At 45.9% G+C, this 115,413-nt stretch overlaps 3 protein-coding genes across 13 annotated transcripts; 1 reads left to right on the top strand and 2 right to left on the bottom strand.

Annotated features, from left to right (window-relative positions):
- Positions 1-13,554: 13,554 nt before the first annotated feature.
- Ncr3lg1 (natural killer cell cytotoxicity receptor 3 ligand 1) lies at positions 13,555-23,344 on the top strand. The gene is made up of 5 exons (XM_090348947.1): positions 13,555-13,836; positions 16,882-17,226; positions 20,318-20,644; positions 21,729-21,795; positions 23,050-23,344. Exons 1-5 carry the CDS (start codon positions 13,758-13,760, stop codon positions 23,060-23,062), a joined length of 831 nt encoding a protein of 276 aa, XP_090205073.1. The 5' UTR covers positions 13,555-13,757; the 3' UTR covers positions 23,063-23,344.
- Positions 23,345-29,075: 5,731 nt separating this feature from the next.
- On the bottom strand, positions 29,076-32,278 carry Kcnj11 (potassium inwardly rectifying channel subfamily J member 11). Its single transcript, XM_090348058.1, has one exon. It carries the CDS (start codon positions 31,861-31,863, stop codon positions 30,691-30,693), a length of 1,173 nt encoding a protein of 390 aa, XP_090204184.1. The 5' UTR covers positions 31,864-32,278; the 3' UTR covers positions 29,076-30,690.
- Positions 32,279-37,135: 4,857 nt separating this feature from the next.
- On the bottom strand, positions 37,136-106,020 carry Abcc8 (ATP binding cassette subfamily C member 8). 11 transcript variants are annotated; one of them, XM_090348046.1, is made up of 39 exons: positions 105,817-106,020; positions 103,698-103,839; positions 99,226-99,347; positions 94,854-95,020; positions 93,393-93,635; positions 92,382-92,570; positions 84,871-85,035; positions 81,403-81,558; positions 78,697-78,831; positions 78,255-78,417; positions 72,141-72,181; positions 70,922-71,067; positions 68,652-68,757; positions 68,394-68,510; positions 67,986-68,061; positions 66,833-66,938; positions 58,719-58,754; positions 57,258-57,296; positions 56,515-56,613; positions 55,506-55,590; positions 54,606-54,686; positions 52,813-52,950; positions 51,333-51,458; positions 50,550-50,667; positions 50,100-50,341; positions 49,835-49,998; positions 48,763-48,832; positions 47,925-48,082; positions 45,241-45,333; positions 42,241-42,343; positions 41,632-41,745; positions 41,179-41,299; positions 40,919-41,049; positions 39,969-40,047; positions 39,675-39,783; positions 39,222-39,325; positions 38,325-38,458; positions 37,818-37,880; positions 37,136-37,371 (listed from the first exon to the last, which is right to left on the bottom strand). In XM_090348046.1, exons 1-39 carry the CDS (start codon positions 105,962-105,964, stop codon positions 37,216-37,218), a joined length of 4,785 nt encoding a protein of 1,594 aa, XP_090204172.1. In that variant the 5' UTR covers positions 105,965-106,020; the 3' UTR covers positions 37,136-37,215. The 11 variants fall into 11 exon arrangements, with proteins under 11 accessions (XP_090204172.1, XP_090204177.1, XP_090204178.1 ...); XM_090348051.1 differs by having other exon boundaries at positions 37,136-37,353; XM_090348052.1 differs by having other exon boundaries at positions 50,550-50,649.
- Between the last annotated feature and the right edge of the window lie 9,393 nt (positions 106,021-115,413).

Here is a 115,413-nt window from a genome sequence, read left to right as displayed (position 1 = left end):
TGTAAAGATAGATACTCTTTTATGGGTACTTATCATCTTTTTCAGTATTTCTCTGTCTTTGATATTAGCAGTTAGTGTCCCCCAGTGTTTCCTAGTAACTTCTGCCCATTTTTAGCAACCTTAACCTGTAGAAATTCCTTAACTGAACAGCCTTCATTATTCAGACTATTTTTACTCATATTTTCACTGTGTGCGTTGTCATGTAAGATTAGGTTCCACTACATGTCACAGAAAAACCAAAGATTACAGTGGTCTCAACTAAATAGGAAGTTCCCCTCTTCTAGGAAAGAAGACCAGAGTAGGTCAAGAATGTCATCCAGTAGTGTCCAGCCTTGCTGCTGGAGGCAGGGAAAGGGCAAAAAGGAAAGGATTTGCCTAGTTGAATCACTCTTTTCAAGTTAATTTTCCAGAAATGGCATCACATTGATTTAAATTTCTTTGGCCAGATCTGAGTCTTATGGCCAACAATTAGCTTCAGGGGAACTAAGAATTCACCAGAGAAATAATGCCAGTGGATCCAACATAAAGTTACAAATTCCAAAGTATTGCTTTCCAAAAATAGCTTCTCTGTTACATTCTATGACAATATTTTTTGGTTTGCTCATCATCACAGAACTCCTGATTCACCTTTTTAAGAGGAATTCCCTTATACAATATCCTCAGGGTCCCTAGGCCTTGTCCTCTAGGAGTTTTTATTACCCATGAATTTTCAGGGTCATATTGAATAGACATTGTAAACAATATTCTCCTTAGGAGTTTACTTCCTATTATTATAGATTGTCTTAGCTAACAGCTACAAAGTGTTGCATGCTAGATTCAGGTTGTTACTGTTTAGGATTACTTTTGGCAGGAGAGAGCAAAGCAGTTCCTAAAATCTTACTAAGTTTCTGAATTTAAAAACTTCTTCAATCATTTTCACGTGTAATCTCAGTTGGAAGTGTAATCACAGTTGGAAACTTGTTTTTTTTGTTTTTGTTTTTTTTTTGCCAGTCCTGGGCTTAAGCTCAGGCCCTGAGTGCTGTCCTTGGGTTTTTTCTCAAGGCTAGAGTCTCTACCACGAGAGCTACTGTACCACTTCTGGCTTTTTCTATGTATGTGGTACCTAGGAATCGAACCTGGGTCTTTGTGTATGCTAGGCAAGCACTCTACCACTAGGCCAACCTCCTGGCCCTGGAGATGTTTTTAATATAGTTTTTTAAAGAATTTATTAACATGGATTTTTACATCATATTTCAAATGTCATGTTTAACAAACAAGTATTCAAGAATGGAATCTCTGTATACAAACATTGGCACTTAGATTTTAGAACATAATTAAAATTAAGCTGAGGGTTTGTATGTCATAGGTTCATAAAGACATCTTTTAAAGTCAGAACTTCATCTTTTACTTGCTGGTGTCTTTGTTTTCTTTATTCCCTTGGGTCTTACCCACTGGAGAGCCTTTTAGATTGTAAGCTTTGATAGGACAGAAGTGGTCTCAGCCTGACCTTTTGCCTTATTATGGTTCCTATTAGCAGAGAATTATTTAAACCAGTGTTCTTGAAAATCAAGCAGCTTCCTCGGTTGAGGAAAAGCCTTTACTTAGAGCCATTACTTAAAGTGGTTTTTGTTTGGAGTACATTTAGTTCTTCAGGACTTCAGGGGCTTTCTCAATGGCTACTGTAGACAGACACTAGTTCCCACATAGCACAGTTGTGTTCTTTTGTAGCTCTGCAGATTTGTTAACGTCAGTATGAGCCCTGTTTACTTTGTATGACTCATTGTACGAGGCAAGGAACAGGAAGCATAGGCTAGCAATGTGTTCTGCTGCCATTTTTTCTGATATTCATTCAGTTGGTTAGAAACATCAAAGCCCTCTCTCTTCACTAAGCCACCCCCTCATCATTTTTCTTTTTCTGGTGCTGAGATTTGAACCCCAGAGTTTCTCACCTGCTAAGCATGTAGTCTACTACTGAATGGCATTCCCAACATCCTTACTTTTTGCTATCAAATTCTGTGTAGGTCATATATTCTTGACTGGAGGTAGAGGGATCTTCTGTCTTTTTAAACAGAAAAATAAAGAATATAGACAGCTCAAAGAATTTTTGCTACATTTTTTTTTGCCTGTCCTGGGGCTTGAACTCGGGGCTTAGACACTGTCCTTGAGATTTCTCAAGGCTAGCACTCTACCACCTAAGACACAGCACCACTTCCAGATTTTTGTGTGTGTATGTGGCACTGAGGAATCGAACCCAGTATTTCATGCATGCCAGGCAAGCACTCTACCAGTAGGCCACACTCTAGGCTGTAGATTTTGGTTTTAGAGTTCTTCTGAAGAACTCCTTTACAAGAATAGGCTATTAGAAGAACTGGGTTTTTTTTTTGTTGTTGTTGTTCGTTGTTTGTTTTTGTTTTTTTGATTTTGCACCTATCAACAGTGAAGCTGCTGGCTGGATAAGAAATTGCCAGCTCCAGAAATACACCACTTCTGCTGTACTCTGACAGCAAAAATGGACACCTCATTTTTCCGCCTGCCTCCCTTCTAACTCTGGTGAGCAAAAGTCTCAGGTGAGCAAAACTGATTGTTTGGACCCCATCACCTTGGAACTCCAGCTGTGTGAGGAGGGATCACAGTATCAACAGGAATGCATGTTAAAAGATTTAGAACCAAGCAGTCTACCCATTATAATTTTACATTGTTTGAATGGTTTCACTTAGCGTTACTAAGTCTTTTTCATGGTTCACATCTGTAACCCTAGCTACTCAAGGCTGAAACCTAAGGATTGCAGTTCAAGGACAATCTGGGCAGGAAAGTCTTTGAGACTCTTATATCCAAATGCTGGCAAGAGGTCAAAGTAGAGATGTAGCACAAGTAGTAGTGTACTGTTGAGAAAAGCCAAATAAGAGTACAAGACCTTGAGTTCAAGCCCTACTTCCTGCACAAAAGAAGTAGTTGCTGTTTTGAGAGTGCTGTGATTTTCTTTTTGGTGTCAGTCCTGGGGCTATGAACTCAAGGCCGGGTACTGTCTCTGAGCTTTTGTGCTCAAGTTTAGCATTCTGCCACTTGAGCCACACCTCCACTTCTGGCTTTTTGGTGGTAATTGGAGATATGAGTCTCATGGACTTTCCTGCTTGAGCTAGCTTTGAACCTTGATCCTTAGATCTCAGCCTCCTGAGTAGCTAGCATTACAGGCATGGACCACCACTGCTCTGTGAGAAAGGTGATTTTTTTTTTTACCAGTCCCGGGACTTGAACTCAAGGCCTGGACACTGTCCTTTGACACTTTTTGCTCAAGGCTACTGTGCTGCCACTTGAGCCACAGTGCCACTTCCAGTTTTTTCTGAGTATGTGGTACTGAAGAATTGAATCCAGGGCTTTGTGAGTTCTAGGTGAGCATTCTACCACTAGGTTATGCTCCTGGCCCAATAAAAGTGATTTTTTAAAAAAAATTTATTATTTTTATTGATAGTGGAAGTCCTTTGGCTGTATCCTGGTGTGGGGGGGGCAGGGGATAAAGATGATTTTTCCTTTTTCCTTTTTTTTTTTTTTTTTGCCAGTCCTGGGCTTGAGCTCAGGGCCTGAGCACTGTCCTTGGCCTTTCTCATGGCTAATGCTCTACCACTTGAGCCTCAGCATCACTTCTGGCTTTTTTCTATGTATGTGGTACCAAGGAATCGAACCTGGGTCTTCGTGCATGCTAGGCGAGCACTCCAACACTAGGCCAAACTCCTGGCCATGATTTTTTTTTTTTTAAGACAGATTAGCTAATAAAAGGGTGAGGAAGAAAGATCCTTAGGGTGAGATTTTGAGCAGCCTAATGCAGGTTATGGCTTAAATTTTAATCTTTGTTTTATAGCTTCCCCAAGCAATCAAGAAGAAACTCACCAACACCCAGTGTTAAATGATGAGCTCCATCATGTTTATTGAAGATTTTTAGTTTCTGAAGAAGCTAATAGAGAAGGCCTCCTTCGTCCTCAACTGAATTTTTTTCCAACTCATCCTTTCTTGTTGCAATTGCAGACTTGGGTATATTTAAGTAAAATGCAAAGTTTGCTATCTTTGTAGGTGGTATTATAAGAAAGACAGCACAACTATCTGTTTTGAAGGTGTGATGTTTGAGGGAAGCTATATCTTCCCTTTGCTTTGTATTAGAACAAAATATCACCAGCAGGATTCAAATCATTCCTACCCTACTTTTAATCTTGTTTCCCAAATGAGTAGTTACCTATGAATCCAAAACCGTGTATTGGGAAATCTAAAAACTGAGCCAAAACAAGCAGCAGCTGCAAATCTAAGAACCTCAGACAGTACTGCAAACTTTGGTCCTAGAATTTTCACCACTGTTTATGAAGGCAACAAAATAAAACCAATGACACTTTAGTTTTTATTTTTTTGTCAGTCATGGGACTTGAACTCTGGGCCTAGGTGTTGTCCCTGAGCTCTTCAGCTCAAGGCTACCACCCTACCCCTTAAGCCACAGTGCCACTTCTGGTTTTCTGATAATTAATTGAAGATAAGAGTCTTGCAGACTTTTTAGTGCCTGGGCTGGCTTTAAAACATGATCCTCAGATCTCAGCCTCCTGAGTAGCTAGGATTATAGGTGTGAGCCACCATACCTGGCTCCAGTGACACTTTTGATTTTAGGAATTTATGGAGTTTTTCAAATATTACCTATTGCATTATGTTGATACAAACAACTACATTTGTTGTTGACAGATGATTACAATTTTTCATTGCAGGTTTTTCGTTTTGTTTTGTTTTGTTTTACCAGTCCTAGGCTTGGGCTCAGGGCCTGAACACTGTCCTTGGGTTTTCTCAAGGCTAGAGCCACAGCACCACTTCTGGCCTTTTTCTATGTATGTGATACTGAGGAATCAGACCCACGTCTTCGTGCATGCTAAGCAAGCACTCTACCACTAGGCCAAACTCCCAGCCTTCATTGCAGTTTTGAATATATATTTGATTGCTATCAGTCATATGTTTGTTGTATGGTAATTCTATCATGAGATACAAAGAAGCTAGATTTTGAAAGGTTGAACTGAGAGTCTTTATTAGAAAGCCAGTAACTACTAGAAGATACATGTTCTCCCGCTACTTGCAGCTTTGAATACACTTAATACTGTTAGGAAATTGAGCCATGAGGAGAGTAAAGAAAGAACAGAAAAACAATCTCAACAAACCAGATCAACTCTAATGGAGAGTTGAAGAAGGATACCTTGGTGACCTGAGGAGAGTCAGGAGATACGAGGCACAGTCAGGAGATATGGCTGAGGTGGTCAGGACCTAAAGTAAGGTCATGATCAAGGGGAAGGGTCACAGGGAGCTTGAGAGTTCAAAGAGTTGAGCTCATGGTACAGATCTGGCTGGCTCAGTAACCTGCCCTGACCTCTAGGAATTCAGGGGTACCCTATCAACTAAGGGTTATGATTTTTCTTCTAGGAGTTTTTGGAAAGTCATTCATCCACCACGATGCCAAGATAGTGCCAGTTGGACCCAGCATCCATATTTCATGTTGATAATAATGAATGCCAGTCTAACAGCTGGTATGGTAGTCAGTCTTGGACTATGGATTTTCTTCACCCATCCCACCTCTCTTTCTTAGTTGCCATCAAAACTCTGCATGCCTTTGGAACCAAGTTGTATTTAGCTTATACTCTAATACAAGCAGTAGTTTTGATTTTTCTGATTCTTAGTATAATTTCAGAATTATAATTGCTCTGATTTGAAAATGAGAGAGGAAAGATTCTGTCTAGTCTTTCTGATTGTCTCCTGTGGGTCATTGGTTATTAGCATGTCTTTTCTATTTTAGTTTATTTTGAATGTTCAGGTGCAGCGAGTAACATCAGAGTATAGGTGATTAAATTACATCTCTGTCCTTACTTTAGATTCTCAGTGAGTGAGATTTGAAAAACATATGTAGTCCCAGGCATGCTGTGTTTGTTTTATACCATGTTTGTTCTTTCTACTTTGTGGTCCACTCTGACTCTTACAGTGATTTAGGTTTACTTTACTTTTAACTCCCTCTGAATTTGCTATTTCTACTTTCTAAATACTTCATTATTTAAGTGATGGTAGTTAATTTCTCTTTTGTAAAATCATATATGTACTATGTCCTTTAATATTTTTGATAATATTGTTGTTAAGCGCAGCCATTAAAACATCTAACATCTTGCATATGATTTCTTCTTGTTTTATAGCATTGAGCAATTGTCTTAGAGTTTGTCTTAATTATTTTCTCTAAGTCTCAGTTCTAGTCCAGAGATTAGAACTCAGGATTACAATAGCAAACAAATATTATTTTGCACAGATAGACTAGCACATGAACTCAATAAACTAGGGTTAGAAAAGAAAAGAAGGAACAGTATATTGTTTCTTTATTACTTTTTTCCTAGATCATATGAGTTTTAATTTGGTTCTCTCCTGTGTATGTACTCTCCCTTTCCTACTATGCTATTAACTTTTCCGTTATTACATTGCCAATGTTACTTCTCAGTCATTGGAGAATATAGCACCATTTTCGGTCTTAAAGCTTAATATCCTGGGGCTGGATGTTTGGCCTAGAGGTAAGAGTGCTTGCCTAGTATGCACGAAGATCCAGGTTCGATTCCTCGGTACCACATACATAGAAAAAAAAAGCTGGAAGTAGTACTGAGGCTCAAGTGGTAGAGCTCTAGCCTTGAGAAAGTCTAAGGATAGTGCTCAGGCCCTGAGCTCAAGCCCAGGACTGGCAAAAAAAAAAAAAAAAAAAAAAAAAAAAAAAAAAAGCTTAGTATCCACAACCTTATGGGATTTATCAGGTGGTTCAAATAAATCCTTATCTTTCCTCATAACTCTAAGAAAGGTCTGCCGTATTGCCAATTAAGATGACTTTATTAAAAGTTATTTGTTGGGAACTAATGACTTATACCTATAATCTTAGCTACTCAGGAGGCTAAATATTGTGGTTCAAACTAATCTGGACAGGAAAGTCTATGAGCTTCTTACTTCCAATTAGCCACCAAATATCTGGGAATGGAGTTGTGCCTCAGGTGATAGAGTTCACCTTAAGCACAATAAATCAGGGACCTAGGCCCTTAATTCAAGCCACAGCACCAGCGCACTAAACAAAACAAAACAATATAGGGTTATTTTCTCAAAGATTTATGTAAAGATAAACAGGCTAAATATGTTATCCTGAAGACAGTTTGAAGCTATTTATTACAGATAGTAACGATTTTGTTTTTATCCTTCTATGATGGCTCTGGTGAGTTCAGCCTATGCCTGCCTCTCCATCCAGTTCAGGACTTAAGAGTGGAAGAATACTGGAGACTCAAGGTGGAAGAACGAGTTCTTTTCCTGAAATTACTTGTCCAGGATTTATTAGCACACATGAAATTGTAAGCCCCTGCCACTCTGTGTAGTCAAAGGTGTGTACTGATTTATATAGTTCCTGACTAAAGGCCATATTTTTAGATAGAATATATGTGTTTATGTGAAAGCTGGTACCTAAATTAGATCTGGATATAAGACTATTCCATATATTCTGAACTAATAGAATTATCTTCCTGATTTAAAACATTTTTACTGTTATTATCTTTTATTTTAATGAAGGAAACTAGTGCTATCTATCCATAATTTATACTATTGATTATGTTTCAAGAACCAGTTTGTGATTTAACATATTCTGCTTTAAAGTTGAGATTTAAAAGGCCGTTTTTTTATGAGTATTAATTTTGGGACAATTTTGGAAAATTGTTCAATTTAAATGTTGAATTAAAAAATATAACTTTTTTGTAAAACACATGGCTGAAAATGTTTTGTTTATTTGAATTCTAGGAAAAGAAATCTACAATCATTGAGATTATACTTACTTCTTCTTGGCTTAGATCTTGAATTATTTTTAAAATTCCAGCTAGACAATTGGATTTTAATGTAATATGGAACCAGAAAAACAGAAACTTTAATGTAAAGTGTGTGTGTGTGTGTGTGTGTGTGTGTGTGTGTGTGTGTGTGTGTGTGTCTGTTGTCTGTGTGTGTCTGTGTGTTGGTTCTGGGGATTAAATTAAGGGTCTGGGCACTGTCCCTGACCCAGACAGAGGTTTTGTGCTCAAGGGTAGCTCTCTACTCTTTGAAGCACAGCTATACTTCTAGATATTTTGATGCTTCACTGGTGATGAGTTTTGGGGACTTTCTTTGCCTGTCTGGCTTTGAACCATGATCCTCAGATCTAAGCCTCCTGAGTAGCTAGGGTTACAGGCATGAGTCACTGGTGTGCAGCTTTAATATAATTAACAAAAGAATTCATTGTATGAATATGTTTCAGAAATTCTAATCCTCATTTGTATAAATTATTTTTGAACTGCATTAAAGTCAGATAATAACTTATTCTAATTTTCTGAGTAAAGAGACAGATTTGACAATTCTGAAAGATGCAGTTTACAAAGTGCTAACGTTATAGTCTAGTTTTAGTTATTTTATGTATATATTGTAATATAATGTTACAGTCGTAGGGCCTTACAGATCATTGACCAGTCCTGAAAGAGCTACGGCAATAATAGCTGAGCACTCACCACTGATTATACCTGGGGACACAATTAGTTACACCTCATAACCAATTGCTTTTGTCCAATAAAACCAATGCTCCTAAAATATAAAGGAAGTAAGAGGAAATAAATGAAAAGGAAATTTAAAAAGAAGGGAAAGGAGGGGAGAAGGAAAGGGAAAAGGGAAGGAAAGTGGAAGGGAGAGGAAAAGAGAAAGGAGAAAAGAATGAAAGGAAAGGGGAGGAGCAGGGAGATGAGATAAGAGGAGGGGAAAGGAGAAGAAAAGGGAAAGGAGAATGGAAAGGAAGTTTGGAAATTGCTGCAAAGACACATGGAAATGCACTTTTTCAACATTAGAGAATCCACACTGAGGAAGACTGGGTAGAAACCTGATCAATGTTAGGAAGGTTCTATAGGCATAGTCACTTGAGGATTTATAGCTACACATACACACACCGGTGTTTGTGTAACATACAGGAAACATGTCCAATTAGAGAACCATTTAATAAGAAGATACACTGGTGGAAGCCATGATGATGGAACAATGGGAGCTACTGAACTGGTTGGGAGGATTATGGCTCTGTCATTCTTACTTTTTTTTCTCCCTGTTGTTAAAAAAATGTCCAGCAGTTCTGATTGTGATTTTTAAAATTTGTTTATTTTAAATAATACCAGATTGTTGGGTTTTGCATAAACAAAAACTGTCTCTGTATTTCTCTTGACAGAACTTTGTATAAAAATTTAAACCTCCTTTTCAAATAAAATTTGTAAATAAAAAAAATAATACCAGATTTAGGAAAAAAAATAGTGCAAAGGACTTGCATATGTCACACACTAGCTCTCCCAAATATTGGCATCTTACTGTGTTATCTGAGGTAAACTTTTTTGTGTGTATGTATGTCAGTCATGGGACTTGAACTCTGGGCCTGGGTGTTGTCCCTGAGCTTAAGGTTACTGTCCTACCCCTTGATCCACAGCACCACTTCCCTAAGGTAAGCTTTTTAGATCAGAAAATTAACAGTTATGCAAGTCTGTGAATTATTCTGCAAGTTTTGCCAATTAACCTGTTACTTTTTCTGGACTAAAGTCAACTCTGAGATCAAACTTTCACACTTAATTGTGTAAGTTTTTGTCTGAAAACAAATCATATGTTTCTAGGGAAACAAAGTAATTTTTAAATGAATTTTAGTATCTCCTGCACAGTCATGGGAGAAAAAGTCACTTCTCAACTTGCCCAAAGCTTGGAAAAATGACAACAGAAATTTGATTTGCCTCTAGGGCAATTACAGTCCTTTGTGGTATATACCCTGCCCTTTGGGGATTGCCTGTCTTCATCACCGCCAGGAAGTAAAATGACTGTCTACCATGAAATAAGCTACCAATTCCCCTTCCCCAGTTTTGAAGGTCTAGGATGAAAACTATGGTCAGCTTTCCATGGCTAGGAAATGCAGTGTCTATGTAGTAACTTCTCATTTTGAGGCTCCTACTTAAGCCACATGGTTAATCACGAAATGGAATTGCCTTTTGTTTTGTTTTTCAAATCAGAAGTAATGCATTGTTTTTGCCAGTCCTGAGGCTTGAACTCAGGGCCTGAGCACCATCCTTGGTTGGGCTTTCTCAAAACTAGTGCTTTTCTGCTTGAGCCTCAGTGCCACTTCCAGCCTTTTCTGTTTATATGGTACAGAGGAATCGAACTCAGAGCTTCGTGCATGCTAGGCAAGTACTCTATCATTAGACTATGCTCCCAGCCCCAGAAATAATACATTTTTAATTTCAATATTTTAAAATACAGAATTTGGAAAGAATACCACATATGACTTTAAAACAAGTCAATTGTCTTCTGCTATAATAATCAATGTAAAACAGACTCCTTAAAAAAGACTTACAAGAAAAAAAAAGGAAAAAAAGGTGTGTGGGGGGAACAAGCCAGGTATGGTGGCTCAAACCTGTAATCTTGACTAACTTGGAGGATCAGAGTTCAAGGCCAACAGAGGCAAAAACAAAAATGGCAACAACTCCCACACCCTCCAAAAAAACCACAAGACCTCATCTCAACCAATAAAAATCAGGGCACGGTGACTGGCACCGGTCATGGCGGTGAGAAGGACGCATCCAGAGGAGGATCACAGTCAAACCAGCCAGGTCTAAACACAAAGCTCGGTTGGAAAAATGTGTAAAAAGCAAGCAAGCAAGCAAAAAAAAAAAGTTAGGGTGTGTGGCCTATGTGTTAGAGCACCCAGGTAGCAAGTGCAAAGCCCTGAGTTTCAAACCCTACTGCCACACACACACACACACACACACACACACACACACACACGACAAATTCAAATTAAAACAAATATCATATACTTTCCCTTTCTGCAGGGAAAAGATGGGAAATACTGCTGTAAATCAAAACAAACGCTTCTGCACTCCCCTCTCCAGCCATACCTTCCCACTGTCACACAGTTTGTTTCTGTATTCCTAGACACATATGTACATGCACATTGCCCTCCTACACACACACAGATAAGACATTGTTCTATAGTGCCTTAGATTTGGTTTGTTTTGCAATTCTGAGATCTAACCTCAGGACTTTGTGTTTGCTAGGCAAGTTCTTCCTTTTTTTTTTTTGCCAGTCCTGGGCTTGAGCTCAGGGCGTGAGCACTGTCCTTGGACTTTCTCAAGACTAGAGCTCTACCACTTGAGCCTCAACACCACTTCTGGCTTTTTTCTGTGTATGTGGTACCGAGGAATTGAACCTGGGTCTTTGTGCATGCTAGACAAGCACTCTACCACTAGGCCAAACTCCCGGCCCCATCTTTTTTTTTTTTTAAGATATAAATCACTTTGTGTTTTGATCTTCAGTGGACTTTTTTTATTAAAGAATTTATTGACATTGATTTTTACATCGTATTTCAAATGACATGTTTAACAAACAAGTGTTCAAGAAGGGAATCTATGTATAATTACACTGGCACTTAGTTTTTAGAACATAATCAAAATTAGGCTAAGGGTTTGTATATCATAGATACATATTAATTTATGAAATAAAACATGTCTATAGAGACATAGGTTTTTATGTCCATATAGTTATGTTTATATTTCCAATACCATGTCCATAGCATTGGGTATGCAAATGTTGAGTCCTTGCTCTTATACTGTTTGTATCTAATAGCCACATATTAAGGATACCATGTGCCTTTTGTTCCTCTGGTCTTGACTTGTCTCACTCGACATGATTCGTTCTAGATTCATCCACTTTCCTGCAAATGCCATTATTTTATCTTATCTGTTGGCTATGTAGAATTCCATTGTATGTATGTATGTATGTATAAATATATATATATATATATCACATTTTCTGTATCCATTCATCTGTAGTAGGGCATCTGGATTGTTTCGTTTGCCTGGCTATTGTGAATAGTGCAGAGATGAACATAGCTGAGCAGGTGTCCTTATCATATCTTGGATTATGATGTTCAGGATAGATGCCCAGGAGTGTTATGGAGGGATCGTAGGGAAGGTCAATTTTCAGTTCTTTATGAAGCCTCCACACTGCTTTCCAGAGTGACTGAACTAGTCTACATTCCCACCAGCAGTGTAGTAGGGTTCCTTTTTCTCCACATCCCCGCCAGCAACTGTCATTGTCTGAGTTCAAAATCTTGGCCATTCTTGTTGGGGTAAGGTGATATCTTAGGGTTGTTGGTAAGATACACTGTTATTACTGGTGGTCTCCTGCACGTCTTGCCAGTGTGCAAGGGTCAGATCTAAACAAGTAGAGGTGCTGCCTCTCATGTTAAAAGAATAAAATAGGAAGACTGGTAAACTAAAAACAGACAACAGATAACAAGCAACAAATTTAAAAAGACAACAGAAAGTTCCCGGGACCAAACAGCACTCCCTCACTCTCACTCAGGAGCTGCTCAAACACCAAACCAAACTGACACTTCTTCGGTGCCCCCAAAAGGCTTAGGGTCCAGAAGACCCCTGCCCAAAATGGGGATCGGGACATCTCCTGTTCCCTCCAGGCTCACTGTCCGGACACGTCTGCCCCAGTGACAGCCTGCCAAATACAAATGCAACCAATCGACTGCTACAAAATCAAAGTAAAAGGATAATGACATGGACGAAAAGCAGACAAGTGAGCGCTCTCACTGGTCAGGAGGCAATAAACATTTCAGGCTCCAGAGAGTCCTGCGTAGGGTTCCTGGGGGATCCCGGACATGCCCTATGTTGGGTGACAAATGTTGTGCCCTGAGGAAAGGTCCCCAAAGAAGACCACCAAGATCGAGGTGTCCGAAATGCAATCAGCAAAGTTTATTGTGGGTTACAAGCCAGAACTCTGTCTGCATGCCCTCGTAGCAGCGAGGCTGGGAGGAGTTATTGATCAGGGTTTACAGTCCTTTTAAAGGCAAAACCCACAGATTTACACTCATCCGGTGGTCGAGTGAGATAAGGTGGGGATTAGGGAGCTTCCTAGGCTGGTGGAAACTGACCGGAAGTTCTCACACCTGTTGGGTCCCATTCAACTGTCAGAGAGTAGTTTTATGGCTTGGGAAACAAATGCTATATGTGCGATCAAATTTTGACACAAAATAGGCTAGTTCCTGGAGCTTATGGACACACCAGCATGAACAATGGCTGACTAGGCTTCAGAAGCTCCTTTCAGATACGGTGGCTTATTAATTGTTCTTTCCGGTTTGTGCAGCCTCTGGGTCTTTGGAGACTTTTTGAATTGGAGTTTCTATTCTGCTTACTGAAGGGGAATAATTTTGGGTCTGGGGGTAGTTACTTTTCATCTCTACAGTGGTACTGAGGAATCCACCCCGGGTCTTGGTCAAGCTAGGCAAGCACTTCCCTGCTAGACCAAACTCCCCACCCTTAAAACAGCAAAGCTTTATTTATTAGTATTTTATTTAGGCACGTAACTTCACCGAGGCAACGGCAATGTTCTCATTCAGAGGCACACAACCGTCCTGGGCTATTGGAGGAGGAGCTCTGACTCCCGCAGCACGCCCACCTCCTAACCACACCCTGCTTTCCTGCAATTGGGCACGAGTTGTCAGCTGAATATCACACCTGGGAGCTACTGGTTCCTTAGGGGAGGACAGCGAAGAGGGATTCCTCCTTCTGGCTTCTTCAGGCTCCATAAATCCGAATGAACCATAAAGGAATACTTCCTCCTTGAGCAGATTATTGTCAGACTACGTTCTCCGGTCGATGCAGTGTCTCCTAAGAAACTTTTAGGGTGTGGTGGCTGAGCGGCTGTATGCAATGGCCCTGCAGTGCAGCTGGAGTGTCCTAAGGATAGGTGGGCTGTGCCTGGTTCTGTGGTACTCACTGGTCTCCACAGGTAAGAAGGGAAGGGATGGGAATGGGGTTGGAGGTGGGGTGGAGGTTAAGAGGGGGGCGCCGATTGTGCCTCAGGCAGTCTCTGCTCTCCTGGATTTCTGCCAACACTTGTGGCTTTTTTTTGTACGGAGATTGTTGTCAGCTTTGAGGATGGAGAAGGTCCTGCTGATTTTTGCTTTGTGAAATCGTTTGGTGCCTAATAGGATAGACAGGTATGCTTCTCGTGGGCTGCCCAGATAATTGTGTATGGTCCATCATGATGTTAAAAAAAAAAATCCAAGTGGTCAGGCTCTGGTGACTCACACCTCTACTCAGGCGGCCGAGATCTAAAGAGTGAAGATCAAAGCATGCTTACCTCCATTAAGTACCAGAAAACTGGAAGTGGAGCTGTAGCTCCAAGTGGAGGAGAACTAGCCTTGAACAAAAGGAGCTCAGGACCAGGCCCTGAGTTCAAGCCCTATGACAGATATTTCCCCCTTCCTCCCCCCCAAAAATCCAAGTGGCCATGGTCAGAAAAATGTTTCTCCATCTCTGCTGGCAGTTGAGACAGAAAAGGAAAATAAAAGACATTATGAATGGGCTGTGTTGGAAACATACACTCCTGTATCTTGTCATGAATTTATTGACTAAAGTTAACTTTAGTTTATGAACTAAAGCAATTTTGTTGGTGATGATTCAGGAAGTTGTTGGCAACACAGGTACTTTTATCTTAATTACTAACATGAACTCTCAAATCATACATTACACTGTACACAATTACGTGAGAGCTACTAAGGAAGGATTAAAGAGGGTGGGTTTTGAGGGCTGTCCTGTAGGCACAGGAAGAGAGCTGTTAGAGTTGAAAGAAAATGATCTATAGAGGAAAGAGTAAGCAGTTTTAGGATAGTCACAGGAAGTTGTTCATTCATTGATGGGTAGGGAGGATGGAGAAAGAGAGCTAGAGAAGGGAGTCAGTCTGATTAAAGTAAAATTCATACATGCATACATGAAATAGCATGGTATAACCACTTTGAGCAATTAGTATGCACTTAAAACAACGAATAAGAGACTTGTGTTTACCTCACCAAGAAATCACATTAAAAAAATAAAAACAGGTAGTGGTGGCTTACACCTGTAATTTTAGCTACTAAGCAAGCTGAGATTTGAGGTTTCCAGTTCAAAGCCAGTCTGGGCAGACAAGTCTATAGGATTCTTAGCTATAATTTCTCTGGCACAAAGCCAAAAGTGGAAGTGTGGCTTCAGTGGTAGAGTGCCAACCATGTGTGAAAAAGCCAAGTAAGAATATGAGGGTCTTTGTTTAAGTCCTAGTGCTGGCACAAGCACACACACACACACACACACACACACACACACACACACACACACACTGGTTTCTCACAAAGATAAAATGACAGTTCTCAAATAATTCACATTATTAAGTGTCCAGGACTCTGAAACCTATTAAATATTGTCAAAAGAAATCTAAGAAGATTTAATAGTTGAATGGAAGAATATCCTGTCTGTCTTTGGTCAGGCTGCCACAGCAAATACCAAAAATAGATGGCTTAGACAGAAATTTATTCCTCATAGTTTAGAGGTTGGGAAGTCTAAGATGAAGGTGCTATTTGATTGTTTCTGATAAAGACCTCATTTCTGGATTGCAGAAGAATGGCTTTTGCTATGTCTTCATATGGCAGAAATCCTGTCCAGAAGGCTTCATCCTTATGAATTAATCACTCCTCCCCTCAGAGTTTCTACATAAAAATAACAGCGTGTGTGTGTGTGTGTGTGTGTGTGTGTGTGTGTGTGTGTGTGTGTGTGTCCTGGGCCTCAAACTTAGGACCTGAGCACTGTCCCTGAGCTTTTGTGCTCAAGGCTAGCACTTTGCTGCTTGAGCCACAGCTCCATTTCTGGTGTTTTTGATGCTTAACTGGAAATAAGCATCTCAAGGACTCTACTGCCTGAACGACTGGCTTTAGATTATAGCCAGGAGCCAAGGATGGCCAGCTCCACAGGGCATCTTAAAAATATGGCAAGGTGCCATTGGTTCACAACTGTAATCCTTGCTGGTCAGGAGGCTGAGATCTGAAAGTTGAGATTCAAAGCCATCCCACACGGGAAAGTCCAGTTAACCACCAAAAAGCTAGAAATGGAGCTGTGGCTCAAGTGGCTGAGCATTAGCCTTCAGCAGCAAAGCTCAAGAACAGCATCCATGTTCTGAATTCAAGCCCCCAGGACAGGCACACACACAGAAAACAACAACAACAACAAAACAAAACCAAACTTGTCATACATGGGTTGAAAACATCATTTGAAAGATATTACCTAAACTGATCTTAAGATTTGGTGCAATTCCTATCAGCACCACAGCTGACCTCTTTGTTGAAATCCCTAAGTTGGTTCTAAAGTGTACATGGAGGGCCGGGAGTTTAGCCTAGTGGTAGAGTGCTTGCCTAGCATGCATGAAGACCCAGGTTCAATTCCTCGGTACCACATACATAGAAAAAAGCCAGAAGTGATGGTATGGCTCAAGTGGTAGTGTTCTAGCCTTGAGAAAACCCAAGGACAGTGCCAAAGAACTGAGCCCAAGGCCAGGACTGGCAAAAAAAAAAAAAAAGTGTACATGGAACTACATGGTCCCTGTAGCAGCCAAAACCATCTTGAATAAGAAGAAAACAGAGCTTATGTGGGTTAATAAGAAGCCTCTGGGGTCAGGAGCATAGCTTAGTGGTAGAGTGCTTGCCTCGCATGCACGTAGTCCTGGGTTCAGTTCCTCAGTTCCACCACATACACAGAAAAAGCCAGATGTGGTGCTGTGGCTCAAGTGGCAGAACACTAGCCTTGCCCAAAAGTGTCCAAGGACAGTGCCTAAGCCCTGAGTTCAAGCCCCAGGACAGGAAAAAGAAGAAGGAAGAGGAGGAGGAGGAGGAGGAGGAGGAGGAGGAGGAGGAGGAGGAGAAGCAGCCTCTGTGCTAAGCCCTCCTCTGCCTACCTAAGAAATATTTATTACTTGACAGTGTTTTGAGAGAACCAAGGGTCTCACAACGGATTTCTGTTATTACCACAGGTCTGGAAGTAGAAATGGCAGAAAAGATACAGATAGTATCCCTGAATGAGAATATCATCATATCCTGCAAAATCTCTGGTTCTCCATACCTGGACATCGCAATTATGGGTGTCATGTGGTTTTGGAAGAATCAGATGTCTGAACAAGAGAGCAAGGTGTTCGAGTTTTATGGAGATCATCAAGCATCATTCAGACCTGGAGCCATGGTGTCTCCAAGAAGGCTGGTGAAGGGTGATGCCTCACTACAACTGTCTGAAGTTCAGTTGAGGGATGCAGGAGAATACCGATGTGTAGTGACAGTCACCCCTCACAAGGCAGAAGGCAGGATCTTGGTAAAAGTTGTGGGTAGGTACCTGAGGGCAATGCCCTGTAGTTCCCATGGTGCTGGAGTTCTACATGGAGCTGCAGTTGGGCCAAGTACAGCACAGAGTTTAGGGTATAAGTCTAGGAATCAGACAGATGTGGGTTTTTACCAACAGTTGGATAATCTCGAGCAGTTTTCAATAACTGAACTTCAGTCCCCTTTTCATTTAGCAAAAGAAATAAATACCTAAAAGGAAAGTGTCTATGAAAAATATGGATCAAAAGCTTAGCATTGTGCTCTCTCTGTTCATTGCAGGTGTTCAGGAAATAGTAATCATAGGGGTAAATAACTGTCCCATTGTGTGGACACTGTCTTCAATGAAGAAGCAAAAACAACAAAAAAAGTAGCTAGGATCTAGTTTCACAGATCAGAATTCTCTTCAGCTTTGGTATTTGCACACTTTGGTATTTGGGCCAACTGTTTAGTATCTTTGGTTCTTTTCCCAGGATGGAAATGTCTCTCAAAAGTGCCTCTTCTGGGGCTGGGAGTTTGGCCTAGTGGTAAGAGTGCTTGCCTAGCATGCACGAAGACCAGGGTTCGATTCCTCAGCACTCCACATACATAGAAAAAGCCAGAAGTGGTGCTGTGGCTCAAGTGGTAGAGTGCTAGCCTTGAGAAAGCCCAAGGACAACGCTCAAGCCACAGGACTGGCAAAACAAACAAACAAAAAAAACCAAGTACCTTTTCTATGGTAGTAGGTTGTCAGGGTAGGCGCATAACAGCTCTCAAATACGTTTTGGGGGGAAACAGGTCTCACTATATAGTTCAGGTTGACCTCAAACTCATGGTCCTCCTGACTTAGCTTCCTGAGTGTTGGAATTATAGGTAGGCCCAACATATCCCACTCTCTTTTATTGATTTCTTCTTTGTTCTGTTATAAAGAAGGGATATAGTTGGTGAATATAGTATTTTCCAGGGATGCCATAACAAGATACTGCTAACTGATTGGCTAAATAATGTCTTGGGGCTGGAAGTGTGGCCTAGTGATAAAGTGTTTGCCTAGCATGTATGAAGACCTGGGTTCAATTCCTCGGTACACAGACACAGAAAAAGCCAGAAGTGGTGCTGCAGCTCAAGTGGTAGAGCTTTAGGCTTGAGAAATGCCCAAGGACGTGCTCAGGTCCTGAGTCCAAGTCCCAAGACTGGTAAAAAAAAAATAATAAAATAATATGTCTTTTTTCTGACAAGCTTGAGGACCAAGCTTGAGAGCCAATGTGTCAGCAGTGTGTCTTCTGAAGCTTCTAATGCTCTCTGTCCTACTTCCTTTATTTTTATAAGCACACTAATTATAATATATTAGGGTCCATCCTGATAGCCTCATTTTAACTTAAATCATTTCTTTTCATTTTATTTTTATTTTTGTCAGATATTTTATTTATTTTTAATTGTACTTAATTGCCAGGGTAACATATAGAGGGTTTGCAGTTATATTTGTCAGATAGTGGATACATTACTTTGTCAACATTGATACCCCTTCTCATGTTTTTCTCCCTCTTTCCCTGCCCCTACCACCTCCCAATCATCCTTTTCACTAATCAGTTTTTTAAAGACCCTATTTCCAAATAAGCTCATCTTGAGAGATATTAGGAACTTAGGGAGGGGACATAGGAGGAATTCTAAGTGGATGCAGTTCAGCCTATAAATCCATAAATATAAAACACTGAATGTAGGCTACGCGTGGTGGTTCATGCCTGTAATCCTAGCTGCTCAGGAGGCTGAGATCTGAGGATCTCATTCAAAGCCAGCAGGGGCACTAAAGAACGTTGTGACTCTCATCTCCAATTAATCACTAAAAAAAAATGGGAAATGGGACTGTGGCTCCAGGGTAGGGTGGTAGCCCCATGACCGAAAAACAAAACAAAACTTTGAATGTTTCATTCATGTTAATTTTGGCAGTGCAGAGGGTTAATTAGAGCTCATTTATTCTGCAATTGACAGAAAGTCTGAAATTACAATGAGTTAACAAATTAATAGACTTTTGACATAATGCAGAAACTCTCTCTCTCTTCTCTCTCTCTCTCTCTCTCTCTCTCTCTCTCTCTCTCTCTCTCTCTCACACACACACACACACACACACACACACACACATTTTTGTTCTGGGATCCCACCTGGAATACCACTTTACTTTTTTTCCAGTCCTGGGGCTTGAACACAGGGCCTGGGCACTGTCCTGAGCTTTCTCAAGGCTAGTGCTCTACCACTTGAGCCACAGCACCACTTTTGACTTCTGAGGAATTAAATCCAGGGCTTCATGCATGCTAGGCAGGTACTGTACCACTAGGCCACTAGGCCACACTCCTAGTCCCTCCTCCCTAAGTCACAGCCCCACTTCCCATTTTCTAGTGATTAATTGGAGATAAGAATCTCACTGTCTTTAGTGCCTGGGCTGGTTTTGAACTGTGATCCTCAGATCTCAGCCTCCTGAGTATCTAGGATTATAGGCGTGAGCCACCACACCCGGCACTATCACAATTTTTAATTTAAGAATACTTCCTTGGAGTTGCTGTTTCCACTTTTGAGTATATTCAGAACGACTAGACCCTATGTTTACATGGATCTACCCACCTGCAGTACATGTTGGTGATGTACCTTTGATTGAAATGTGTCATATTTGGTTAAAAATGCTTGGAATTAGTAGTCTCAACCATAGCCATATCCCAGGGCAGAATCTGTGTTTAACACAGAATAACTTAAGAAACTTCCTGCGTAAAGCTTAAGAAAATTATTGTGAAAGTGAGGTGACATGATGACAGTGGCACTAACATGCTCAGGCTAGTTAGCCTAATGGAACCCGATTCAGGCATCCGGCTGGTAATGAGCTAGTCCCTGCCAGCCCTCAAGGAGTTCCCACACTGGTCTGAAACTGATGGGTCTCTAACCTGATGTTGGGCATGGGCTCAGTATTATCTATGTCTCAGTAGACATCTTTTGAAAAAGTGGATATTTGATGTTTTCAGTCTTGCTTGGCCATAATAGAAGTAACACAGAGAGGTACAGGTATTGTAGTAAGGTTGAGGGAGGAAAAGGGGAGTTGGTCTGGATCCTAATCATGCCCCTTCTCTTCCACGACAGCTCTCCCAAACAGCATATTATTTGTAGAGCAACATACAGTGAAAAAGAATGAAGAAAAATATCTTGTATGTAAGGTAAATGGGTTCTACCCCTCAAACATTAATATCATATGGAAGCAAAGGATCCCAAGGGTTCCCCAGTTTCAAGAGGTCACTAAGGACATCACCAGGAGTCCCCTTCTCAAGAATGAAGATGGTACATATAACATTACCAGCAGCTTGAAAATAAAGTCCTCTGAGGAAGAGCCTGAGTCTGTCTACCAGTGTGTGATATGGCACCTATCCTTGCACAGCCCCCAGAAGTACAGCATCACACTAAATGGGACAGGTAAGTGTCTTCTTGCACATTTCCTCCATGTTTCACCTTTGGGATACATAACTTACAACTTTGGTTCCTAGGAAGTCTGGGGTCTTTGCTAGGGGCTGATGTGGGCGGGGGGGGGGGGAACAACAGAAAATATGACCTGGAAGAAACAAGTTGAGTTCTGACTCAGTTCATTCCCCAGAGTCTGAAGCCTAGGCTTGGGCAGTGTCAAGGCTGGTCCTGCTGGTACATGCCCTGTAACTACAATGGATCCTTATGAAGACACCATGCACTGTAGAATCCCTCTTAGAGGTGGGGTGCTGTTTGTTGAGTTCATATCTTGGTCACACCTCTAGCCTTTGGTGGGAATGATCTAGGTGATCAAATGCATCTTGTTGAGCTGAGAGGAATCAGGAAGGTAGGAGCCCTGAGGGATATTGTCTGGATGTGCCAATATATCCATGCATGCTCTTAAGGGGGAAAAGGAATGGTTGTTGGAAGTAATGGTTGAGAGGATTATGTACAGATAAAGTATGTAGGTGTGACAGTATGAGGAGCATGAAATTGAAATTTGTTTTAGTTATTCAGTGTGAGGTATTTGAGTGGCATGGTATAAACAATAGAAGATGTAATCTTGATGCATGTGATATATGTCTGTTGTATGTGGTATTTAATATTGGATAGTCATTTTAATTTAATATCGTAATCTTCTCCTTTAATGGTAAGAAAACTTGGCAGAGTTCTATTGAGTAAACAAGCAAGCAGACAAACAGATGACAAGCAAGCAAATAGACAAGGTTTTTGGATGCTCAAAGGGAGAGACCTCTTTGTTTTGAGATAAGTTTTTGCCATATAGCCCTGCCTGGCCTGGAATTCATGATTTTTCTGCCTCTACCTCCTGGGAGTTCAGATGTATGTCATCACATCTGGCCTTGCACTGTATTTGTAACATGTGATAAGCACTCTGATATGTGATATGATACTCTGATATGTGCAATAGGAATGGCAATGCAGAGACATGTGGCAGGGGCATATGGCACAAACTAGCATTTGTGTGGGTTCTTCAGCCCTTGCTGATTTTCTCTTAATATTCTTCTATTCTCTCCAGAATCTGTGGAACCAAACCCCTGGTACTACTTGTTGATTTTTCTCCTTATTGGCTGTAGTTGGGAAAGGTAAGGAACTCTGAAACAAGGCAAGAATTCATGATTGTAGTCAACAAATGGTGTGAGAAAGCTCTGAGACAGGTGTTAGGAAGTTAGTGTGGTGTGTGGTTTTAATCTATCTGATGTTATATTGGGGAAGAACGTCTTCGTTTGATTGCCATGTGACTCTGGGAAATGTGTTGTAAATCTCCCTCTGTCTGTCCACATGATACAAAAGTCACTGAACTGAGTCTGTCTTTATTAGAACAGGCAGGTGCTTTGCACTATGTGTGGGCTATATTACCATCCTCATAGATTAAAAAACAACAGGGCAGGGAGTTTGGCCTAGTGGTAGAGTGTTTGCCTAGCATGCACAAAGACCCGGTACCACATACTTAGAAAAAAAGCTAAAAGCGGTGCTGAGGCTCAAGTGGTAGAGTTCTAGCCTTGAGAAAAATCCAAAGACAGTCCTCAGGCCCTGAGCTTAAGCCCAGGACTGGACCCCTCCAAAAAAAGGTGAAAAAAGGCGGAGAGAGCGTGGAGTTCTTTTCTCAAATTGCTATATTTATTTATTTATTTATTTATTATTTTGCTGGTCCTTGGGCTTGAAATTGGCCTAGGCACTATCCAAACTTTTGTGGGTAAGACTACTATTGCTCTACCATTTGAGCCATGGTCCCACTTCCAGTTTTTTGTGGTCCACTGGAGATTAGAGTCTCACAGACTTTTCTGCCAAGGCTGACTTTGAACCATAATTCTCAGATCTCAGCTTTCTGAGTAAGTAGGATTATAAGTGTGAGCCACTGGCTCATACCACAATAGGATACTTTATTATCCATCTGTACTTGAGAAAATTCTTATTTTGACCAAAATTCTTAATTCTCACTAGATGTTACTAAATTAAATCTTCAACTGTGACCTAAGAGTAAATATAACAACAGTGCAAGCTTTAGAGGCCCAGAAAACCACTGTAAGTATGTTGGGGGCTAGAGGCTCAACTCAGCAGTAGAACTGCATGCCTGGTAAATGTGTATGTCAAAATGGTTCTAGATAATAAAATTGCCCTCAATTATTTATGGACCTTAAATGTGTGCACGACCTATTACTTTTCATTGTGAAGTAGAAGTAGAATAATAAATAGAATATATCAGCCGGCTTATATATGAGACTTATTCTTCTGGTGTAAACTGATATAGAAAACCTGATATAAAGTTGTATTCAAATATTTCTTGTGACTTATGATTGCTATCACATTTACTGCCTTTCTCTGCCTTTGATGCGCAGGATGCTGTGGTGACAGATGTCTGGTAAAATTTACAAGGAGCCAAGTTTGAAAAACTAAAGTCCTTTTCAACAAAGAAGACACAAAAATAGGAGTTTAACCCAAATCTTGCTCAAGTTCTTGCCATGTGCTGGTACAGCACACTGTAGAAGTTAAGTATGCATTGCTGAAACAAAAAAGAGGAGGAGGAGGAGCAGGAGAGGAAGAAGAAGAAGAAGAAGAAGAAGAAGAAGAAGAAGAAGAAGAAGAAGAAGAAGAAGAAGAAGAAGAAGAAGAAGAAAAAGAAGAAGAAGAAGAAGAGGAAGAAGAGGAGGAAGAGGAGGAGGAGGAGGAGGAGGAGGGGAGGAGGAGGAGGAGGAGGAGGAGGAGGAGGAGGAGGAGGGGAGGAGGAGGAGGAGGAGGAAGGAAGGAAGAAAGGAAGGAAAAAGGAGAAAGAGGGAGAGAGAAAAAAGAAAGGAAGAAAAGAAAGAAAGGAAGGAAGGAAGAAAAAAAGAAGGAGAAAGGAAGAAAGGGGAAGAAAAGGAGCTAAAGCCTTTATGATGAGCCTGGATCCAGTGGTCATTCTTACTGAAACTTCAATGTACTGTTTTAGGTTTGTCACATAGCAAAACTGACACAGCTTCTTGGGAAGCTCAACTTTGACCAAGAGGACTGTGGTAGGCATGGGGGTGTGCTGCTACAGCTTTCTGTGAACACTGCAGTTAGCTGACATGGTCCCCCACACCTTAACCCAATCATTTCCCAAGTATTTGAGCAAATCTCTGCTTTCCCTTCTCAGGTCCAGCCGATGACAGAGCACAGAAGGACTTACATGGAATTAGGAGGCTCTTTCTACTCAACCCTTCTAATTTCCTCCTGCTTCTGTCTTCACAGTGAGCCTGCCTTGAAATTTGAAGGATTTCCCCTCTTACTGAATCTCACCTTTATATTGTACTGGAATTACCTCAAAAAAGTACTGTAGAAATATAAACATAACTACACAGACATAAAAACCTATGACTCTATAGACATGTTTTATTTATTAAATTAATATGTATCTATGATATACAAACCCTTAGCCTCATTTTGATTATGTTCTAAAAACTAAGTGCCAGTGATTGTATATAGAGATTCCCTTCTTGAACACTTGTTTGTTAAATATGTCATTTGACATATGTAAAAATAAAAAATTCTTTAATTAAAAAAAAGTACTGTCTTTTTTTTGGTGGGTCTTGGGGCTTGAACTTGGCCTCGGTGTGGTTCCTGAGCTCTTCAGCTCAAGGCTACCACCCTACCTCTGGGCCTGGGCGTTGTCCCTGAGCTCTTTGGCTCAAGGGTTGGGAGCCCAAGCTCCACTTTATGTTTTCTAGAAGTTAATTGGAGATAAGAGTCTCAGGTCCTTTTGTTCCCGGGGCTGGCTTTGAATCTTGATCCTTGGATCTCAGCCTCCTGAGTAGCTAGGATTACGTGTGTGAGCCACTGCGCCTGGCTGTACTTTTATTTGTTGGTATGTATTTAATATATAATAGGTTTCACTGCGATATGTCCATATGTCATTATAATGTGCTTTGATCATACTACATCCCTCTGCTACTCTTTGCTCCTCTTCACCTCTCTTTTGCTCTCTCTCTCTCTCTCTCTCTCTCTCTCTCTCTCTCTCTCTCTCTCTCTCTGTGTGTGTGTGTGTGTGTGTGTGTGTGTGTGTGTTGAATCCTAGGGTTTGAACTCAAGATCTGGGTTCTGTCCAATGTGTGATCCTCAGATCTCAGCCTCCTTGGTAGCTAGGATTACAGGCATGAGCTACTGGTGCCTTGTTTTTAATGTAATTTTAATGAGTTTAATGACTGCTTTCCTACATGAATATATCTTTAAGTGTTGCCCCTGTATTTTCCTTTAGTAGTTCCATTCAGCTCTTCCAAACATTTTGGATTGATTTTTGTACAAAGTAACTATCTTCCACTTCAGACTCCCATCTGAAAGCTGCTTCCAAGAAGCCCCAAAGTGAAGCAAGAAAGACTAATTATATAGAAGAGTGGTAGGAGGGACATGGTGCATTCATGAGGCATTTATGGCTTTTTCAAGATGGACAGTGGTAGTTCTTGCATAGAGACACAATAGAAACTACACAGTCTTTTACAGAATGACTTCTTAAGGACTAAAACAACCTGCTTAAGAGCACACTGTTTAAGCTGCCTTCCTTGGGGCAGATAAACTTCCAAGGATACAGTAGCAGGAACCGAACTAAAGGGAATCAACATATCCAGCAGATTGTACTACACTTTCTCCTCTCTGGGTTACTTTACCCGTCTCCAATAATACCATTATGAAAAACAAACAAACAATCAAGCTGAAATGAATCAAATGAAGTTAAAAACTACCTAAAGTCTGGTTTGCTTCAGCCGGGGTGTTGATGGAGGAATCTGGAACATGTTTGTGTTGCAAAAAAAAAAAGGAGGGGGTGGGAATTGATTCATGACAGGTAGATTATGGGACTATATCAAAGGACTAACTTGAGCCTAGGAGCTGAAGAAAACTGCTAGGTGGTTCTGGTCCTGCTCTATATCTGAACCCTGTTGCTCTTCCCCAGTGGAGAGTCTACACTGATGTGGCACTTTGTAGTTCATGCTTTACTTAGTGACATTAAGGTGGAGGAAAAGGCAGGGAGGAGTTCACACCCTGGGATCTCGATTGTCCGGTCTAGCTAGTCCCCCTTAACATTACTCCAGAGCTGGCATGCCCAGAATAGAACTAGAATGGGTGGAATTGATTGCAATAGAAACTATATATGGAAAAGGAATTCAATGACTCAGACAAGTGAACCTGGTAGAGTCTGTGGAACAAAGCCCACTTTCCGTTTTGACACCTAGTTGCACTGTTGTTTCTTTCCCCAGCCCCTTATCAAACTAGACTAGATCTGTAGCTCTTCAGATCTGACCCAGTCAGGGGACAATAGAACCCCAAAGTCATCTACATAATAGAAGGTATCTGATACCTGGGCCTGGAAAACCTGAGTGGTGGCTTGTCACTGCAGTGACAGCAACTCCTAGGAATGTTCTGCCCAGGTAAATATGTTAGAGAAAGCTGAGGTGAAGGGAAGAGCTAGAAGGATGCCATCTGTGAGGACAGAGTGGATCTATAGAAATCAGATGAGTTATCTCCAGCAGGATGGTCACAGTAGGTGTGTGGTGAGATCTGCTGAAGACATCAAATCCACAGATGGCAGGCCTGGATGAATTTCCAGTGTGGCCAGTGGGCTGGTTTTTCCAAACTAGCAAATAGTTCCAGAACAGAAGAGAGTAGGCTGGCTTCTTTAATATATGGAACTCAGGACTGGCCTAGGATGTGGCCCACCACTGATGTGAGTTGGCTGTGAGTGGCAGGTGTGCTCTTGTCAGGCTGCATTGTCAGCTGGGGGCAAAGCAGCCTGGAAGGCAGAGACTCTAGTCTTCCTACAAAGAGAGGATAGAAGCTGGGCGCAGTGGCTCACACCTGTAATCCTAGCTACTCAGGAGGCTGAGATCTGAGGATCAAGGTTCAATGCCAGTCCGGGCACAGAAGGACCTGAGACTCATCTTCAATTAACCTCTAGAAAAATGGGAAGTGGGGCTTGGCTCAAGGGTAGGGTGGTAGCCTTGAGCTGAAGAGCTCAGGAACAGACCAGGCTGAGTTCACACCCCATGACACACACACACACACACACACACACACACACACACACACACACGGGAGTGGATGGATGGTTCTCCATGCACATGGGTCAGAGAAAGTGTCAACGAGCTCCTTCTGATAGCATGGGTGATCTGGAATTAATCCAGGCTGTCAGTTAACACAGCTGAGCCTGCTGTCAGTTTTGAATATGGAATGTCAAGAAAGGTTTTGGCTTTCCATTCCTTTTCTGTTCTTTTCTTTTTGGCATGGGGCTTGAACTGTCCCTGAGTTTTTGGTGCTCAAGGCTAGCACTCTACCACTTTTGAGTCACAGCCCCACTTCTGGTGTTCTGATGATTAATTGGAGAGCGGAGGCTTTCCTGCTTGGGATGGCTTTGAACTGTGATATTCAGATCTTAGCCTCCTGATTACAGGTATAAGTCATTGGTGCCTGGCCATGGTTTTCTTCCATCCTTCCTTCCTTCCTCTTTCTTTCTTTCTTTCTTTCTTTCTTTCTTTCTTTCTTTCTTTCTTTCTTTCTTTCTTTCTTTCTTTCTTTTTCTTTCTTTCATGGGGCTTGAACTCTGTGCCCGGATGTTGTCCCTAAGCAATTCAGCTCAAGGCTACTGCCCTACCCTTGAGCCACAGCTCTACTTCCCATTTTTCTAGTGGTTAATTGGAGATAAGAGTCTCATTCTTTGGTGCCCTGGCTGGCTTTGAACTGTGATCCTCAGATCTTAGTCTCCTGAGTAGTTAGGATTCCAGGAGCGAGACACCGAGCTCAGCTTGGTTTTGTGTTTTCTTGAGTCACACTTTCCCTCTTGAGCTGAGAGGGTATAGGCTACTCTTAATGCTTTCAGTTTCCCCATGCCTCTACCCCAGTGTGGGATATACTCTTAAGAGTATTTCCATCCAGCAGCCCATTTCTGGGATAATGTACATCATCTCTGTGGCCAGCAGGTGGCAGTAAGTCCTAAGTTCTCCTGGCTTCAGGCTCTGACCAGTCACTTAAGGAGGTGCAGGAAGGTTATTACGGAAGGAGGCCAAGGATTTGCCAACCAGGAGCTTATTATTAGTGAGATGTTGGCTTTTCCCTTAGGTTTTAGAAACAGCACAGCTGACAGTCAGAGTTCAGGGCGCAAAGGGACTACCCCCCCCCCCCAAATCACAGGCGGACCCTGAATAGCTTTTTTTTTTTTTTTTTTAAACAATTCTCCCTTTAAACCAGAAGTAGTACAGCTGTGCAAGGAAGATGTGGGGAGAGGTCAGCTTAGCTTTCAGACCAGCAGCACCAACTTACTCCCTTGAGCATGTCTCTGGGTCTGCCTGAGACAGAACCTTACTGTTCAAACCAAAGTCCTATCTACAGGCCTCACTGCAGCAGTAGGTATGGCTTATAGTTCTGTATACAATCCATCCATCCATCCATCCATCCATCCACCCACCCATCCATTCACTATCATATATGCAATTCTTATTCATTCACTAAGTACCTACTCAGTGCAGGCACAGCATAGAGCTGAGTCAGACACAGTTCTGGACCTGAAAGAGCCATGGGGTTGGGTATACAGATGAATAAGCACAGAAAAAGGAGAATGGCCTTAGTACAGAGGAGAGAAGGCTTCAAGGAGTACCACTGGTCTGGGTAATAGATTTCAACACAGATGAGGCCCAGTCTGACAGGCAAAGGGAGTTACATAAGCAAAGGCTACTAAGAGAATAGTCAATGTTACGTGAAATGATGAGTTAGGGAAGCAGACTGAAGCAAGTGAGAGAGTGCATAGAATTCTGCCAAGATAGCTGGAAAGGCAGTCAAGACCCCAAAATGACTGGCTAAGAAGTCACACATGTGTAGCCAGATATGGTGGCTCAAGCCTCTAATCCTAGCTATTCAGGAGGCTGAGATCTGAAATCACAGTTCAAAGTCAGCCCTCGTACTAAAGTCCATGAGATTCTTATGTCCAATTAACCACTAGAAAAGAGGAAGTGGCACTGTGGCTTCAGGGGTAGGGCACTAGCCTTCAGCTGAAGAGCTCAAGAGACAGCGCCCAGGCCCAGACCAGAGTTCAAGCCCCAGGACCCACGACCCGTCCCCCACCAAAGTCCAGCATAGACCCTGAAGGTGATGGGAGAACTATGAAGGTATTTGGCATGGGAGGGAATGATTGGTACACTTAGGTAGCTACATGGTAGGTTGGATTGCATGGGGGGAGGTAGAGACAAGGCAAAGAGACTACTTAGTAAGCACGGCATCAGTCTCTGTAGTCCTTGACTGAGCTGGGAAGAGCACCATATAGAAATTAACACCAGACAAAGAAATGCATCACTCAGAGTACGTGTAAAAGCACTTTCTCTCTTAATGTTTCCTTGCCTTTTCTCACCACATAGCTATTCAGCAGCAATCACAACAGTTAACATTTATTGAGCACTTATTATAGACCAGGCACTCAGCATTTTACATGTGCTTTTATCTGTTCCCACAACAATTCTATGAGGTAGGGACAATTAGCATAGATGAGGGAACTGACACACAGAGGTTAGATTACTTGAGCTCAGTCATATAGCTGAAGTCAGCATTTGAACCCGAGGCAGCTGGCTGAAGAGCCCCCCCCCCCCTTAATGTCTGATGTCCCTGTCCCTGTCCCTGGGTACCTCAGCCTCCCAGCAGATCCCTGGGAGAAAAGCAGGGTCCAGGGCTCTAAAGCATGGTAAAAATCCAAAGGTTGAGATGACCAGGCAGGCTGGAAGTGTGGAGTCTCCTGGATAGAGGGGGAAAATGCTCCCTGAGCTAGAGGAAGACAATCAAGTTCCAGGTCCCTTTCCTGGCCTTTTTGCTGGGGCATGGTACTTTCTGCATGTGGGATGGCAGTTGCCAACCCAGCCCTCCCATTCCATCAGCACACTTGCTACTTCCCCAACAAGAACAGCCCAGATTTCAGGTCCTGGAGGGGAGGCTTTATTGACAATGGGAAGCAGAATTCTGGGCAAGGACATAAATACAATATTGCTCTGGAAGTCCAAAACCCAGGGTTTCTTCACTTCAGGGACATCCCTCAATCCTACCACCCTGAACTTTCCAATACCTTTTCCAACAGCCCAAAGATACCCCACCTCTACCCACATCACTCTCTGGACACTGAGTAGCAGCTACTGGGGGGAGCCTGGGGCGGACTTTGACGTGAGGCCTATTGTATATGGCCGCACAAGACCATTCTCAGTCTCTCTGTTGGTTATACCACTTTGTCCAGTGCATCCCCGCCTCCCAGGATGGAGACAGTGTAGGAAGGAGCAGTTGCCCTGGCCTGGGCACCCCTTCTGCAGAAGGTTGGTGGTGGCAGTGAAGGGCTGAGGCCCTGGTCTGTCTTCTAGTCCCTAGACCTGAGCAGGGACAACAAAGCCTCCACATGGCCCTGCTTGCTTCCTACTCCTCTGTGGACAGAACCTGTGCTGTGGCAGGAGCTCTGCTAACCTGCCCTGTCCCTCCACACCTGCAGTGCTACAGTAGCTGGAAGGTGCTCTCTCCCACCCTGCTCGTCCTGGCTGGCCAGGCTCACCCCTCTCAGCCCATCACTACTTCATTCTTGGAATCACAGAAACGGGCTAGCCCACTAAACCTAGGTATTTTTCTTCCCAGCCACCCACTTACTTGCAGCAGGCTGGCCATGGAGGTGAGGACAGGTGTGGGGAGTTGGCTACAGGGCCCGGCACCTCCTACGGGCCTCCTCAGCCTTGGGCAGGGAGAGAGGAGTAAGCTAGTCCCGAGCTGGGACTGGGAGGAGCAGGGACAAAAATAACCCAGTGCAGGCTGCTGAGGCCAGAAATAGGGTAGTGACAAGTGCCTTGTCACACCCTGGGCACGCAGCAGCGGTAGAGGCTGCCTTGAGGAGGATCCAACATCACGGCAGGCCTTGACGCGGCCGAGGGACCCATTATGGGCTCTACATACCATAACACAACTGCTTCTGCGCACACCACCGTGTGTGTGCTGGGCCCGGGGGGAGGCCCACGACTCGTGTCTCAGCATAGGGAATCTGGAGAGATGCTAAACTTGGGCTTGGTCTTGGCCACAGCCACGCTGCGCTTGCGCAGGGGTCCGCGGGTGGAGGCGAGAGTCAGGGCATCCAGCAGGCTGCGGTCTTCGTCCAGCTGGCGGGCCGTACAGAGAGGCGTGGGCACTTTGACAGTGTTGCCAAACTTGGAGTAGTCCACGGAATAGCGGCCGTCCTCCTCGGCCACGATGGGGACAAAGCGCTGACCCCACAGGATCTCATCGGCCAAGTAGGAGGTGCGGGCCTGGGTGGTGATGCCTGTGGTTTCCACCACGCCTTCCAGGATGACAATGATCTCCAGGTCCTGGTGGTGGTGCAGGTCACTGGGTGCCAGGTCGTAGAGCGGGCTGTTGGCGTCGATGACGTGGTAGATGATGAGCGGGGCCACCAGGAAGATGCTGTTGCCACCCACGCCGTTCTCCATGGGAATGTCCACCTGGTGAAGGGGCACCACCTCGCCCTCGGGGCTCGTGGTCTTGCGGACCACCTGCATGTGGATGGTGGCACTGATGATCATGCTCTTCCGGAGGTCGCCCACCCGCAGCATGAAGCACAGGCGGCCGTGGCGCAGCGTGATCACCGCGTGCTTGCTGAAGATGAGGGTCTCGGCGCGGCGGTGCGCCTGCGCCGTCTTCATGAAGATGCAGCCCAGCATGATGGCGTTCACCATGAGCCCGACGATGTTCTGCACGATGAGGATCAGGATGGCCACCGGGCACTCCTCCGTCACCATGCGTCCACCGAAACCAATGGTCACCTGGACCTCGATGGAGAAGAGGAACGCCGAGGAGAAGGAGTGGATGCTGGTGACGCACGGCGCCGCGGCGCCTTCGCCGGGGGCCAGGTCACCGTGGGCGAAGGCGATGAGCCACCAGACCATGGCGAACAGGAGCCAGCTGCACAGGAAGGACATGGTGAAGATGAGCAGCGTGTGCGGCCACTTGAGGTCCACCAGCGTGGTGAACACGTCCTGCAGGAAGCGGCCCTGCTCCCGGATATTCTTGTGGGCCACGTTGCAGTTGCCTTTCTTGGACACGAAGCGGGCCCTCCGCTCCCGGGCCCGATACCTGGGCTCCGCGGGGTCCTCCGCCAGTCTGGTCAGCACATACTCCTCGGGGATGATGCCCTTGCGGGACAGCATGGCTCCGGTGACCCCAGGGAGGGGCTTCCCCCATGTGGCGGGGCGCGCTGCCCTGGCCTGGCTTCGCGCGGCGCTCTGGGGGCCTCACCCTCCGCCCCCCACCAGCCCCGCGGGACCGGCTCACTCGGCAGCCACTGTACCCCTGGCTCCTGCTCCACTCTGCCCCAACCTCACACCTCAACCCACCTGCCCATGGCCTCGCGAGCCCCCTGCTGTCCACCCGGCCCTGGGTCCCCGCCAAGCTATCCTCCACCGGCTCAGCCTGTCTTCCCAATCCACTCAGAACTTAACACCTCCGGATCTCGCCAACTACCCGGACCTCACACAGCCCCCGCGCTCCGCCCGCCTCGCCCACCGGGGGCCCCATCCCCGCGGAGCTCGGCGACCCGGTCACGCCCGGCCTCGGCTCCGGTGTGCCGGCCCCTCCCCTCCCCACCTCTCTCCCCCAGCGCCCCGGCCACTGCCCGGAGCCTCCTCCTCCAGCTCTCGTCCTCTCGGTCTCCTTGGGATCCCGCGTCCTCCAGAGTCACCACCCCCCCAGCCCGCTCCACTCCGCACCCCCTCGCCCCCCGCCGACCTGCCCCAGCTCGCCCCAGTCGTGCTCCCCGGCTGCCCCGCCGCACGCCCGCCGGCGCCGCGGCCCCCGCCCGCCGCTCGCCTCCGCCCCGCCCGCTGCTCGTCAACGCCGCCGCCGCCGCCGCACCTGCTCCTGCTCCTCAAACCGCAGCCGCCGCCAGCCCGCCCCGCCCGCCGCCCCGGCGCTCGCCGCCAGCTGATTTCTCCGTCCGTCTGTCGTCGGTCGGTCGGTCGGTCCGCAGTTACCGACCGGTGCAAGGTGGGGGCCGGAGGCACGGGTGGGGGAGGCGCCCGAGGAGCGGAGCGGGGACCCCGCGCCGCCAGGGGGAGCCCGACCTGCTCCGGAGAGGACAGGGGGCGGGTCCGGGCGCAAGCCCCGCCCCCGCCCTGCTCTACCCCCCCACCCCCTCCCACCCACCCCTACCTACTCCCCCCTCCTCCCGCACTCCCCTCCCTGCGCTCCCCCTCCCGCTCTCGCCCTTCCGGATTTCCCCGCCTCCCCTCCCGCTCTCCCCCTCCCCGCCCTCCCTCCTTCCCTCCCCCCCAACTCGCCCGGCTCACCCCCCCTCCCTTGTCCCCGCCTCCGCCTCCAGACCCGGTTCCTACTACTCCTACCTTGAAACGAGGGAGTCGTGACCTTTCTGCTGTTCTGGGACCGGAGTCACCCACGTCCTGGCGGCTCCCGTCCTCACTTTCCCTCTCCGCGGCCGGGTCACAACTGCCTCCACTGCAGCCCTGGGTTCCCAGGCGAAGGAGACACGGTGGCATCAACCCCGGGGCTGGGGGAGCTTAGGGGACCCCGGGACTTCTCAACTGGCAGCATCGGCTCCTTGGGGAACACTAAGCTTTGCTTAGTCTTAGATCCTTTGAGAATTTCCTGGAAGCACCCAATCTCTCCTTGTTTCACACACACCACACACACACACACACACACACCACCACCACCACCACCACTTTGGGAAAACTCAAATAGTGCAATTCCTTAGAAAGGCAAAAATCAAAGTTCAGCAAAAAAAAAAAAAAAAAGAAAGAAAGAAAACAAGCACAAGGAAGGAAGCAGGTACTGGAAAGGGGTGAGGTGGCCTGAAGGGAAAAGGGTAGAGGAATGAAGAGAAGTGGGGGAGAATGTGGTCAAGAATTCAATGCATGTCTTACAAAAGTAAGAAGTGTGAGGGAAGAGGTACCTAGGGGAGAGTTGGGTGAGAATATTGAAAGTGGTGACACTTGAACCAGATGTAAGACGTTTATGAGTACATGAACTGCCTTGTTAAATGGCAAGAAAGAGGGAAGCCCTAGGTTACCATAGTGACACGCAGTAAACAAAGGCAAAAGGGTACACACACACACACACACGCACAAAACCTTGGTAGGAGTGAGTTAAGAGATAAACCCCAGCCCCCTCCCCCATTTTAAAGGTTTGAGCTCCTGACACTTCTCACAGTAGCCTGTGAGTGAGAACTTTGATACTGAGATTTCCTCTTTCCTATACCCACTTGTATCCCCAGTGAACCCAGCCACAAGGCCATCATCTTTGGCTGTGTTTATTGAGAGAGGTGTAGTACCTAAGGCAGAAGAGGGAAACATGTTGAGTGAAGTAGGAGGATCAAGAAAAGACACGTGAGAAATCTCTGAAGCAACTGGACGTTTTTAGCCATTACAAAAGATTTGCCAGGTGGGTTTGGTGGTTCACACACTCAGGAGGCATGAGAATGAAAAGTTCAAAGCCAGCTTAGGGAGAGTTATAAAGATCTCAGGCCAACCACTGTGGCTCATGCCAGTGATTCTAGCTACTCTCCTATGAGACTGAGATCTGAGGATTATGGCTCAAAGCCAATCGGGGGCAGGAAAACCAGTATGATTCATATCTCTAATTAACCGCCAGAACACTGATATGGTACTGATAAGTGGTGCTGTGGCTCAAAGTGGTAGAGCTCTAGCCTTGAGCAAAAAAGCTAAGGGACAGCACACAGGCCCAGATCAAACCCCCATTCCTCCAGTAATCCGCCCCCCCCCCCAGCTCCCTCTTACACACACACACACACACACACACACACACACACACACAACCTCCTATCTCAGAAACAAAACATTGAACAAAAGGTTTGAGGCATGACTGGTCTAGTAATTCTGCCTGGCCCAAATGGTAGAACTAGGACAGTGAATGAAAAAGAAGCAGATGCAAGAAGCAGTTCTACCAACAGTCAGCAGCGATGGCCCATCTAGGGAGAATCCAAGTCAAAGCAGATAAACCACCAAGGTATAATGGAGGGGTTTGGGTGAGGATGACCTTGGACATTTTCACAATGTCATGACCCTGCCACTTCGTTTGTTCACCTGGGATGGGTAGTCTTGAGGACGGTGGACTCTTCTCGCCTCTCCTGGGCTCCTCTAGAAGCCCACTTTGGAGGAAGCTGTTGAATACTAAAGGCATCTCAGAGCTGGGAAGGCCAAGCTCTGCTCCCTGACATGGCCCTGGAGCCCAGCTAGTCCCTGCCCCATTTCGACAGGACTCTCAGTCTCCTATCCAAAGGGTTCAATGTCTTCTTCTGCTCTCTCTCTCACAGTGATTAATACTCACCTCCCCCAAACACTGTCAGGTTTCTTTGTCTGAAAACCCTTTTCCATTTCCTTTTTCCTATAAGCCTGTTTCATACTCTTTGTCCTGACAATTCTCTGAGCTGATGTTCTTCCTGCCTCTCCAGTCACCAACACTCCAAACTCCCTTCCTCCATCATAACTTAGTTTCTGTTGTCCACCCCTTGACCTTCTCTCTCACCCTCTGCCAATCTGATTCCTACCCACCCGCATCTGGCTCAAATCTTGCCTTTCCCAGCCTGCCAGACCTTACAGAGCTCTGCCTTCCTGGGCTCCTCTGCTCACAGCACTTCCAGACCAGCCTGTGCCAGGCCCCCTCCAGACAGGCAGGTTTTCCTTGTATTGTGCAGCTTTGACTCTCAATCTCAAGGGAGATGCAGCCTTAAGACATAAAATGATAGGTAAATAAGCACGTGCCATTTCATGGTTGAAGGCTGGTTTGCACTCTCATCTCCTGACACAGATAAGAGTTAGGACAAGCTGTTGCATTGGTCCCTTGGGGTTCAGACCTCCGAATCTCCCAGCCACCAATTTGGTTGACTTGTAGTACAGAGTCTACAAGGACTAGCCTCCTCTAACTTCTGAATGCCCTGCTCAGGGAAAAGAGAGATGAGAATGGGGGGTCCAGTTCTGGCCAGTCAGTGTGTTCTAGACCCTCTGATTAGTGAGTAGGGAATGTGATCAATCTGGGTCTGAGATTTGCTCCATTATTATTATTAATAATATTATTGCCAGTTCTGGGGTTTGAACTCAGGGCACTGTTCTTGGGCTTTCTCAAGTTTAGCGCTCTACCACTTGAGCCACAGTGCCACTTCTAGCTTTTTCTGCGTATGTGGTACTGAGGAATTGAACCCAGGGCTTCGTGCATGCTAAGCAAGCACCCTACCACTAGGCCATACTCGCGGCCCCAGAGATTTTTGATGGAACTATTGGGAGACATCTCTTTTTCCTCTTGGTGGTCCTGAAGTAGGATATAAGTTGGAGCCGTTAGTGGCCATCTGCCATCAGGGAAGGGGGAGGAAAATGGAATTAAGAAAAGAAGACCTATCCCTAGTGTCTCCTATGCTTAAGACCTCCTGGTCTCCTAGGTCACATACCATCGTAAGTTTAAACATAATAAGTTTAAGTTTTTGTTTAAGCCACTTTGATTTAGGTTCCTGTCATTTGCAATGGAATTAGTGCTGGTGCAGAGTACTAAGCTCCATAATTTTAGTTCAAGAATAACAGTGAGCAAGGGAAGGGGTGACACTGCCCCAAAAGAAATATACACATTACTTGACTTATATAACTGTAACTCCTCTATATATCACCTTTATAATAACAATAAAATTAAAAAAAATAAAAATGAAAAGTAAGTGAATCAAACTGGATAGGGATCTATTACTCTATCTGATGGGGTCATTACAGAAATGCTATCACCCTGGTGGTGGCTTGAACTGTTTTCCTCCAAGTTCACAGGTTGAAGTCCCAGTTCTCAGTGTAATTGGGAAGGTAGGAAGACTTAATGAAGTAGGAGGGGGTGGAACCTTAAATCAGTATGATGGTGTCTTTAGAAGGAGAGTCAGGGATAAGAGGAAGAGGAGAGATGAAGGGATGGAGGGATAGACAGATACTGAAAGACCAGGGAAAAGGCCACATGAGGACACAGAGAGATGGCTAGAAGCCATGGAAAAAAGTCTCTGGAGATACCAAAGCTGCCAACACCTGTGAGAAATAAATTTCTATTGTTAAAGTCCCCCAGCCTGTGGTATTTTGTTGTGGAAGCCCAAAGAGATCAACACAACCTCACTACACAAATCAAGAACAAGCTTTTGTCCATGCTCATACAGTGCCTTCAGGGCTGCCAAATGTCAGAGCCAGCCTGGCTCCCTGCACCCACGGTGCACGGAAGGCCTTCTCTGCTACAGCCATGGTCTCTGATAGGAAATAATCAGGGGTTGGAGGCATGGGTTAGTTGGTAGAGTACTAGCCTTTGAGCAAAGTGTCTGGTACTGAGTTTGAGTCCAATTTAACAACAACAACAACAACAAAGAAAGATAGAAAGAAAGAGAGAAAGAAAGAAAGAAAGAAAAAAAGGAAAGGAAATAATCAATCTCTTTATTTACAAGTGATTTACAGTTAGAAACCACAGGCCAGGATGGGGGCAGGGTGAGGGTGGGATGGCATGTGTGCTCCTTCGGGTCACTTGTCTGCACGGACAAAGGAGGCGAAGATGCTGTCCTTCTGGCTGAGCAGCTTCTCTGGCTTGTCAAACTCCAGAATGGCACCACGCTTCAGGACCATCACCAGGTCTGCACTCAGGATGGTGTGTACTCGATGCTGCTCAGGCAGGAGGGGCTGGTCAGGGGCAGGGGTGAGGGTAGAGGTAGCGAAGGGGCAGGGTAGCTGCTAAGAACTCCCTCTTACAGCTTGGAGGAAGAGGCCCCATGTCCCATTGCTATGGTAGGGAGGGACAGTGACCCAGGTCCTTATCATTAATACAACTCTTCTCCCTCCAGCTCTGCCCTCAGCTCCAGGCTTCCAGACTCTAAGACCTCCCCCACCCTTCCTGTGGAGAGGTAGCCCAGCCTAGCTCCTGGGGGTCTTGGGAGAGGGGTGGACCTTGGAACCTGGAGAAAGAGAGGGGAGATCTGAGGAAAGAAGAGATGCCAATCCTTCCCACTCCCTAAATCCTGCCCTGGCTCCCTGGCAGCACTCTGGCCCTGAACTGTTGTTCCAGGATCCTTTCTTGATTCAGCCCAGAGGCTGCACACGCCTTCTCACCCCACTGATGGGCTGCTTACCGCGATGGTGACCACAGTGCGGTCTGCGAAGGCTGTCATCACCACCTTCTGAAGAATGTTTTCCTGTCAGGTGGAGGCAGCAACTATTGGCTCACCTGCTCACCTGGAGTCCCATTTCACCCCAATTCTAGCTCCATGTTCTCTATCTGGCCCAAGTCCTGTGGGATTGACCATGTATACTCAGTGCTTAGTGGCTCAGTCTCAACCTGCTGGGAGCTTAGCTTTGTGTGTACATGTGAGATGGGAGTTTGTGCTATGGGTGCTGGTGTGAACTCTCTCTCTCTCTGTCTTTCTCTCTGTCTTTCTCTCTGTGTCTCTGTCTCTGTCTCTGTCTCTCTCTCTCTCTCTGATGGAATCAGGGTCCCTACAGCCTGTGCTACTGTGTCACATATAATGTAACATAAAGAGCAACCTGAACCTGAGGACTACTTGGTGTCATTTGATCCTTAACATCTCACTGAGACTCTTTCCATAGCCTACTCCCCCACAGCTATGCCCAGAACCAACCGTAGCCATGTCAATGGAAGCTGTAGCCTCATCCATGATAAAGATGCTAGTCTTCCTCACAAAGGCCCGAGCCAGGCAGAACAGCTGTCGCTGACCTTGGCTGAAATTCTCCCCACCTTCTGTGATGATGGCATCTGAAAGCATCCGAGAGGGGGAGGAAGGCAGTGCATGTGGAACTGTGAGGGAAGCAGATAAAAGGCTGGGGGGTGGGGTGGGAGGGCTCTATGAGGAACTGTGTGGACATGGTTGAGTGTGTGTCAGTGAGTACCTGACCTAACATGGATGCCACCTGCAGAGACTGAAGGGAGAATGCTGCCTTCCCCCCCCCCCCCATGCCCTGGTGGTGTGTGCTGAAGTGGTGCTGGGATGTCTTAGGAAGGGCAAGAGTGTCTGCAGTGGGAGCCATGATGTGCATGTGAGGTGATCCACTGAAGGCAAAGCTTAGTCAGCCCCCTGCTCTTGGAGCTGCTGCACACACACACCAGGACTGTGCTGAGGCCTGGAAGGGAAAAGTCTTCCCAGCAGGACCCAACCAGTGTCCTGTGTCTATGATTTTCTACTGTGTTCTCTCCTCCACCAGGGCAGAACCAGCTCAGCAAGCAGATGCGGCAAAGCAGGCCTAAAGACACCACCTGTGGTTGCGGAGACTTGCAATCTCCATCTCTCAATGGTAGTTGTTGTCTTCCCCTCCCTTGTGCCTCCCTCCATGTCTTGCAGGAGGAGCCAGACCCTGAATTGACCAGTTATATAATTGGTGACCTCTCTGTATGTTGAAAGGTAGACCTAAGTGAATCCAGAGGTCTAGCTGACCAAGCTCTAAAGCTGGGCTCACTAAAGCCTGGGTGTAAAGCCTCCCTCCCTCACCATCCAGGGCCTGTCAGTGCCAGTAATGGTTACCTAGGCCTCCTGGCAGTGCCTTTACCACGGGCTTCAGCTGGGCAATCTCCAGGGCCTCCCACAGTGTGCTGTCTGAGCATTTCTTCTCTGGGTCCAGGTTAAATCTGGAAAGAGACACGGAAAGCCCACAGGGAGAGGAGTTCAGTCCTGCTGCTGGCTGTCTCCATGGCCTCTCAGAGGGTGAGGGTGGTGAAGGGGCTGTGGGTAAGACCTGAGTGGCTTGGGGGGGGGATCTGGGGAGCACCAAGGTCAAGGCAGTGGTGGAAGGTAGTATTCAAGAGCTGGCAAGAGGGGCTCACCAGTGCCTGCCTGGGCTGAAGGGGAAGAAGGAAGAGGGCTGAAAGTGTTGTTCCTGTTTCTCTAGGTCACCTACCCCATTTCTTTGAGCTATGAATCCAGGGGAGCTGAGGCAACTCAGAGATGGGGTGGGGATGAAGAGCAGGTGGGACTTACCTGATGGTGCCACTGAAGAGGACGGGGTCCTGCAGGATGATGGAGAGACGCGAGCGCAGGGTGTGAAGAGGAAGTTTGGCAATGTCAATGCCATCAATGATGATGCGGCCTGTGTGGAGGTGAGGTCACCGGTGGAGCACTACCAGGGGCGAGGGCAGTGCTGGGAATGGGTTCAGCCTGGGACACAGGTCCCCATGAGGATGCCGATGAAGGAAGTGGCTGCTGGGTCTTATGTGGTATCTGGCCAGAAACCAGGATGGAGGTCCCATCTAGCAGGCACATCCACTGGCTTACCTTCAAACATGTCCACCATGCGGAAGAAGGCGAGTGAGAAGGAGGACTTCCCACTGCCTGTACGACCACAGATCCCAATCTGGAAAAGAGAGAAGTAGCTGCATGGCTGAGGCTCTGGGAGCTGCTGAGAGTGGCCTCGAGTGTTGGACTTGGGGGTGTGCTTGGGTGTGGGAGGTCACAGCATTGCCTTTTGTCTTGGTCTTCTGACTAGTTAGCCTCTTTTCAGCCAGGCTGGGTAACAGGCTTGGGCTTGCTGGCTCACACAGGGACCTGGGAACAAGTGCAGGGTGCAGATGTCCTCTTGTCTGGGCCTTACTCTGAGTCTGCCTGGTGTGCAACTGCGATTGCATGGGTGTAGTAAGAGAACACAGATTTGATGTGCAGGAATATCTCTGCATGTGCCCCACCTTAAACTTGGGCCATCTCCAACCAACACATTGCTACTTGGCTCTTGGATCCCTGTAGAAATTATAACAAGAAAACACTACAGGGATCGAGATAGTGACACAGAAGGGACAGGTGAAGCAAGGACAGATGGAAAGAGACTGAGGCAGTGCTCTCTCAAGGTAAGAGAATATGAGCTAGACAATAAGAGAGCTAAAAAGATGGATAGAGGGGACAGTATGAGAGAGAGGGGCCAGTAAGGAGGAACACGGGAAGAACTGAGCCAGAAGTTTAGTAGGGGCTCCTTCCCTGAGGTCAAGAGCAGCCTCCCTCTCTATCCTAGGCCCCTGCTCTGAAGCTCAGATGAACATGTCCCTGACAAAGCCCAAGTCAGGGCCTGAGAACAGCAAGAGGAGAAGACGAAGGGGAGAAGGAATCTTGTCAGAGTAACAGGCTCAGAGCCCAGAATCTGGGGGTGTGAGGAGGTGAGAGACCTAGAGGGGAGCTGGAGGTCCACAAGGCGACTGGGCCGTCCCACTGCTTGGCCCCTGGGCTCCCTGACTGACCTTCTGTCCTGGGGAGATCAGGGCATTGACATGCTTCAGCACAGGCTTCAGCGAGCTGTCGTAGCGCACGCTCAGGTTCTGGATCTGGATCTTCCCCTGGTCTGGCCAGTTCTTGGGGATCAGTGATGGTGCTGGGGGTCAGGTTGGGGGTCAGCCACTGGGCATGGGCCACAGCTACTATCTGGAGTGCCACCACCCGCGGTCTCTCACCGTTCCTTCTGGCCTTTCCCACCCTCAGACCCTTTCCCAGGAGTTCTCACCCAGCAGCCCCTCATAGCTTTCTGCCTCTGTTTTCAGGAGCCCATGGATACGCTTCACAGCCCCTAGCTGGATCTCCATGTCTGCCAGGTTTCTTACCATCCAGTTGAGGTAGTTGGAGACCTGTGTGGAGCAAACCAGTCACAGGCACTCAGGGTTCACTTAGTTTTGCCCTGGGTCAACAAGGTAGCTTTCTAGTAAGCTGAGGGCCAGGAGCCCTTAGATGTTCGTTGCTGTCCACCTGTTCAGAGTGACCTCCCTGGAGGCACGATAAGGGTCACAGTGACTGTGGCTCCTTATTCATTACCTGTCCAGGGTCTGGGCCCTGCCAGTCTTTCTGCCCACATGGGAAGGCCTAGGGAGGGACTGTCCCATGTCTCACTCAGTTGTGGAAAGGCCCTGGGATCCTGAGAGCAGATGTCTGACCTTATCCCACCTTGGCCCCTCCTACTCACCATCAGAGCGTACGTGAGGCCCAGGCCCACCAGGCCAGCAGAGAGTTCCTTGTGCAGGGAGTTGGAGATGGAGGTGGCAGCTGCGATGAGCACCACACATGCACCAATGTATTCCTGTGGAGGGAAAGCAGCGGGCCCTGGGCCTTGGCACTGAAGCCACAGTAGCCCCATCTCTCCTCACTCCCTGGGCAGAGAGCAGCTCAGCCAGCCCCACTTAAAGCCAGTATTCACACATCAGACACACACGAAGCCTGTGAAAACGGGTGCACAGGAGCTGGCATGTGCCCCAAGTTTCTACTCCCCACTGTCTGAGCAGGGGTGCCTTACTGAGGTGCCTGACAAGCACATACATATGTGTGTCAAGTGGCCTGCTCTACACACACACACACACACACACACACACACACACACACATATACATTCTATGCACCTGCACAGTTATGAAAACTAGTCTTGTTCCTGGTATACCCCTTAGACACAAAAGCCCCCAGGCAGAGATGATGTCATGGCTGGAGAGCAGGAAGGATCACGATCTGCTGCCCCATCTTCTCTTCCCACCCCTAGCCCACATTTGCCCTAGCTTAGGCTCCACGCTCTTATAACACTTGCCATGCGGACTTCTAGCCACCTATTGGCAGCAGTAAGGAAGAGGGAGGCGATGTTGTTGGAGTCTGTGTATTCAAGAAGCTTTTGCTGGAACCGGGCTTCATACCTGGAGAGAGAAGAGGCTCTGAGGCAATGATGTTGAACTATATAGCTCCTGGGACTGCCCCTCCCTACAGGACAGTTTAATAATTCTCCATGTGCCATACCTACTGGAATGCCTGCCCAGCTCCTTTCTACTTATTCTAACCCGCCAAGTCCTACTTCATTCATACTCTTTTTTTTTTTTTTCACTCCAACACCTTTTCCTCTTGTCAGGTCTTCCCTATGGTACAGGGCATCACTATTTGCCTAGTTTCTCAGGCCAGAAACTGAGGACTCAGATTCAATCACAAGCCATCTTATATCTATCTCCCAAACCATCCTTGCCTCTGTCTACATTGCTCCTACTTCTTGCCCGCATGCCACTCTCTCCTAAGCTGTCAGCAGCATCCTTTTAAACCATAAACTGTCCCCACTGAGAATAGCAATGGCCTCCCATTGCTTTTAAGGTAAAGAACTACCTCCTTACCCCGGGCCTGTGTGAGCCAGCTCTTGCCGATCTCCTATCTGCCATAAACCGCTCATTATGCCATAGCCACTCGGGGCCTTTTCAAATGCTAGTATGACAATACTAAGCTTTTCTCCACCCTGAGGCCTTTGCTCATGTTCGGCCCAATGTCCAGAATACCTACTCCATTGCAGTTTAAAAGTTATCAACTTTCAGGCCTTACGTTAACTACTATCTCCTTTGAGAGACTTTTACTGGCCTTTTCTTTTCCCAAAGCACCCGTCTCCTCATCTCTGCAGCCAATTAGCTGCATAGAATGTGATCTACTTGTACATTCACTTCTCCTGGTGTTTCTGATTCATCTGATTCACCAGACTGTGCCCATCATCTCATCAAGCCCAGAGCTAGAACACTAGAAACTTTTGCAAGCAAAAACAGACAAAAACCAAACAAAATATACAAACAACAATGACAAAAACCCAACAATGCTTCTTATAAAAGTCTAGAAGGGCAAGCTGGGTTCCCAGCCCTGCATCAACTCTGGGTGGCCTCTGATTGGTTACCAACCTCTCTGGTTCTCAATCCTGCATCTGTAGAACATGGCTTCTCATACCTATGTGATGAGGCTGCTTGTTGATTGAAAGCAATCATGCACACAGACTACTTAGCACTTGGCACTCTGGAAGTGTGCAATCAATATACACTAGTTAGCCACAGGGTAGGCTATTGGGCTACAGCCAACAAGTTAGACAGAGGGGTGATTCAAAGGTCTTCCATTCACTTAGAAATCATTCACTGTGTCAGTGCAGGGTGCGGGAGACCTGGGCAGCAGCCCCTCTGGCTGACCACAGGCTTGGCCTGAGCCCAGCCTTGATCTGAGGCTGGTAACAGGGTGATGAAATCTGTTCCCAAGAAGTCTAGCCCACTTTAGAAAAGTCATACTCTCTTTGCCCCAGGCCCACCCCAAGACCTCTGGACACCAATTGTAAAGCAGAGGCTAGGCCAACCAGTATGGAAAGACCTTGAAGTGGTAGCCCCTGATGAAATTCAGGATTGAGGAGAAAGGGTGGCTAGAAACCATGTGCCAGACTCCAAGGCCTCCTTGTAGAAGAAGCACAGGCCTGTAAGGGGCAGGGAATGTTCAGTCTGTGAAACTGCTAGTGGATCCCTCAGCTCAGCTATAGCATTATGCCAGGGGCCTGGGCACTTTTCTGAGGCTGACCCTAGACTTCTGGACACAGGGCTCTATGTCACATGGTTATTGTCACACCCTGTGCAGCTGTGCCATTCTAAAAATAACTTACGATCAGTATGTAAGTAAGGTTTAGAGACTAGAGTCCAACATTCTGGGTCAGAGGTCTCTGTCCTGGCTGGAAGGAGGAGAGATACCCAGCAGACACTTCTGGAGACTTGGCTGAGAGCGGCAACACTGTCTTCCACTCCTGCTGCAGCCTCAGACACTCCTACCCAGCCCAACACCACCAGGGTATCCAGAGGGTGGCAGGGCACTGGAAATTTTCCAATAGTTCCTCCAGCCTGATGAACTCTCCCCCTTTCTTGGAGTCCTGTGACCTGTCTACTGTGAGGTCTTTCATGGCTAGCTCTGTCTTCTATGTGTTTACAGTTCATCTAGCAAAGTCTAGCTGTCACATGGATTTGTTCTGGGCTGTAAATCGAGTCTGTAACGACCTCCTGGGCAGTGGCTCATCTGATTCATTCCTTTAGTGCCTGGTATGGAGCTCAGTATATGTGGTAGATGTTTGTTGGCTGTACCAGGACGTCAAGTCTGTTCTTCAGTTTCCTTATCTGTGCCATGGGATTGTGCAGTGTATGATGAATGGGAGTAGCATTTGACACAGTGTTCGGGAAGAGGAGAGTCTCAACTCTAGAGGCCCCAAGGCTAGTCCTGGAGAACCAAAGGCCTTTCTAGTGCTAACACACACACACAGACTCTGCTCTGTTTGTTTGCTTTCTTTTTCTTTCCTTCCTTCCTTCTTTTCTTCCTTCTTTCCTTCCTTCCTTTTTCCTTTCCTTCCCCCTTTCCCCCTCTCTCTTTCCTCTCTCTGTCTCTGTCTCTCTGTCTCTTTGCCAATCATGGGGCTTGAACTAAGGGCCTAGGCACTGTCCTAAAACACTTTTTGCTCAAGGCTAGTGCACTCTGCCACTTGAGCCATAACACCACTTCTGGCTTTTTTTGAGTATGTAATACCAAGGAATTGAACCCATGCTAGGCAAGCACTCTACCACTAGGCCACATACCCTATTCCCTTATTTATTTTTATTTTTTGTTTTTTTGTGCTCTTGGCTCACAAAGGCCTTGGGCTTGTCACCAGGAAGGTCCTAGGAAAGGGGACTTCCTAAAAAGGGTGCTTTGAAGTGAATCTCATGACCTGTGACCCTACCCTTCTCCCCACTCTATTCTTATCTTGGGGGAGGGGAGGATCTGGGGTTCCTACCTGAAGGCCCGGATGGTGGTGAGGCCTTCGACCGTTTCAGCAAAGTGGGAGAGCAGTGGGAGCTGGGTGGTGTCATCTAGCTGCTGCAGGTCCCTGTGCCCAAGAGCAGAACAGAATGATGAGGATGGGTCAGGGTGCAGCTGGGTATGCATCCCAGCTCCACCTAGCAGATTCACCTCTCCAGGTCTCAGGTTCTCACCTGCAGAGTGGGAGCACAAGAGGACCTTTGCATCAGGCTGAGTACTGAATGTAAACTGCCTTCGTTGGATCACATTTGGGTCTGTGCGCCTACTGTATAGCCTGGCACTAAGAAAAGGTAAGGCAGAGAGTGCTGGCTCCACCTTCCAGGTGGACAGTTGAGACAGCTTGCCAAAGGAATGGAAAGGCCAATTCTAATCTCTTCTTTCCCAAGAACCATGATAGACTTTGCATTTGTCTAGACTCTAAAGACTTATAGGGGAAGGAGTGGTCAGAGTTTTCCATGGCAACAGGACATCCTTCTTTCCCTACAGCTATACCTTGACTACACATCGGTGTGTGGCAGGCTAATCTTCCCAGGCACATCATCTCCAGAGCCAGAGGGGGAACTAGAGGAACTGGGAGAACATTTCCTCTGGCAAAAGAAATGAACTTTGTAGAACAGCCACTGTAATGCTGTTAATATCAATGTACTCTGTTCCCCTTTGGTGTCAGGGGATTCTGGATTGTTCAAGCAAAAAGCCATTTATACAAACACTGGTCCCGTAGGGCAGGTGATTGTGGTCAGAATACATCTAAATTTAATTATTATTGTTACTGATCAATATTTTGACTCTTGTTTCTAATCACTCATGTATACTTGGGGAAAGTATCAACCTTTCTGACCACAGCCTGCATAGAAATGTATTTTGTATCGCAAATCAGTATTGACACCCCTACATGACTAAAATGAAGGTTTCACAAAGTAGAGCTTGATATTATTAGATGAATACAGACTCATACATATCCATTCCATTTCATCATTTTAAAGTGCTAGATGTGATCTATGATACTGATTTCATAACCCATTAATTGTTGCAAATGGCAATTTGACAAACAATATCCTACAGGATCTTTAAAACTTCCCTTCTATTTTTTGAATCTATGAGTTTAACAGTAAGAAAGAACTTCCCAGAAAATATTGTGGGCTTGAACTCAGGGCCTGGGCACTGTCTTCAGCATCTTTACTCAAGGCCAGCACTCTACCACATAAGCCCATCACCACTTCTGGCTCTTTCTTTTAATGTGGTATTGAAGAATTGAACCCCGGGCTTCACTCATGCTAGGCAAATTCTCTACCACTAAGCCACATTCCTATTCCTAGTGGTTTTGTTTTTAGGTTTTTTTTTGCCAGTCTTGGGGCTTGAACTCAGGGCCTAAGCACCATCCTTGGGCTTTCTCAAGGCTAGAGCTCTACCACTTGAGCCATAGCACCATTTCCGGCTTTTTCTGTGTATTTGGTATTGAGGAATTGAGCCCGGGTCTTTGTGCATACTAGGCAAGCACTCTACCACTAGGTCAAACTCCCAGACACCAGTGGTTTTGTTTTAAATAAAGAATGCATATGAGCCAGTGGCTCATACCTATAATCTTAGATACTCTGAAGGTGGAGATACCAGGATCAGAGTTTCAAGCTAGCTAGGGCCCACAAATCTGCATGATTTTTAAATCTCATGGACCTTCCTGCCCAGCTGGCTTTGAATTGCAATCCTCAGATCTTAGCCTCCTTGTTAGAATTACAGATGTGAGCATCCCACTATATACATACTTTAACATTTTTATTAAAATGTTTATGGGTATTTAGAGAGGAATTGCCAGTAGTTAGTGTATGAGAATTGCCTTAGACAGAACGATATGACAATTTCAATGTATGCTTAATTCCTCCTTTACACATACTTAACAGCTTTCTACATTTTTTAAATCTATTGGACCACTAAACAAATATTAATGCCTATTTACTATGCTAATAGGACATTCTTTTTTTTTTGTCAGTCCTGGGACTTGAACTCTGGGCTGGGTGCTGCTAGTGGGAACTTCTTAAGAAGATACAGTCTCAACTCTTTTTTGACATTTATAAGGTATTGTCAGTCTGTTTTGGGGAGACACAATTAAGAGACAAGAATATAGACAATAAATTAGAGACAATTTTGAGGAGGGAAGGGGTATACATGGCTCCAAGGTAAGAGGGAAAATATGGCCAATGAGAATGTCTGGGAGAATCTTCCAGCCATGCTTAGAGTCCTCTAGCTGGTAAGTGTGGGTCAGTAATACCTCTCTTATCAAGTGCATTAGAAATCAGTCTGGCTCCTAAATCAGCCTGGTTCCTGAAATCATGCAGCCCTTGTGAGAAGCATTTTGCAAAATGAAATGAAACACATAGACAAGCATACACCTGACATAGCAATTCCATTCCTGACCATATCGCTCAAGGAAATTATTTAGATATTAACTGCAGCGTGTGTGTGTGTGTGTGTGTGTGAAGAGATAATCATGTTAGGGGAATCAAATGTGGATATTTACTTCACAGTTATCTGTTATTTCTATTTTGAGGGGTGGAAGAGATAACTCTACTACTTTTCGGATGATAACTCTACAGCAAGTAGACCAAGCCATCTCTGTTACCAAGTACTCCCTACACTCCCAAAGGTGGCAAATGCTGTCATCACCTGGATGCCACCCGGAAGTACTTCTGGATGAAGTAGCACACAACGGCCAGAGGCAAGAGGGCCACGAGGAAGACAGGTGTGACATAGGAGATGACGGCCAAGGCTGAGACACAGAGCAGAGTGGAACGGCTCAGGCACTCCAGAGTGGATGGGATGTGCTGAGGGGAGACAGCCAGGTGCACCTGGGTTAGACTGTGTTTGCACTGTTACCGAAATGGTGGTTCGCGCTCTCACTTCATGACAGGCACCTAACTTAATTGTTCAGCTACCCTGTGAGCTACCTGAGAGAAGAAATCATGACTTTATTATTCTGTCACCATCTAGTAAGATGGAAAAAGTAAAGAAGACAGGCTGAATCCAAAGGAATATTTACCACAGAATGGGCACACTGGTTCAGACTATGCTGGACCTTGGAATGAAGCTAGTCGAGTCTTAGATGGAAGCCCAAGGTATTTGATTTCTCTCAGATCTTCCCCCCCCTTTGTTGTAGGGCTTGAACTCAGGGCTCTACCACTTTAAGCCAGATCTCCACTTTCAGGTTAATTGGAGCTAAGTGTCTCATGGACTTTTCTGCCCAGGCTGGCTTTGAACTGAAATCTTCAGATCTCAGCCTCCTGATTAGCTACTATTACAAGTGCTACCAGTGCTCAGCCTCTCTGAGATCTTTTTAAGGTCTCATGGGGATGCTCTGACCTTGTAGCAGCACTGGAATCAGGTCAGGAACACTGGACTTCTCCCCAAGGGCTTTGATCACCTGATCTGAGAAGCCCAGCATAAAGAGAGAGGAGAAGCTTCCCTGAGGCCTAGCCTCCCTCTCTGGAGGAAATGTCCACTACACCTGGTCAATGGTGTTACAATCAGATGAGAATCTGTTCAGGATGCTTCCAAGAGGAGTGGTCTCAAAGAACCTGAGAAAGCAAGCAGAATAGTTAGCCATTCATTTATTGATTTGCTTTCTGTCTATTGAGCAAAGGTAATTCATGTCTCTAGTCATCTGTGAGTCTAACCTCCTGGAAGCAGTTGCCTTGGCATGTCTACAGACATCTGGCCCATGTCCCTGAGAATTCCTACAGCCATCCAAAGGGGTGCTGGCCTCTGGTTAGCTTTACTGACTTGAAGGCCCATTTATGACCACTGTCACTCTTCTTGACTATTTGTTAGCCTGACTTACGTAGCAGCTGTCTTCCTGGGACACACAGTCCTCTCTAGAGGGATGACCTGCCAGACTCTAGGACAGCCTGTCAGCTGGCTGACCCTGCAAAGCCCTCTGACTGCCAGTTCTTGGGCTGTGACCTAGAATCAGCCCAACTGCAGAGAATTTCTGGACCACAGATCTGGATCAAATAGCAGGTAAATGGAGGACTTACTCATGGGACACGGAGAGCTCAGGAAGCGGCAAGGTAGAAAGTGTTGTCAGGCAATGAGGTCTGGTGTCCATCCACTGGGGCCTGATAACTTGCTTCCCTGTTGTGCTTTTAAACATCTGGCCAATTGGGCAGTGACACTGCTAAACTTTCACAACCAGTTTTCCACTTCTTATCTACCCGTTAGGATGATTAGACTGTTATGCCCATTCCCCATATCAGAACCTGCAGGCTAGTGGAGGGAGGGAGGAAGAGGTGGCAGCAGAGCTGGTAGGTGCCAGAGGGCAAATGGTACCATCTAGGGCAGGGAGCTAACCTGTGCCAGGGTCTGTTGAAGGGCTGGTGGGACAACTAGATGAACTAACCATGCCAAGTCTCCAGCACAGAGCTGAAGAGGACATTCCTGCATCCACTCTCTCCTTGTGTCACCACCATGAGTCAATGACAAAGTAGTCTGTGACAACTTTATAGGTGGGGAACTGAGGCTCAGGAGACAATGACTGGCTACCACGTAGCCAGTGTGTGTACATGTGCGTGTGTGGTTACCTCATCGGGGCTAGGATGATGCGGTTCAGCAGGCTGCGGTGCAGCCTCTTGGCCACCTTCAGCCCCGTCCACTCCACAGTGACAGAGGTGACGAGGCACAGCACAATGCCCAGGCTGCACAGCACAGTGAACACCACGGCATAGGTCTGGTCCAGGGTACACTCCTGGACGGGCAGAGAATGAGGCTCCTACAGTTGTAGAGATGTATAGAGGCCCAGTTCTCCCCACCCCCACCCTGGCCCTTTTTGTGGGGCTGTGGCCACACCTGGCTGATGGAGCAATTCCTGACCACAGGGTTCAGAGTGAGGGCACTGTCTGTCCACTTGGCCAGCCAGTAGTCAATGGCCACCAAGACCATGTGCTTGAGAAGCTGGGAGAAGATGAGCAGTGACAGGAGCAGGATGCCGGCTGAGGACAGATACTTGGCGCAGGCTCGCCATGGAATCTTGGCTCGCTGGTGCAGCACTGATGACAGGTTGTCATCTTCTTCACTCTCGGCTGCCTCCTCTGCAGGCCGCAAGAACCCACCCTGTGGCTTTAAATGTCACATCCCTCGAAGGGTGAACCAGTATTTTATCCCTACTTACTGATGGGGAAACTGAGGTACACAGAGAAGGAGAGATTTAACCAAGGCATACTATTTCCCTACACCTAGCACCCAACATCTTAGCATCCCTGTGGTTGACAATTTTATGCCTAGTCCATGTTTCTGTACCTTCCTCCTCTTCTTCATCCTGCAGAAATCCATCTCTTGAGGACATGGCACGGGGCAGGCCTGGAGGCGGATCTATGGCTTTTCTTTCCGTGACTGTTTCCTTAAAGACAGACAGGGCCTGTTCAATGTTTTAGGCTGTGCAGGTAGGAAAAGGGAGGCATGGGGGCAACCATGTTGGTGCTGTTAGGCTTCCATGTCTCCCCTGGCTTGGGAAGGTGCACATGGACAAATGTTCATCTTGCCAGAATTTACTCCTTCCACTTCATCTGCTACCTGCACCCTAACATCTCAGTGGAGGTAGAGGTGGTGGTGGTGGTGGTGGTGTGTGTGTGTGTGTGTGTGTGTGTGTGTGTGTGTATACACCATTTCCTCTTTACTTAGTTTCTGTGATTCAAGTAATTTAGAGCCGATGACCATGGATGGGTCACCTTCCATGCCCATCACCACATGATGGTATGTTCAGAGGTGAGGACTGAACTAAACTGGACCAATGACAGTCTTTTGTGTTGTTTGTCTTTGCTTAGCCAGTTTGAATAGATTTCCCAAAGCTTTGCAACTGAGTTATACATAAGTACCACAGGATGAGAGGATGGCATGCATTTGTTTCTGCTTTGGGGACCTGGCATAGGTGATGGTGCTTCTCTGGTATGAGTAAGTTCATGCCAGTTTACGCATGCTGTCCTTTGAGGGTGTCCCAGGATAATGAGATAGGCAGGCCTTTGTAAGTTCAGTTTCTAGCAGAACCTCCTAAGAGTGGTTGCCTAGCTCCCAAGAGATACTCACCTTCTCCAGCTCTTGGTCTTGCCTGTTCATGAGGGTCTTCCAGTGCTCAAAGAGCTGGCACTCGCACCTCTGGAAGTCCTTGAGTGTGCCCTCCTTCTGGATGGTGCCATCCTTCATGGCGATGATCTGCAAAGGCAGAAACAAAGTTGGCCTGGAGGCTAGCTGAGGAGGAGGTGTGGCTGAAAAGCCTGAGATGGATGTGAACATAACTCTTCACCTTCTAAGGACAGCCTCCTTCACCTGCCTTACTAGGCAGTAGTGATAACCGACCCTCCCCAGGACAATTCTCCATGGTTTGGTCTTCAGAGCAACTGAGTGCATCCTAGTCAACTGGCTGGTTACCCACAAAGACTCCACAAATACCAGCTGCATCTGCTTAACAGACTAACTGCAGCTACTCTTTCTTCCTGCTTTTGGCAGTACTTGCCAAGGCTCATGTTGACCTAAGTGCCTGTGGCTGTGCCTTTTTGGAATTACCAAGCCTTTACTTGAGAGGCCCAATGGCACAGCCACATATTCCCAACGAATGGCCTCTTCCCAATCCATACCATGAGGGGGTTCAGGGAAGATAACTAGGAATCCTGTTCACAGACACCTCCGACACAGGGACACCTGGTTTTGATTCAGGATTGTTCTGAACTACCCTGCCAGGGTTACCACAGAAACTCATACATAAACTTTCTACACTTGTTCAGACAGCTTAAAGATAGGGACTTTCTTTGGGCTTTTTACTCTTACAGTGGACGAGGATCTCAGCACACATGGAAAGAAGACTTATTTGGGGAGAAATTAGAGGACCATTTGGCATAGGCCTGAAGCTCCGAGAAGATCTCAAATTTTGGCTTCCATCCGAGGAAATTTTATATAGGAGTAGGGCAGAGCTTAGAGGTGCAAAGCTCATATTATCTTCATAGTGAAAACTGAATGATTGTCAATAACTTAAGTAACTTTTCTACTCATTGAAGAATATGAGAATGTAGTTAATGTGGGATTTTTACAAAAGGCATTCGATTGGAAATACTGAAGTTTCCATTACTGCCACTGTTTGTTCCTATGATCTCCTTCTGATCCCAGCTTAAATCCAATACTGCCAGAAAGTCAGAGGGAGGGGAGAAAGCTCTTTCATCCATACTACATTTCCTAAAACTGAGGATGAGGCATCAGGTAGGACAGGAAGAGACGTTAGGAACTGAATGTTTCGGCATTCCTGACTTTCTGGTGCCAGTCTTGGGTACACACACAGGGGCACAGGCTATAGTAAGGACCATCTGCAGGCCTAGGTGGCCTCAAATCCCTAGTTCTCATGTGGTGGGTCTTTGAGCTGTCCAATCTGTACAAAACCACTCAGGGCTGGCCTCTCCTGCCTTATTGCCTTTGGCAATTGCTACAAGAACACTTGACTGTCTCCTTCAAAGGTGCCTGATTGCTCATCCCCACCCCAGGCATTCATAGTCAGAACCCCTCCCTTATGGGTCCTCACCCAGTCTGCATGGGGCAGGTACTGGAGCTTGTGGGTCACTAGGACCACTGTCCTCTTGTCATCCCGGAGAAGTTCAAGGATGCCAGCTTGCATTAAGTGGTCACTTAGATGAACATCCAGAGCTGAGAAAGGATCATCCTGTGCACAGGGAGCAAAGCAGAGGTGGTGTCAGGGGAGGGATAACAGTAAGCATGCAGCTCTACCAGAGTTACATCAATCGTGATCTCAGGACTGGTATTGGTTAGCTGTGTGATCTGACTTCTCTTGACTTCTCATTTGCCTTATCATAAAATGGAACTGCTATCAATTGTTACTCTCAAACAGATCCAATCATTTTACTTCCAGTCTCTTGAAACTTCAGTGGTTCCCCACCATGTATAACTTCTCAGTGCAATATTCCAGGTCCTCTTCAACCTGTTTAGTCTTTCTCATGTCTTTCCCAAGTCCCCTCCATTCTAGATTTCCAAGGAACAGGCCATGCCAGGCCTTTGTCCAAGCTGTTCCCTCTGTCTGGTGTGCTGTTCTGCCTTCTGTCTGCCTAATGAACTCCTACTCACCCAAGAACTAGTCCTCTGGTGCCCCATGCTTACCCTCCTCTTACCTTTCCCTCATCTTGGCTCTTGGGAAATCCTGTGCAAAGCCAGATTTGAGTTATGGTTTCGCTCAGACTGTGAAGACTCTCAAGATCTAGCTTCCTTTGTGCCTATGCCTGGTGCACAGGAGGAGTTTAAAAAGTTTTCTGAAATCCTCCCCACTTTTCTTTAACATGGTTGTTTAAATCTCAGATGAGGCCCTGAATGATCTGGAACCTCATGTGCCGAGTGTGTCAAATGCTAACACGGACCATGAACCTTCACCTTTGAAGCACCTTTGGTGAGGAGAGTTATGTGTGTCATGGGAGAGGAATGAGAATGAAAGCTGGGATCAGAGGGCCAAGGTTCCTTGTACTGATTCCCTGTTCAAACTGCTTCCCACCTTGCTCTGTTTAACTATTTAACATTCTCTAGGGCTGACTCTCAGGAAGCCTTTCATGATTATTGAGCCCACATAGCTGGCTTCTGGATCAGCCTCTTGGTCTGCACCAGACAGCTTGGCTTTGAACTGGTTGTGCCTCTTGTGTGTGGATGAACTTTGTCTTCTAGTCATACTCTCTATATCTTCAATTCCAAGGGTTGAGTTTTAGGATTCTTCAAAATTAACCATAGCATCCAACAAAAAGGTTATGCAGTAGTGGCTAATAAGTATTATTTTTGACTACAGGTGTTTACCCGCAGTGCTAAGTTGAGAGTCGGAGGCCCAGTACAATTCCATGAGAAGTAATGCTGTGATCAATATGGTGGTCAGTTAGCAGTGTCTGCCCCAGGTGTAAGATGTGTTCCATGCATCTGCTATTCTGGTAAGTGGGCTGCAGATGCGTTAATAAGCTGGAGCTGACCTTTAGAAAAGCAGCCCCTAGCCACATCTTGCCTCTCATGGCTATTGTGAATTTCAGGGTCAAGTCTATAGTAGGTTTCTAGTCTTATCCTTGCCTTAGTTTCCCTATGAATAAGAAATACTTTGGAAGGAAAGGTTTACTGAGGAGGGGGAGGGAGGAAAAGAGGGAGGGAGTGAGAGGTAGAGAGGAGAAAGGAGAGAGGAGAGAGTGAGATAGAGATAGAGAGAGACATGGAGGGAGGGAGGGAGAGACTTGGGTGATGGATGGCACACATGTGTGTATATGTATATATGCCTCTAGTAGCCAGGGAGGCAGTCAGAAATGAGGATCCAAGGGAAGAGCCAGCTTGGGCACTCACCAAGAAGACCACATTGGTATGCTGGTAAAGTGCACGGGCCACACTGATTCGTTGTCGCTGGCCACCAGACAGATTAATGCCCTATCATCAAAGGGGAGAAACAGATCATGCCACAGCCATTCAGAGGAGAGTGTCTTGCACCCCCTCCATCTACTGGACTGTGAGCTCGGCTCTGTCCATTTCTTCATCTCCTCCTCACTTTTTTTTTTTTTTTTGCCAATCCTGGAGTTTGAACTCAGGGCCTGAGCACTGGTCTTGGGCTTTCCTCAAGGCTGGTGCTCTACCACTTGAGCCACAGCACCACTTCTGGCTTTTTCTATGAATGTGGCACCGAGGACTCAAACCTGGGTCTTCATGTATGCTAGGCAAGCATTCTACCATTAGGCCAAACTCTTGGCTCCTTCTTGCTTTGTAGAGAGAAGGAACTCGTAAATATTTACTGAATTCAACTGGAATTTTCCAAGTCTTTGAACATTCTGGTAGGATCTTATTGGGGATTTAAGCCACACACCAGGAAAAGAATGGTGGTAGAATTGTGTTTGTCAAACTAATGAGGGAGGGCTCCACTTGGATCATGAACAGAAACTATATAACACCTTAGCCTGGCCCAATGTTATGTGGGCTGAGTATAGGTGAGTGGCACAAATGAAAAAGATATTGCCATCCCCAGGCAGGGAGGGTACTAAGCTGACCTGGCTCATCTGCTAGGACTCAAAAAACAACAGGACAACCATCATTAAGAAGTTCATATTGAATCCCATAACAGGCAGAGCTTCAGTCTTCACCCCTCCTTATTCCCAGTCCACCCCAGTCTTGTTAAGAAGAACCTCAGGGAACAGTGGTGGTGCGGGTAATGGTGGTAATGGTGGCGGGTGGAGAGCAAGGGAGGCTGCTACTAACCCGTTCCCCAATCTGGGTCTGGTCTCCATGAGGCAGGATATCAATATCTGGTTGCAAAGAGCAGGCTTCAATGACCATCTTGTACCTGGAGAGTGGTAAGGGTGGGAACACCTGATCAGCCTGGCTTGAGTGAAGCCTCAGCACCTGGGGTCATTTGTCTCTGGGGTGGCTGTACCCCAGTGAGTGATGGCTTTAATGGGCCTCCTGCTTGGGCACAAGCAAACACCATGTGAGTTTGAAAAGAGCTACGGTCAGCACCCTCATGCAGACTTGGACACAGGTTAAATATTTGAAGGATGAAATTGGATGGGAACAAACAGGTTGGGTAAGTGACATGTCCTCATGCAGTGGGAATGGCTGTAGCCAGAGCCTACACTCAGGGCTCTGCCTGGGAAAAATCACTGCTGGCTGAGTTAGGCAGTAATGATGATGGCTAGTCAAATATTTGCCTTCCTTGCATTTCTCATTCTCTCCTAAGCAGCTCTTAGCCTCGGCAGGTTCCAGCCAGGCTCCATGGAGGCATCAGAGTGTCTTAGTGACACTGTACTGAGACAGCTTTAGATTTGACACCTTTTTAGTCACCAGTTAGATAACCTTGAGCAAGTTACCTAACCTTTTGGAGATGTGGCTGTTTCATTTGTAAATGTAATAACAGAATTGTTGAGAGTGTTGGGGAAACTCATATGTAGGAAAAGCCTGGCACAGGGCCTGTGCCTGATAAGAGCTCAGTGGATGCTGGCTGTGAATGTCCCCATGGGGAGGAGGGGGGGTTGAGCATGGGAAACTAGGCTCAGCGTGAGACAAAACATAGTGAAGGACTACCCCATACCCAGGCACATCTGGCTCCTTTTCAGTTAAGCCACATGGAGCTGGCTGGACACCAGATTAAACAGCTGGGTGTGAGTAATAATGAAGGACAGGGCAACTGAGGCAGGGATGGGGTCCAGGGAAGGTTGGTTGGTAATACTGCCAGAGAACCCTTGTGCCCCACCCCACCTCTCCATGTTACCGTTGTTTGTTGAAGGGACTCTCGAACGTGATATTCTCCTCGACAGTGGCATTTAAAAGCCATGGTTTCTGAGAGGCGTAAGCCACAGGGCCCCTCTTTCTGGAAAAAGCAAGGGAATTAGGAATTGAGGGAGGCATTCTCAGGGGTTCATTCAAGCGGGTGGCTTAGGCTGGGGAAAGAGGAAGGGGAACTCCCCCCCCCCCCGCCATTCTACTTCCTCTCCACTGGCCTGTGGTAAATCTGGGTGGCCAGGCCTCAGCTGACTAGGAAAGGGACAGGACCTTGGCCTCCTACCCTACACCCAGTGCTCCCAGGGCTGTGCTCTTTCTGGCTTTTCTACCCTAAACCAGGGAGAAGCCTGATGTGTGACCAAACCAAGAGATCACTCAAACCCTGATTTCCTCTTCCTTCAGTAGCCCTTGAACTGCTGGATTACAATGAGAAGAGAAAAACTTTAAACAAACAAAAAACCCCAAAGAGCCATGGATATCACATTTAGTGCATGGTGGTTTTCAAATCTCCTCTTTCACTTCCGCACTCTGGAGAACAGTTGTGAGGGGAGCAGCCATGCATGTGAGCCCGAAGGAAGCACAAAGGCCTCCCTGAACTCTGCTTGTTTAGTGTCTGGGGCTGGACCTGATGCTGTTCCCTAGGGTTACATGAGTCCCAAAGGCCCTCTGTGTGTTGGAGAGGGGTGGGGGATGCCTAGTCTGAAGAACTCCCAGTCATCCCAGACCTCATACCTGACATCAGAGTCAGCTGCTGTTTCCCGCTCTGGGCTGCTGGTAGGGAGGAAAGGCAGGCCTCAGGTTCTGTACTTTGGATTGTGTCTTCCATAAAGACTTCAGGCTCCCTCAAATTCCACCTGAGTGTACCTCTATAATCACATTGGTACCACAAGTAAAGTTTGGGGGTAGCCAGCTTGGAGGAGCTATCACTGTTTATGTGTGAGGAGACCCTGAGAATCTGGTTCAGTAAAGAGAAAGAAGGTGAGGGGAAGTACCATTGTGCAGGGTCTTAGGCCAAAACCTCCTGGTGACAGGAATACAAGGCCCCTCTGGCCTGGCCTCTGAATCTGGGCTCAAATGAGCAGGTTGAGATCTTAGGCCCATAGGGCTGCAACACAGGCAGGGGAACTCTGGCCACTGGGTGTCACCTAGAGCTGACAGAGCTAAGCAGGCCTTCTAGGAGTAGATGATAGGCCTGCATGGTCCCCTTAGAAGGCAGAGGAAGCTGGGGAATCTGCCAGGAGGGCCACATTTGACTATGGTGCCCTCACACTGACTGAGTGGCTCCATGCCAAACATGCACACATACTTGTCACATGCTAGGTCTGATTTTTGGCTCCAAAAATATTGCCACTACAGCTGGGCTTGTCATCACATGGAGGACAAGGTAGGAGAAAGGGCAGGGATGACACTGGAAGAGAAGTCTTTTTGATGCTGGAGGGTGAAGGCTGGGGGCCTGATTTACTCCGAAGATCTACCCTCCCCAACCAGGGTCCTTCCTTTGTCCTCAGGGGTAAAGAGGGGAAGGGAGGGTTATGAGGTCTCAGCATCTTGTTAATTTGCTTCCTTTGGAATTTTTAGACTTGCACTGAACCAACAGCAACAAGACTGTGTTTTCTCAACATTCATCTCCCTGTCTTAGAGTCATGTTTTCCAGATGATTATTTTTTTCATGCTCACTCCTGGAACCTTTTTAGATGTATTGTTTTCCTAATTGTCTGCTCCCTGCCATATTAAAAAGAATCATTTTGGTGTATTTTGGGATACTCACAAAGCTATTCAATCACTACTATATACATGTCATCTCCCAGAAGAACCCTCTCCTCCATTATCTTAGCAGTCATTCCCCCTTCCTCCCTTGAGAGGAGCCTCTGGCAATCCTCAGTCTACTTTCTGATTCTACTTCCCATGAATTTTAATATCACAGATATGCTGATAACTGTTTGTGTACTATGCCCCTTTGATGGGCACTAAGTAGTGCAAAATCTAAGATTTAAAAAAAAAAAATTCTCCTCTACCAAAGCCAAGTTTTGCCCTCATTGAGGTACATGGCTTAACATTACCACCTCTGAGAGTGTGTGGGCTCCACAGCCTTGAATCCATATTTAGCATTCCCTCCCCCCCAGAGAAGCCTCATCCCTCCCCAGCCCCTTCTCTTTATTGGGACCCACTCCTAACCCAGCCCTGATGAGGTACCTGGGATCTTCTCCTGTCTCGCTGTCAGGAAGGCTGCTGGGGCACAAATAGAAAGATCAATAGCAATGACATCACTGAAGCTTTGGGGAAACATGCACCCTACTCCTCCCACCTCTGTCCTTCCTAAACATCCCAGGTGGCTTCCTTAGGGCAGAAGCTACTCTTCCTCATCTCAGTGCCCTGTCTCACTTCCCCAAGACCCTAGCTGTGCACCCTCCAAACAGGCTCAGTCAGTGCACCAGGGACTGGCTCAGAGCAGCAACAAGGCATCAAGGTGGTTTCACAGGTAGAAAAACTCTGAGCTAATAAAGGAATAGGGTATAATTGACAGTGTGCTACATATGGTTTAGATCAGCTTTTTTTTGGTGACTATGTATTGATGCACAGATACCTGCAATTGTGATATCAAAGTGCATTTCAACACTATAAATTCTAGCAAAAATTTTTATTGAAAAATAAGGAGGTATGTAATTTGAGTATTTTTATTTTTGCCAATCCTAGAGCTTGAACTCAGGACCTGAACACTGTCCTTGGGCTTTCCTCAAGGCTAGTGCCACCTTGAGCCACAGCAACATTTCTGGCTTTTTCTGTGAATGTGGTACCAAGGAATAGAACCCAGGGCTCCATGCATGATCGGCAAACACTCTACCACTAAGCCATGTGCCCAGTCCTATGATTTGCATTCCTTTCTTTTGGTTGGTCGTTGGGCTTGAACTCTGAGACTGGGCACTTTCCCTGAGCTCTTCAGTTCAAGGCTAATGTCCTTGAGCCACAACACCACTTCCCATTTTCTGGTGGTTAACTGGAGATAAGAGTCTCATGGACTTAAGTGCCAGGGCTGGCTTTGAACTGCAATCCTCAGATCTCAGCCTCTTGAGCAGCTAGGATTACAGGTGTGAGACACCGCACCTGGCTGATTTTTTTTTATAGCAGCTATCTCTGGTCCAGTGAACATTTCTAATCTTCTTAGAAACAGCCCTCTGTCAGTGACATACATATTTAAGAAAAAACAACTTGTTTTCTTTGCACACAGACCTTACTTGAATAATATTGAGAACAGTTAACATTCACTAAACTTTTACAGGCATTATGGTAAGTACATGAAGTTTTATTTCGATTGTTCCCACTTTTCATATAAAGTGAATCACAAAGAGGCTAAATAACTTACCCAAAGTCACACAGCAAGGAGTAACACAGTAAATGTATCTCCCTCCAAAGCTTCATGCTTTAAATGTTCACACAATGTTTCTTCACTGTGGCTTCCCACACCATACAGCCTCTATCAGGAAACTCACGATGGACATTAAGACTGTCCTTCAGCTCGGGTAATGGGGGCTGGCAGGCAGGAGTGAGGAGTGATGCAGCAGTCACGAGGAATGTATAATCATCACTCCCTTCCATCCCTTCTCTCTGAGCTTGGTAGGCTCTTTCCAATCTCTTAACCCAACCTCACCTGAATTCTCCAACCAATATTGCTGTGATTCACAATTTGCAGACAGGCTTTGCTGGTGGGAGACAGATTAAGAAAACCAAAGCTGACAAATTCCAGCTTGGTGGCCACATCCCAGATAAGCTTATCTCTGGCGTCCTGCTTTGACTGCTTCTGGAGTAACTAAAACTTCTGTTAATGTATCTGTAGGCTCCCTGAGGACCCAGCATGCCAGTGCCCCCCGGACCTGACTCTGCATCATTGTCCTGGCTTCTCAATTAGCCCTTCTAATGGACTACCTAACTCTCCAGATAACTCTTCTGTTGTCTACAGGGATGTTAAAGCAGGAAGAACAGCTTTTTCAGTCTCTACAGTGCTTACCACAGGATAGATCTGTAATAAATGGAGCTTGCTAACGGATATATTAATTATTTGGGGAAAAGAAAAGGGTATAGAATTCACTGTGGGCCCTTTCTCACGCATGGTGAGAAGCTGTTTACAGGCACCATCTCATCCTTCCACCCTGTACAGAAGAGGAAATGGGCTGAGAGTTTGCAAAGCAGGCTCAGAGAAAGGAGGAGGCAAGGGGCTGTAGTGTGAATCTAGGTTCAATTACTCTTTCTAGGATAACTCCTCCTGATCCTCCCAAGGCTTGTGTGTGTCTGTTTTAATGCAAACCAAGTAAAGAATGCCTAGCACTCAGGAGGCTGAGGCAGGAGGAGAACAAGTTCAAGATCAGCCTGGCTACATAGTGAGATCTTGTTTCAAAACTTAAAAAAAAAAGTGTGAAGAACGATACATGTGGCAGGGTCTAGGGGCTTACATGTGTGTCCTGAGTATCTAGTTTCTCCTCTGCACTTGAAGCCCGCATTCTTCTCTCCAGCTAGCTAGAAGGTGGGCACCTTTGTGCCAAATGGAATTACCACAGAGCCTGCCTATCCCTCGGCGAATCAGGGAAAAGTCAGAGTTATAAAGGTCAAAAGAAAAGTAGGAATGGGGCCGGGAGTTTGGCCTAGTGGTAGAGTGCTTGCCTAGCATGCACGAAGACTTGGGTTTGATCCCTTGGTACCACATACATAGAAAAAAGCTGGAAGTGGTGCAGAGGCTCAAGTGGTAGAGCTCTAGCCTTGAGAAAATCCAAGGACAGTGCTCAGGCCCTGAGCTCAAGCCCAGGACTGGCAAAAAAAAAAAGTAGGAAGAACAAAATATTGGAGGATTTTGAGGAAAAGTACATGAAAACACACACACACATATGTATATATACATAAACACATAGAGAAAAGACAGATGACTTCAGGGTACTAGGTGTTGTTTTGTTTTTATATCTGTGTATGTTCTCTAATTGAATGTGTATGGTAGACTCAGAGAAAAATGTAGTTTGAAAGTCATTTGGAAGAGGAAAAGTTCCTAGCATGGCAGAGCTGAGCTGAATCTTGAAGGGTGGAAAGGACAAGGCAGGGGAGGAAGGAGGAGGGAAGTGAAGAGGATATAACATATGGAGGCAGGCAGGGTGGAGAGAAGGGCAGATTGAATCCAGAGGCTTTTCTGCTCACTGACTGTGAAATCCAAGGCAAGCCCTTTTACTGAAAGGAGCCTTCATTTCCTTCTCTCTCCGATGGGGGTGGGAGTATAGCCCCACTGAGAAGATGCTGTAAATATAGTATGTAGGTGGTTGGAAGGAAGGATGAGAGGTTGGAGAACTGAGAGATATCTTTGCAGCCCATTGCTTAAATCTTCTAAGTGGCCCCAACACTCAGTCAAGACCTACATCATAGATAAAAGGTGAGATGGGGAAACTCCTATGTAGCTTACACAGAGCAGTTCACAAAAGTATACATTGTGCATTGTATAACATAAAGCTTCAAAGAATCTGTGTCACTGGCTTAGGGCATAGGAAAAAAAAACCCAAACCACCAGAAGTGGTGCTGTGGCTTTAGTAGTTGAGAACTAGCCTTGGGCAAAACAAGAAGTCCAGGGACAGATCCTAGGCCGGGGGTTCAAGCCCCTGGAACTGACACACACACAAAAAAAATCCAAAACAACAGCAACAACCCCCTACAAATATTGATGGAGTAGCTTGAGATTTGGGCTAAAGAAAAGGTTTGGCAAAGACATACGGGAAGGAGATACATGAGATAAATTTATAGTGAATCTCTTGGAGGTCATAAGTTACTCCTGGTCCATTCATTTGGTTCATGACTAAGTTATTATGGATACAGAGAGACAAAGAAGATCTACTCACTGTCTCTAGGGAGCTTACCATTGTCTCTGTTGAAATATAAGCTGGAATATAATTAAATAACAGTAGGGAATTTTGTTCTTGGCAAAGATGTACACTTAAATAATAATGTTTACAATAATATTTACAGGGCACTTTCTACATGTTAGGTTAATCCTCAATCAGCCCGACAAGTTAAAAGGAGAAACTGGCACATAGAGCTTATGGAATTTTCCAAAGCAGGGAGAACAAATGGGAACCTGGGTAACGTGGCTCCAGAGCCTTTGCTCCTCTCTGCTCAGCCATACTTAGTTCATTTGGTCCCTGGAGGAATAAATGAACAGTTGTACCAATAAACCAAACCCTGTCTCCCCAGAGCATTCTTGACTGTGCTTCCTAATCCCCCAACTTCCTGCTTGTGCCTCCTGGAACTCTTTCTGAATGCCTGGTCACTGAGAGCTTGGCCCTGGTCGGGATAAAGTCATTGGCATGATCTGGCATTGACCTCACCTCGGCTGCAGGTTCACAGAATGTCAGGAGGGACTGCCAGATCAAAAGCTATTTTGTTCTTGGCTCACTTTGCACATATACCATCTCTCTGCTGACCAAAGGCCCAATATCCAAGGCATAGAACTTCTCTGAGTAAGGTCCTCTCACAGGAATGGGGTTCACAGAGACATGTGAGTCTAACCAGGACTTCACAGGACTCACAACAGAAGGCAACTGAATCATGTGTGCTTTGATTCCTTCTCTCAGCCAGGGCAATAAGCTCATACCTGGCCTCATTTCCTGAAGCCTTTTCTCTCATTCATATTCATTCTTCCCCTTTCTATCCACCCCATTCCTCTCTCATTTTTTCCAGCCTTTGGGCTAAAGCTTAATTTACATGTCTAATCAAAATCAGATTTAATTCTGTAGTCTTGTTTCTAGCATTCTATCCACACCCCAGTACTCTAGGCACGAAAAACCATGCTCTTTAATAGCAGCATGCCTTTGTTCATATGGTTACCTGTATCACTTTTCTTTTCTTCTTTTTTTGCCAGTCCTGGGCTTGAGCTCAGGGCTGACCACTGCCCTTGGACTTTCTCAAGGCTAGAGCTCTACCACTTGAGCCTCAGCACCACTTCCAGCTTTTTTCTAGGCATGTGGTACTGAGGAATCGAACCCGGGTCTTCATGCATGCTAGGCAAGCACTCTACCACTAGGCCGAACTCCCGGCCCCCTGGAACACTTTTCTTTTCCACCTCTGACCTTTCTCTTCTTTCCCTTACTCTTTCCTGTCACTCCCTTCTCCTCCCCTTTTTCTTCCTTTCTACTTTTGTGCCAGTAATGGGGCTTGAACTCAGGGCCTTGTGCTCTTGCGTGGCTTGCTCTTCTCAAGGCTGATTATCACTGAAGCTATACTTGTACTTGCAGCTTTTTGGTGGTTATTTGGTGTAAGAGTCTCTTGAATTTGAATGTCTGGGCTGGCTTTGAACTGTGATCCATAGATTTCAGCTTCTTGAGTAGCTAAGATTATAGACATTGCCACTGGCACCTGGTCATCCCTACTTTTTCCACTGGATGAGCCCACACTTATCTCCAAGGCTTGCACATGACATCCACAGTTGGTCTTTTCTAGTCAACTATAGAAATCATTGTTATTCCTCTGAGCACCAGCATCACATTGATGTTTTTTTCTCCTCCCTTCAGATCAGATGCTACACCTTAACCATCCATGCATTCCTGGTATTATGTACAGGATCTGTCACACAGCAAGTGTCAGCCTACATTGAATGAGTGACTACATCAACATGGAGAAATAGGACCATAACAGTTCCTCAAAAGACTAAACATAGACCTTCCCTATGACCCAGCAGTTTCACTACTAGGCATTTACCCAAATGTCCAGAAACAAGGACATACTAAAGCCACTAGCACAATGATGTTCATCGCAGCACTATTTACCATAGCAAAGATATGGAACCAACCCAGATGTCCCTCAGTTGATGAGTGGATCAGCAAGTTGTGGTATTTGTACACAATGGAATTCTATGCTGCTGTCAGAAAGAATGACATCACCCCATTTGTAAGGAAATGTAAAGACTTAGAAAAAAATCCTATTAAGTGAAGTAAGCCAGACTCAAAGGCACATAGGCTCAGTGTTTTCCTTCATTTTTCATAATCAGTAGAAACCTTGGGCTCTCCTAGCAGAGATTTACAATAGAGCAAAACGTAGATACATAAGGCCATATACTATGATGCTAAATGAAAGGACCTCCAGGATATAGAAACAGCCATATAATGAGTGATTGTTGTCCTTAATGTACTATGTTATCTCTCATCTTTTTTGCTGTCCTTGTTTATCTCGTATTGTTACAGTATTTCGCCTGGTTATCTGATATATTGTATATATGTGTATTTGGTTATTTGAAGTTGGATAGGGAAGGGAGGAAAACAAGATGAGGGACGGGGGTGGGAGGGAGGGAAATGGGGACCAAGACATGAGAAAGGGTATCAATGTATGTGAAGTGATGCACTGTTTATCTGGTGAATATAATGTAACCCTTCTAGTAATTACAACAAAATATATATGAAAAATAGGACCATAAACTGAGTCTGTAACAAGTACTCACAACTTCCTAGGAGTGGCTAAAAGTTAGCTGGATGTCCCCAGTTTGCCTGGGAAGGAGCTGGCCTGTTTAGAGCAAGGAAGATTCTGGGGCAATAAATCTGGGCACTGTACTCTCCAAACCCAGTTTTGAAAAGAGCTAGGAGCTGGGTAGGATCTGAGTTGCCTGATGAAGCACATAAGTGTTGATGACAGAGCCTTGAAGACCCAGTGGTTCTGCTGATAGAACAAGTGTGCATTTCCCAGAACAGAAGTTGCTGGCCTTTGGCTGACTGTTGGGAGAATAGTTATTCATTTCCAGTGCTCACATACCCTTCTCTCAGTTCATAGTAGAAGATCAAGTGCTGGAGTCCTGCTACAAATCCCACTTCTGCCACGTGAGCTAGGTACCATTTTCTTCCACTTCCTTTCCTTCTCTGTAAATAGGAGTTGCAATTGTTCCTATCTCATAGGGTGTGGCAAAGACTGAGACAATGAAGTGCCTGGCACCGAGACTGGCACATGAGAAGGTGCCCAGCGTTAGTTTCTCTGAAGAAGTCTCTTGCCTCTCTTGGGCTGGGAAAGGCCTATTAGAGAGTGGAAGCCCTAAGATCTGGAGGATATGTGGGGGTGAACTGGCAAGGCTGAGTCCATGGAAAGTCACCAGCCACCTCTTCTGGCCAGAAGTGCTATGCTTTTGTGAGGATATGTGAAAGACGAGGGTAGGGAGGAGGAAAAGGAGAAAGGGATCTGGGACATGTTGGTATTCAGACATTGGGCCCAAGATTTTTGTCTCAGGTCATTTCTGTACTCAACCTGATGAATAATTGACATCTTAGGTAATAATTTTCTCCTGAAAATGACTAGCAGAGAAAACCTTCTCTTCTGAGGAACTGGTAGTAATCCTATTCCTGAGTGAGAGTACAACCACCAGCAGGGGGCTTGACGTGGCTTTCTCAGGGAAAAGTCAGGCTTTGTGGGGACTACTGCAGTGGTCCAGTTGCTGAACATGTTTTATAGCTCTTTAAATGGATTTTTAAAAGCCCCATAAGCCAGACACTGGTGGCTCATGTCTGTAATCCTTGCTACTTAGGAAGAGAGATCTAAGGACCACAGTTTGAAGACATCCTGAGCAGCAAAGACCAAGAGACTTTTATTTCTCCAATTAACAAGCAAAAAGCTGGAAGGTGTGGCTCAAGTGGTAATGTGCCAACCTTGAGTGAAAAAGCCAGTGTGAGACCTCAAGCAGTGACATATGCGCACGCGTGTGTAAGTTCATAGTTTTGTCAATGAACTTAGTGCTGTGTAGAAGTAGGTGGTTATAAATAATAGATTCATGATGGACTCAGTTTGGTATTTTGTCTCTCTAATTAAGGTAGTGATTTCTGCCTCTCTCTACGCACACTGTCTGGGGTTATCTCTTGGTTTTCATATACCCATTGGATGATCTGTGTTAACTTTGCTCATAACCAAACCAGAAACCACTGTTGCACTGCAAGTGCCATACTGGAAGTGTAGCTAGCTGAGTGAACATGGGAGCTAGGGTCAAACAGAACTGAGTTTGGATTCCAGCTCTGTCACTTAGTAACTGTGTGAACTGGAGCAATTAATTTAACCCTCATTCATTCAATGCCCAGTCCTTACCCTGCTCATTATCATAAAGATGAAGTGAAATAGTACATGCAAAGGATTTAGCAAAGAACATGATATATCACCAAGTGAGAATATGTGATATAAATAAACACTAATGATGATGATAAGAATATCTAGCATTTTCCGAGTGCTGACTAAATGTGTTGTGGGCATTATGCATCCTCCACAGACAGAACAGTTGAGAAGGCATCCTACTATGGGAAAGTGGAGAACAGACTTGTTACCTGTTCCAGAAGACAGCCCCTGAGATCTTCTGCATCTCTCCCAATGTGGCAAGGAGGAGTGAGGACTTGCCACAGCCTACCTGACCCACGATCATGGTCAGCTGACCTGTAAGGAGAGAGGGCAAGAGACGGGAGAGGAGCTGGGGGGAGGCCGACCAACCGTAATCCAGAAAAACAGTAAGACAAAAATATATCCATCTCTGTGGGCATTTTCTTTTCTCCTATTTGGAATCTCTAAGAAGTCCTCTCATGCCTTTGAGTCTTTCCTTTGGGAAATTGACAGCATCCTCTTGTTTCTTGGGTCCTTCCACTTTTTTGCTTCTCTCTTACATGATCCCCAGTGTGAGTCTGGGTCCTTGGAGCCCCACCCACCCAAATGTCATCCTGGCTCCCACCCTCAAACCTACCTCCATCCTTTTTTTCTTTTGCACTTTTTAAAATTGTAGTTAATAGAAGGGTTACATATATTCACCAGATAAAAGATGCATTACTTCACAAACATTGATACGCCTTCTCATATCTGGGTCCCCATTTCACACCCCCTACCCCCACCCCTCATCTTGTTTTCCCTCTTCCCTATCCCATTACAAATAAACATATATATATAATATACCAGATAACAAGGTAAGATACTGTAACAATATGAGAATAACCAAGGAACAACAAAAGAGATGAGAGATAACATAGTAAATTAAGAACAACAATCACTCATTATATGGCTCTTGTTTCCATATCCTGGAGGTCCTTTCATTTAGCCTCATCCTATATGGCCTTATGTCTCTGCTACCTCCATACTTTCTCATAGCACAGTTTTAGATTGTCCTCCCTAACTCAGGACTAGAAGGATCTTACTCATTAGCAACCCCCCTACTTCATCCACATGGCTTCCTTGGCTATTCGAGTCTGATCTGTTTCTGAACTCATCATTGTCTGTAATCATCAGGGGTGATGTCAAGGTTCTGCTATCACATCCTGTCCTTAATGCTGCACGCCAACCGAGCAGGCAGATGCCTAGAAGATACAGTTCATGACTCTCTAAGTGTGTGGATCTCACAGGGCCCACCGTGAGTGAGTACGGGCAAACACTCAGGAAATGCTGACTTTGCCTTTTCTGTCTCCGGGGAGGGTTGGATGCCAGTGTGATGGGCCATACCTCGAGGGATACGGATGGTGATGTTGGACAGTGTGGGGATTCCATCAGTGGTCCAGGTGAAGAAGCCTCCGATGATCTTCACGGGCCACACCCCATGGCACCCAGGAGGACAGAGAGGAGTGGGGTTCTCCATGTGAATAGTCCTTTGCTTCCCATCCTTTCTGAAAGCCTCCCCCTTACTCTGATTCCACCTCCTGGAACACTTCCAAGGCAGGAGTTCTGGGACTGGTTTCTACCCCAAGGTACCCGCGAGGAAGGCAGGGGTCCCTCTGCTGGGTGGAGATGAAAACAATGGCCCTTGGGACAGGCCAGGTGACCTCCAAGCAGAGGACTCAGGGCTCTGGCCTCTTGCATGCTGAATTTCTCTGGGAATTGGTGCAGGTGGCTAGTACAGGGGCAGAGACTTACCTGGACACAGCAGTTGTCAGCATCCCCATCTGCACTAGGGACCAGCCTCTGCAGGGGACCCATGAGGTCCCGACTATCCTCCCGGGCTGGACGCTTGCGGTTTACAACCTTGAGGGGCTAGGGAGGGTTGGGAGGTGAGGGTCCAGTGTGTTTAGAACTCTTCTGGTAGGGATGGGGGTGGAGGTGTAAAGCAGCAGGCCATGAGCTTCAGGCCTTCGAGGTACGTGCCAGGAGTAGCGAGGGTGGCCAGGCACTCACCATAGCCTGGTTCTTGCTGGCCTGAGCCTGGGGTGCTGGCTCACGAGGAGCACACTGCTCCTCACGAATCTCTGCACTGGACAGGAATTCACTTAGCTTCTGCACACTGTAAGGGAAACAGAGAGACTCTCCTCACCCCTGCCGGAGGTAGAGGAGGGGAGAAGGAGGAGGATGTGGCCTGCGGCTCTAAGAAAGTTCCTGTTCTACTGGTGGCATCCACAAAGCCCACATGGGAGGGGAACAAACCATTTAGCATCCTCTTGAGAGTGGATAAGATGTCACCCAGTGCTTTTCTTTGGGGTTAACTCTTAGCTGGAGTAGGCTAGAGTCTGGACTAGAGATGTCTTTGGGTTAGTTTAGCCATAGAAGTAGTTTGGATTATTAAGCTGAAAGATGATTAATGTTGATATTTACTAGTTGCTATCAGTGTTAAGGTTGGTTGGTGTCAACATTAATTAGGATTAAAACTTGATGATTGACAAAACTAGTATTTTGTGAATGTGTACTACATACTAGATGCCGTGTTACCTGCTTTAGAAGCATTCATTATAGAACCGAATCCCCATAACAAGCTACTGGGGTAGATCTTATTTCCCTCATCCCATGTAGAGGTGACTATTCTCACCTCTTCCCCAGAAAAATTTCCTGAGGGACTAGGAGGCAGCACCTGGGCTTCCCTTTTCAGTTCTCACCCATCCTTAGCTGTGGAAGCTGTCTCAGGAAGCTCGAGAATAATTTCTATCTCTTCTTTCCTTCTGCTAAATATCCAACAGGCCTGGAGCCAGGTATATATCCTAAAAGAACAGTCTGGGGCTGAGGAGACGCTATGACCCAAGACTCTTCTGCTTTGAGCATCTGTCCTCTGAGGGGCAGACCCCCAGGCTCTGCTTCTCTGCCTCACTGTTTCCTCCTGTATTCAAAGAGTGAGCAATGGGGAAGGGTGGAGCTAGCCTGCATCTCAAGGGATAAAGCTTCAGGTGAGACCGTCTTCCCATCTTTAGACAAGAGGTTCAGGCCTCAGCTGCCCTGATGTTGTTTCTAGAAAGAGTAGGTTTCAGAGCATTTGAGAATGTGCTACTTCCAAATCAGTGACGTGGGTTTCTAACAGGTGCAGTATCATTGTACCTGGGGTGTCTACAAAGATTATAGGGCCAGAATTGGGGTGGGGGTAGGGAGGGAGGATGAACATCAGAAATCTTAATGTCACGGCTGATAAACTGAGGCAGCATAGCCAAGGATATGGGATGCCGACTCTTCAGAAAGTCGTTGCCTGGTCAGAAGTCAAATATTCCTTTGATATAATTTCTTTATGTTATGCCTGCTCTGTCTTATTTATTGGTGGTGGTCCTGGGGTTTAAACTCAGGGCTACCACTTGCTAAGCAGATGCTCCGCTACTCAAGCAATGCCATTAACTCTGCTTCTATCTTTGAATCCTATAATCCTGTCTTTGAAAGCTGGGGGGAGAATCCCATCCACAACTTCATTCCAATAACTATTCCTTCTTGTCAGCTATCCAGGATCTGCCAGGGTCCCATAAGACACTGGGATATTTACTGAAGACTCAGGACTATTTGCTATGTCTGGGTAAGGATATGGCCAGCTCTCCTTCAAAGCAGGACAAGTTCTTGCTTTCAAGGAGCTATTTCCAAGATCCTTGGAGATATTCCTTCCCAAGGTAAAGATTTTCCCAAAGAAGATCTGCCTCTGCACTCAGGTTTCCATTCTCAAGAAGGTGACACCTCTGGGAAACTGTCAGCATAACCTCTGGGCTCTAGAACCCAGAGGTGTGGACCAATGGGGAATAATTCAGGGGCTGGAGAGAAGCTGCTGCACTAGCAGAGCTGGGAAGGCTCTGGAACCATGGAAAGAACAGCAGTTGCTTAGCCTGGGGAGAACAGACATTCAATAGGCATATAGAAGATGCCTATTCTGGGTGGCTCTGAAAAGTAGAATTAGGATCACTGGGTAGAATTTATAAGGATATTAATTTCAGCTCATTATTTCATTTTTATTTTATCTTGGAGGTAATAGTGAGTTCCCCTCTCCTTGTAAGTGTGCATGCAAATTGTCCTTCCCTAGAGGTTTTGTGCAGGAAACCTTGAATGGTCTGGGTCCTTCACAAGCCAGGACCAGCTTCAGGGGGACTCTGATCCATGGGGAGGTATGTACTGGGACAAACAGCTATAGTTTCAGCAATTGCTAGAGAAAGGCCTAGGGCTGACTCAAGAGAGCTGCCTGTCCAGTGCCCTTGTCCAGACCCTCCTCTCACCTCACAAGAGCTTTGACTGTGGACCGGACCACACTGGACAGCAGGAAGAGCGGTGTGACCAGGATATGAAAGAGGGAGAGGGAAGCAAAGGCCACAGAAGGTGAGAAGTCAGACTCTTTGAAGAAGCTGACGTGGCCCACGAAGGTCTGTGGATAGAACACAAGTGAAATATAAAGTGTCTCAGGGACTATATCCCTTCCTACTGGAAATAGATCTGGGAATAGAGTCTGTGGATGGTGCTGATAGGGAAGGTCACCTAAGGGCACCGTCTCATTAGAGATATCTATTCTCTGTCATTTCCTTGAAATGTCTCCTGGAAGCTCAGGACTTCTGCTGGGGGCAGGGCTGCTCCCTCAGGGTTCTGCTCCTCCTGGCTAGGAATGAGAGGGAGGGGGCCTGGGGTTAGGTACCCTCCTTAGACTGCATTTGTGACTGCTCATTTTCCCAGTCCTCAGTTGGAAAAAATTCAACAGACATTCCAAAAACACTTCCTCCCTGGGCCTCTGTAGGCTACCTGGCTGGCTCAGCCTTCTGTTACCCACAATTCCCAAAATGCTAGGCCAGGAATCAGCTCCATAAATCACATTGAAAGTGAATTCCCAAGCATGCTTGACAGGCTGTGAACTCCACACAGCTCACAGTCACTGGCCCCAAGGGAAATAAATACATCTTTTTAAAGAACTATGTCCTTCATAGCAGACAGTGATAGGCGCCTGGGTCTAGGATCTTCTTATAGGGCACAAACCTTTCCCCATGGCTGAGCTCACCACCACCCAACTTTGGCCAAAATCAATTTGAAAAAACAAAAAACCAACAAAACTGCATCGTGATATTTTATGATATGGGGAGCTATGTGTGGCATATTTTTAAATTTAAAAAAGCAGGTTACACAACTGCATGTGTAACACAGTCCTATTTTTGTAGAAATGACATATCCTAGGCCTTAAAAATAAAGATGGGAAAGAAACATCCTAAAGACGTTACAAGTGGGATTATGGGGGATTTAAAAGGCAATTTTTCTTTTCTACATACTAAACCTGAGGTCACTTGGGCCCCCGGCCGAAGCTGCACATGTGAATGGGGAGAGATGAACCCCCTTGCTCATCTCTGACCTGAAGAGGCCCATCTTCTGAAGTCCCTGTTCAGAAGAGCTGAACCAAAATCATTCTCCTCTATATGTCTCTCTTCCCTCATAAGAAGTAGAAAAAGGTTAACTTACAATGAGGACTGCAGCAATGGGGATGGCTGTGTTCATGAAAACTGTGGAGGAAACACAAGGAAGAGCACAAGGGTTAGTGTGGGGAGGAATGAACGTAAAACAGGAAATGTCTGAGATGGCCCCAGCAGTGTGCACCAGTGGAATCCTTTCTCTAGTTATGCAGTGAAGCTGGATGTACAACTTGAGCCCTGGGATTCCTCCAGCTCCTGTGTTTTCTCTCAGGGAAAACACACATAGCTGGCCTGTCTAAAGCCTTTAAATAAAGGCATAACTGCTCTTATTCTGCTCCCAGAGGATGGAATAAGGGAAGACTTGTGGGAAAGTGGTTAGAAAAGGACTGGAGTGTTGGTTGCCAGGGCCAACTGTGAGGTCAGAAGAATGTGTTTCTGGAGGCACTGAGCTGCTGTTTCTTCCTCTGCCTTTGCCCCTGTATATCCCCAAGTATGCTCCCCACAAGCTTCTCAGCCTCCTGTTTCTTGAAAAGAGTTTCAAATTCATTCATATTTAAGTAGGAGAGACTGGGATCTTCCTTGGGGAAATCCTAGAGTCTGTTTAGGTTGTTGCAACAGAGGCCTCTCCTTATTCTGTTAGCAGAAGTGCTTCAGATCCTTCACAGGGACTCTAGAGAGTAAAAAGGGCTGGACTTAAAGTCACAGAAGGCAAGAATCCCTGTTATAAGTTCTATGTTCTCAGATACATCATTTGCTTTCCCTGCTTTCAGTTTCTTTACCTGAGTTTTGTAAAGTTGTACTTACTTGTTGTTAGACCCAGGCTCTTTATCGAAGTCTGAGGAGATCACGTAGGTAACAGGTTCTATGAGCCCTGAACGTTGTCTGACTATTGTATTTCATAAGTGTCCTGCCTATCAAGTCACCTGTTCTTTCTTGGCCCAGGGTGTGAGATGCTTGTGAGAGACCTGATCCAGGCCTGTACTTTCAGAGAGCAGCCTGGAATAAGAGGTGACTGTCCCTGGCTGTCATCTTCCCATTTTACTTGCTTTCTTCCATTTTCTGTTTCCATCTAGCATGTTTCTGCAATTAGCTATATTATAGCAGAAAGACAAAGAGCCAAGAGCCAAGAGCCAGAGGCCAAGGACTCAGCCCCTGTATAAGACCCTTGGCTAATGTATGGTAACATCTTCAAACTATGGTCAATTCCATTCCAAGAGGCTGATTGGCTGATCCCTTTTTACAAGAACCCTGAACCCGCTAAAACATGCATTTGAAGATGTGGTCCCAGCTTCAGGGAAACCCAATCCAGTAGAAGATCAGTCCCAATCTTTAGGGGGCTCTAAGTCAGAGGAAGGAGATAGGAACAATGCACTCAGTAAATTCCTTGTAAGAAGAGAAAGAGAGGATATGTTCCTGGAATTTCCAAGCAGGTAGGAAATCTCCTGAATTGGGAAAATTCGTAATCTTTTTTTAAAAAACCATTTTATTTTATTGTGGTGATGTATAGAGGGGTTACAGTTACAGGAAGACTTCCTAATCTGATAGGAAAACACAAGGCCACTGTTCTCGGGGAATTCCCAATCTTATGGGACACTGCTAATATCTCTGATCATAGTCTTAAGGTCATAGTCATTGTTATACATACCAATTTTATACATAATCTTATAAATTTCTCTTAATTGACGTTCTTGAAAAGGACTGGATAGTCTCCAGGCACCCAGAACAACACCACAGCCTACACTTTTAGCTGTTGGGAAGGGGCAGTGCAGTCATCATTGATTACTCATAGCGTAAGGGACCCAGATTGGAGGCACAGAGGGAGTAGGAAGATGCCCAGCAGGCCTTGGCCCTTGACTATCAGCAGCCATTTAGCTCTCAACATAAGATAGCCTTTCCTCTCTAAAGTTTTCCCAAACTTCTTGCTCAGGGTAGGGAGGGGGATCTCTAAAATAATGACCAATGAAGAGGGGCCCAAGCCACAGGGCATATGTGCACTATTCTTCGGTCCTCTGCTCTAAGCCAGGAGCCCTCCATATTCTAAGGCTATGCTCCTAGGCTAAAAAAATAAATTGGGAAGTGTAATGTGAATTGGCACAACTTGATTAGAAAACAATCTGTTGCTTTGTTCCTGGAGCTACACAGAAGTCCAGGCCTTATGATTCTCTAATCCGTCTCCTGGGAATTTATCCTGCATAATCAGTCAAGAGAAGCACCAAGCCATCAACAAGATGGTGCTAACTGCAAAACTGTTATAGCCAAACCAAACCACGGCAACAAACCACCCAAAGCAAAATAAGCCAGAAACTTCCAACAGAAGGGACTGTTCCAGCAAATGTTCATTACAATGCCTCTTGGGAAAATCTGGCAGTCAGAAATCATGGATAATTCACATTTTATTCTACTGCACATTTTCCCTGGTTCCGATTTTTTTTATTTATATCTTTTCTTGTTTTGTTGTCTTTATGCGAATACTGGCCTGAACTCCTTTGAGGAATGAGATGATCTATAAATAAAATTAAAAATGGTCATTTCAAAAAGCTGATAGAGTGGCAACATGGGTAATACTCATGATATAATTAATTTCTGTACTATTTTGGCTGTGGTGGGGAGATGCTGAAGGATGAAATGTGATTTTTCACTTTCCTCATACCCATCCTAGAAGAATGGCCTCTGTGCAAAGTCCCAGACCCCCTTCTGGGTAGAAGACAGAGAACTGGCATAAATGTGCTTGTGTTTCAAAAATCTCTCTGAAGATCATTCTATTGCCCTGAGCTGCATGGTCACTGTGGAGACAGGGACACTCAAGGCTTGCAGTGGGCTCTGGCATTTCCCCCAACACAGCAGACAGCTGGAGTGTGGGGAGCAGAGAACTGGATATTCAGGGACTGAAGGCCTGAGCCCTTGCCCCATTTTCCTAGACCACATACAGCTCTACAAGATTGTAAGGTGGTAGGAGGGGGTAGGAAATAGAACTGAGAATAGATTTCTCTCTAATTTTGGCACAGAGTGGGTGACTCACCTGGAGTTGATTTAGAAAAAACAAAAACAAAAACAAAACACACACAAAAATGATGAACATGACAGTGTTCAACTCTTGAGTGTTAAGGAGCAAGAAATGCTGGTTAAATAAAGCCAAGTGATTTACAAGATTACAGAGTGAGCTGTAAATGCAATGCTGCTATGGAAAGTTTAATTGCATGTAGGCAGAGCTAAAAGGCCACCATCAAAAGTGAAAGCCCTTTTGTAATGGTATAGACATAAGGAGATTTAAAAAGCATCTTTGGAGCTGGTTGCTATAATCCGAGCTTATCAGGAGGATAAGATTTGAGGATCACAGTTTGAAGCCAGCTTGTGCAGGCAAGTCCAGGAGACTCTCCTGGGCCATTAAGCACCAGTCAGAAGGGGAGCAAGCTATAACTCAAGTGACAGAGTGCCAGCCTTGAGCTTTGAAAAAGCTAAGGAGCAATGTGCAGGCCTTGAATTCAAGGCACAAAAAGTAAATAATATCCTTTAATAGTTAACTCTCTCAAAAGTTATTTTTTGAGGGTTCCCCTGGTCCAGATATTCTACTGGGTTTTAAAGGTTCAAAAGTGTTACTTGCAAGCCACATGCTGGTGGCTCATGCCTGTAATCCTAGCTACTCAGGAGACTAAGATCTGAGGATTGCAACTTAAAGCCAGCCGAGGCATGAAAATCTGTGAGACTCTTATCTCCAATTAACCACCAGAAGACTGGAGGTGGTGCTGTAGCTCAAGTGGTAGAGTGCTAGCCTTGAGCTGAAGAAGGCAGGGAGAGTGCCCAGGCCCAGAGTTCAAGCCTTACAACCGACAAGAAGAAGAAGAAGAAAGAGGAAGAGGAAGAGGAAGAGGAAGAGGAAGAAAGGTCTCTGTACCTCCCGCTTAGATAGGTGTACCTAGCTCCTAGTCATCCTGTGGGAACCACAGTGACTAAGTGGGAACTACCATCCCTAAAATGGGGTGGGGTGCAGTGTGTAACTTGTATGGTAGCCAAAACACCTTTCTGTTCCTGTCACTGGTGGTACTGTTGTGTGTCTGACTTCCCTAGTAGACTAAATGACAAGTAGCTAGGATGAGTATGTCTTCTCACCAATGCCATCACGGGGCCTGACACATAGGAGATATTCCAGAAATATTGTTGAATAAGTAAGTGAAAGAAATGAAAGACCTAGGACCAAGGAAGTAACACAAAAGGCAGGGACACTGGAAACTGACTCCATACACAGCCACTGCTCATGGGCCTGGCCAGTCTCCCCTAGGACTCAAGAGCCAGGCCCAGGACTGTCTTCTCCACATGCCCAGTGCCTTGGTAAAGCCTGGCATAGAGACGGATGGCATCTATGCAAAGGACAGGGAAACTGGTGGAAACTGGCTGATGGGCAGAAACTGGCTCTTTTATTACTTCTGCAAAGCTTTTCCCCAAATAAAGAAGCACCAGGAATAAAGCTGCTTTTGCAAGGAAATAGAGAAATAGATTGAGCTGTCTTTGAAAGAGCAGGATGACTCGTGCCTCCAACTTTCTCCCACACTTCCTTCTACCTTTAGCATAAGGTACAGCCTAAGTCTTCTCCACATGAATTTCTGTGAATGCTCTAGCCACTTTGGCTCCTTTTTCTTGAGATCTGCCATATACTGGCTAAGATCCTCAGAGTCATTTCACTTGCTAGGCCTCTCTACTGTATGGTGGGACAGTAGATCAGCACACCTCAATGAGTTGTAATAAATAAGGATGATGCATCTTCAGTTTTGTTAGGCAGCCAGAGGAGACCTGGCCACAGAACTTGCATGCCAGTGTTCTATGCAAGCCAACTCTGACTTCGGAGCAGAGCATATGCTGCTTTACAATGGGGACCATATCTACAGTTCTCTGCATTACTCAGGTGCTGGGACCAGGAAGAGCCTGCAGACAGGGTCACTCAGCACCCATCAGTAATTTACATCATTGCTTTCTTGCAGGAACAAATATAGATTCTAGACTTTGATGTCAGGGAAACTGTCTATTCTCCTTCAGCTTCCTGTACTGCTAGGAACCACAAACCAAATCTTTTGGTGACACTGCTGGTGAAAGACCATCAGGAAGAGTTAGAGATGATCTAGTCTGTACCACAGTCTGACTGAATGGCACATGGGCAACCAGATTAAAAATCCAGATAGGCCCCATTAGGTAATGTGACTCTAGGGCGATTCTGTGTCTCCAGGACCTTAATGACTGACACCAGGGTGAGAATGAGAGATTCTCATTACTTCAGCCTAATGAACTATGTTTTGAGCCCTGGTAATGGAAGGCAGGAAGTTCAGGTAGAAGGAGAGGAAAATACATACGGAGCATGTGGCTGCAGTCAGCAGTGGCCCCAGCCCACCACACCTCTCAGGAGAAGATATATCCCAGGAAGAGTCAATAGAACTCAGCTAGACTGGAAAACTTCTAGAACTTATTCCTTCTAGCTAACTGTTTGATATCTGTTATCCACCACTATCCCCGCCCCCTCTATCCCTCCATCCCTCAACCTCTAGTAATCACCATTCTACATTCAGATTGGTCCTTTCCCACCCTCCCTTCCTCCCTCCCTTCCTTTCATCTTTCCTTCCTTCTTTTCCATTTTTGAGAGAGAACATGTGGTATTTTTCCTTCTATATTGTATATTTTTCTCTATATATTCTTATTTCACTTAAGTTCAAGGGTTTTACTGCGTAGTGGAGGATAATAGGTCACAAAAATCTATTCTGTATTTTCTGAATAACCAGGGAAGAGCTGGGAGATTCTAAACATAAAGTGGCTCTTCTGATGAAGAATCCAGGAAGCAATGCCTGTTTGTCATGCTCTCAGCTTCATTCTGAGAAAATCAGATCCTAGAATTATCTGTGTAAAGATACCTCAGTCTAGCTGGGCACTGGTGGCTCATGCCACCTTTGTTGTTCATTTGCTTACTGTTGCCTGTCAATAATGTACCAGCTCTGTGAGGAGCAAGACTTCATTTGTTCTCCCCACTCTATACTGAGGACCTATCATATCTGGAGGCTCAGCTACCAGACTCAGTTTGAGGGCCTCCTGGGTGGAATGACTGATGCTAAAGCCTCTCCATGCCTAAAACTCTAGCTCTGCATGCATTCAGCAACCCCTGGACTGGCCAGTTCAATGGACTTACTGGAGATGGAAGTGTAGACAGCAAAGGCCCGAAGACTGGTCATCTCCTTCTTGCGAGTTGTTTCCACACGAGTACAGAAGATATTCTCCCAGGCATACAGCTTGAGCAACTTGATGCCGCGAAGCATTTCATTGGTCTGTTTTAGCCTCTCATTGGAATATTCCTGTGAAGTCATTGAGCCAGAAGGGAGATGTTTTGCCCATCTTTCAGCCAAGAGGATGACAGCCACTCAATGCCCTCAACAACAGCTCCTGTCCTCCAGAGATACGATCCCAAGTTTCTCAGTTAATCTCACCTCACAGATAAAGAGGTTGAGGCCTGCACTGTGTCCTACTCCAGGCCAGTCTCCACAGTCTAGTGTGGGAGGAGATTACGGACAGAAGGACAGAAATCCAGGAAGACAAGAGGGAAAGGGGACATGCAGATATCTTGGGACACTCACCAGTGTGCTTCTCTGGGCCTGTGAAAGCTTGGTGGCCACGAAGTACTGGACTGGAGCCAGCAGAATGATGACAGCTGCTCCAATTAAGGCACTGACCCCGAGGATGTAGTAGAGAAGAATGACACCCACAATGATCTGGGGAAGTCATGGAATGAGATGCTTCACCAGGAGGCTCCTCTACCAGTAGCACTGGTAACCCTCTACCCCATGCCTTTAGCATAGAACATGCCCAAGTTTCCAAGCCATTTGAGGAGGTAAGGAGGTAAGACAAAGCAATTTCAGAAGGACAGAGCAACATGCTGGGCTTATACACCAGCAGAAGGTCTGGGTTAGTGACTGCATTTATCTGTAAGGCTGGCTGACATATTAATATTTACTTATTCTCCAACTCTACTTTCCCAATGGAACACTCAGGCTGAGGCTGCACAGTAAATGTGACAGCACTTTGGTTTTCTGGGTACTAAGGCTGGCATCTCACTTTCCCTGGAAAATAGTAATCCACAAACAAAGGGGCAAAAGTATGTTATCCATGTGGGAATGAACCAGTCCTGGATCCACGAATTGGCTTCTTAATCTTAAAGCTTTTTAATTTTTTTTGGTGAAGCTGGCAGGTATCCTCAGAAAAGAGAATTCATTTTGTTTCTATTAGAACTTTATGTAAATTATTGCCTGCCTATGAATAGTTATGTGAAATGTGAAGATTAGTTTTGCTAGTCCCCAAAGCACTAAGATGACAATTTCTCAGATCACTGTCAAAGGCCAAGCACCTTTAAATACAGAGCTTACTCTTTAAACAAAGCAGATGTCCTGCTTTTCTTAGTTGAAAACAAAAAGAGGAAATAAAATAAAACCACATGAGCAGGCCCTAAAGTACCTGAGTTCAGCATCAGCCTGGCATGAAGCTCCTGGCGCCATATCAGGGAGGAGGCAGACGTTAATCACAGAGGCTTCCTGCATTAGCAGGTAAGCGAGAGGCTCAGAAATGATCCTGTCACCATCTGTCTCCCTGTGTTTAACTCACATTAAAGCTGGCACACATAGGCAGAGGACCACATCAAGAGATGAGCCTCCTATCTCTGCAGCTCTGCCCCATTACTCTCCAAGAAATTCTCTTGGCATCCACGCCTTCATTCTTAATTCCTATATGAGCTATGCTTATAGGAACATGATTAGAAAGTGCTTCCATTACTGGGGTTGTCCCAGACACTAAGAAAACTGCCTAAGCCATTCATAGTCCCTGCCTTGGGCAGCTTTCAAGGTCAGCCTCTATACTCATGCCATCTCCTAGGGACTGGCAGTGACTGGTAGGACCCGGGGATGCAGCTGTGGCTGCTCCCAGGGTCCTCCTGATGCTTCTCTGGCCTCTCTTCCCCCATGCTCCTGGAATCCTTGATCCATTCCTCTCATCTATAAGGTTTGGAATAGCCTGCTTGGGAGGAGACCCTCAACAATACTGGGTGTGCAAAGCAAGGCTGAGGGAATGAGTTTTATTTGGTTTTCTATTCAGGGGTGAGGAAAGCAATCCGGTGAGGTGAGGTGAACACTGTCGCTGGGACCTTTGGGCAGTTACCAGCTGTGCAATCTTGGGCAAGTTACCTAATCTTGGGGGACACATAGGAGCAAAGCTAAGTTCATTTCAGGCATCAGTCAGTCCCTATGGATCCAGCAAGTCTTCTGGGATTTCACTTCTGGCCTGAGCACCAGAGGGAAACTTCATTCTCACGTCAGAGACTAGAGTTCACCCGAGACACAGGAAGAGGCCAGCAGTTTGGTGCATTTCCCACTATCATCCAGGGACAATGTGTTTCCACCTGACCCAAATCCAAAGGTTATTCCGCTTCAAAATGGTCACATTTCCAATTTGCAAAACCAATGTACACATATTAAAAGATTCAGAAACACATAAAACATAGAAATCACTTGTAATCCTATCCTGAGGCCTTCCAGTTCTCTTTCCTACGAGAATCAGTACATACTGTATATACATATATTTCAACTTAGTAGGAATTACATGGCATATATGATTATGCAGCTTGCCTTCTTTTTGTTTAAAAGTATATTATTAACATTGTTTGATCTGGGTGTGGTGGCTCATGCCTATAATTCTAGATACTTGGTAGGCTGAGATTGTGAGTATATTGTGGCTTGAGGCCAGACTGGGAAAAACATAGAAAAATTTCCATTTCAATGGGAAAAGGAAAGCATGGTGGTTTGTGCCTGTCATTTCAGCCCTGATATAGGGGGATCATTGTCTAGGCTAACCTGCAGGATCCAATCTCAAAAAGTCTCAAAGGGCTAGAGGTGTGGCATGGACATGAGAACACTTGCCTAGGAGCATGAGGTTCTGAGTTCAAACATCAGTACTTCTAAAAGTACCCAATATAGACATTTCTCAATGTAATGAGTTACTTTGCTACAATGTAACTTTTAATCTCTATAAAAATTGTTCTACATGCAAATATTCTACAGCCTATTGAAGGCTGGCTCCATTTTCAAAGTCATAATGACATAGCGTTCTTGGATGGTTGAGAGGGATGGCAAGACTGCTTTCAGTGTATGGCATAGCATACACCATAGAGACCCCAGGGAGTAAAAAACCCAAACAGAACGGAAGACAGTGAGCTAGTCACAAACTAGCAGATCCTCTCAGTTTTGTTATGCTGTGCCCTCTGCCTGCATCCAGTATCCTATGCCCACATCCAATACCTGTACTGGCATAGCCCAGAGGTTTGGGCACAAGAAGAAAAACCACATGAGCTGGTTGGTGTCAATGGCCACCAGGTTGCAGATCTGCCCGGCGGTCATTTCTCCCATGGATAGGTTGGAGGTGGACAGGTGCATAATTTTATTGTAAATCTTGGTCTAGAAATGAGAGTAGAGTGTTTTTCACATTCATCATCATTATGCCAATCACCACCCCAGATGCTACAGGTCTGGAATATTCCAGGGGCACCGCAGACATCCCACAGAGTCCAAGAGCAGTTTTGTGTCATTGCTCCTATTTTATAACTTGAGACAAATAAAGACCAGACAGAGAAGTAAAGGATTTTGTTACAGATCAAGTAAATCATGGAGGCAAGCATTCAAGTGAAGACACAGCAAGCTACTTCCTCCCCAGCCAATGAAGCCTCTCCCCTGAGGGATAGGACTTAATTAGCTCTTAAATCTTAAAAGCAGATCTTTATGTCCAGTTGTATACTTGATTTACCAGGGGCCAGTGAAGAACACATTTCAGAGCCATAAAAATGATGAAGTGGGAAGGCTGCCTGTGTCAGTGTGGCCAGCTCCCCCCCCGGGGGCAGGTCCTGTCATCACAGGGCCTTGAAACAAGACAAGGGCATAGCTTCAGCAGGTCTGATGTGAGACAAGACCCCGGGTCTCAGGCAGCCCCAGCACCGTGTTTGGAGTTACCCGAGGGCCTCCATGGCAGCAGCCAGAGTAATGGTTCCCATGAGGTCTGAACCTAATGAACCATGTATAGAGCAATGTGCCTCCCAGGTTTGACGCAGTGTGCTCCAGAATAAGGGAAAAGTCTTTCCGGTCTTAAACGTCCTAGGGATGCTGCTCCTGAGTGCAATTCTATTGTGTCTTGTTCTAAAGTAGATTCCAAACCCCTAAGTCATCTTATGTAAACTCAGACTTTTTTTGTTTGATGGGTCAGGTTTTCTTAAAGCATGAATATCTTCTCTGTCTTTCTGGGAGAGGCATCTTTATCAATATATATCTATATTTCTATGTCTATATCTCAAAGGTTAGGTTTAAAATAATGAAAGCACTTTTGGACTAATCGATGTACTGCCTAGGTTAAGTGAGATCAAAATCAGGTTTTAAAAGATAATCACCACCTGGGCTCTGGTGGCTCATATACCTGTAATCTTAGCTACTCAGGAGACTGAGATCTGAAGTTCGAGGTTCAAAGCCAGCCTGGGTAGGAAAGTCTGTGAGACTCTTATCTCTAATTAGTCACCAGAAAACCAGAAGTGGCTATGTGGCTCAAAGTGGTAGAGCATTAGCCTTGAACAAAAGAGCTCAGGGACAGTGCCCAGACCCTGAGTTAAAGCATCATGACTGGCCCCCACCTCCCCCCAAAATATAGTCAACTAATTTCCTGAGGTAGGATATAATCTGCCAACTAACATACTATTAAGTAAAAAGCAGGATGCACAGATCACACAACCAAATAACAACTAGTATATGTGTGGGGGGGTTACATTTCAGGTATGCTGTCTAATAACTTTTCATGGAAAACATGGCAGTTGTCTAACTCACAAACTCATCAATGGGAGACACGTATTCATCAGTGAGAGCAACTTTTCTGTAAATAGCTTTCTATAAATCTCTGCAAGGAAGAATTTTCACTTTATAATTTGTTTCTATAATTAATACCAGCATCTTTGGGGGAACATATATTCATCTCTCTTATTAATGTAAAAGATTCAACAATCTGATTTTTTTAAAAACGCTATTACATGCTAATATATTAAAAACATTTTTGCTCTTTTTAGTGTAATTGGAAAATGTTAGGTTGGCATGTGATTTATGAATACAAATACAGAATCGATTTAATTATAGAACCACCCAACCATAAAACGGGCCATGGTACTGTAATTCTGCCTGTCACTTACAGGGTCTGGGCAGAAGCTGAGACTCTCATAGAGGTTTTCTGAATATGCAATAGTTTTTCTCTTCCCAAGTCTGAGCTCCTATGAACTTTGAATGTCTTTTTTTTTTCTTGGTGCTTTCTACCATTCTCCCATGATTCCATTACTGAGCAAATCCTCTGATTTCTCCCTGAAAATCCACTTAGAGCGGGCGGTATTGTTTGTACAGCTGCACAGGTTGGGCACTCTATAACACGAAAGCAACATTCAAATAGACTCACAAACAGAATAGCCAGACTTTGGTTTCTAATACTGTCTCTAACCCATTCCCTTTTCAGAAAAGCTTCAATTCTGACTCCCAAACAGCCAAAGTTGCCAATTCTAAAAAAAAATTAAGAAGAAAGTAGCTTTAAGATGTTGCCATAATATATGGAAATCACTGGGTAAATCATTAGCAGAATTAGCAAGCTAGCTTTTGTTCTTTCCTTGAGAATTTCTAGCATAAAATTTATGGTCTCAGATAATTGTGTAGCTGATGTACAAGTCACGGATCTATGTGAAATTTCTATCCTATGTAAGCTATTCTCATAGAGGATTTGCTATTCCTACTACGAGCCAAAATACTCAATGGAAACCCCAGAGCTTGGGTAACTCATACCACTACCATCTTGGAAGGGGCCTTGAATCATCCCTGATTATTCTTCCAATGAACTCCAAAAGACAGGACCAACCATCTAGACCTATCAAGGTGGGGTAGCTCAAGACTGTAATCCTATCTACCCAGAAACCAGAGAGTGAGGGGATTGTGATTCAAAGCCAGCCTAAGCATGAAAATAAGACTCCATTTCTACTAATGACCAGATGGAGTGGCACACGCTGTTATCCCACATACAGGAGAAGGACAATGGCTGGGCACAGTGACATGCACTTATTTACACCGCCCCCCACCCCCCGCAGTGATGGGGAGAGAAAGCATAGTAGGAGGGTTACAACCCATTGGCCAGGCATGAATCAAAATTCTTGAAAATAACCAATGGATTAAGGGGTTGGAGGAATCTAGCAAGTGCAAGGCCCTGAGCTCAATCCCCGTTGCTGCCAAGAAAACTAGCAAACATAAACAGACCAGTCTAGTGACTCTTAAAAGTGATCCCAAACTCAAGAGGTCAAACAGTCCTCAGACACTATGCTGAGTCAGTAAATTTATATTTTTGTGCCCAAAAGAAGACTAGCTGGGAGCAGACTGTGGGAGAATAGTGGAAAAGCACTCTAGGTGCATTTATAACTCAGCAAGAAGAAATACTATGAGCAATTAATGATGTCTGCCATTTTCAAAGGTCAAAAGGCCCAAGGGATAAGCAGCTGATGTCTCATCTTTGTATAGTTCAAGAAAGGGCCAGAGCTAGAATTACTTACATGTCTCAAATCTAGGCCCAAACACTTTCCACTATCCCATAATACCTTGGCAGTAGTTATTTCCAAACACAGATGACGAGCAACAAAAATAAATTCACATCAGCACTATTCGCTTTTATGAGAAGGAATAGTGTACTTCTCACTGTGAGTCACACAATACCTGTATTGCGCCCCTCAAGTTAATTCCAGTTTCAATGGCAACATAGTAGGATGCTTGCAGAAATGTCCTTTGCAGTAGGAGAGCAAGAAACAGAAGCACAGCCAAGACGTAGGCATTACCAAGGAACTCTTGGGATGAGACAAAGTATACCCCGAGAAATTGTGTCTGTTGGAAAGAGGTCAGAAACAAAGGTAATTGTCATTACCAGCAAAATGACATCATCAGTACATACCATGGGGCTCTCATGGCCCTCATGTTCAAAGCACCACTCCCATGCTTGCAATTGTTTACGAGTGAAAAGCCAGGCAGATAAATCCAACTAAACCTTTGGCTGAGAATAAGGAGGGTTGCCTGTGCCTTCTTCATCTCACATTTGAAACAGAACCCAACTCATTTTTAACCTCAGAACCAGAAGCTCTCGGCATTGTGGCCCAAAGCCCATGGGAGCTCCCTGTGCAGAGAACAAGAATAAACAGAAAAATCTCATTATGTTCTGCTACATGAATGAAATCAACTGTGGCCTCATCCCTATGTACCAACAGTCTGCCTGAAGTGACTTTTGGACAGAAAAGACCAGTGGGAATCCTGGCACTGTGATGATCCCGGGGGACAGATGGAAACTCAGCAGTGACAACAGACTGAAGGGATCAACGACCTGACTGCCCAGCAATGTGGGCTCCCAGGACCTTCTTTTTGTTTTCTTTCCCCCTTTAATTTAAGGCTTTCTCTCTGCACTTCTAGCCAGATCTCAGATGCTAATCAGTGGAGGGAAACATTTTGCCTTTGTTGCTAAAGATACCAGGGAATAACAGTGTGTCTGTTTCCAAATTCAGCATCACTAGCTTCCAGGGAAACTTTGATCTGGATAGGTTCATCTCTTTCCAGCAAAGCCCCCACCAATGTTTCCATGAATACACAAGTCTCTCCTTTTACAGAGACTGCCCTGAACTTGACATGCTTTTTGGATGTGTATGGGAGCTGCTGCAGGGTAAACAGCAAAGGAAACAAAATGAGAAGGAACCCAAGGTCAAGGCCTGGTTTAGGGGCTCAGCTACTGAAACCCTAGCACCCTATAAGGCAGAAACTGGGTGGAACCAAGTTCAAGGCCAATTCAGGGCTAAATGTTAGTTAGTAAGGTCCCATCTCAACCTACAAACTTTGCGAGGCAGCCCATGCTTATGATCAGGGTCTAAGGCTAACCCTGGGCAAAAACAAGACCTTCCCTGAAAAATAAATCAAAACACAAGTAGGGTTGAGGGTGTGACTTAAAGGTAAGCACTTACATCTCAAGTATGAGGCCCTGAGTTCAAACCCCAATACCATAAAAAACAAAATCCTGAAGATAGATCATGCCAGGATCAGGAGCACATAGACAGGGCAGCTCTGCATTGAGTTCTTTTCCTAAACTAGTAAGTTTCTGGATCTTGGGTGTAAAGTTTCATAAAAGGGGCCTCCAAACCAGCTTTCCTGGCTCACAGAGTTGTCTGGTCCTATGTATAGCTTTCTCTCCCTGTATCTGTGGGAAAGATTTCTCTCTGTTGTGGGGAACAGGAATAGGAAACCACTATGGGACCTTCTGAAAGGAAGGTCTTGCCAAGACCTGATGCTCCTGACCCTGGATCTCATTTACTAATGTACTGAGGGAGAGGCAGAGGTGGGATAGTCCGAAAGCAGCAAAAGGGACTTGCGTTGGGAGAGACCTGTCTTTATAGGGGAAGAAGAAGCAGAAGAAAGTAGTGATGATGCACAGATTTCTAACCTCACAACACTGAATAAAAAGGGGAGCACAGTTGGCTTTATTTTACACATGAAGAAATGGAGCTATGGCTAAGTGGCTGCCCCAATGCCACATGTTGGTCAAGAGATAACATGTGAAGCCCTCAGTTCAAACTCCAGTACTGCCAAGAGAGGTAGAGGAGAAGGAGGATACAGACCAATCACGGGGCTTGGAATGTTGCTCAGGGAAGGCAGGCCTGGTAAGGTCAGTGAGAAGAGGACTTGGAGGCACGGAGCTCAGCCACCTCTGAGTATGAATCCTGGCTCACCATATATTTTGTATCCTTAAGTAAGTTCCTTGACCTCTCTAAACCTTGGTTTCCTCCCTTGTGTAATAAAACTACTAAGGGATCCTACTTCAGAGCATTTGTAAGGAGTAAATGTAATGGTGCATGTGAAAAGCTCTGAGAAGTATAATAAGTCAGTATATGGTAATGTTGCATGATTCAGAATCATTTCAGGATCATTTTCCACAGGTCTACTGGGTAGCTGGGTGCTGGGTACAAAGATAAGATAATACAGCTCCTGTCTGAACTCTTGGAGGATTCATGGTCAAGTTGGGGGAAAGAAAAGGGGTGTTTTCTTCATGATGCTAGGGATCGAACCCAGGGCTTCATACATATCAAGTATGTACTCAATCACTGAGCAGTAAGCCAGCCATTCATGATAATGTGGGAACACACAAGAGGTGATGCTGAACAGAGTCTTGGTGGCTGAAAAGTATGTGTCTTGAAGGTAGGCATCCAGGCCTGGGTAGCAATATGGGCATGAAGAAGCCCACATATACACACACTAGCATACCAACATCATAGAGCACCAGTGCATTTAGGTTGGTTAAGGCACCCATGGCAAGAGCCACAAATATGGCCATGATTGGGATGGAACACACACACACACACACACACACACACACACACACACACACACACACACAAGGGGGGTGGGGAATATAGCAAGAAACAGAAGGACAGACAAAAGAACCATAATGTGTTCAGAAACGTTGAAACCCCATGCACCCACGTGTATGAGTACCACATACATCTTCCCTACTGGGGCTTAGAGGCCAATTGAAGCTTTAGCCTTAGATCCAGCCCTGACTGTTTTCCACTCCCCCTCCCCTCCTGGAGCAGCTGATATCCCAGAGCAATGCTAGGAGGTTTCAGACACCAGCGATTCTTTATGAATCCAATTTCCTAGCCCTCCGGCCAGATCGGCGGTGGCATCAGCTGCAAGTGACAGATTGGAGTGGGGGTGGGGCAGAGGCTGGAAAGAACTGGATCACAGGCAGTCAGAGTAGGTCCCAACATTCCCTAGGGAGAGGCAGGAGGACAAGAGCATGAGAGAGCCATCAGGTCACAAAAATACCTCAAGTCCAAAGGCGCAATGCCTATGAGCATCTGATCATATAAAATAATATTTATGGAAATCAACTCTAGGAAATGGAAACAAGAGGCCTTTTTTCCCTTCTTGGTTTCTTTTTGTATTGTTTGTTTATCTGCCTTTGGGAAGGTAAGGGGGGGATGCACAGAAATGGAGAGACAAAGGGTGAATAAATGTGGTACTCACTAGAGACAGTTAAAAGTGAACTATGCAACTTGTGGGAGGGGATAGGAGGGAAAAACTGGAAGAGAGCGCCAAAAATAAATTAACTCATGAATGAACCTGACTTCTGTCATTGTAACTCCTCTGTACATCACCTCTGTAAGAGCAATAAAAAAAAATACCTAAAGGGCTATGAGTGTGGCCTAGTGGTAGAGTGCTTGCATACATGAAGCCCTGGGTTCGATTCCCTGGGACCACATACATAGAAAAAGCCGTAAGTGGTGCTATGGCTCAAGTGGTAGAGTGCTAGTCTTCAGAAAGCCCAAGGACAGTGCTCAGGCCCTAAGGTCAAGCCCCAGGACCGGGAAAGACAAGACAAAACAAAACAAAATAGACCTAAAGACACACTACAGAAGAAACTAGAACCTCCCATCCTTGTGGATACCAAGGGCAATGTGCTTTTTGCCAGCTGTGTAGCAAGGACTGGGTAGCCACTGGGATGAGTAAACTGTAGGTACAACCTATGTGGACTGAAGCAGGATGGATTCAGTCTGAACTTCCTCCCCCAGGCCCCAGTTAAGGTTGAACATCGCAGCACACAGCTAAGGAGAGTCTAAAAATCACAGTAACTACTGCTGTCTGGGTAGAGCTGCTGGAAGGCCAAGAGATAACCAAGTAATCACAGTAAATGGTCCCTGTTCTCCATTTTCTAGGCTTAGATGACAACTAATCCAAATAAGGCAAACACATGACGAGAGCTCCTTGTTTCGGAGCCAGGGGACTGTATTTACTTTCACCTCGCTTTCCATGTCGGAAATTCACTGACTGTATTTAGACTACAGGAACAAATATTATAATCTGATAAGGTCTGTTGCCACTGAGGTAGGACCATCTGTCTCAGGGATTTGTGTACCGATAAGGAACTGAGACAAGAACATTCCAATGAGAGGGTAATAAATCCAGAGTTTGTATATAAACAAAGGGAAGAAGTCTGCAAAAGTACTCTGAGATGAACTAAACTTCTAAATATCATTCTTACCATCTCTCACATTACCTGTCTCTGAATTCTCTCTTTAGAAAAATCCCCCAAGGGTTAGAAGACACAGGAAGAAAAAGGTGGCTGATAAAGGCTCTGGCCAATGTCATTTCTGCCTAATATTAACATCCAGCTACATGTTGCAGCAGGATTGTGAATGGAGAGTCTTCTGGGGTTTCTAAGATCTCACTAAGGCCGAAGGTGACAATCATAGACAAGGGAAGTAATCTCTTTTCTTTTCTGGGTCAAGTAAAGGTCAGAGAGTAAAAAGCTGGAAATGACTTCAAAAGCCATCAAAGTCTAACTAAGCAAGAAGGTCCTCATATTCTTGGTAGGCACAGTGGGTTAAATGCCTGTAACCCCAACTACTCAGGAGGCACAGATGGGAGGATTTCAGGTAGAGGCTAGCCTGAGCAAAAAACTGGAGACCATAGCTGAAAATAACCTAAAAGCAAAAAAAAAAATGAAGATATGGTTCAAGTGGTGCTGGTCTAGCAAATGCAAAGCCCTTTGTTCAAACCCCAGTACTTTGCCACCTCTCAAAAAATAAGTGCTTTTATAGCCTCCTGAGTAACTATAATTATAGGTATGAACCACCCACGCATAGTTGTATTCTTAATTGAATAAGAAATTCCCCACTGGACTCTTACCTGACTGTCAATAGCCCATCTAATACCCGTCTTTATGAAGCTGCCGATGGCCACAGGTTGAGTTGGTCATTTTCTCTTTCCACAGTATCCTCCTCATTTTCTTATGTAATAAACAGGGCAAATCTTTTGCCAAGTATAGTCACACATGCCTATAAGACCAGTTCTTTAGGAGATGGAGCTGGGAGGATCATGAGTCAAGGACAGGAGGAAAAATTCAAGACTCTAGCTTTAAAAAATAATTGAAGTAAAAAGAGCTGGAGGTACAGCAAGTAGTGAAGTACTTGCCTAACAAGCATAAGGCCCTGAGTTCAAAATACCAGTACCACCAATTGTTTTAAGTTTAGATTTTTCACTCTATCATTGCACTTCATACTCTTTACAGGCAGAGGTGATGGTTTGGTAGTAACCATCAATTTAGTATTATAAATTTAATTTTCCAGACTCTGAAGTGAATGAGACTTAGGTTCAAATACCGACTAGCTAAGTGATCATGGGGAAAGTTGCTAAGTTTCTTTGAACCCTAAGTTTCTCATCTGTAAAATGCAGATAACAACACCTACTTCATAAATTATATGATATAGTAATTATGTCTCAATATACCTATTACCAAAAAACTACTCATGTCAAAAGAGTTTTTCTAGGAGTTAAATCTGAAAAGACATAGCTAACTCCTTGATTGGTCTGTGACACAGCCAGCCACTCCTAAATGGCCATTGTTGTTAAAAAGTCCTCATCAGGGGCTGGGAGTTTGGCCTAGTGGTTAAAGTGCTTGCCTAGCATGCACGAAGACCCGGGTTCGATTCCTCAGTACCACATACATAGAAAAAAAGCCAGAAGTAGTGCTGAGGCTCAAGTGGTAGAGCTCTAGCTTTGACAAAGTCCAAGGACAGTGTTCAGGCCCTGAGCTCAAGCCCAGGACTGGCAAAAAAAAAAAAAAAAAAAAAAAAGTCCTCATCATACTCGTTGTGCTGGCTCAATCTGCAATCCTAGCTTTTTGGGAGGTGGAGACTCTATGATCATGGTTCGGGACCAGCCTGGGCCAAAAAGAAAAAAAAAATGTTCTTGAGACTCCATCTTAACCAATGGCTATGTGTGGTGACACAGTCTCCTTATCCCGCCTACAGGGGGAGCACAATGTTTGGACACAGAGAAGCATAAAGAGGAGGATTATGTTCCAGTCTTACCCAAGCATAAATCCATATCCTACCTTGAAAATAACCAATGCAAAATGGGGCTATAAGTGTGGCTTGAGTGGCAGAGCACCTGCTTAGCAGATAGGAGGCCCTGAGTTCAATCTCCAGCACTGCACCCCTCCAAAAGTCCTCAGCACAACCAGTGTCTTCTCATTCTCACAGCTCTACTTAGGTCTCACACACAGTAGGCTTCAATATATACTTAATGAATAAATCAGACCAGCAGATTTAACATATCATATTTCTTACCTAAACTGCTCAGCCGACTAATTATAACTCCAGAAAAATTAATATAAGCTTCCCGAGGGATTGACTGTTACACTCATGAATGAATTAATGCTATATAAGAGGCATTATCAATTATTAAGGGCCCTCATGACAAATTGTCTGCATTGTTTTTAGCCTGACTATGGTTAAAATAATAATGGCATCCTCACTGGGAATTTTTTAAAGCCCGAAAGTCTTACTGGGCTAAAAATTTCCTTTTGAGGCCATCTAAATCTGTGACCACATAGAATAAAGGCCATCTGCTCTGGAGTGGGTGCTATTGGCCCAAGCAGGGAAAGTCACCCCCAGAAAAGGCTTTCTGACATATTTAAGCAAAATATGTCAGATCATAGCATCTTTTGAGCTGGAAAGACATGATCTAGTCTAGTGGATTTCAAGTATCTTTAAACTATGGACGCTTCTATTTTTAACAACTGATATTTTTATTATCGTTAAGTAGCTGTACAAAGGAGTTTCCATTCAACAAAGCAGTTCATGTATCTTGACTGATGCCACCCCTTTCATCATTAAGCTTTAATGGGAAGGAAGGTCTAGCATTTTTATAAGACTAGCATAACTCTGAGTAGATACTGGAGCTGGAGAAGAAATCCTACCCCTAGGGGCTTCTGACGCCTCTGAGAGCCACCCCCCAAACAGTCCTGCAGGACGCCCAGAGTGAGAATGTGCAGAGGTGAAACTGGTGGATCCCTGCATGCTTCCTTTGAGACTATGAGGAAGACAAGAGCTAAAAATCACCACACCTCACAAATCCCAGGGGCTCTGGATCCTGGGTGCTTTCTGCAACTTTCCCAGTGACTTCACAGCAGGAGTGGCAATGGTTATGACACCCTAGGGTACAGGCTCACCTGTTGACATTTCAGTTGACCAGATACAGAGCAGCTACATGTTGCTAAGGCCTTTTGTGCATGTGTGAGGAACTGCCCTCCCCTCCCTGAGGCTTTGGCTCACACACTTCAGCCTCTTTCACTGTCTCACAAGCATGCAAATCTCCTCCAAGGTGCCCTTCCCTACATCAGGGTGGCTTACCTTGGGCTGGAAGACATGGTTCTCCTTCCCAAGATGGTCCACGATCCCAAAGATGCACAGTGGTCCAGCAAAGCCCAGCAGGTCAGCCAAGATGCGGAAAGTGCTGCTGAGGACTAGGCGTCTCCCAAAGGCGTGGCAGAGGGCCCGCCAGATGGCCCGAGCACCCTGTGTGCTCTGTGTATCCTTCCTCTGCCCAGAGAGAACCACGGCCAGGTCAGAGTGGCTGAGGGCCCAGACTCCTGGGAATCCCCTGGCTCTTGCCACCTGGGGAAACTCAGAGGGAGACTTATCTACAAACGGGTGAACCCCAGGAAGGAGTCACAGACCAATCAAGGGCCTATTTGAGTGGGTTCTGTCAACGTCAACATGGTCCAGATAGGGAAACTGAGACCAGAGGACTGATCAAGGTCCCATGGCTATATGAGGAGCAGAGCACCACACTGAGGGAATGGCTTGGGCCTCATTCACTCATTATCACTGCTTTCCTTCTCTGCCTTAGTTCTCTGGACTGCAGCAGTGAATGAGCACTGAATAGGGAGCCAAGGAATGGGCTCTGACACCAGCTGTGGGCAGGTCTTGGGGATAGTTTCCCTTTCTCTGATATGGGACAATTTCTGCCTGGCCAAACTCACAGAGTTGGCATAAGAATTGGGACATCTCTACCCTCCAAACTGGATTTTTAAAAAAATCTATTTTTTTGGCCACAGATTCAGAAGGAAGAGCACAGAACAGTGGGACTTACCAGACCTGTCTCCCCCCAGGAGAATTTTAAACCTGGGCTCTAGGGATCCTGTGGCCAGCCCCACTGTGACCATTGTGTGAACTGTTAATCCTGAACTTGTCCCTGCCTCAGTATGTGACTTAGGGCAAGCCTAGTCCCCTCATCAGGCCTCAGCTTCTCCACCTGCCCTACCATGGGTTTAACCTGGAATGCTCTGAGTCCCTGTCTATGACTCTACACTGGAAGTCAGAAAACGGGAGGGGGTGTTAAGTGGTCATGCCCCCACTGACCGCCTGGGCATCGAAGGCCTCACACAGCCGCCGGTAGTTGGTGAGGGCCCTCATGGCGATGGGCAGCTTCCCGATGGCTCGCAGGTCAATGGGCTTCTTGTGGGCAGTCTTGATGAAGGCATTCATCCACCAGTAGGTGCCCTTGGAAAGCAGGTTCACAAAGGGCTGCAGGAAGCGCACCCCCAGGTCCTGCAGGTCCTCAGGGGGCTTCACCTCCCTGGGTGTCTTGAAGAAGATGTATCTCTGTGGGGTGCATAGATATGGTAAGGTTATCTCCTCACCACTCATCACAACCCCAGCAAGAATCTAGGATGTGATGGCCCGCATGGCCTCCAGCACATGCCTTGTCTTGTCTATAATTATTCTAAAAGACCCAGGGCCTCCTCATTTCGTAAACACTTGCTGGGTCTACTCTGAACCCTACTGGCCAGGCTGGGTTGGGCTGAAGTTGAGTTGGGAGAGAACAAGCATCTTCTGTGTTCTGTCTTCCCCTCAGATCTAAGGATATCACTGGGTTTCGTATAATGTTCACAGAACTTGAATCATGCAGATCTGGATTTGAGTCCTGACTCCCCCACTCACTAGTAAAACATAGTTGGACAAACTTCAGCTAAACTGTTTCCACATCCTAGGGCTGCTAGGAGGGGCAATGGAGGGAGGGAATGTAGTCTATGGATCACTTATGGATTACTTATAAAGTAATTAATGAGGTGAAAACCTTATCTATCTAGTATTGAGGGGAAAAAAGCCCTGGAGTAGATCATTCTTTTGTGGGATGCATTGATATTATACAAGTAAAAGCATAGCATGGAAAACTAAGTCATTTGTTAGTCTGTGCTACCTGACCAAGTGAGGAAAGAGGCAGGGGAAGGAGAAGACTGGAGTCTGTTGGAGGTGAGAAGAGAAGGGGAAAATAAGGAAGATAACAAAACAAAGACACGTGTGTACTCTATCACATATATGATATGTTCAACAACAATGAGAGGGAAAACCTGGGAGAGAGAGAAGGAAGGGGTGATAGAATCCAAAAGGAAGTGGACACTTTACCTGACTTATATAACTGTAACCCTTTGTACATCACCTTTATATTTTTTAAAAAGCATAAACATGTCATTCTCCTGCTTCTAAACATAATAAACTGGGGAAAGTCATCTCTTGAGCTTCAGCCTATAGCTTATACCTATGAGCTTCAACTTCAGCTAAATATGCTGTCCCCTTTTCATACTCTGGGAACCTGGAATAGAGGCCACTGAGCCAGAAAGAATGGCTTAAAAAGAAAAAACAACAACAACCTTCATTTAGTGCCTCTACTCCCTTTTCTGGAGTTGATAACGGTAGCTGGACTCCTCTAGGGCTTAGCTGTTGCAGCTAGTGGGCAGTGTACACCCAGGAACGAGACGAGGGTCAGACCCCATACCCTTCTTGCCCTGGTCCAGGTGCCTCCTCAGGTGGCCTGCTTACCCTCACCCGGATGACATTGAGCTCCACCAGAAGCAGCATCCCGTACAGGACCACCAGCAGCCCTGTGAGACAGAAGCGCAGCTGCGAGAAGCCAATGGCATGATCGTAGAACTTCACGAACTTGATGGTCTTGGTGATGAAGGCCAAGGTCCAGTAGATGAGCAGGGCTGTGGAGGAGAGACCCGAGAGCTCAGAGGACGTGTGTGTGTGTGTGTGTGTGTGTGTGTGTGTGTGTGTGTGTGTGTGTGTGCTTTTGTGTGTGCAAATGGGGTGGGAGAAGAATGCACGAGCATCCTAGGAAAGCGTGTGTGTATATGCATGTGCCTGTGCAGGTGCATGCATTCCTGACAAGAGGCTGTGAGCACGTGAATATACCAGAATGTGACCCTCTGGGATGAAGTGACATAACAGTCATTACAGGCATATCCAGAATGAGCTCATAAATCAAACTAGTGAGACAAATCTCCTTTGAATAAATAATAACGAGAAGAATAGGACAATTATTTTTTTACTTTAACTAAGTTATAGGCCCTGTGCCAAGTAAGCACTTTAAACACATTCTCTCACTCCTTACTGCAATCTTGTGAGGGAAAGTTGCCATCATGCTCAATTTGTCAGATAAATGAATTGAGGCTCAGAAACACTGGGGCCATGAAGCCATTAAGTGGCAGGGCTGGACTAGCCTAGCTCCAGAGCTCATCCTGGAAACCCCAGACTGTAAGGACTTCCTTGTGTAATGTCCAGGCTAGGGCTATCTCAGAGATTATCCAATCTGGCCTTTTAAAAATTATTATTAATAGGTGAAGAAACTGAGGCCCAGTAAAGGGGATGGGGTGGAGAAAGAGGTATCCTGTGCAAGTTTACAGCCAGCTCATGGCAAAGAGAGGGTGAGAGCACTATGAATCTCACAGTCCCAAGCCCAGGATGATGCCCCCTATGGACCCTGGGATGCAGGAGGTACAGAAAAAGTGAGTTAAGTCCTGTAAGACAGTGCTGTGCAATAGTTAGAGGCGGGGGTCCCTGAAGACAGAGATACCTGAATTCATATCCTATGACAAAATAACCATGTGACCTCAGATTAGCCATGTAACTCATCTAGACCTTCCATTTCCCTGAAGGGATGTTAAGAGTGGTTGTGAATGGTATATAGAAAACATTTAACACAGTGAGTTTAGTGCAGTGGGTATTCTTAGGGCATCAGCTGTTGATATTTTTATTATCACCAAACTTTAGATTTCAAGCAGAGTATGTGAACATCAGAAGCTATGGTAGACGGATGGTCCTAAATTCTTGGACCCTTCCCCTAATTCACCAATCAATCACTGTCAGCTTGGGACAACAAAACCTAACAATAAGTAATTAAGTCACCCTTGAGGAGATTCTTTGTCACTGGTGGCTCCTGACCTTACTGGCTCCTTAGTTACTATGCTCCAGTGCACAGTAACTAAGCCTCAGGCCCCCAGGTTCCTCTAGTGCGGATTCTTGTGCACTTCTTGTTAACTTCTTGCGGGTGTGTGTGTGTGTGTGTGTGTGTGTGTGTGTGTGTGTGTGTAATCATCTCTTGGGGATAATTGAGATCTGCCTGGCCTGCCTGGGTTGGGAAATAGCTGACATTGGATCCCACCATATGGCCTAGGCTGAGTGTACCCAAAAGGGCTGGTGCCATTGTCTTAGGTCCCTGGGTGAGGGCAGGAAGAGAGTGGGTAGAAGCTTCTGGGACATATCTTCAGTTCTGTCTGATGTCCAGGTCACAGGAACCTGTAGCTGGAGGCCACCTGTGCCTCCTAGACTGTCCCCATTTGGAAATTTTGCTGGCCCTGGGTGAGTGCTGCCCACTCACCTGGCAAAGGTGTCTATGTAGTCTATGGGTAGCTGGTGCTTAATGTTTAATGTTTAATGAGTATAGAATTTCAGTTTGGAAGGATGAAAAATATTCCAGACATGGATAGTGAGGGATAATGCCAAGACAGTGTGAGTGTATTTAGTGCTATGAAATTGCACATTTAAAAATACTTATTGGTAAAATATTGGCATCCACTAACCTCCCAGAACTTGAAGCAGGAAGATTACAAAGTTGAGAACCTTTCTGAGATTCTATCTCAAAATAACAAGACAAACAAAACACTACTGGGATAAAGACCAAAGTTTGTGGTGTGGCCTGAGAAGTCTTGAAGCAGCTTCAACCTTCAAAGTCCAGCTCCTTTATGCTCTCCACACTCCTTCCAGATTCCCTAATGTCCTTTGTTACTTGCCTCAGGCACATGCTGTCATTTCTTCCTGAAGAACTTAGCTCTCTTCTCCCAGTTCCAATTCCTGGCTCAGACTTGTATTCCTCATAGAACCTTAAGCTCATCTGGAGCCTGAGGATTATTATAGTTCTTTCATGAAACAATGTAAGCCACATCATTCATCTTCCTGTGAGACTTCAGATCTACACCAAGGCTCCAGCTGCCTCTGATGGTCATCTGTTCTCCCTACAGCTCACAGGTACAGGCATTATACACCTGAAAGCTCACTCACGTTCCCTTCTTGTAGAATTTTTGTCTCTGAAGATACACTTGAAGTTTATCCTGAAAGAGAAAGTCTTTGTTCCTTGGAAAAGGACTAACCCGTCCATGGCCGAAGATAGGGGTGTGTGTGTGTGTGTGTGTGTGTGTGTGTGTGTGTGTGTGTGTGTGTGTGTGTGTGTGTGCTGGAATCTGAGAAAAGTGCCTTCTCTTGGGCTAAAGACAGATGCAATTCCTGGATGACTAAATCAAGCAACACTAACATCTTCGCGGCCAGGCTTATTCTACAGTCAATGCTCAGAAATCTGTGGGTCTAGTCACAGCTTTCCAGATATTCACATAATGTTTTCAAAGGGTCTTCACTCAGCCAGGCCTTAGTGGCTGGTGAGGGACTCTCTAGATGAGAGTCGATCCAGGAACTGGAGCAGGGTCTCTCCACCTACTGCCCCAGTGCCCATGAATATCTATCTTGGGGGTTCCGAGATTGGGACACCACCTGGATATCACCTGGATAATCTTGATTCTGAACCCACCTTCCACAGGAGGCCAGACTCATGACTCGCTCAGCTTTTATCTCCTGTCTCCTAACATGACAGTGCCACACTTGAGCATGGAGGGTTCTAGACCCTAGCATCAATCTGATGTCCCAACTTCTCAAAGCCATGATCTAACCACCAGATACATGGCTTGGCCTTAGACATGTGGCCCACAGAGGCCCATCTGTGGATTTATACCTCTGTAAGAACAGGCTGTGACCCTGGGAACCATGGTCTCAGAAGCAGTCAGGAACCTGCATGGATGCTAGACTCTGGCTGCATCTCTTGACTAGCTGGGTAGTCTGTGAGCAGCACTTAGCCAGAGTCCCAGCTTTTCGCCCAGTAGAGGGGAAACAGGCTTGTAAGCATTTCATGAGTTTGTCTTATGCTTGGGTCAGAGCATGTCATCAGTGCTAAATGAGCGTTTGCTGGTGTTGTTTTAAACCTCTCTGGTTTTCTGCCCTCACCCCCACCCCTGTAACACAGGGGTACTAACTGTGCTGGTAGTGCAGTCCTGGGAAGTAGTAAGGTAACAGGGAGGCACAGCACTGACTGGACGACAGTCTGTGCCCCAGAAATCATCACCGTTTCCTTCCAGCACTCAGAGACAGAGAGTGAGAAGCTGCAAGTGAGCACTCTTGCCTGAGGCTAAGCGTGCCAACCTGGTCCTGGAGCTGTTTTTGTCTCTTTCCAAGTGATCTCAACGAGGCTCACTATACAAAGTGTATTTTCTGCCCTACATCTCCCCCAAATGTCCACCTCATTTATCTAACTGCTCACTTGACAGGAGAGCTAACCATCTCTGGACTTAAGCATGCTTCCAATGAGAAGCTTGACCTGCACTCCAGTCCCAGCTCCTGCTCCCGAGCCATCTCAGATGATCAGCATCACCGTTATTCCAGCTGCTTAGGCCCATAGACAAGAGCCAGTTTGCCTTGCTCTTCCCCTGACCTCTTCCTTCCATTTTGTTCTTCCCTCTTCTCCTTGGGCTTTGCCTACACCAGCCTCTCCGCCAGGTCTGTTTCTATCAGAAGGCTTATTTTAGTCATTGTTATCAGCCAGTGTCCCTGGCCACCCTACATAGACCGTCACCTCCCTCCGTCCCTCCCTTCCCCCGCCCTCAGTCTCTCTTGGGCTTTCTCTTTCTTTCCTGGCATCACCATTCATTTGTGCATCTACTATGTCCTCCACCAGTCTGTAAGCCCCACAAAGACAGAGATCTTTTCTTTGCAGTTCTGATTCTGTGGCTCCTAGGATAGTGCCTGGTATGGAAGTCCTTGGAAAACCTGGAAAGGAATGAAGATGCCCCCACCCCCCTTATGTCCCTACCGATCAGGAGCTTGGGGAAGTTGGAGGTCTCGATGTTATGATAGTAGACCACGGAGGTGATAGCAGCCATGAACGCCATCCCGGCCGGCATGTACAGGTGGAGATGGCGGGATTCCGTCACACTGAGGTGGGGGAGAGAAAGAGAGGACAGAGAGGACGTGGATATGGCCAGTACCCCAGTACAGCAGTATAGAGCTTGTGCTGATTGCTCAGCATACATAGGGCTTCAAATCAGAACCACAGACTACTTCATATGTTAACACCCTAAACAAATCACTCACAAAGGGGCTCAGGAGGTTACCAGGGCTTGGGTTTGAGGCTTTGGAATTCATGGTCTTCTTTCCCAGGTACCAGGAGGGTCAGCTATGGCTGCATTTGCTGCAAAGCCAAGAATTATAATGCCTCTGGGCAACTGTGCACCACAGCTCACTCGGTGACAGCACATTTAACAGAGTGGCACAGGTCAGCAGGGCACCCTCCCCTAGGGCTGTACCAGCGGCAACGTCAAGAGTCAATATTTGTTGAGCATTTGGCCTGCACTAGACACAGTTCTAAGTATGTGATGAAGAAATGGGTGCTTGGGGTCTCCTCATTTTAAAGCTGTAGAGAGGAGCCAAAGACACATGCCTCAGGTCACCTCCATCAAGATGAGAGCAAGGAGAAGTCAGTGCCAGCTCCTGCCCTCTTTGTTGGTTGGACTCTGCTCAGTGATACTCCCCCAGGGAGCATCCTCCAGGCCACAGGCTTTCTCCCTTAACAGGGGGCTCCTCCCTCCTGAACACAGCAAGACCCATGCAGCTCAGCCTGGGGCCTTGGGCCCAGCAATGTGGTCTCCCATAGCATCTGCTCTCTCTGCTGCAGTCATATTGGGATGTCTTCTGTCCCTGGAGGGCCCAGGAGGGCTTCCTGTTCAGTGCTTCCCTTGCTTGTACAACGCAGCACAGCATGGCAAGGGCTCCAGCTTTGGAGAACCTGCCTGCTATGCAGTCTAGGGAAGGGAAACTGCAGATGAATGGAAAGCTAAAGGAGAACAAAGACATGGGATGATTAAGAATATAACAGAGAAGGAGGAACGTGCATAGAGATGAACATAGTATTGGGATTCTAAAGTCTCTGGTGGGATCCTGAGGCAGGTACAGAGGTGATGTGGGCTCTTTACAAAATAGCACACTCCCCCCACACCTGGAGAAAAAAACCACCAGTTTGCCAATGTACCAACCCTGGGGTATGGACCTTGATTGGTTGAAGCGGTTGGTTGCCAGTGGTTGGTCTGGGGAGGTGGAGCATATAACCCAACCTTGGCCAGTGAGGTATAGAAGACAGGCTTCCTGTAAGGAGGAGGCATGTTTCCTCTGCATTTGCCCTTTTCTTCTAGAATGGGGCAGCCACTCTATAATCATGAGGAAGATATGGCTGACACCCAGAGAGGAGTATAGAAAGATGAGCAGAGGCTGGATCCCTGGAGACATCATTGAGCCACCAAAGCAACCAGAAAAGACAACCTCTAGATCGCTTATTAAAAAGTGTAAATACTGATATTCTTTAAATGTTGAAAAGGGGCGATTCTTAGTAAAAGTTCTTCCACTTAATAGAGGAGATACACAAAGGAGAAAAGCAGAAAGCAGTTACTAGTAAGAATACAGGAGATGACCAACTCTTCTCTCGCTCTACCCAGAGGTCTTTGACATTCTTTTGCGTGTGCTCCTAGAAACAATGTGGAAATTTGCTGAGGATTCACTGCAAATGGATGAAACATCCTATAGCATGACTTATTAGAACAGAGGTTTTCTGGATAATATACACAAAGTTTTCTACAGACTTAATACAGTGTGCAGTGATTTGAGAAAGCTTTCCATATACATATCAATTCTCCTCATTAACATGTATGCTCTGCTTTGGTTGGTTTGAATCCAGAGCATCACACACCAGAATAACTGCTCAGGAGCACAGGAAAGCCGGCGGTTTTTAAAATATCACTAAATGAGGCTTACCCTCAATCAAACTTGAACTGAAAAGTCTATCTTCACCAATCCTACCTGTCCCCTGGCTGGGATTAAACAGAGGCACCACAAGGCCAGGTTTGTGACTTCTGTCTTTCTCTTTTCTATGTTCTTCTCACAAGCCTGCCCCAAAGATTAGGTGATAAATGCCCAGCTCAGGAGCTGCCCTCTGCTGTGGGGAGGAGGTGGCCATTTGCACTGTGCTAGTTTGGGCTCAGGGACAGCCACCCAGAGCAGAGGCTGCTGATAGCCCATAGGAGAGAATCCCTGGACTGGTTCCTTCTAGGTCTCATATTCTGGAAATATATCATTTGCCTATGGCTTTTCCACACTAGGCTCTGAATCCTGACCATCTCTGATTTTATTCTCCATGAACCCTGAAGCAGGATGGGCAGGGACTCTGATGCTTGTTTCACAGGTGGAGAAAGTGAGGCACAGAAAGGCTGGGTGACTTGCAAAGTTTTACACCTGGTGCAAACTAGTTCTAGCAGATGCCCGGACTGGCCTTCTCAGCCATCCCATTTGGCTCATGATAAGTCACGAGGATTTGAGTGTTTCTAGTTGGGATGTGAGGGGGAGTTATGTCTCTTAGCTCTCTGGAGCATTTGTATTATTTTAGAAGGAGGTGAGGGCAGGACATAGCCTGGTCATCTGCTATTTAGATAACAGCATGCACCCTCTGGTCTTTTTGCTGGTCTAGACTAGTCATCAGAATCCCCTAGGCAAGCAGGCACTGCAGAGATGTGCTACTGCAGATGCTCAGAGGTAGGGATAATGGGGATTGGAAGGATAAAGGCCTAGGAGGGTCCTGTTTCTCTGTGGCCTACTTACAGGAGCCAGATCCAAATCTAGACCCAGCTGGCAAGAGCCAAGCCTGGCTACAATCTGATTCTAGCTCAGAGAGGCTGGGCCTCAGACGCTCACACCAAGTGCCCCCCTCTTGTTCCATCCGTCACCTAAGCAGCCACTGAGCTTTGCTGATGCTTCCATTCTACCTTCCCTCTCCTTCCCTCTGCCCTAGTGCTGACACATTTCCACAGCAATCATCTCCTACACTACGACAACCATCTCCCAAGGTGGTTTCTACTTCTAGCCTCTCTTGCCTCCAAGTGCCCAGGACAGCCACGGCCTCTCCCCTAAAAGCACCGGGCTGATGACACCTCTCTACTGCTCCCAACTACTGGCTAAATCCAAATCCAAACATGCAGTCTAGGATTGAGAGTCACCCCAAGATGCTCCAGGCAGGTTTCTAAGCCTCAGCCTCCCCAGTTCCTCTACATGGTTTTAATGTTTCAGCCTACTGCATCATCACTCCCGCCTCAGCCGGCCTTCTTCCCTAATGCCACCTGCCTCCCAAGGCTTTCTCAGCACACCCACCTTTCCTCTGGGCGTCTTATCACAGATCACACTTGTCATCTCTAGTCCTCCACCCCCTACCCAGGCACCCTTAATTTCTTTCTTCTTTTTTTTTTTTTTTTTGCCAGTCCTGGGCTTGGGTTCAGGGCCTGAGCACTGTCCTTGGACTTTCTCAAGGCTTAGCACTCTACCACTTGAGCCTCAGCACCACTTCCAGCTTTTTTTCTATGTATGTGGTACCGAGGAATCGAACCTGGGTCTTCGTGCATGCTAGGCAAGCACTCTACCACTAGGCCAAACTCCCAGCCCCCTTAATTTCTTTTTAAACTCTGCCTGTCAGAATTCTAGTCATCCAGGTTCCATTCCAGGTCCCCAACTCCAGGGAGCTTGCTCATTCTAGCCTTCCTCTCTCCTCCCAGAGAAGTTGCTTATACCATTTTATTTCATCTTCTAGGACTCAGTAAATATTTATGGCACTTTCGTGTGCCTTGAGCCATGAGTACAAAGATGATTAAGGCCTGGGATTTCTGGACACACACAAGACTTTTCTGACTAGGCCAAGAGACAGTTTTGCAAACAGATATAAACTTTGACATAGTTTAATTTACTCTACAGCAGAGGTTGTGAGGCTCAGAAGGTGAAGCCCAGAGGAGAAGTGGGTGTGGGGGAAAAGCTTTGGGAATAAAGCCAGAGGTAGATGGGTTTGGACAATGGCCACTAGAGACACAAGAAAACCAAGGAAAGGTCTTAAGTAAGAATTAATTACTGACATGCTTAGCTGTTCCCACCAGCCCTCCAAAACGAACTCTGGCAACTTGTACATAAGGCTGGACATCTTTTACAGGACTTGGGAGCTGCTAATAGGCTCTCTTATTACTTCCCTGGGACTTGGCCTGCAGGTCTGTATCCTCTCCACTATCCTGGACTGAAAGTAGGCCCTGATTTCCCATGTATCTAGTGCCTAGCACAGAGAACTCGACACTCTGTATGCCAGGCAAAGCGTTGGTTTCATAGCAAATGATTCTAGCTTACGGAAGGCAGGTGAGCTGGAGTCTCCTTGGTCTTTTCTAGCTCCCTGGAGCAAGCCCACTGTCTCCTGAGCTCTCAGTCACTTACCCATCAGACAGGATGCCCTCTGCAATCTCGCACACCAGAACGAAGAGCAGCATGAAGGTTAGGATCCAGCGCAGGTTGTGCCCTGGGAAATGCAGCCACGTGCTGTGGTGGATGTGCACCTTGGAGCTCTGACTGCCCCATCCTGAGAGGAGAGATGGCAAGAAGTAGGAAACTTGGCCCATTTGGGAAAGAAGAGCATGGACTGTATGAGGGGCATGAGCACTGGGTCCACAGAGGGGCTGGGGAAGGAACGCATGCTTCTGTTGCTACACAAGAATTAAGCATCTAAGCATGAAGCCTGGACTCATGTAGGCTGGTCCTGTTCGGGTGCCCCTTGAACAGACTGACCTCTTGCGGGTCTCAGTGTCAGATACTGAAACCACTTAACACAGAAGAGTGGCATGCCTTTTTTTCATACACACATGAAACATATGCTGCATACTCCTTTCCTATGTTGTCTAATCATTTTGCCAGACGTAACTAGCAACTTACTTTTGCAGCAACTTCTTACTAATTTAACTTTGTGACCATCTTTCCTTTCCTCAAACTGTATGTGGATTTTAGGATTTGCCATTAAAAAGAATAATTTCAGCCGGACATTTGGCCTAGTGGTAGAGTGCTTGCCTAATAAGCACGAAAACTCAGGCTTGATTCCTGGGTACCACATACATAGAAAAAAGCTGGAAGTGGTTTTGTGGTTCAAGTGGTAGAGCTCTAGCCTTGAGAAAGCCCAAGGACTCAGGTCCTGAGTTCAAGCCAGGACTTGAAAAAAAATATTTCTATTATCTTTAAGTAGTTATACAAAGGAGTTGCCATTCAACAAAGCAGTTTATGAATACAAAGCATCTTGATCAATGTTAACCCATGCAACATTCATACCTATCCATCCCCTACCCACCACTTTCCTCACCTCTCTTAATTTTGTAGGATACACCTTGAATTCTTGACTACATTCTCTTCCCTCTCCCTTCCTCCCTCCCCCCATCCTCTCTGTCTTTGGTTAGTTGGTTGATTGGTTTGGGGAGTACTGGAATTTGAACTCAGGTCCTAGCACTTGCTAAGTACTCTGAGTACTGGGCACCAATCACTCCAGCTATGCCTTCATTCCTTTTATTTTGCTTTAAGTATTTTTCAGAGCTGGTCATGTGGTTTTGCCTGGGCCAGTAGGGGATGAAGATAGCCCTACTTATGCCTCCCACGGAGCTGGGATTGCAGTTATAAAACCTGATAAGCCTGGTTTATTTGTCCAGGTGGGGATAGTTTTAATTTTTTGCCAGGGCTGAGATTATTGCAGTGAGCCACTGCACAGGTCCCTATTTTTCCTTAGAGTGAACGAACCCACTCTGGAACGACCAGGGACAGCCAATACCTTGGCAGAACTGACTGGTCTGGAAGATTCAAGGCTTAGAGAGGGGGATGAAGAGGATGGGAGTTAGAGGCACGTGGCCCTGGCAGTGGCGCCCAACTTCTCTGGCCACTTTCTAGCATCCAGGCTGGTGCTGAAGGGGTGGCTGCGTCCACTTCTGAGAGCAGCCAGACACCGGGCTGGGGATGCTGCTCTCCCCAGACGTGCGGGGTAGGTGGGGGCGGGCAGCACCTCTCAGGGAACCCGGGGACTGTCAGGAGCTACAGGTCACGGTGGGGCCCAGCCCCAGGAAGGCCCCGGGGCTCTGGGGGCCTCCACCTCCGCACAGCCGGCGGTGTGCCCTGGGGGAGGGGAGGCCCGGCTCCTGGCGCAGCGCGGCTCAGGCTGCCCCCCCCCACGCCCGCCACCCCAGCACCCCTTCTTCCTAGCGCACAAGGGAGACCTGCGCGTTGCACTCTCTCCGTGCATCCCAGCTCTGCACCTGCGGCGCCCCAATCTGAGGATCCTTCGGGATAGGAAGGTCGGCTGTGTTCCGCGAGGGGCTCCGCCCCGCCCCCACGCACCCCGAGAGCGAAGGGACGACTAGAGTGAGAATGCGGGGGGCGGAGGGCGCTGCCCGGGACCGGAGACCCCAGGATTGCTCGGGACCCGGCGGGGCGGAGCGCTGCACCTCCCCCTGCCCTCCCCTCCTCCCTCCCCTCGTCTCTCCCCTGTCCTGCCCTCCCCTGCCCTCCTCCGCGTGCGCGCGCTCACCGATGAAAAGGATGGGAAAGGTGATGAAGAGCAAGAAGACGTGCGGCACCACGTTGAGCGCGTCCACGAAGCAGCCGTTGTTGAGGACGCCCTGGTCCACCCGGTAGGCGGCCGAGTGGTTCTCACTGCCGCAGAAGGCCAAGGGCATGGCGGCGCGCGCTCGGGCTCCGGCTGCGCCCCGGCTCCGGCTCCGGCTGGGCTCCGCGCCTCGCGCGCCTCGCTCCCCCGCAGCTCCGCCACCCAGGCCGGGCCGTCCTCACCTCCGCCCCGCGGGCCCGCCCCGCCCCGCGGCCGGCGCTCCGCTCACCCCCCCCCGCCCGCCCTCCAGCCCTCCCTCCCGCTCCACTACCTAAGGGGGCTCGGGGGGGGGGCGGCGGGAGCCAGACCACTGTGTTCAGGGGGCGGGTGGGGAGTGTCCCTCCGTGAGTGCCCCCACTGCGCGCGCGCGCTGGGGGCGAGGGGTGGGCCAGAGGGGTGTGGGTGGGCACGCCGGCGGCTCCGTGGGAATTGGGGGCACGGAAGAGGGGTCCACGTGGAACCCGAAGTGAGTGGATCCAGGGTCCTGAGTGTTAAGTAAACCCGAGCCTGGCTCGCATGGGTGCAGTGGTGCAAATCCCCACCCTATATGGAAGAGAAAATCCTTGATTTCGGAAGGTGATGGGGAAAGGTTCAGAAACAGTCTCAGGTGCTGCGTCTCAAAGGGACTCCAGCCCTCTCCCCCCGCGGTCAGTCCTGTTGTGTACGGTTATAATAACTTTCTTTCTCTCACGAGAGAAATGAAGTTCAAAGAGATTATATGATTGAGGCGAGATCTCACTGTCAGCAAGCAGGAAATGTGGCTCCAATCCTGCTCCTGAGATTCCACCCACCCACCCTCTTCCCACACCGGGCAACCGGACCCGCAGACAATGGGCAGAATGGAGGAAAAGGGGCTGTACAGCTCGGAGTTCTCACTTCTCTCCAGCTGGTGATGGAACACAGGGCCTGGGATGACCTGTGCTGCCCCGTGAAACTATATCACAACTCAGGGACTGCAATGCTTCCCTGACTCTGGGATAGACCTCACAGGTTCGAGGACATGATGAAATTGTAAAGACAACGACAAGTGCCTTCTTCCAGGACTGTGGTTTCACAGAATTTATATGTAGGCAGAAAAATACAGAAAGTGAGAACTTCAGGCTATATCTAAGAAAAACTTTCAGAGTCAAGCGTATGGAGTGGACATACTCTCAAGAAGTGTCTGAAAGACCTCTTCAGACTTTTCCCTAAGCAGTCTTTCTAGTATCCTGTCCTACACACACACACACACACACACACACACACACACACACACACACTTGTAAGCCATTTAAACTAAACAAAAGTCTAGCCCAGCTCACGTTGGACCACCCATGCTCAGCAGAGTCTCAGGCTCACTTACAGTGTGACTGTTGGGAAATTCCACCCTTCCCAGTGGCGAGCTCCAAAGCCAGGGGCTTGTAGCACATGCAGCTGCAAGAGCTACTTTGGAAAATGTGGCATCACGAAGGCGATGAGGTATTCCCTTGTAGCATGATTTACTCTTGGAATCAACTTAAGGACTCACCAGTAATGGGTTGCCTGAAACAAATGTACGAAATAAATGGAGCTGTCCTTACTGGGGCTCCTGAGCATGCCATATTCTATGAATACTGATGTGGCAGGATGTCCCAGACAGGCACAGGGCAGCACCTGCCACGTGAACTCATGTATCTCTGCACTAGATCTGTACAGGTCTCCATGGCTTTGGCATCTCTAGCTGCTCTCTTGATTCTTCCTGATGGTCAGCCACTGGGAGTTTGCCAGGCGCAAGGATACCTCCCTTTGAGAACTCTCAGCCATCCTCCTGGCAAAATGAAAACCTGGGCTGGAATTAGGGGCTTGGATTCTAACTCTCACTGGCTTACCAGGTAGGTGTGGCCTGCAGGCAGGGTTGGCAGAGCTTCAAAAATCTCTTTCTGGCTCTGAGGCTATTCAAGCTGCACTGCCCTGTCTCTATCTGGCTGGCTAGGTGTCATCATTAGGATAATGGTTATGATGGCGTGAGGTGATAAATTCAAGGAATATTAAACCTTTTAGTAACTTTAATCAATAATGAGATGGCTTAAAGCAAATAAAAACAGCTAGGCATTGGTAGCTCACACCTGTAATCCTGGCTATTTGGGAGGTGGAAGGACTGCTATTTGAGGCCAACCAAAGCAAAACTTACTTAGCAAGACCCCTTCTCAACCACTAATTTGGTGCAGTGGTGGGTGCCTGTCATCGCAGCTACAAGGGAAATATAAATAGAAGGAAGGTGGTCACTGTCCCAGCTTGCTGACTTGGGCATGAACTGTAAGCTTGAGATCTTACCCTCGATATAACTAGAGCACAAGGAGCTGTGGTATTCTCCAATTGGAAGAACTCCTGCCCATCAAGTTCAAGGCCCTGAGCTCAAACCTCAGTACCACAAACAAATAAACAAAAAACTTGATGTTACCCTTACTATGGTCAGAAGCACAGAGAACCATATAGGGTTTCTGCTTAGAAAGGTGTCTCTTTTTTTCCCCTCTCCAGCTCTTTCAGGCAGATGATTGTGAATCTGTGGCCAGATAGAAAAGAGGCTGGGATGCTTCAAAGCTCATACGCATAAAGGATCCCAGAATCCATGACAGAGATGATAGAAATAGAGACCTGGAATGTAGGAGGTGGAAGTAACTTTCTTTCCCCATTCTATCTTACCCTGTGTAAGATGAGAGAGAAGTTCTAGGGAAAGTGGAGTTCTACCTGTACATAGAGACCCGAGAGGGAGAGAAGAGTGGGATTGAGGGAACAAGATGTTGACATTGACTCAGGTTCTACCTAATATTTATCTGCTATAAGCAAGCATTACTAAAATGTTTCCCTCCTGACCCACAGAGCCAAAATGTACTATTAGTTGAACTGGAGAGCATATCTAAGTTAGTGAATTAAAAATTCCAAAATTGATGTGTATATTTATTTCTTTATTCATTCAACAGGCAAGGACTGTTTATTGAGGAACAGAAAGGGGCATAGACTTTTCTGAGGGATTGGAGGTTGTGTTAGGGACTGGATTTGGGGGGAGGCTTATATAGGGCTTAACAAGGAAGCAAAAAAGTGTTAAGTTTTTGTATAGACAGTGTGTCCGTGCAAGATAATTCTTTAATGATATGGATACTCTGGAGTTTCCTCTGAGGATAAAGCCTGGAGAAGCTTAGTTGAGGAAAATGAGCCCAGAGGTTTTGGGGGGATCATAGGAGCTGGAAACTTACATCAAATTTTTCCGATGTCTCAAAGACAGAATGGGGACAGGAGAATGGGGTGGGAGAGGAGGAAGTGGAGAGGCTGTGAATCCTCTTGGGAGAATGGCTTGGTTCCGTCCGTGAGAAGCATTTATTCAGCAGCTGCTTTTTAGCCAGCTGGGCTCCTCTGTGACCCTGAAAAGTGACTCTTACTATGTCTCTGGGAAATTAAGGTAGAAAGAAGCTAGGGGGCTTGTCCTAGCTCATGAGCCCTATAAACATAGAGAACTTTGGTAGGAACCAGGTTTGGCTGCATCTGGAACCTGGTGCCTGTACCAATGACTCTCAAACTATGGTCCCTGACCAAGCAGCAGCATCTAGAAATTGGTTTGAAATGCAAATTCCCAGTTAAGTCTGCCACTAGTTTGATAGAGTCCAAGAAACAATCTGTCCTCTAGTAATTAGCAAGTCCTCAAGGTGGTCTCAACACATGTTGAGACCACAGCTCTACCATACTGTCTCCTGGTAAGAACCAAAGCCAACAGATGGTCCCTGCCTTCAGCGGTTTACAGTCTGGCTAGGTAAAACAAGATAAAACATCCTACATTTAGCAAAAGAAAAAGAGAAAAGGAGAGGAAAGTAAAAAGAGAAAAGGAAAATTATATAATGTTTATTTTTGCCATCTGGTTCTGACCAGTGTTCTTGTATTTGTGATTTGTGTTGGATAATAATTCTCTCAGTATGACCAACTGAGTAATTCCTTCTTCTTGACAATTCACACAAACAGCAATAAACTTATCTAATGCTTGCTGCTCTCAAAAAGAGAGGGAATGGAAAGGAAGGGAAGGCAAGGGAAGGGGAGAGGAGGAAAATGGAAGAGCGGGGAGGGGAAGGGAAAAGCAGGGAAAGGGAGGGTAAGGCAAGGCAAGGCAAGGCAAGGGAAGGGATGGGAAAGGAAAAGTAATTTGACCAGGCAGGGAGAGGCAGCTTGCAGGGAGCTTTGGGCAAAAGATGGCCATTAGGGCAGCATAGCCTCCGTGGGTGTGTGTAGGGGGTGGGGGGAGAAGAAAGGAAAAATGGTTGTCTGAAGAGGGAACTAAAATGTGTAATGCTGGGAGAGCTGAGGCCCGCTTTCCTGATGCAGAGAGTGATTTAATGAGTCTTTCTAGGAGGAGGTACACTGGGGAGTTGTGGACAATAATGAGGTAGTGAAGGCTGGACTGCTGGTACTTAGGACTTTCCAGCTAAATTGTCCCCACATGCATTCTACCCTTTCCAGGCTGGCTGCACAAACCATCATTTCAAAGCACCAGCTGTGTGTGCCCAGCAGTGTGGCTGTGCTACTTCTAGTGTGGGGACAGAACCCTTAGCCATCTTCTCACCTTTCAACACTGGGCTCAGATATCCCTTCCTAGCAAACACTTCCCCAGATTTCCCCCAAGGCAAATCTACATAAAGGTGCAGGAGCCCACCCGGTCCCCCGAGGTGAGTGTGTATAGTTGTAATCATTGTCATTACCACCCAGAACGCTAATGGGGCCTAACAGCCTCAGGGGGCAAGGAGCTGCTACCAGGGAAAGACTGACATGTGAGGCTCAAGCACAGAGTTAAAGCATCCCAATAAATGGATCAATGGATGAATGAACAAATCAATGAATGAGCAAATGAGGGGATGACTCCCTCAGCAGTGACATTTCTCCATGAATGTAGCACCTGTGTGCTTGCTTATCTAAATGGACAATTGATATTTCTGTATACTTTTAGCTTTCTTGTGGATGTGTTTTATGCCACCTCCAGACATGTTTTGTTTCCTTGTTCTGACACATTATTCTTTATTCATGTAGTGACCTAATTATACTATAACATGCTCAGATGCCTAGTAATGGCTGGAGATAGAGTAATAAACACAGGGTGCACATTGAAGGAACTCACTGTTTAGTCTTTTGGGGAATTCCAAGCTACTCAGAAGTCTGAGATCTGAAGATCACCATTCAGAGCCAGCCCAGGCATGAAACTTCTATGAGACTTTTATCTCTAAGAAACCACCAAAAAACCCGCCCAAAATAACAACAACAACAACAAAAAACCAAAAACAACAACAATAACAACAAAAAACCCCAGGAATGGAACTGTGGCGTAAGCGGTCAAGTGCTAGCCTTGAGCAAAAAGAAGCTCAGGGACTTCACCCAGGGTCTGAGTTCAAGCCCAAGCACTTGCACAAAAATAAATAAATAAATACTTTTTTTTTCTGTTTATGGAAGTGGGTTTGAGCAATCAAAATACTTCATGTACACACATGGTCTGTTGGGAATAAAACCTCTTTGAATTTCTGTGCTTCTTTAAAAAGCCCTAGCCTCCTGGGACTGGTAATGTTTGTGATATAAAGATAAGAAGGCTTTGCTTTTGCTGTCCCTAGAGGCACTTTTCCCTTTGCATACATGAGAGAGCTGTAGCTATTAGTCTAGGTAATGGTTCTGTTCCAAGAGACAGTAAAATATACCCAGCAGCTCAAATTCCAGGCATATAACTGAAAGGACTAAAAGCAGGCCTTAAAGAGCTATTTGCACACTAAGATGTGGACAGCAGCACTATTCACAATAACACCATGCTACACATACTCTATTAGATGGAGTGCATTGACAAAATACTCTGCTGTATACATCCAGCAGAGTATTTATTATTCTCTCTTCAAAAGGAAGGATATTCCAGGGTAGAGATGTAGCTCAGTGGAAGAATGCTTGCCTATCATGCATGGGTTAGCTCTCTTGCCTCACCAAAAAAATAAAAGGAAGTGGCACTGTGGCTCAAGTGATAGAGGGATAGCCTTGAGCAAAAGAAGCTCAGGAACAGTGCCCAGGACCTGATTTTTATCCCCAGAACTGGCAAAAAAAAAGAAAAGAAAAGAAAAAGGAAAACCACTTTTGTCAGGCATGGTGGCTCACACCTATCATCCTAGCTACTCAAGTAGCTGAGATCTGAAGATCATGGTTCAAAACCAGCCTGGACACTAAAAATCCATGAGACTCTTATCTCCAATTAACTACCAGAAAATGGAAGTGATATAGTACTATGCCTCAAGGGATAGGGCAGTAGCCTTGAGCTAAAGAGCTCAGGGACAACACCCAGGCCCAGAGTTCAAGTCCCACAACCCACAAAAAAGAATAAAAGAAAAAAATGCAAAAAAAAGAATAAAAGAAAAAAGTAAAGGAATTCCAACACAAACCACAAATAGGTGAGCCTATTAGTGAAATAAACCAACCACAAAAAGGCAAAGTATTACATATGAGGTACCAGGTTCATACACACAGGAAATAGAATTTGAGTTGGCAGGGGATGGGAATCCAGTAATTCTCTTATTGTTTAATGAGTATAGGGTTTCAGGTTGCAAGATAAAAAGTTCTGCAAAAGGATGGGGATAATAGTTCCACAACAGTGTAAATATACTTAATATAACTGAACTGTACACTTAGAAATGATTCAGATACTAAGTTTAGTAGTATGTGTATTTTACCATTAAAAAAAAAAGTAGCCTGGAATGGTGGTTCATGCCTTGCAGCCTTAACTATTCAGGAGGTGGGAATAGAACTGAAGTCTAAAGCCAGCTTGGGCAAAGCATGAGACCCTACCTGAAAAATAAAAACCAAAAAGCAAAAAGGGTGGTGAGTATGGCTTCAGTGGTAGAGCACCTGCCTGCCTGGCAAGTGCAAGGCTTTGAGCTCATGCCCAGTGCCATTGAAATAATTGTAAGAAAATGAAACTTCCCTAAGGCAGCCAAAAGGTCATAGCCAGAACTAGGTCATTAGGTTATTTGCCCAAGGTGCCAGAAAGATTAGAATACTGTCTTCCTAAATATTTTTGTTCCAAAAGATCATTATGAGAATTGAATTCTCTTCAAGGAAGCAAAGCTGTTGTCTGTTTACTTGATTTTTTCCTTCCTTGCTTGGAGGAGGAGAGGATGTCTCCTATATAAAACCTCCAAATCCATTATTTTTCATTCCTTGCTCATGGAGCACCCTACCATTTGCCACTCATGCAGGAGATATTTTTTTTATTCAAATTTCATATACAAGGGGCCGGGAGTTTGGCCTAGTGGTAGAGTGCCTGCCTAGCATGCACGAAGACCCGGGTTTGATTCCTCAGCACCACATACATAGAAAAAAGCCAGAAGTGGTGCTGAGGCTCAAGTGGTAGAGCTCTAGCCTTGAGAAAGTCCATGGATAGTGCTCAGGCCCTGAGCTCAAGCACAGGACTGGCACACACAAAAAAAGAAAACATAAGCACAAATTTCATATACAAGAGTACAATGCATTCAATCAATGTCATCCATTCCATTGTTCTCCCAGTCTCAGCACTCATCTTTTTTTATTTTTTTTCTGGTCCTGGGCCTTGAACTCAGGGCCTGGGCACTGTCCTTGGGCTTTCTCAAGGCTAGTGCTCTGCCACTTAAGCCACAGCACAACTTCCGGCTTTTTCTACCATTAGGCCACATTCCTGGCCCTCATAGCCCATTTTGAGGACACTCCATCATCAGGGCTAGCTACTCAGAGTAAATGCTCAGGACAGTTAGGGTGGTACTTTTTAATAGAATGGGTTTAGAATCATAGAAGCCATCTTGGCATTATGTCAAAAGAAGCCATGTGCTGGTGATTCACACTTATAAATAATTCTAGCTACCCATGAGGCTGAGATCTAAAAAATCACAATTTGAAGATGGCTGGGCAGGAAAGTTGTAAGACTCTTATTTCCAGGTATCCACAGGGAAAAAATGAAAACAAAAACAAACAAACAAAAAAACTAGAGGTGGGCACTATGGCTCAAAGTGATAGAGCACTTGCCTTGAGCAAAAAGGGGGAAAAAAGGCATATCTGAATTGAATTCTATTCTCAGGGAGAGGCTGGGGGGCTAGACATGTGGTGGTGAGCTCTATATACCAACCTGGCGGGGCTATTCTATATCTAGATCATATATTAAAGTTGCTGTGAGGATGTTTTACTTTTAGATTTGTGTAGCACTTGTCAGAAGGTTTTGTGTAATCGCCCTCTATAAAATGTGTAGATATCATCCAATTAGTTGAAGGCCTTAATAGAAAAAAGACTAATATTCTCCAAGGAAGAAGACGTTTTGCCAGGATGCTGTCTTTGAACTTGGACTGAAATATCAACTCTTTCTTGGTTTCCTAGCCATTGCCCTAACTTGCAGATTTGGGGATTACTATCCCTTACAATTGTCAACTTCAATTTATTATCAACTTCAAATTACTATCCCTTACAATTGACAACTTCAGTTTCCTTCCTTCCTTCCTTCCTTCCTTCCTTCCTTCCTTCCTTCCTTCCTTCCTTCCTTCCTTTCTCTTTATGATACTGGAGATTGATTGAGCTATGCATATATCATCTTCTTTTGTTGTTGTTGAAATAGGGCATTACTCTGACCTGGCTAGCCTTAAACTTGTGTTCTTCTTGTCTGTGCCTCCCGACTAGCTAGAATCACAGGCATGCTCCACCCTCCCGGCTGAGCCAGTTCTTTAAAACATACCTATTCTAGGGCAGGGAGTTTGGCCCAGTGGTTGAGTGCTTGCCTAGCATGCACGAAGACCCAGGTTTGATTCCTTGGTACCACATACATAGATAAAAGCTGAAAGTGGTGCTGAGGCTTAAGTGGTAGAGCTCTAGCATTGAGAAAGTCTAAGAACAGTGCTCAGGCCCTGAGCTCAAGCCAGGGACTGGCAAAAAAAAAATTACAGGGGCCGGGAGTTTGGCCTAGTGGTAGAGTGCTTGCCTAGCATGCACGAAGACCCGGGTTTGATTCCTCGGTACCACATACATTGAAAAAAAAAAAAAAAGGCCGGGAACTGAGGCTCAAGTGGTAGAGCTCTAGCCTTGAGAAAAGTTCAAGGACAGTGCTCAGGCCCTGAGTTCAAGCTCAGGACTGGCAAAAAAAATAAATTATATAAAAAAAAGAAAATTACATATTCTATTTCTTTGCTAATTAAAACAGGATAGAGTACTGATGGCTTTGTTTCAGCACCTGGCCCCAGATCAACCTAGTATCAAATATTCCTGGCCTTTTCACTTAAATGGTCCTCTTGAGTTGCATTTCTGTCATTTGTCATTTGAAACCCCACGGGGCCTTCTCAAGAGGAAACAGTGGACTCCTGCTGTCTGAGCATTCAGTTCATTGCAAGCCTAGAGTTCTCCCTTTAATAATCACTTAGGACTTGAAGGCTGAGTTGGAGTTCATGTGGGTTTGTGTAGAGGGAACAGTGTGTGAAGATAGGAAAGTGATGGAAAAAGGCAAACCCAGGAAACCAATGCATTCAATGTGGCCAAAGTGAAGGAAGA

This window comes from Megascapheus bottae, chromosome 16 (assembly GCF_031878675.1).
Source record: "Megascapheus bottae isolate mThoBot1 chromosome 16, mThoBot2.hap1, whole genome shotgun sequence".
In the NCBI taxonomy this organism is placed as follows: Eukaryota; Metazoa; Chordata; class Mammalia; order Rodentia; family Geomyidae; genus Megascapheus; species Megascapheus bottae.
Note: the sequence above shows the minus strand (reverse complement) of the source record. Positions and strands in the feature narration are given on the sequence as shown.

Coding starts and splice junctions, on each gene's coding strand:
- Abcc8 (XM_090348046.1), bottom strand. CDS start 105,964: ATGCCCTTGGCCTTCTGCGGCAGTGAGAACCACTCGGCCGCCTACCGG. Junction 68,758..70,921: donor ACAGTCAAAGCTCTTGTGAG/GTGAGAGGAGGG, acceptor TTTCCCTTACAG/TGTGCAGAAGCTAAGTGAAT. Junction 42,344..45,240: donor ACCACCATCCGGGCCTTCAG/GTAGGAACCCCA, acceptor TTCTCTCTCCAG/GTATGAAGCCCGGTTCCAGC.
- Kcnj11 (XM_090348058.1), bottom strand. CDS start 31,863: ATGCTGTCCCGCAAGGGCATCATCCCCGAGGAGTATGTGCTGACCAGA.
- Ncr3lg1 (XM_090348947.1), top strand. CDS start 13,758: ATGGCCCTGCAGTGCAGCTGGAGTGTCCTAAGGATAGGTGGGCTGTGC. Junction 17,227..20,317: donor GATCTTGGTAAAAGTTGTGG/GTAGGTACCTGA, acceptor CTTCCACGACAG/CTCTCCCAAACAGCATATTA. Junction 20,645..21,728: donor CATCACACTAAATGGGACAG/GTAAGTGTCTTC, acceptor TATTCTCTCCAG/AATCTGTGGAACCAAACCCC.